Below are 144,179 nucleotides of genomic sequence, written 5' to 3' on the forward strand. Positions count from 1 at the left end.
TTTCTTCATTCTTTCTTCTAATCCTCCCTTCATTTACATTCTTCTTTCTTTCTTTCTTTCTTTCTTTCTTTCTTTCAACCACCCCACCCTTAAGGGAGAGCGGAGTCAACGCTGTGTTTAGCAGAGAAAGTTTGAATAAAATAAACAACACGACAATTAAATTAAGAAGAAAGAAAGAAAGAAAGAAAGAAAAAGATGTCAGGGAGCAGAATAAATATGCCGCACGCTCTGCTGTAACCCAGGCGTGAGGTTGTTGGTGTTAAATGAACGTCTCCACAGTTCCACACTGCAGGTGATAATTTAACACCAGAGATGTTGGAGTGTCAGTGAAAGTGTTGCGAGTTCCATCTGTAGCACTGAATAAAGATCGAAACAAAGGCTCTTTACTTTAAAAGTGTTGTTGTTGTTGTTGTTGTTGTTGTTGTTGTTGTTTAGGTCTGAACGTTGTGAACTTTTTGGTGAAATAGCTCCAATAAAATGGCTTAATGTGGTCCAACAACATCCAATGTAGAGTCTGTTCTACTCACCTGTCAATCATATTGCTTCCAAATTCGCTAAGCTCCGCCTCCTGTACTAACATTCACTTGATTCTGAAAGTCAGAGCGCGCAGCGTAGAAGCTCGTGTCCATCGCCAGAGCTCTCCTTATACACTGCAAAAATGATTCCTTAGCAAGTGAAAATATCTCCAATGTAGTAAAATATATCTAATATTTCCTTCTGTAAGATTACATTAAAAGTATATGATAAATAATATATGATAATTAAACCTGTTTTAGACATTTTTAACTCATCTCAAGCTAATTGTTCAATTAGCAGATCATTAGAACAAGAAAATGTAAAGCTTGAAAGGAGTGAAATCGGCTAAATCCAAGCTGAATGATCTTATAATGTTATATTTATAATAATCCCACAATAAGAAATATTAGATGAATTTGCCCATCAAGATATTTTCTCTTTTTTAGAAATTGAGAAACCTTGCCAAAGAAGCGAGAATGTGTCTACAGCAGCGTCTACAGCAGCGGGTTTAGTCCACTAACATTTTTAATTACTGAATTTTAATATTACAACTTTATGATAAATTGAGTTGTGTGTGATTTGGGGCGGTGGCTTTGTCCTGGTGTGATACAGTACCTGTATTTTTAAAATGTAAACTGAAATCGAAATTCATTCAAAGTTTTTTCTTTCTCAGAAATTTACGTACAAAGAAGATATAAAAAATGTGTGTACAGTTTAACACACAAACACACACACAATTTAGTTGAGTAATTTGTAAATCAAACATTTTCATGTAATTCTCTGCACATGAACCAGTTTCTCTGCTCCGCCCATCATTAAAACTAATTTGCATATTGATTTTTTTCCGCCGATAAAACGGCAACAAAGGAGAGAAAATTCAGTGAGTCTGAAATGGAAGTGCAGTCACTGACAGAAATTCACCTGTAGCTAGAAACCGCAAGGTAGAGAGCACTTGCACAGGTATGGGTAAATTAATATTAGAATAAAATAAATATTTAAATTAAGCAGCCTTTATTTAAATTATTTATAGATGTCGTGTGACCTGTTGTTATGGCAGCGGAAGCATAACAGCTGCTACATGAACAAAAAGTCGCTATTTATTACCGACAAAATTATTTACGTCAGGTTCGTTACTTTACGTACATTTTCATGTCAAATTTTCATTTCATAGATTGTTACTTGGATGTGGATTTTTACATACGAGTGTTTTAAGATCAAATTAGTGTGTAGTTATGTTTAACACACCAGGCCCCTGGTCTTCCTGCTTTCTTCGTTTTTATATGATGACGATGATGATGATGATGATGATGATGATTACTGCCCCCTGCTGCTGTGGAGAGTTATTGTCTTCCACGATTGTCTTTCCGGTGCGTTCGCAAGCCGAAGATGTTTCCGCGACGCCGCATCGGTGCGTCTCGGCCCTTCGTACGTGATCGTTCAGTAGATGTGTTTGTTTACGAATTCATGATTTGGAGAAGCGAGGAGTTTAGCAGTGCAGCAAAACGGCAACGTCTCACTCGTTTCAGATCGATTGTGCTGATTTAATATGAGGAACAATCTCTCTCTCTCTCATTCACTCTCTCGTTCTTTCTTTTTCTCCTCGAAGGTGATCCTTCGCTCAGCTAGTTCGCTGCAGAGGTGGAATTATCCACGGGGGAATTCATCACCGCTCCACGGCTTCCCTTAATAACCTGCTAATGAGAAAGAAAGAAGGACAGAGAGAGAGAGAGAGAGAGAGAGAGAGAAAGAGAGAGAAGGAGAGAGAGAAAGCTGACCAGTCAGGAAGGAGTTAAACCCATAAAGATGTAGCTCGGCCCTGACCCTTCACACTCCAACGGATCCCCCGTGTCGAATTCTTATTCCCCACCAAACTGACAAAGTGTTTTTAATCTTTTCTCGCGCTCTCTCCTGGAGATTGGGGAAAGAAAAATCAATACTCGCTGGCAGCACATCCAGCAGGCGGCTGAATTACAGCGGGCAGCGTCTCGCGCCGCACAAACACCGAGCCAGACCCCCGACACGCCGAGCCGGAGAGGGTCACAGAGCCATATTTACTACTGCAGCTCTCCATCACCCAGAAATAACCTCAAGAGAGAGAGAGAGAGAGAGAGAGAGAGAGAGAGAGAGAGAGGTTTGAAGGTTGATGGAAAAGAGGGTGTATAAGAGAAAAGGATTGAGCTAGCTAATTAAAGAGAACACGGGGAATGGGTGGTAAAGAGAAAGAGGAAAAAAATAAGAAGAGAAAGAGAATAAGTGATAAAGAAAAACATGAAAGAAAGGATGATGGTAAAAGATAAAGAATAGGGAAAGAAGAGAGAGAGAAAGATGGTATAGATAGAAAATTAGGGAAATGGAGAAGGAAAGTGAGAGGTGTCACTGAAAAGAGAAAGGAAAATAGTACAGAGAGAGAGAGAGAGAGAGAAAGAGAGAGAGAGGTGGAAAAAAGAGAGAGGGTTTGAAGGTCAATGGAAAAGAGGGTTTAGGAGAGAAAGATTGAGAATTGAAGAAGAGAAAAGAATTGGCCAAATAAAAGAGGAAGAAAAGTGGTAGAAAGAGGATGGAGGGACTGATAGAAAAAAAAGATGAAGGAAAGATGGTAATGAGAAAATGAAACAAAAGATAAGGGAGAGAGGGAGAGAGAGAAAAGAGATGGAAACAGAGAGGATAAATAAAAAAGAAAGATGTTAAAATTGAAAATCATGTAAATAGAGAAGGAAAGAAAGAGAAAGTGTCATTGAAAAGAGAAAGGAAAATAGTACAAAGAGAAAGAGAGAGAGAGAGAGAGAGAGAGAGAGAGATGGAGAGAGAGAGAGAGAGAGAGAGAGAGAGGGGTTGACAACTGGCCAATTAAAAAGAAGTAGGGAATTGGTGTAAAGAGAATAGAGTCACTTAAAGAGAAGGGTAAAGAGAGGTCAAATAAAAAAGAGAAAGAAAGAAAGAAAGAAAGAAGCCAAATATAAGGGAGGGAGAAGAAGAGAACAAAGAAGACAGAACAAGAGAGTGAGAGATTAACAAGAAAATTTAGGAAATAATAGCAGAGGAAAGAAAGAGACTGTTATTAAAACAAAGGAAAATAGTACAGAGAGAGAGAGGAGGAGAAGAAAGAGGGAGATGAAAAACCTATCAATGGTACAGATTGAAATAAAGAATTGGGAGGGAGAAAAAGAGAGAAAGAGAGAACGAAACAAAGAGGTGGAGGTAGAGAAAATAAGGCAATTAACCGACAGCGAAAGAGAAAAAAACAGAGAGGATGGGTGGATAATTAGGGAGAGAGAGAGAGAGAGAGAGAGAGAAACAGTGATGGTTAAGAAAGGACTTAATTAGAAGAAGAAATGCAGAAAACTGGAGAAAGAGAGAGGTGAAAAAAAGTAAAAAAAAAAAAAAAAAGGAAAGAGAAAGAAGACAGGAGCACAGTTCTGTTATTATCTCTGGTCATTTCATTTCATTAATAAAAGGCGGTGGAAGAGAGGGATCATGGGAACGAAACACACACACACACACACACACACACACACGCTGAGCAGTAGGTCATTATGTGTTAATCACACCTCTCACACTCCTGCTGCTCTCACAGTGATCCTCGACCTCTACGCCATCTTCTTTTTATAGAGCAAAGAGACAAAAGGACATCGCTGCTTCCTGTAAAGTCGGCCATTAACGCTAACGCTAACGCTAACACTAACACTAACGTTAACGCTAATACAGACGCTAACGTCGTCTTGAAGGAACCTTCCGGCGTAAAGACGTTACACATTAAACCGAGCTCTGGATTGTGATTGGTCAGAAGAGGAGGCGTTGATTAATTTTCTGTAACAGCAGCTCTGACAGTAGCGTCGCTGCAAACCGCAGGTTTCTATTAATATTAATGCGCTCGTTATATTAATACATTATCGTTTCCATAGCAACAGCTCGTTCACAGAGACTCGTGCTTCAGACGCTTCACATGTAATTCACGGAAGGAGTCTCCAGTGTCAGAGGTAAAGCTCCTGAGAGAGAGAGAGAGAAATAAAGAGATGCTGGCGAGGGAACGGCTGTTTACAGCTGCTATAACGTAAGCGAGAACAAGAACTAACTTGTTTCTCGGAACTTTAAATGTAACTATAAATGGATAAAAACTACAACGTGTAATTTTTTTTTAAAGTAAATTAAAAATGGTAGTCTTTGGTAAGTTGCCATGGTGTCCGAGGAATAAAACACTTTGATTTACTACATTAAAAAAAAACAAACAACAATGAATATCCCTTCATTAACGCTTATGAATATTCAAATATTATAATGAGGCAGCGGACACGCCCCTAATGCGTTATTAAATCTTTGAATGATTTATTAGGATTATGATTGGGAATAGTGTAAAATATTAATATTAATATATGATTATTATTTTAATGTTTACGACACTTAACGCACGAACTGCACTTACGTCTATGTTTTTATTTATTTGTTTATTTGTTTATTTATTTTTCTCTGCCGTACAGAGCGAGCAGCTCATTTAGGGCGGCGAGCGTCCGCCTCTGACAGGGAGATTGTTTCAGGAAGCTGTCGCAAAAATGTCAGATTACTCAATTATGCGAGGCTCGACATCTGGCAGACAAACAATTAGGACTGCGAGCGCGATAATGATGATGATGATGATGAACCGAACGTGTAATGGCTTTATTTTTAAAACGAAGTGAAGGAATTTCCTCGAGGACTTTTTTTTAAAACTGATGGAGTCTTGTGTATGTATTTTTTTTAAATCGTAAAAACTGTGCCTCCAGAGTGTGTACTGTCTCTTTAAATCTAACATTTCAGCCAGAACACAATTATCATTTTAACAATAATAATATTTTTTATTTATACGATGCCTCTCAAAGCATCAGACAAGCCCCGTCTGTTTCCTCCGTGTTGTCTGATATTCATAACGACGATCGTAAACAAGCGTTTCTGCGAGATGTATCGGTGTTGCTGTGCTAGCCGCTGGAGCGTGAGGCTAATTAGCGCAGAAAGCAAACTATCGTCAGGTGCAGGACGCTTATCGATCAGCCACAGAGCGCTGAGAGAAACGCTAAGATCTCACTCGGCTTTAAATCACCTTTATGATGATTATAGCACGGGTGTTACTGCTCGTAAACACAACAACAACAACAACAACAACAACAACGCAACATTTCTACCATCGACAGAAGTAATGCTGTTGTGTTTGACTACAGCACGCAACCTCGGTTTCTTCAGGCGTGAGTGACGTCATCGTGGATCACAATCAGATTACAAAAACACACTTCTTGCAATCTAAGCACATGAATATTTACCGACATCATTCATTTTATCCATTTATTGTTACATTTAAGGTTCAGGAAAACAACGTTTTACGTTATAGCAGCTGTAAACAGTCGTTCCCTCATCACACCAGCTCTCTTTTCTCTCTCTCTCTCTCTCTCTTAAAGAAAACGCAAAATAGCGTAAAACTTATAGCTACAGCTTTACCTCTGACACTGGAGACTCCTTCCTTAAATCGTAATGGAATAAACGTGTCGTTACAGAAGACTTCACCACATCAACGATTTTTTTAATCTGTTTATTATCAGTGGAGCTTCCGCTATACCGTACACGTCCCTGCGAATGAGCCGTTACCATGGAAACGATAACGTATTAGAACTTGCGCATTAATATAAACTGTTGTGTTTTACTTTAGATAGTGTTGCTAAACCGTTACAAATGATACTGAGTTAATTTGAGCATTTTTCCAAGCTTTTTTGAGATCAGTTCATCTTTAATTGCGTAAAACGTCTCGCGTTTTTTTTTTCTTGACGTAACATGTTTCAGTCAGAATAAATGATCTTATACTGTGTTATATCGTTGTTTAGTGATCTCGGTTTCCACGGCTACAGATTTATTTCTGTTTAATATTTCGGTCTGAAATATCAACACCATACACAGAGCAGGAGTTTCCATGCAGAGGTTTTACAGTCGTAGCCAACCCGAGGTGTTAGCACCCACGCTATTATTAACGGCTAATAAATCCTAAATCCCAAATCCCCTGTTGTGTGACTAATGAGCAACAGATGCAGAACATACATTACACTCTCCGGGAAGCGCACCACATACGTATATAGATATATTTTTACTGCATGTTCTGCTTTTACACATTTGTCCCTTGATATTTTTTTTACTTTTGCACATCCATCTTTTCATACTGTCCGTGATTTTAAAGAATGTTTTTAACCGGTGGTGATCCTGAGACTCCAGCACCAAAAAAAATACAACATGGATATCTTTACAGCACAGAAAGAGGGATTTTCTCCAGCAGGATCTTTTATAATCATATCCAACCGAAGTTTATTAGCATCCACACTATCGTTAACGGCTAATAAAGGCCCAGCGTGTGAATGTGAACACCCCGCTCATAAACCCTCGTCCTCTGGCGTCACGACGCTGAGCTTTCCCGTGCGCCGAGGCGGCTTCAGCACCCAGCGGCGGATTTTACTGCGCGCTAATGGTTTTTTATGGGTTTTAATCACCGGCGCGTTGTTAGCCACATGCTCGTCTTTGGCTCGGAGGTTAGCGAAACGCCCGGGCTCGACACATCGCGGCTCTTTACGAGACCAAGGCCTCTAAACAGCCGATAATGACAGCCATTCAGAGCAATCCAATTATGCAAAAGGGAGGTCTAAACAATTCCATCATCCCCCAAATTAAATTTCTCCTAACGAGATAAAGGCACCAATTAATCCTGAGTTAATTTCTATAGCTCATTTTCCCAGAAAACACTCGAACATGCTAATGAAGACTCGACCTGGAGTTCAGCGCTGTGACATCATCACCTCGGATACGTGTACAGGCATGCGACGCGTATCACGCTAATCTGCGTTCATGTTACTATTATTTCTTTACATTTTGGAGTGTAGTGTGTGCACTTTATTTAACGCTTAACGAGACGATTTTCACTCCATCGACAAACGAAATATTCTCAAAATTTATTGAGATCATCGATAAAGACACGTGATACGTTTTCATTCTTCAGCAACGTCGTTACATTTACATTAAGACTATGTTTAGGTTAAGTAACGTAAATAAATGAGTTAACATTAACCAGTCATAAGCTTCCTAGTGCCTGCGTTAATGATGTTTATTAATTAACTGATGCGCTGAATTGAAAATCATTCGCCTGAAAACAAAACTGAAATTCCCTCTGGACAAAAAAAACACCACAAGAACTTTTTTTTTCCCAACAAATGCTGTTTTTTTTTTTGTTTGTTTTTTAAATATTATTGTTATTAACTTTGTATACTGTGGCATAAATTATACTATTTATATTTTATTATATTATATTATTGTGAGTTTTGTGTTTTTATTGTTAAAGTGTGTACATATTTTTTTCCACTCACAAATCTTGACTCATGTCTTAAAATATATATATTTTTTATTTAATTCAATTCAATAATAATACAACTATAGTAAATGAATAATTAATAAATTTAATAAAATAAAAATGATAAATATTTATAAACTATACAATACATTACTAATAAATAATACATAAAATGAATAAAATAGTGAAAAGAAAAGAAAAATAATCAGTAATAATAATAATAACAATAAAAAAAATTTAGTAGATCTTAATAAATAATAAATAAAACAAACAAATAAAAAATAAATGAATTGAAATGAAAGAATAATAAAGTTATAGGTAATGAATAATAAATTCACACAGAGATGTTTAGTAAAATAATAATAAAAATGTAATATAGTATACGTTTTTTACTTTAACAAAATAATAAAAATAAAAGAAAATAATAATAATAAATAAGTTATAAATAAGTAAGTAATAAGTAAGTAATAATAATAAATAAGTAATAATAAATATATGATAAATGAATAATAATCCCTGTGTTGCTCTGTACTAATCCCCGGTTGTGTTTAAATCCTGCAGACGTCGGTGTTTTTGTGCGCGAGTGTGTGCGAGTGTCGGCGGCGGCGGCGGCGCTCGGTGCTACATCATGTCGCGACGACAGCACCGTTAGCATCGAGGCCACGCTAGCGCTGATCTCCGGCGTGCAGAAGGTCACTGCGGTATCGTTTAATTCACTGTTAACACCCACAATCCTCTTCTGCCTAAACTACGACGTAACTATGGAAACAAGATCCAGACAGCGTCTGCACAAAGAGAAGAAGAGGAAGAGAATACATTTTCATTGAGCGGTGATGAGTTCGTGTCAGCGGGCAAACACAACTATAAAATGACACATCGATTCCTACAGCAGCAGGCGCTCCACATTTCAAGGGCTCATAAGATTTTTTTTTCCCTATTATTTATTTATTTCTTATTTCCCAGCAGCTCAGTAAGTATTGGCGATTAAAGCGGCTGGTGGAGTGTGAACCCATGTGTGCGCTTGTCTCCGAGCGAGACCTCGAGAGCGGCATTATCACTGATGTGCGATATGAAAACATTATTATTCAAGCGTGGATCCTAATGCTGTTATGCTGCGGGCCGTCGCCAGCCGTAAACAGCCGGCGGAGAAATGAAACCCGAAACACAGAGCCGCATATCACACACGCCTGTAGTCCACCATTAGAGGAGCAATATACAGGAGAGAGACAGAGAGAGAGAGAGAGAGAGAGAGAGAGAGAGAGAGAGAGAGAGAATCTTTAAAGGACTGAAATATCACTGCAGGTCCATTTTACACTGAAAATACACCACAGAGAGCAATGCATTAGAGCTCTCTCTCTCCACTGAGAGAGAGGGAGAGAGAGAGAGAGAGAGAAGGAAGAAAAAGAGAGGGAGGGAAAGAGAGAGAGACAAAAAAGAGAGAAATAGTGAGAGAGGCGGGAGAATGAGAGAGAAGGACGGAGAAAAAGAGAGGACATGAAAGAGAGATAGTGAGAGCAAGAAACAGAGACAGAGACAGAGAGAGAGAGAGAGAGAGAGAGAGAGAGAGAAGGAAGGAAGGAGAAGGAAAGAGAAAAGAATGAGAGGGGGAGATAAAGAGAGAAAAGGAAGGAGAAAAAGAGAAGACATGAAATCTTGAAGACATGAGAGAGAGAGAGAGTGAGAGAGAGAGAGAGAGAGAGAGAGAGAGAATAGAAGTACATCCTTTTTAAGAAACTAGGAGTCCTCTTCTCTAAGAGTCGTATTCAGAAGCGGTGAATTAAGTCTGAAAGTTACGTCAGTGTTTACAGGAGGAAAGTTGCTGGTATTCAGAGTCGAGTTACGCAGCTGCTTAAGTGGATTTTTTGAGCTTCGGATTCAGATTATTAAAATCATCTTCTTTTTTTTAACTAGACGAGTCTGAGACAGACATTTTTCAATAACGTCTAGATCATCGGCTTTAAACCTGAAAAATGTCGAGGGCTAGAAAATGCGGACTGAAGAAAGAATTAAGACTTTTTTTCTTTGCTGTCAAATGTAATACGATGTAACATAAAAGCAATGTAAATATGCAAAAAAAAAAATAATAATTAAAGACTAATACAGTGATATATGAATGAGAAGATGGCGAGTGTTGAAATTAATCTAATGAAGTTTGGTGTAATTTAACAAAAATGGCTTCCACACTCATTATTCAGCAGCACATAGAATAGCACTTGATCCAGTACAGACTGTTACATTCGTGTGCGCAGGATGTAGCTGATTCTGTCGTGGTTTTAATTCGCTATTTTTTTTTTGTTGAATTAATAAAATAACACCCCAGAAAAATGCACTTAGGTTCGAGGTCAGAATCGAGCGTAACTGAGACACGCCTCTGTTTTGGACAAACTCCGCCCCCGCGTGTGTAACGCTCACGTAGCTTCTGAATAGCGCTTAAGTCTGTAGTTTACGTGAGTTCTGAATTCTGACGTGCGGAATTTTGTTAATTTCTTGTTTTACTGTTTAACATGTGACCATTTTCATGGCATTTTATTGGTTGAATTTTGAAGCTGTTTTTTAAGGTGCTTTTCTGTGCATCACTTGTAAATTAAACTTCACACACACATACACACACACACACACACATTATTTCTGAAGATGTAAAAGCAGACGGACAGAAGTGCTGAGTGTGTGACTCATATTTCACTCCGAGTAAATATTAATACAGAGGGAGGGGGATTTAATGGGATTGAATTTTTAAAAAAAAAAGTAAAGGAGAGAGAGAGAGAGAGAGAGAGAGAGGTTTGGGGAGAAAAGAAGAGAAGGAAAAACAGGGGAAAGGAGAGAAATGTTTAGGGAGGAAAAGGAGAGAAGGAAAAAGAAGGGAATAAAGAAAAAAGTCTGAGAAACATGAAAAATGAGAAAGACGATTGAGAAGAAATGCGAAAAAGAAAGAAAGAGAGAGAGAGGGAGAGGAAAAGAGAAAGAAGAGAGGGAGAGGTGAGGAAAAAGTAAGAGAATAAGAGAGAAAAAAGAAAGGAAAGAAGGTAAAAGAAGTTAAAAAAACAGAGGGATAATATGAGAGGATTGAGAAAAAGAAAGGAGGCAGAAAAGATGGAAAAGAAGGAAAGTTAAAAATTTAAAGACAAGGACGTGAAGGGAGAACAAAAAAAGAGAGGAAAGAAAAGACAAAGAAGGAAAGGGAAACAGTGTGTGTATGTGTGTGTGCGTGTGTGTGTGTGTGTGTGAGATAGAGAGAGAGACAGAAGAGGAAGAGAAGCAGTGTGAGGGAGAGATGGAGAGAGAACAGGAGTGTGTGAGACGTTCGCACTCATCACCTTGACACACGAGTCGTCCTCTAATGTAAACATAAATATGAGAGTGTGTTCTCCGTTAGCTGTTGCTAGGCTACGTAGCATTAGCGAGGTGCGTATGTGTGCGCGCATGTGTGTGTGTGTGTGTGTGTGTGTATGTGTGTGTGTGTGTGAGAGAGAGAGAGAGAGAGAGAGTGTCATTGTTTTTTTTTCTCTGAGGGGTTCAGACATATGATAAAGAGCTGCTCTTGATAACGATTTACACACACACACACACACACACACACACACACACACAAACCTCTAAACACGATTTGTACCTAAACAGCTTTATAAAACAGCAGAATAATTATTTTAAAAATTCAATATTCACATTAAATAACAAACGTATTATCATCATCCTATAACATTTACATGTTAGGCCACGCCCCTTTTCTTCACCTCTGCCTTCAGTGCGATGAGCTAATGTCCATCTGGAGGAATGAATTTTTTCATTTAAATGAAGTATTTAAGTATAGAACACAAAGGCACTGTTATAGAGGTGTTATTAATCATTTATAAACATGTTATAAACATCTATACGTTTAAACATCGTTACGTAACGCCATTTCTGACCCGGAGTTACTGATTATTTTCCCATAGCAGCAGGTTCTGAAGTGATTTATTCCGCTTATACGACAGCAATTTGACAACGATTGCTTTTTTTATTTATTAAAGAATGACACGTTATAGTTTTTATCCATTTGTTGTTACATGTTGTGGAACGACTGCGAAAAACGCAGCTGGTTGTGTTACCGAGAAACCACAAAAACTCGTCTGTTGGAAAACTTAAAGTTACAGCTTTACCTCTGACTGTTACAAAGCGCTGACACTGGAGACTCCTTCCATAAATGTTACATAGACGTCTATAAACACCTGCATCACATCAGTGACTTTTAAAAATCCGTTTACGTGGAGTGTCCGCTGTACGAGTCCCTGTGAACGAGCCGTTGCTATAGAAACGATGACGTATCAGAACAAGTGCATTAATATTAATATAAACCTGCACTACTACTGTCAGAGGTGCAGCTATAGGAAATTAATCAACACCTTCCGACCAATCAGAATGCAGAGATCAGCAGTAACTGAATGTACACACAGTTCTTGTGGTTTGTTTGTTCCACAGTTGGTGTATAAAGAGGTTTTTGAGCAAACGATTGTGAAACAAACAGTGACAAAAAAAGCCAGCTGCAGCTGCTACACCAGCACCGTGTGTGTGTGTGTGTGTGTGTGTGTGTGTGTGCGCGTGTGTGTGTGTGTGCGTGTGTGTTTTTCTGTCGCTTTGCCATCATATCAGTGTTTGTCTACGGTACAGGTGTCCTGTGTGTGTTTGTTAGCTCACAGCTGATTACAGGCTTTTAGTGTCGTTAGCTTCATCCTGTCAGCAGTCAGCTGTTAAACAGAGGGAATAATACACAGCTTCATCTATCTATCTATCTATCTATCTGTCTGTCTGTCTGTCTGTTTGGTTTAGTTCTTCATTTTTTTTAATTCAATCCTTGGAAATTTCTAATGAAAAGCAAAATGGGGAGAGAGAATGAAAAGAGTTTAAGAGGAAATATTTATAATTAGAAGTTGTTACAGGATAAAAGAATGACATGAAGAAAGAGAGGGATTTATAGAGGAAAAAAAGATGAAATAAGGAAGAGAAGAAAGAAAAGCAGAAGAGAAAATTAATGATATGATTTAAAAATAAAAGACGAAGAAGAAGAAGAAGAAGAAATCAGATTTTGGGGTTTTGAAAAAAATGATGTGCAAAAAGCCAGGGGATCAGTTATTGTCTTGGGGGAAGGAAGGAAGTAAGGAAAGAAAGAAAGAAAGAAAGAAAGAAAGAAAGAAAGAAAGAAAGAGAGTTTATGTTCAGACGAGCCTGCTGATTGGTCAGATGCTATAACTCCCATTATGATGTCATCACCTGGCAGTTGGAATTCAAATCCAAACATCATCAGTGTGTTTTAATGTTTTAAAAGTTAAAAAAAAAAAAATCACACTTTGTACTGAAATAATCTTTGTTGAGTTCTGGACTGTGATTGGTCAGAAGAGAAGGTGTTGATTAATTCTCTAGAACTCGTTATATTACTACATCGTTGTTTCTATAGTAACAGATCACTCACATGGACGTGTACAGCAGACGTCCACATAAAAAGATTTTAAAAATTTTCTGTAAAGAGACGTTTATTTAATTAACATTTATGGAAGGAGTCTCCAGTGTCAGAGGTAGAAATGTAACTTTCATTTCTTTGACTTCCGATAAAAATGTACAAAGTTCTTTAATGAATAAAATAAAAGTTGTCATGGTGGACAAGTTGCTGTGCTGTAAGAGAGGAATAAAGCAGTCAGGGGTGTGCTGTTATGGGAAAATAATCAACTTCAGGGTGGCGACGTTAAAATGTGACGGTTTTATTGAAAAGAAAGAGAAATAAAGAGCTGAGCGAATGGGTCGTGTGTGCAGTAAACACTCCAGATGAAGAAGAAGAGCTGGGAGAAATAACAAGTCCACTAATTTGAGCTTGCAGTAGCGTAAATGACGCAGGCGGAGCCGGAGTGTGTGAGTGTGTGTGAGTGTGTGTGAGTGTGTGTGAGTGTGTGTGAAGTGTTCCAACTCGCTGGTGTGCAATAACTAAAGCCTTTAATCAGACTGAAAGTGCTGGGAGAGCGACTTTCTGACATGATGGACCCGAACGGCTCCTTCGTGCCGAGCCGAGTTCAGAGATCAATAACACTCTGAGCAATGGCGAGGAATAAATGTAGGAGCCTAATGTGGCTGAATTTCTCATTTAAGACGCGGTGTGCTAACCTCCTTAGCTCATTCCCTCGAGGAAATGGGGGATATGATTAGGAATTCGTTAGCGGGATTCTATTTTTATGCTGATGACACACTTTTCGCCTCGCCTCGCCTCGCCTTTCTTCTTCTCTGCTCTCTCTGCTCCTTCTCCTCTCCTCTCTCTCCTCTCCTCTCTCTGCTCCCTCTCTCTCCACTGTCTCTTTTCTCTCTCCTCTGACTTTCCTCTCTCTATCCTCTCTATCCTCTCTCTCCTCTCTCTTCTCTCTCTCTCTCCTTATTCCTCCCCCTCTCTCTTCTCTCTCTCTCTCTCTCTCTCTCTCCTCCTTCATGTCTCTCCTCTCTCTATCCTCTCTCTCCTCTCCTCTCTCTCTCTCTCCTTATTCCTTCCCCTCTCTCTTCTCTCTCTCTCTCTCTCTCTCCTCCTTCATGTCTCTCCTCTCTCTATCCTCTCGCTGCTCTCTCTCTCTCCTCTTTCTCCTCTCTCTTCTCTCTCTCTCTCCTCCTTCATGTCTCTCCTCTCTCTATCCTCTCTCTGCTCTCTCTCTCTCCTCTTTCTCCTCTCTCTTCTCTCTCTCTCTCCTCCTTCATGTCTCTCCTCTCTCTATCCTCTCTCTGCTCTCTCTCTCTCCTCTTTCTCCTCTCTCTCTTCTCTCTCTCTCCTCCTTCATGTCTCTCCTCTTTCTATCCTCTCTCTGCTCTCTCTCTCTCCTCTTTCTCCTCTCTCTTCTCTCTCTCTCCTCCTTCATGTCTCTCCTCTCTCTATCCTCTCTCTGCTCTCTCTCTCCTCTTTCTCCTCTCTCTTCTCTCTCTCTCTCTCTCCTCCTTTATGTCTCTCCTCTTTCTATCCTCTCTCTGCTCTCCTCTCTCTGCTCCCCCTCTCTCTCCTCTCTCTTCTCTCTCTCTCCTCATTCCTCCCCCTCTCTCTTCTCTCTCTCTCTCTCTCTCTCTCTCTCCCCTCCTTCATGTCTCTCCTCTCTCTATCCTCTCTCTGCTCTCTCTCTCTCTCCTCTTTCTCCTCTCTCTTCTCTCTCTCTCCTCCTTCATGTCTCTCCTCTCTCTATCCTCTCTCTACTCTCTCTCTCTCCTCTTTCTCCTCTCTCTTCTCTCTCTCTCCTCCTTCATGTCTCTCCTCTCTCTATCCTCTCTCTGCTCTCTCTCCTCTCTCTTCTCTCTTCTCTCTCTGCTCCCTCTCCTCTCTCTATCCTCTCTCTATCCTCTCTCTGCTCTCTCTCTTTCCTCTCTTTCTCCTCTCTCCTCATTCCTCCCCTCTCTCTTCTCTATCTCCTTTCTCCTCATCCCTCTCTCCTCTCTCTTCTTCCCTTTCCCTCTCTCTCTCTCCTCATTCCTCTCTCTCCACTCTCTTGTCTCTCTCCTCTTTCCTCTCTCTCTCCTCTCCCTATCCTGTCTCTCCCCTGTCTCTCTCCTCTCTCTCGTCTCTCCCCTCTCTCTCCTCTTTCCTCTCTCCTCTCTCTCTCTCTCCACTCTCTTGTCTCTCTCCTCTTTCCTCTCTCTCTCTCCTCTCCCTATCCTGTCTCTCCCCTGTCTCTCTCCTCTCTCTCTCGGCCGCAGATTCGAGACGTCGTGTCGTTTGCCGAGTTTGATTTTCCCTCCGCTCGCTATTGTACGGGACACGTTTTGATTAGATTAGAGCCAGGACTGTCACATGGATGAGCGTATCTGTGAGAAATACTTTATTAAGTTAAAAGAAATCGTCTCCTCTGTGTTTGATGAACTCTCTGGAACTGACAGTGATATTAGGGAGAGAAACATAATGCAGCATTTCTGGACGTGTGAGGATCACACAGCCGGAGGGAAGGAGGATAAACGCAATGAGATTACGCCACATTCATTATAATATCTGTGAATTTCTGTCTGTACGTTCTCATATACAGCATCATGTATAAGGGAGAACATTTGGAAGATATTACATTGTTCAGCTGCTTTCACACTTTTACATGTAATTCTACAGGAACGTGTTCACGTAACAAGCTAGTTCCTGTTCTCTTACGTTACAGCAGCTATAAACAGTCGTTCCCTCACCAGCCTCTTTTTTTTCTCTCTCTTTTCAAGTTAATAAGCCAAAAAAAAATGAAGCTTGATGCATTTCATTTACGCTTTACCTCTGACTGTTATAAAGCCCTGACACTGGAGACTCCTTCCATAAATATCAATTAAATAAACATTTCCTTACAAAAAACTTCACCATATCAACGATTTTTAAAAATCGTAGTCTACCATACACGTCCCCGTGAATGAGCTGTTGCTATAGAAACGATAATATATTAGAATGAGCGTATTAATATTAATATAAACCTGCGATTTGCAGCAGCACTACTGTCGGCTCAACAAGTACCGTGTATGCTTAGGTAGCTAGCTAACTAACTTAGCTGATACTAGGAATGAACCCCATAAAATTGTGGTTACCATGGTGAAAATCCCAGTCGCATCCTCCAAGCTAGCTCGCTAGCACTTGACCAGCCGTTTAGCTAATTTTAGGCTAGCTGGCATGGTAGGAAGACATTTCTAATTTGCATATTCATGTATATTTTAATGAGGATAAAGCCTCAGTTCCTCATTATTAGGCATTAAAACTGATTATACATAATGCATAGTCATGTTTATCTGCTAATCTTATGAAAATATCGAACTTACTAAATATATAATTGAATATTTGCTAATAGCGATGCACGGCAGGTAAATATGGCCACCTTGTTCCAGCTCTCTATATTTATTTTCTCATATGGAAGAGTGAGAATAATAGCGAATCCCTCTATCAGCTTGGCTCGGCTGCACTATCGGGTATTGTGTCTGTCCAAACAGGGCTCGGATTCTCTGGACAGAGGCGGCGTGGCTTTGCGTTTGTTTTCCAGTGAAAGCGAGGGATGAGGGGGGAGATTACACATCCTGACGGCCGTGATTAATCACCGCTCACCAGACATCTGAATAGAACTCGGGAAAGGTTTAACTTTTTAATTCATCCCACACGCAATCTATTCGAACCAGCTGCTGCCTCGCCTCGCGCCGCCTTTTCCCAGTGACCACTGCTCCTGTTCTCTCTCTCTCTCTCTCTCTCTCTCTCTCTCTCTCTCTCTGTTTCCTTGGCTTTCATAATTATCTGGGGAACAGGGGACGGCGAGAGCAGTTGTTCTTTTCTGAGAACGTTTTGGCCACATCGCACCGGCTCTCGTTATGCTCCGATTGTCGCCCGGCTTTTATTGTGGAAATTATTAATTTGAGGGAACAATAAGGAAATTGGTTATTTTTCTACAAAAAAAAAAAAAAAGAAAGAAAGAAAGAAAGAAAAAAGCCCCCTTTGCGAACAAGGCGATCGTTTTCCTGTGGAGGAAAAAAATAAAACAGAGCACATGTCACAGAGAGGATGAAAACACTTTTTTTTTAAATGGCCCTGTCTCTAACCGCCTTTATTTTCCCAACTCGCTTTCAAGCTGCTCCGATATCTATCTCTCCGGAGGAGGAAAAGACGGAGACGCACTCATCAAAACCAACTGGGGAGCACAAATATCCGTCTCTCTCGCTCTCTCCCTCTCTCTCTCTCTCTCTCTCTCTCTCACACACACACACACATATATATATATATATATATATATATATATATATAGATATATATATATATAGATAGATAGATAGACAGATAGACAGACAGACAGATAGATAATGACTGTATGAAGTGAAAAACACACACAAAGACACACACCAAAAACCTTCAAATTATCAAATTATTCATATAGAATAAAAGATGAAAAAAAACACTGCACGGGGTCAAATTTGGAAAATTAGGAAATCTGAAATATTTACATCAAATTTATGCTTTTACAATATACTGTATATGACGTCACTAAAAACACCGCAAACATTATTAAGTTTATTTTCCTACAACAGCACGTCCCGAAGTGTTTTATTCCTCTTACACCACAGCAGCTCACCAACCATTACTGTGTTTTATTTAATAAGAACGAAATGTTGTAGTTTTTTCCATTTATAGTTACATTTAAAGTCTGTGAAAAGAGTTAATTCCTGTTGTCGCTTATGTTATAGCAGCTGTAATCAGTCGTTCCCTCACCAGCCTCTCTTTATTCTCTCTCTTAAAGTTAATAAGAAATAAAAACTGCAGCTTGTTACGTTACAGAGAAACCGCACAGAAGCGTAAACTCCTCTGTCCTGAAGATGTCGGAAAACTTAAAGTTACAGCTTTACCTCTGACTGTTACAAAGCGCTGACACTGGAGACTCCTTCCATAAATGTTAAATAATCAACCATATCAATGATTATATTAATCTGTTTATTATTAGTGAAGCGTAATGAGCTGTTGCTATAGAAACGGTAACATATTAGAACGAGTGTGTTAATATAAACCTGTGATTTGCAGCTGCACTGCTGTCAGAGCTGCTGTTATAGAGAATTAATCAACACCTTCTCTTCTGACCAATCAGAATCCAGAATATATTCAACATGCAATTATCGCAGACGTGTGCAGGTATTTTACGATATTTAACATACGCATTATTATTATTATTATTATTATTATTATTATTATTATTATTATTGTGAGCTATTTTGTGTGATTTATTCTCACTATTGTTCCTTTTATTTAATCTGAGAAGCTAATAATTGGTTAGATAATTAGCTAGCTATGTTTCCTGCAAGTCCACACTTTCCGAAAGAAAAGAGATAATTGAACAAAAATCCTAGTGGTGTTTTTGTTTTTCAGCGCATTAACCAGCGAGCGTCTGTGAATAAAGAAATGTTTCATGATGATGTACGACGAAGTCGAACGAGACGCAGCCTGGGTTCATTATGCAGCCCAAAAAATAAATGGTTCGGTGTACGTGCATTAATTTTTTATCATGATAATATTGCAAACGGTGATATTAAAATTTAATATCCACACACGCTTAGAGTCATGTCGCCCTGCTTGTGTTGTGTTGTGTGTGTGTGTGTGTGTGTGTGTGTGTTCATTTAAAGTCAGCACACAGAGGAAGCACACTGAGACCATCTGCAGTCATAGCATGTGTGTGTGTGTGTGTGTGTGTGTGTACAGAAAGATGAACAGGTCTTCCGAGGCCAGTCTCCCTCATGAGACAAACAGCGTGTGGAATTATTTACCTGCGGATCCCCTCGTCCTCGCCGCTGACATTATTCAGGCCTGATCCTTTAAACAGCTGCTCGGTTTTGCTTAGATTGGACCTGATCCAGTCACAAAGACAGAAATGTAAGGAACGGAGGGGAAGTGTGACCAGGTTCTGTCCTCCCAGTGCGCAGTATGGATCATCTTCTCAGAACAAGGCCGTCTGAAGGTTAACCCTTATTCACGCTTCCATATATATATATATATATATATATATATATATATATATATATATATATATATACATATATATTAAACAGGGTTACTTTTTTTAATAAAATGTACAAAATATTCAGAGGCATAACACACGTACAGCACAGCTCATTCCACACGTGTCACAAAACGTCGCTTTGTGCTATAGCGATGTTCACGTGAGATCAAAGTCATCGTTACAGTTCCTCCATATTTAACCACGTCAAAACGTCAAACCAACACGTTCAATAATCACATCGTACTGGCTACCTGCTGAGAAACAGGACTAACCAATCACAATCCTGGATTAGTTCATTATTTATTTTACATTTAAGGAAGGAGTCTCCAGTGTCAGTGCTCTATGACGGTCAGAAGTAAAGCTGTAATTTTCAGAAAAAAAAATCTAAATATCAATAAGGTTATACTTTATGTGTGAAAATTATTTGTAACTTTTTGCTAAATTGCAGGTTTATATTAATGCATTCGTTCTAATACGTTATCGTTTCTATAGTAACAGGTCATTCGGAGGAAGTCGTACGGCAGACGCTCCACTGATAATAAACGGATTAAAGAATTTGTTGATATGATGAACTATTTCTTTTCTAATATCTTCAGGACAGAGGAGTTTACACTTCTTCGCGGTTTCTCGGTAACATGACAAGATTGACTTGAAAAGAGAGAATAAAGAGAGGCTGGTGAGGAAGCGACTGTTTATAGCTGCTGTAACGTAAGCGAGAACAGGAACTAACTCGTTTCGCCGACGTTCCACAACATTAAATGTTACTATAAATGGATAAAAAGTAAAAAATTGTAATTGTTGATTTTCACGCTATGTTTTACAGCATATCTACATCACAATCTCAGACTCTAATGGATCTATAAACCTCCTTTTTCTGTCTGACTCGTGTGTGTGTGTGTGTGTGTGTGTGTGTGTGTGTTTTTCCCTCCCACCTGCTCGGCTGTCACGCGAGTCAGAGCGGTGAGAAATCCCAGAGCACTCGACACACACTGGAGTGGAAACGGCGCCGATTAGAGCTCGAGCAGAGAGAAAGGCGACGCCCGCAAACTGGATAAAGACGTCAGATACACTCAGCACGGGCAGAAAGCTCTGTGTGTGTGTGTGCGTGTGTGTGTGTGTGTGTGAGTGAGAAAGAGAGAGGCATTTGGTGTGTCAGGAGTGACGGTGATGAATTGTACAGTTTGTTGTCAGGTGTGTGATGACGCAGTGTTGTGATAAGATAATACGCACTTTTCACAGGTGTGTGTGTTCACACAGGATCAGGATTAATCACCAGATCACTCTCATTTTTTTCCCTTTCCTCTCCTTACTTTAATAACAATAACTTTAATAATATCAATAATACCAATGAATAAATAAATACTAATTAATAAATGAACACATTTGGATTCCTTGGCCTACTTTTAATCACCTAGAATACAACTGATTCAACTGAATCACTTACTAGCTATATGACTCTTCTGATTCTTGACTATTAAGCCCTGAATTAATATGTTAATATGTTAATTATTTATTTCAGTGCTTAATTTCTGTATTTTTTTAGTACTGCTGACATTTTTCAATATAAAAACACACTTAAACAGTGCCTTCACACTAACAATGTGAACGAGTCATCTTGTTTTGAACGAGTCACTAAGGTGAACGAATCAGAGTCACTCTTTTTGTTCATTTCATGCTGCTGATGGGATTCGGGATTACAAACCACGATCAAGCATCAGCGAATCAGCGAATCAGTGAATCAGCGAATCAGCAAATAACCTCGATATATCAATTTGACATATATTTACATGATTTGTATATTTATATTTGTTTGTCGTTGTTTTATAAACATTTGTCAATTGTGTATGTTGTATATCTAATTAGGTTTGTGTATGTGAACCTACTTTCTCATCCTCTGAGTCAATGAATCATTTGGCCGTGACTGAGATTCGCTCAGCTCTCATTTAGTGAATCAGTTAATCAGTGAGTTCAATGAATCAATTTCATGAATCAATCTGATTCAGTCGGCGTTTCTGTTCATGCAGAGTGAAAAATAATTCTTCTACACACAGATTTACGAGCTTACACAAAATAACACAAAACAGCACCAAAGCATTTAGGCTTAAACGACTCGAGTCATTAACAAGTTCAACTATAAGTGAAAGACGAGAGTCTACTGAGGAACAAGCAACGTTAGAATTAAGATTTGCTCAATTTTATGCAAATTAGGTATGACAGGGTAATGTGAGCGATCCAAACGATAGATTCGGAACATTTTCAGACGGACAAACACTTTGTTACATGGTTCTACATGGAAGCTTTAAGGGTTCTCCCAGAGGAACAGCCGAAGAACCTTAACGGCCCAGTTTTAATTCTTTATATCAACATAGATGTGGACTTCAGGAGCAGAACTGACCCAGAATTCACCGCAGTCTGGACTAATTTCTTTCCAGTTCCAAAAAAACTATATATTTATATAATAACAATAATAATAAGAAGAAGACGTTAATTATATGTAGGTCAATTGTACTGTACTATATTGTATATAACTGTCACTTTATCTCTATAATTTTATTACATTATAATTTTCTAGGTCACTAATATTTTATATTATGTTTAATAATAATAATAATAATAATAATAAAATGAGCTCAAGGATAGGCACAAAAATTTGAATTGCTTAAATTTAAAAAAATATTTTGCACACATCTAAGAGTCTCGGGGTTTGAAATATATGTAGGATAAAAACTACATGCTGCTTCACCGTGTTTAGTTTGAAACAAACGTTTTTACTGTCGGAGCACGTGAGTAAAAGAGTTTCTAATTTCTAATGAATTGATGTAAAAAAAAATATGAAGTGATACTGAACTCAAAGTTGAGGACTGTACAGTATAGAAGTGTTTCTGTGGTGAGAGAAAGAGAGACACAGAGAGAGAGAGAGAGAGAGAGAGAGAAAGAGAGAGAGAGAGGATGATTTAGATGATTCAGGAATGTAGAGGAGGAGTGAAGGTGAGGTCAGGGTGACGGATAGGAGATGGGTCAAAGGTCAGCGTCTGTGAAACCTCCATCACCTCCATACACGGCACTTTCCTCCTCCATTACTGACCCTGTTTATAACCCATCAGCACAGAGAGAGAGAGAGAGAGAGAGAGAGAGAGAGAGAGAGGACACGTAAGAGACTCTTTCATTTACTCTCCTTTACAATCTCATATTAAAAAGGCAAACATCGTCGCTGATAAAAATGGAGATACGGCGGTCATGACGTCTACACGAGCCCCAAAACCACGACGGTCTTATCGAGTCGAAGGACGAGACTTGAACAATCGCTCATGGAGGAAAGTGTGCCTTTTAAAGGAAGTTCATTTCAAATACACAAAACCCCCTCGCTTTAATCAGCTCCTTTCAGCCTTTTCATTTAAAAAAAAAAAAAATCAATTACGTCGAACACCTGAACTAACACTACATCCGAGCCAATTTGCCGTGATAGCAAACCGCCTAGCAGAGAATTAGCAATGGTAATGGCTGCATTGATTTGATATTTTTGGCCAGGCAGGAGCACAAAGGCGGCGTCTCGTCCCTCTTTTTTTTTCCCGCAGCTCCTTTTGTTGAGTGGCGAATGAAGGCGCGTCAGCTCGATCACAGAAGGAAAATGTCATTTCCCCTTTCATTAAGGCCGCCATTATGCTTTCCATTTGTAGCCTAGCCAAGCGTGCCATTGTCTCGCTAATCAGAACGAGGATGAGTTCGTCCTAGCGTTCGTACGAACAAAGACACACAGCTTCACAGAGGGGGGAAAAAAAACACCACTAAAAACATTCTCATCACAATTCAATCTGTACCCCAGAGTTTGCCTTGAAATTACTGAACCTCCAACAATTAGTGAGGCAGAGAACAGCGCGGCAGCGACAATGAGGCCTCGCGAGCTTTTTTTTTTGTTCAAGGAAATGCAATTACCGCAGCCGCTGATTGGGCCGAGGTCCAAGTGTCCTCGCGGTAAAAAAGCAGCAGCATAAGCAGTTATCTTAAAGAGTGGAGTTATGAATCCCCTGACCCAGTCCAGTCCCGGAGTGGAGTATATTCATCATATCGGCGCTCGCCGGAGCCGGTCTGCTGGGAAAACGCAGTCCATAAATCTCACAGCGCTCACTTAATGAAGCTCGCTGTTCCCTCGCGAAAAAGCACACAGAGACTCACGACTGCTACATGCTCAGGTGAAAAAGGAGGACCTGACACACACACACACACACACATACACCTGACACCTGGCACTTGGTATACGTAACATAACCTAACATCCCATAGTAATCAAGCAGGACAGATTTCATCACTTCATATAATAATAATAACAATAATAATAATAATAATAATAATAATGTTTAAGCAGAGATACTGTACTATTCCCACCCTGATTTGAGTTGATTGTTTTCCCATAACAGCATGTCCTCGAGTGTTTTATTTCTCTTAATTCACAACAATGTTCCAACAAGTAAAATTTTTTTATCCGTCATCTTTTATTCATACTTTTTATCCTTTTATAGTTACATTTAATGCCGTGGAGGATCCCTGAAACCTTCCAGATTCCAGAATAATAATAATAATAATAATCCAGCTAGGAAAAGCCGATGTGTGTAGCGCAGCAGGCTGTGGGATTAGGGCTCTGTTATTCTATACCGATACTGATCTGATATCCTGAACTCGATACCGATACCAAAACAATATTTTTTTTAGATACTTCTGTTCTAAATGTGACAACTAAGCTAACTTTCTCAGTCGCTAGCTGCTAACTGACCTGCAGATACATTCTCTCCTGAAAACATTAGTGTTTGGTCGTGGTGTTTTGCCTGGATTCTGTAATCTAAAGCGCTGAAAGAGGAGTGCTGCTGTTCACGCAGTCGAAAATTTTCCTTCTCGATGGAGTTTAATCTCGTGTTTAATCAAATTTTTAGCATGTTTAGCATATTAGCTGACTTAACAACTACTTAAGATGTTTTTATGCACCTGTTTTTTACTCTTACGATATAACTTTTGTCCTAAGTATCAAAAAAAATATTTTTCAACACTCGTTAGTACCGAAATGTTTCATTTGGTGCATTTTGGGTACCGATTTTCGGTACCCAGACCTCAGTGGGATTCAGAGTCACTAGCATGCTAGCACAACTAATGCTGCAATCGACTTGAGGTCGTAATGTGTAATTCCCGACCTCCAACCAAAAAAAACCTTCCCACAACTCGGAATTCCTACTCAGGAACTCCTCAACCCCGAGTTCAGCAAGTGACGTCAAATCAAAATGGCCGCTCGCAGCATCAGCAGTAAACACAGCAGCACTTCTTAGCTTTAAATGAGTTACACTGTATATACACACATTAGCTTTCGATCAATCAGCACACAGACGCATTCACCTGTTAAATCTGTAACACTGACTCTGCACTTCACTGTGTGAGGAGGAAATATACATCACTCATCACAGTTAGCTCACTAGCTTGTTGCTAACAAAAGACCAACATGGTGCCGTCCATGTTTTTTCATACAGCAGCTCAAATGCACTGAGGTAAAAACTGACATAATTCCGAGTAAGATGAATGTACACAAGTTTAAACGTACACAGCAAATGAAAACTTCTGTCTAGTCAATGAAAATATTCAGTCGGATCCAAAAATCTGAACAAAAATGAACCGTCAAGAACCTGAGACTAAAATAAACATTCTGACAGAGATGCAGCAGGGTCCATGGGAAAGAACCGCATCCTGGGTTCTCCATGAGGATGACTGGTGATGAGAGGGAATAAAGTGTGGAGAGAAGCAGCAGATCCGCGCTTGTCATCGTCCACAGCTCAGGAGAGAGGGTTTGATGGATGATCTTCTCCTCCCAGAGAGAAGCGAAGGATCTCCTGCCTGTACGAGTCTGTTTATGAGTCCTGATAGACTCGTCGTCCTCTTAATAAACGCCACTGACGTGTCAGCAGCGGGCCGAGTCGAACCGTCATGAAGAAAAACGAAAACTCAGTCTGTCTTTAGCAGCACACACAAACACACACACACACACACAAACACACACATAGCTTAGACAGGAGACTCTGGAAATCTCAGAATCTTCAAAGAAATTTTACTGATAAAAAAATTTTAATGAAAACTGAGCTAACTGTTAGTGGATTAGCAGGTTAGCAAGCTAGTGAGTTAGTATCATTATCTGTGTACTGTTGTGTTACTGTACCATTTTGATGTTTTGAGATTTTTTTCAAAATCATTTTCATTCTTCCTGCCAGTAGAGTTCTGATTTATTTTTAACTGTTTTTTTAATATATAAACTGTTGTTGCTGTTGTTGTTGTTGCTGTTGTTGTTGTTGCTGCTGCTGCTGCTGCTGTCAGTGGTGCTGTTGCTGTTGTTGCTGTTGTTGTTGGTGTTGCTGCTGTTGGTGGTGTTGCTGTTGTTGTTGCTGCTGTTGTTGTTGGTGTTGCTGCTGTTGGTGGTGTTGCTGTTGTTGTTGCTGCTGTTGTTGTTGGTGTTGCTGCTGTTGTTGGTGTTGCTGTTGTTGTTGCTGCTGCTGTTGTTGGTGCTGCTGTTGTTGTTGCTGCTGCTGTTGTTGGTGTTGCTGTTGTTGCTGCTGTTGTTGGTGTTGCTGTTGTTGCTGCTGCTGCTGTTGTTGTTGCTGTGGTTGTTGTTGCTGTTGTTGGTGGTGCTGTCGTTGTTGTTGCTGTTGTTGTTGTTGCTGTTGTTGTTGCTGTGGTTGTTGTTGCTGTTGTTGGTGGTGCTGTCATTGTTGTTGTTGTTGCTGTTGTTGTTGTTTTTCCATGCAGTAGTGTAATAGCTTTCTAACGTTGAAAGAATAGAAAACAGTGTTGCATTAGTCTGTTAAAAACTAGTTCATGCTTTTGTTACCTCTAGGTTGGATTATTGTAATGCCTTACTGTCTGGATGTTCCAGTAGGAGCATCAACAAGCTCCAGTTAGTCCAGAATGCAGCAGCGAGAGTCCTTACTAGAACCAGAAGATATGACCACATCACCCCTATCTTATCCACACTGCATCGGCTCCCAATTTTGTATTGATTATAAAATACTACTATTGACCTATAAAGCACTAAATGGTCTCGCGCCACAGTACCTGAGTGAACTTTTGGTCTTTTATGATCCGCCACGCCTACTCAGATCAAAAGGTGCAGGCTATTTGTTGGTACCTTGATTAGTGAAGCCTACAGCTGGGGGTAGAGCTTTCTCTTACAAAGCCCCACAGTTATGGAACAGCCTTCCACTTAGTGTTCGGGGCTCAGACACAGTCTCAGTGTTTAAGTCTAGGCTGAAAACATATTTGTTTAGTCAAGCCTTTAGTGAATAGTTTTTTCTTAGGTAAAGGAGCAGATCTGGAGGGTTCACAGGCACAGAGTGTTGTGGTGAACTGGGATGTTTGGATGCTGTCGCCCCCCCACTCTCTCACACGTTCACTCAGGTTTGTAGACGGTGGAGTGGCTGGCTGCTTTATGTCCCAGGGTGCCCCCAGGGTGATCCATCCTGATGCCCTACTTCTGTTCGGAGTTCTCATCACTTGGAAATCACTCGCTGCTGCTGACGATGGCCTCCAACATGGGCAGCCTGAAGATCATTGAGATTACTGAGGATGGAACCACTTAGAAACCATGAAGATAGCTTTGGACTGCAATTCATATGAACAGTATTGAACAGCTGATAACTTCAATAATCCAGACTTCATGTTAAAACTGTAATGAATTTGGAAATAACTCTGATGCGCCTATTCATAAGTTGCTCATAAGCTCATAAGTTACACATACAATCTTGCAAACTAGACAGCATCAATGTTTTATGAGCGTTCTTTTTTGCATTTTAAACATTTTTTACTTCAATTGGGATGTTGGAATAATAAAATTCTGACTTTTGTTTTGCAAAATAAGGTTATGTTATAAAGAGTATTTACATGAGGATGCCTTAAGGATTTTTACACCACCCTAAAGTTGATTATTTTCCAGTAACAGCATGTTCCCAAGTGTTTTATTCCTTGTATATCACAGACACTCTTAACAATTTTTAATTATTAAAGAATAACGTGTACATTTTATCCATTTATAGTTACATTTAACGTTGTGGTATATCTGTAAAACAAGTTAGTTCCTTTTCTCACTTATGTTATAGCAGCTTTAAACAGTCGTTCCCTCACCAGCCTTTCTTTTTTTCTCTCTCCTGAAGCTAATAAAACAAACAAACAAAAAAAACACAGAAACTGAGAAACTGCAAAGAAGTGTAAACTCCTCTGTCCTGAAAATGTCAGAAAACTTAAAGTTACAGCTTTAGTTCTGACTGTTACAAAGAGCTGACGCTGGAGACTCCTTCCATAAATGTTAAACAAACGCCTCCTTACTTAAAGAAAACTGAAATGACGAGGTTTCTATAAATTATTGCTTGTAGTATAAAGAATATATAGTTGAAAATCATCTGGTTGAACTTACTGAGAGTCAAAACTTTATCACAGAATTGTCACAGAATAGAACGTTATTGGAATTCATAATTTCATAATTTCATTTGATATACAATTAAAAAAAAAAATTCTAAGCACAAAAATGCTTATTTACAAACTTAGTATCTAAATCTCAGTGGCAAAAATATCATTCCACAGCAATTGACGCGTTTATGTCATGCCGATGCTGTTGACGTTACTGACGTCATGTTTGTTTTAGAAAAACACAAAAAAAAAACGGATAGTTAGTTTGAAATTTTTTGCAATTATTACAAATTATTACAATATTTACCTAGAATTTTCTACTTAGAGATAGTGGAGAAAGAAAAATGAGAAAAATTCAGAAATTCAACCCTGATGATAACTGAATAATTGGATAATAAAAGAAATGAAACACCGTCCATAGCATAAAAATTCTCCGAACGCCCGCAGAGTGTTACGGCACGTCTCGAGGGTGAAATATATGCAATATTCCCAAAAGTGTTTTCCGTGTCAAAAGCGATTGGCGCCGTCCCCCCCGGGCGGAGAGTGACAGCTCGAACGGCGCTCGCTCTCTTTACATAACTGTCCAATCAGATTAATCCAGCGGGGAGGCAGCCTAAATTATGCAGAGACTCTGGAAAACCCTGAATACGTTAGCATATCATTTTCTATTTGCCGGTGGGTTTAACTCTAATGGAGAGAGAGAGAGAGAGAGTGAGAGAGAGAGAGAGAGAGAGAGAGAGTGTGTGTGTGTGTGTGTGTGTGTGTGTGAGAGAGAGAGAGAGAGAGAGTAATATCATGGGGGGTTGGGTGATCAAACAAAGATTAAAATGAATAAATTCAGTAGTTAAATATGCACAAAATATTGAGAGCGTGGCGTGTTAAGTGGGGATTTTTTTTCTGTTCCAATACACACACGTCCTTTGTTTAAAACATGCATCAGCATTTTAAAATAATAAATAAACTGTATTTCTGTTTCATTTGTGTTTCACGTTTTGCATTTTTACAACGAATTTAAAGCAAAATGTCAATTTATAGAACTCAAAAGCAGTTTACGGAAAAGTCACGAGACGAGCAGAGAGATATTGTTCTGACAGCCGCAGAGAATCTGAATGAGTGCGCAAACACACACACACACACACACACACACACACACACACACACACTGTTTCAAACACACACACACACACACACTGTTTCATACACAAACACGCACACAGTATTTCAGTATTACACACACACTATTACACACACACACAGTGACACACACACACACACACACACTGTTTCACACACACACACACTATTTCACTATTACACTATTACACACACCCACACACTACTATAAACACACACACACACTATTTTACTCACACACATACACACGCTCTATTTCAGACACACACACACACACACACACACACTCTATTTCAATATCACACACACACACACAAGCACACACTATTTCAAACACACACACACCATTACACACACTCTATTTCACTATTACACACACACCCGCACACTATTTCAAACACACACACACACAAGCACCCACTATTACACCCACACCCACACACTATTTCAAACACACACACACACACACACACACTATTTCAAACACACACACACACACAAACACACACATACACACACACCCACACACTATTTCAAACACACACCCCCACACACACACACAAAAAAGAAGAAAAGAGGAAAAAAGGAAAGAAATAATCTTCTTCACTGCTGCTGGTTTATAGAGTCGACTGCCACGGACAATATCCGGTTATTTTTCACCGGCGTCTCTGTCACGATTCAATCTCCCGAGCCGCTGTATAATGCCTGGTTAAAGGCAGCAGGGTGTGAAATGGTGTTTTCGAATAAATGAAAGTGACTCGGAAACAGAGGGCCGCAGAGATATTAGCGTGTCAGAGCTGACAGACACGAACGCCGACGAGAGCCGAAGTCATCCGCCTCAACATCCAAGATCCTCACACCAAACCCCCCGGATTAAAAAAGAGAGAGAGAGAGAGAGAGAGAGAGAGAGAAAAAGAAAGAAAAAAAAGCAGCAGCGCCGCCGGATTGCTGATGTGTCTCCGGCACACACTCTGTGACGCTAACGTAACCACGAGAGGAGGTTATTTTCACCCGCACTATCAGGGGACTCGATGAGGGTGTCCTTCTTCCTTTAGCTCCCCGAATTGCTTTTACTAAATCTATCACTTCCTCTTTTTTATTTATTTATTTATTTATTTATTTATTTACTTACTTATTTATTTATTTTTTGTGGAGTTCAATCAAAAGTCTGGGTCTCTTTTTTTAGATCACGGTGAACTGTTTTATCTCAAAATTTCTCACAAAAAACCCTCAGATTATCCTAAACATTATACATGCACAATCTTATAATAATATATTCCACGTGTAGCTGTGGTGTAGGAGGAATAAAACGCCCGTGGCATGCTAGCGTAGGAAAATAATCAACGATTAACCCTACTTACTGTTACCACACCGAAGCGGATGATTTTCCTATAAAGCCACGTCCACGAGTGTTTTATTCCTCCTACACCGCAGCAATTCATTACTAAAAAAACAACACGTCATACTTTTTATCCATTTATAATTGTATTTAACATCCGTGAAACAAGTTCGTTCCTGTTCTCACTTACGTTATAGCAGCTATAAACAGTCGTTCCTTCACCACCAGACAGAAAAACAAAGATCGAGAAACTGCAAAGAAGCGTAAACTCGTCTGTCTTGAAGACATCAGAAAACATAAAGTTACAGCTCTACCTCTGACACTGGAGACTCCTTCCATAAATGTCACATAAACATCTCCTCACTGAAAACTTCACCATATCAACATACCATATTATTTTACCCGTTTCTTATCAGTGGAGCGTCCACCGTGTGAGTCCCTGTGAATGAGCCGTTACTATAGAAACGGCATCAGAACCAGCGCATTAATATAAACCTGTCACAGCTGCTGTTATTATTAGAAAGTTAATCAACACCTTCCGACCAATCAGAATCCAGAATTGGACAGCGCTGTGGTAGGTAAATATGTGTTAATTGTCGTCTGCTCTCGTCCCTGCTGTTTTCAGTCATTATGACACAGTGCACTGGACTGATATTAGTGAAGAATGATGGAGTTTTGAAATAACATTCGACAAAATTGCGTTAGCGTTTGAGAAATGATTAAATGAACAGCGGTGTTGGTAGCAGACTCAGACTTTTGGACTCCGATGTATGACTGAATCTCATTATTACATTCAGTGATGTATAGATATCTTCAGAATAAACCGTACGTAAACACAGGAAGAGATGCAAGCGTTCAAATTACAAATCTGTATCGTTTTATAGTGTTCCTAATTTACAGCTTACAGCTTCGTATAATGCTAATTTTACACGTAAAAAAATCTCAATTCACTACATTTATGAGTCACTCGTGCAATGTTTAATGAATTTGTTCCCTATTTACTGCACAGCACACTATATTATTACCCATAATGCACCATAAATCCTTTATGCAACCTGTACACAGTATTTCCGCACTAAAGTAACACAACGCTCAACGATATTTTTAATGTGAAATTTACTTCGTTAAGCCCTCAGCATGCTTAACGTTTCTGCAAAGACAAAACCACTTTTGCAAATTGTACTTGTGAAGCTTGTGTACTCTTTGCGGTTTCGCAAATTTAAAATTATTTCTGTATCTATTTAAAATTAAAATATGAATTACTAAGTAATAAAATTTAATATAATGTTAAGATATTAATAAAAATATAAACATATAACAATTTTTTAAAAATTAGCAGATCCGCCAAAGTACAAAAAAACTAATATAAAAAATATATAATTCTAAAAATGTACTGTATATATGTATATGTTATTATATTATAAAGAAAATTATAATCTTCAGAAGTATAAAAATATAAAAATCTAATAAAAAATATATTTAAATCTATCACTCACTTTATGTATTGATTGCTTTTATTGTTTATGTTTATATCAAATAAAAATATACATACTAAACATGTGAATAAAATATAATTTAAAAATAGAAATAAAAAGATAAATATATTAAAAATTAGCAGAAGATAATGAAAATTTATTTTATTTTATTTACTGTTTGCTTTTAATGTTTCAATTATATCAAATAAAAATATATAGTAAATATATGAATAAAATATAATTTAAAAATAGAAATAAAAATATAAATATATTAAAAAGTTATAGAATTTTTTTTGCAGATCTGCAGGTGTATAGAAATATCTAAGAATATATAAAATATCGAATAAAAATATATATTTATATATAAAATGTTATGGAAAGTAGCAGATGATAAAGATGATAATGATCATTTCTGCAGAAGAACAAAAAAATACATCTTATAGTGCAGAAAATATTGAACATAGAATAATTTTTATGTCATATTATGAAAATAAGACAAATCTTGATCTTAAACTTGGTCTGTTGTGGTGATGATTGATACAGGAATAGCTCAGTACAGTGTATTATGAAGTGAAGAAGATATTCTGGATCTCCTTCCTTCCTCCTTATCTGTAATTGTATATACAAACCTTATTCGTATGGTCTCTTTTATACATTTACGCCATGACAAAGCCTCACGTCGAGAGCAATTAGGACATAATGAAATAAAGAGATGTAAAATGAAGGATGTGAGCTCGCTTCTTAAGTCAGTGCAGATGCACCGCATGCTCAGAGTCATTAAGTGGATATTAATAGCGTGACTTTGCCCAGAGCAACACAAGAGAACACACCACGCTGACAGACGTTCACCTTCACCGTCGCTGCAGAGGAAAAAAAAAAAAATCCCATTTCCTATTCCCCCGGAATGATATCGGCAAATTTACGGCGCTGCCCGGTGTCTTGGGCCTGATAGTGGCTGAAAAAAACGGGAATGTGTACAGTTTCCATCGCACTCGCTGTCAATCTGCTGTATTAAAGAAGATCAGTTTTCCTTCAGGGAGCTTCTTCAGCTCTTCACAATATAATAGCGAGTTCATATTAAAGCTCAAATGCTCCGATAAATGCACAGTATGATAACCGTCACCTAATATGACCATTTTTTACGCCGTATCTGCTTACAAACAGGACGACGTTATGTAGTTTCACGTAGGAATGCAGTTTTCTACCATTTCTCACCTGAGGTTTTTATCTAGAATGGTAAAATGTGCAGTATTACTAAAAATATTTTAGTTTCTCTTATCACGGTACGCCTTCGTACCGATATATCGTCACTGTATACGACACAAATGTATTTAAAGCTATGTACTGTACGTATACATGTATACACCTACATGCTTTAAAGCTGTTCGTTGAACAGAAAATCTTCTATAACAGCAGCTCTGACAGTAGCGCAGGTTTATAATAACGCGCTCGTATTAATACGTTATCGTTTCTATAGTAACAGCCGATTCACAGCGAATTGTGCGGTGGACGCTGCACTGATAATAAACAGATTCAAATAATAATATTTATGGAAGGAGTCTCCACTGTCAGAGCTTTTTAAAAGTCAGAGCTAAAGCTGTAAATTTTAGTTTTCCGACATCTTCAGGACAGGAGTTTACACTTTGTAGTTTCTCGTTTCTGTTTTTTTGTCTTATTAATTTCACGAGAAAGAAAAAAAAGAAGAGGCTGGTGAGGGAACGACTGTTTAAAGCTGCTGTAACGTAAGCGAGAAACAGGAACCAACTCATTTCACCAAAGTTCCACACCATTAAACGTAACTATAAATGGATAAAAAGTATGATGTGTTGTTCTATAATGAATAAAGATTGTAACCGTTGGTAAGTTGCTGTGGTGTAAGAGGAATAAAACACTTGAGGACGTGCTGTTAGAGGAAAATAATCAGTATTTTACAGTAACAGCGCAACACTGATGTACTAATAGAGAATAACTGAATACTTTCTAAAGTTCAAAATCGTAATCCAGAAAAAGATTTAAAATAAAATTATTATGATACTTTATCTCATTCAGCAGAACATTATATTTATTTACTCAAAGCCATTCTCTAGCTTAGCTTGGCTAGTTTCTGATGTTTGTAGCAAAGAGAAGGCTAATAACACAGTAAGCTAAGGCTAGCTAGTACATAACACACTCTGTCTGACAGATCACGTTACATTTGCTAGCTAAATCGAACAAAAATCTTGTCATGTGAACAAAATTATTATGATGGGGTACTGTATATCATTTGATTTTCAACTAGAAAATATGATTTTTGATTTCTAGACAATTTCTAGAAAGGCAACTACACGACAAACTCATAATTCACGTGAGAACACAGTTGCTAGGTAAGCATAAGCTAGCTAAAAACAGATGCTAATCATTTACAGAGATAGGATTTAGCTATTAAGTCTTTAATACAGACAAAGCGACAGCACAAGTGACACAAAGAACATCAAGAACATCAACGTTTTCCTCAGACGTGTCGTTAAATTGTTAGGAAAAGACTTTGTGCGACTCACTATGAGCACACTTAGCGCTGCTCGCTAATCAGACTTTGATGAAAAGTGTAAACTTCTGTTGCTGTAACAGACACATCTTGTTTGAACTCAGCTTTTATTTTATTTATGTATCTTGTAGGAATGAAATATGAGGATGTCTTGTTATTCAGCTTTGTTATGCTCGTGCATATTTTCACGCTACTCTAATTTTAGCGGCGTATACCTGTTCCCAGATTGTTTATCATGACTGCGTGTTTATTCCGGGGTGAATGGCTGTGTGTGTGACGGCGGCGTCGCCTACATGTTGTTCTGCTAATACACACAATCGGAGGCTCAGATACGGCATCTGCTCGCGCTGTCACTCAAACCGGCTCTCCCTCGCCTCGTTCCACCTGGTGACACGCTCTTTTTTTTCCCTCGTAATGTCATGTTTCAAATCACGCAATATAAATATTTATAGAGCGGTGACAGTGAATTGAATAAGTCACAGACTCGTGCAGACTTCAGCTGCTGTTATTCTCACACGTCAAACTCTGCGCCGAAAAAGTGGTTTTACAGCCAGACGGCTTCCTTACGTCGATATGTGAATGTATACGTCTATAGAATGCGTGGTTATGAATGATGTAGAGCAGACTGTATAGTTACACGTGTACGTAATCACATTCGTCAGTTTTAATATCAGATGCATTTAGACAGACATGAGGCTACTCACTGTGTGGATCCTGAAATTTGAGACAAACGTTCTATCTAGCTGATCTTAATACATAGTCAGAAATCGAAAGATAAGTAACACAAACAAATAGAAACATTTAAATCGTTACAAAAGCAAACATTAAAGCTGCAATTAGTAATGTTTAGCGCCCTCTGCTGCCTGCCAGGTGAACAGTGGTTCAGTGTGGCGTAATAAAAACATTAAGACGTCTTATCCTTGCCCCTTAAGCGACTCATGAAACTTTGCCTGCTTTATGATTTGCTGTTTAGGAAAACAGGGATGTTTTAAATGGGGGGCGGAGCCTATTTCTGGGCTGGAAAAATGTAAACAGATGTTTGAAATGAACAAAACTCTCAAAAATCCACTGCATGGCAAAATTGCAAATCAGTTTTTCTAAGGTTTCCTTAAAAATTGTACAAATAATAACGGTCTAGGAACACTTTTAAAAATTACAATCTGCACCTTTAATAAGTAAATAATTAAAGATTAAGAATCTGAAATGTCCCACTCTGTGCTGAAGTGGAGTTACTGTCACCATCCTGAGGTTGATTAGTTTCCTATAACAGCATGCCCCCAAGTGTTTTATTCCTCTTACACCACAGCAACTTACCAATGATTACCACTGGAGACTTCTTCCATAAATGTTTATTAAATAAACATCTCCTTACAAAAAAAACTACGATTATTTTCTTAAAAATCTGTTTATGTCAAGTAGGAAAAAATGGATGCAGTAGTTTAACCATGAGGAATTAATTATAACAAAACGTGATGCAACATTAACTTCATTTAATTTCATTTAAATGCAGAGCAGTTCAGTATTCTTATTGTGCTTATGATGCAAAAAAAAAAAAAAAAAAAAAACACATTAGCAAAGGCGTTGTCGGTTTCTATGTGACTTATTTGACAGAAGTTCTTGGAGGGGAAAAAAGTAGTAAAAATAAATTAATCGAAACAGCTCCCACAGTCTCTCGAGTCGATTCTGTGTGTGTGTGTGTGTGTGTGTGTGTGTGTGTTAGATATTTCCCGGGTCATGTCGAGCATTGCTCAGGTTTTATATGGATATTATTGACCTTCCTGTGTAGTGTAGAGGTGATGTATGGAGGCAGGAAATGAAGGATGGCTTCATAAATAATCGGGTAGCAATGGAGGACTTCTTCCTCTGACAGACGGCCATGTCACTTTTCTACATGAAACACAACGGAGTATTTATGCGTTGTCAGATGCGTTTATGACGTCCTGCATATGTACAGTGAGAGACGTACGTTATGGTTATCTCCATACGCACGCTATAAGCTGTGTGTGTGTAATGATATACGGGTACGATGCTGGAAATCATCGCAAGATTATTAGATAATAAAACAAGAATTGGGCTAAAGTCTATATGACTATAAATCCTCATATATATATATATATATATATATATACACACACACTAAAAGGAATATGTATGGAAAACATTTTAACATACAGTACTGTGCAAAAGTCTTGGCACCCTATTTTTTTAGTACAAACTTTGTTATAGATGTTTATTTTCTGACTTCTACATTATTGATTCAGTACAAAAACATTTTAGATTCCAGACATTAGTTTTCCAGCACAAAATGAAACGTTACAGAAAAATGTTTGTATGTCAGTAAAGAAAGCAGCAGATTCCATAAGAGACACTTTTCAGATAAAAACATAATGAAGGCTGCTGGGTTTCGCTGCAGAAATAAGAAGCGAGTCGACAGTCAAAGTCTCCAGAAGAACTGTGGCTGCTTCTGCAAGATGCTCAGTAACACTTCCAGCTCATTTCCTTATAAAACTGCACACACTGCACCTCAGATACTGCTTTATTTTTTAAAAGCGAAGAATCGTCACATTAAATACTGACTGTGTTTCATTTATTACTGTTTACTGCTCTTTATAGGATTTTTTTAAATGTAGATACATTTAATTTCATTATTTTTGAAGGCATCTTTGCTCTACGGCGTTTCTTTGCATGTGCCTAAGACTTTTGCACAGAACTGTATATATATATAGTCAAATATAGCTATAGTGACGCTGGACTGGAGCTGGCAGTCGGTCATTAGCATGCCTGCTGTGTTCATCACCAAATTCTCAGGTGAAGATTTCTTTCTTCATTAATAAACATAAGAGAAGGGAGCGCGCTAACCTTTTCATAAGGGATTATGGAACGGGGAAAGTAAAAAAAATAAAAACAAAACAAAACATCTGCCCATGTGTCAAAAAAATCATTTCATATTCCGAAGATGTTTGGCAATAAAGGCCTCCGTCTCATCACGGGAATAATAAACAGTCGGTTATGAGTTTGTCACCGAGCAGATTTTTGTTGTTTGTTGTTGTTGTTGATTACTTTAATGAAACTACGTTCCTTCTTAGCTGTTTTCTAAACCAAAAACAACCATCACACAGGAAATAAGTATGAAAATAGCAGCATGGGCATAAAGTAAATTGAATAAATATAAAAATATTTGTTGATATGTTGATCATATTGTTAGCATGGCATCGTCACTAGCTCAGTAGCTAGCGCATGCTGTTAATCCTGTTTAACGTTTACTGCATGAGGATTTTAGAAACGTTTGGGGGAAAGAATATGGAGGATACGTTTTTTTTTTTATTCGTTTTTTCCCGTTCTTTCATTCTTTAATTTTTTATTTTTTCAAATCCGACTGCTATTCTCCCACCTCAGAGAACATTAAGTTACATTTTATAGACAATTAAAGCCACTCCTATGAGAAAGAGAGAGAGAGAAAGAAAAGGAAAAGAGAATAAAATGAAAAAACAAATGCAATGTTTTAAATAACAAGAATACAGAACGCACCCTCCTTCTCCGGAGGACAATATTCGGTCTTTATTAGCAATATATATATAAAATTACATTTTTATAGACTGTTAAAGCCACTACTAAGAGAAGGAGAGAAAAGAATGATATGGAAAGAAAAGGAAGTGGAAAAAAAAGAAGAAAAGTAGAATAAAAAAAAAAAAAAAAACTAAAAAAATGCTGATTAAAATGCTGTCCATTGGGAACAGGTCCTGATATATGGTCTTTTATTTATTTAATTATTTATTTATTTATTTATTTATTTAACAAAAATTAGAAAACCATGAAAAGGAAATGCTGGTTAAACTGCATTCTGCTGAGAACAGATATGTTTTTACATGGTTCATGTCTGTAATATGTTAATTTGGACACTGAACACAAGCTAGCTACTCAGTGACGCTAACAATTTAGCTAGCTAAGTGTTTTACACAGACATTAGGCCTATAAAAGCACACTGAAAAACAGCAGAAAACAACACAGAATTATCGGGAACTTCAACATTTACCTCAGACATGTTGATTTTAAAACGTTTCAATACAGCTAGAATTACACTTACACTACAGTTACACTTAGCATCAGTCGCTAACCCAATGTTCATGGATCCTGTTACATTAAGAAACGTCAACACTGTGTCAGCACTCGTGAACTTTTTGTTTGAAAACTGTTTGAAAATTTCTAGCTACCAACTCACGAATATCAGAGCAGTGGCTTCATGGGGAACCGTGTACAAAGCTAATCGTCGCCTGGCTTACGTAGTTAGCTCGAAGGAGTTCTTTTCTTTAAAAAAAGAGCCTTTTTCTAGGTTTAAAGTCATTTAAGCAGCTTGGGTGAACAATGTTTTTAATATTATATTGTACAAAATGATTATAGTATTGATGTCAGTATAGACAACGTACGCTAATCGCTAAGTGAAACTGCCACATCGCTCCAGCTAGCTTCCAGCAGAAAAGACTACTGCTAACATGTGTTCAGATCATTTTAGACATTTTGTAAGATGTTCCGTACAGACATCGGATTATTCTTGTAAACACGCTTGTTGTAAGTTTGCCGAGTTACACGTGCGCTTTTCCTGGGTATAGAGTACGCTCAGTTATTAGTTTATTACTACTTTTTTACACTAATTTAATTTGGACCCTAACATTTACACCCACTCTTGCTGCCTGAGTATGCGCATATATCTCCTTTCAGTGGATTTTCTAAACAAGGTGTTTACATGCAACAAATTTCCGATTAAATCAAGCGTATTCCAGGGCTGGGAATCGGAATTTGGGGAATCAGAATATTGTCTTAACTTGAATCGGGCAATCGGATTGTGGCGTTTACACGCGTGACTCAGTACTAATTAGATTACAATTAGATTATCGCCAAATTCTGATTAATATCAGAATATTGATGTGCATGTAAACGCAGTCAGTGAGTCGTGGTTTGTGCAGTCGGGTTCTCTCTGTGGTAAACAGCACCACCTGCTGTCTGTCATATTAAAGCACAGAGATATAAATACAGATTATTGCTTTAATCTATTATTATCATTATTATTATTATTATTATTATTAAATACTAAATCATCAAAACTGCAAAAGGAAATTGAATTATAATAAAACAAACTAGGGCATTTAAATCAAAATCTAAAGCTTAAACCAAATCTCAGAATCTCTACCTCTGAAATTAATAATAATAATAATAATAATACTGATAATAATAATAACAATAACAGTAATAATAATAATGAAGAATTCTACAACTTTCAATTAGTTTCTAACACAAAAAACTCGCACTAATATTGAAAATAAAATAAAAATATTTTTAAAAAGTACTTTATATAATATAAAAGAATAAAATATATATTTATTAAATAAAAAGAAAATAAAGTCCATTAAACGACTCTAAAAATATTAAACGACTCTAAAAATATTAAGCTAATATAAAGTAGCAGAACTACATTAAAACTGAATTTCATATGAAAACTGAAAATATTGAAAATAAAAAATGAAATAGTTAAGAATCCAAAGCCCAGTTTCATTATTTTTCCCAATATGTTTTCATATATGTTCATATTAACACGTGTGTATTGGGGTTTTATAGTAATATAGAATGTAGCCTCGAATTAAACTTACAGCAGTGCTTCAGAGATTCAGTGATTCAATAATTCCGTGCTTCATTGATGCAGTGATTCAGTGATTCAGTAATTCAGTGATGCACTGATTCAGAGATTCAGTGATGCAGTGATTCAATAATGCTCTTATTCAGAGATTCAGTGATTCAGTGATTCAGTAATTCAGAGATTTAGTGATGCAGTGATTCAGAGATTCAGTGATTCAGTGATTCAGTAATTGAGAGATTTAGTGATGCAGTGATTCAGAGATTCAGTGATTCAGTGACGCAGTGATTCAATAATGCACTTATTCAGAGATTCAGTGATTCAGTGATTCAGTAATTCAGAGATTTAGTGATTCATTTATTCAGTGATTCAATGATTCAGTGATTCAATGTTTCAGTGATTCAGTGATTCAGTGATTGAGTAATGGGAAACTATTGGAATATTGTTCAAAATGGACTTGACAGCATGAAAAAAAAAAAAAAAAAAAAAAAAAAACCTATTTTTATGCAGTCAGGGTGTCTTGGAGGTAAACAGCGCCACCTGCAGCCTGTCGTGTTGAAGCACAAGCCGAAATTCATTGAAATGCGTATAATAATAGACCACAGATATTGTTTGTGCTTCAGAATCTATCATGTGCATCTTTCTGATAAAAATATGAATAATGAGTTAATCTTCAGTGTTATAAATAGCAAGATTTTGGAATGCAAATATACAGGGAAAACATGCATTATGTATTAAATTAATTATATTCTTCTGTAGTATACTAATTGATTTATTAATTAGGAAATTAATATTAAATTATTCGTTTGCTCATATTTTGTAGGAATTGTTTTTATTATTTTGACTACTGCTTTGCCACGTAAGAATACGTAAGCATTATGCTGCGTTCGAGGCGAAGTCGCACCTTGTAATTCTCCACCTACAACTGATAAAAACCACCGAGAACGCCCTTTAACTTTAACTCATTAACTTGGAGTAATCTTCTCAGCTAGCAGTTCCTTCCCCCGTTTTATGGAGTGACGTCAAATCAACATGGCCGCTCCCGCTGTGTACAGTGTAAAGTCACACTTCTCTACGTTTAAAAGAGTTTAGAGCAGTCCTGGATTTAGATCAGTTCATAAACACACACACTACTCGGTTAAATCTGTAACACTGACCGTAATAATCACTGTTTTGAGAAGCTAATCATCAACATTAGGGTTGTCACTAATGTTAGCTGGCTAGCTAGTTGCTAAGCTACTTGCTATTGTGGGCTGTTGTTGCTTTGCTGTAATTTCAGTCCAAAATGTTGCATGAATGTTTGAAGGTCACTAAAGGTTTGAAGGTTTGAACAGAACAGAACCAGGAGCCACTCAGGACTGTAACCATAAAAGTGCACTTAAAGTAGCTTAAAGTAGCTTTTCAGCAGTTTAGTTTTCCTTTTTTTCCCCACTTTTTCGTACGTGGAACGTCCCATAGTGCGAAATGACGTTATTGCAACTTGCAAATTAATGATTACAAGGTACCAGGCAGGAACGCAGCGTTATTTCAGAGTCGACTCACTTCACCAGATCTCCATCATCCTCCTCAAATGCCGCACCGCCACACTGAGTCCACCAGAGGGCGCCATCTTCACACAGCTCATTTCACCACACACCTGGCCGAGCTGAGAAAACATCACATCTCAGATCAGCTCCCTAAATTTATTGAACTCATGGAAAGAAATGTGAAAATCATTTAAATTGTGATGTAACAGAAACTGTCAGTCATCCAGTTAAACAAAAGTGTCAAATGTTTGTTTGGATGGTAAAAAGAGAATCCTAAACATTAGGAATTTATCCATAAAATCAAATGAGTTCATATTTACTGGCTCTATTCTTTTATTTTAATACATATTTTCATCATGTGTAGTGATTTCCATAGATAAATTTAGTTGATTTTATCCATTTACTGCTACGCTCCATGTTAACGCTTTCTGTAATCTTCATTTTTTCTATGCAAAGGTATGTAAACATTTTGGCCATGAACAAAATTCTACATAAATAATCACTAGCTTTCTTTTTCTTTTATTCAGAACAACGTTTATAGCATAAACGCTAGTTTCAAATATGTAGTAAAATAAATAAATAAAATAGTAGATAAACAAGGTAAATAAACACTACTGTACTAGTATTAGCCAGCTAGCTAATTAGCTTTACTAACCTACTGTACATCAAGGGAGAAGCTAACTACCAAGTTAGCCAACTTTAGGCTAATTGGCTAATTTAGCCAACATTAGTTTTATTGTGGAATTACAATCAGTAGCTAAGTACAATAGTAAGCTAGCTAACTTCACTATCCTAGTTCACTAGCCAGCTAATGTTACGTAAAGTTAAAGGAGAAGTACTTTTCCATAAGACTAAATTCTTTGTAAAGCACATAAGAAAAAGAAATTATATAAATTTAAAAAAAAAATTATTAAAACAATAGCCTTGTGAAACTTGATCATGTTACAACACTACCTTTCTTCAATTCAACTAAACAAAGTGCTTAGCATAAACGCAGGTAAACAAAACAGTTCTGTATTACTATTCACCAGCTAACAGATTATCTTAGCTAACCTGAACACCAGCTCCGGAGCAATAGCTAAAAAATAGCTAGCATTAGGCTTTTATTGTGTGTATTCGAAACCAGCAAGTCAAATTTTATAGTCAAGTAGCTAACTTCAGTGGTAAGCTAGCTAACTTTCTGCTAGCTAACCATATGATAGGATTATGCTAATTGGTAAGCGGATTTGATTTAAAAATAAAAACCCTGATTTGTACTCATCATTAAAAAAAAATGTGTGTGTGTGTGTGTGTGTGTGTGTGTGATGTGAACAAAATGGTGGCCTGTGTTCAGACTAACTAAGTCATAGTTTTGAGTAAGAGTCATCAGTAGCTATGTTGGTGCTGCCTGTTATCTATGACAAGCCCCGCCCCCTTTCTGTTCGCCAAATACACTCGATCGTGCAATTCTTTTTTACCATATTAAAAGTAAAATCCACCCTGAACAACTTGCGAATCGATATTTACAAATATTTTCTGACATTAAATAGCTTTCAAGATTTATTTGATAATAAGCATTAGTTTATTAGTTAGTTTAATAAAGTTATTACGTGACTCTTCGTGCAATTAAATTCCTTCCACTGAAATCTGCGAAACCTTTTAATGTAATTAGTGTTTTTCAGTGATGTGCAATTAAAGACACGAGAAGAGCTAATCATTTATCATGATTACATCCCTAAGCTAATTATGCTAATTATAATAACAATGAGTGCATTGTTTAAAAATTGATCCGGGTTGCCAGATTGGTCTCAACAAGCCAAGACACTGTGTAGAAACAACAAATTTGTTCAAAATTTTTTAGATAAATTGTGTATATAACATGTCTACTCTTAAATTTTAGTAGAAAAAAGCAACTTTATTTAAAAAAAAAGGCTTTTAGCTCCGCCCATTTCCCAATCACATCATGTCTTATATCCCTAAAAGCTTTATTTCCTGATATATATTCAGTTTATGTGTCATTATGATATAAATGTCAATTTCCTTTATAAATTTTATAAATCACACTAACTAGAGCGCAAACATTGTGTATTTTTTTTAAAACGTTTTCCTCAGAATCAATTTTTGCTATATTCAGAACTATGAATCTCATTTTCTAGATAACCCAGATTCATTAAATTGTACATGTTTATACATTTCCTTAACTGGAAGATTATTAGAAAGTAATTTCTCAAAATGTTGGATTTTTGTTGGATTTAGGTTAGATTTTAAGCTGAAAATTGGCATAAAATATGTTTGTTTGTGCATTTGGTTTTGTTATCATACTTGGCAACCCTGTTTTAAAATCCATCAGTTCGAAACATAAACAAACAAACATATGAATCAAATAATAATTATTCAGGGAAAATTACATATCTGGCAACCCAGGATTCTGAGTAACAGTAATGTACAACCACAAGGTGGCGTTTTTTGACTCTCCCTCATTAATATACTCATTTATTCAGTCACCGAGTTCTTTTATTTCGACGTATTTATCATTTTTTCGTTTATTCGAACCAAAATTTCTCACAAATTTTTATTTATTTTGTCGTTTGTTTGTTTTTTTCGACGTCGTCGTCCTGAGGAAAAAAAAAAAAAAAAGCACGCGCTCGTGACAACATTGGGCTAAAGGCTGTCTCGCGCTGGTCGTGGGCGGAGACTTCCAGCGCTGAGCGCCAATCACGTCGCGGCTCGAGCCTTTTCTCCCGCTCGGCTCTGACCAATCAGAAGCGGCGCAGTCCTCGCGCCTGTATATAAACCAGAGGGAGCACAGCGTGGGGCTCAGAGGATGAGCGCAGCAGCAGCCGCGGTCTGATCTCTCAGTCTCTCTCTTTTTTTTTTTTTCCTCCTCTTTCCCTGTCTTTCTCTGTCTCAGAGCTGGAGCTGATATTGTGCTTGTTTTAACTCTCACTGCTGCACAGGTATGAACTTTATTTCACCCTGAAAATCTTATTTTTTTAAATGCATTTTTAAGAGCATGTTTATTGTGTGCACCTTTAATTTTATTCATTTTTGTTCCTACTCTGCATCTATGTGTTACATGTACTATGTCTTTTTTCAAACCAGAATTTAAATAATACTATTATTGATGTTTTTAATTTAAACCTGGTGATGTTTTTAGAAGCCATGCAGGATGCATGTGATGTTTCTTCAGTCTTATTAGAAATAAGGACCCACAGAAATAGGAACCTTAAGACACCTTTTGTTTTTTTAAGGGTCCTTGTTCCTACCTTCCTGATTTCAGACCTACCTGCTTCCTGAAGTGTCCATCCTAACCCTAGTGTATCTGGATGTAGAGCTGATTAGTCTCCATTTTTGTTTAAAAAAAAAATGTAGCACAGTTTACAGTTGCCTCCTTCAAAACATTTTAATTAACTCCTTAGTAATTAATTAATTACTAAGGTGTAAATCTGAGTCCTTCAGGTTCAGTTTTCCTTTGTGCATTTAATCCTCGTGTTATTGGGATGATTTTACAGTTAAAACCGTGAATCTGTAGCATATTGGATGCCTTTACTGACTAAATGCGTCATCTATCAATAGCTTGTTCTTCTATTATCTACTGCGGTGATTTTTCTATCACACAATCTACATTATAGTTTTGTTATGCTTCTCGAAAGCACTATCCAAGAATATATGACACTTTTCCAAAAATGAAGCTCATTGATGAAGATCTTTGTTTTCTTAAGGTTCTTCAGGAGCAAAAATATTGGCACTGAGTATGGAGATGTGTCCCTGATTAATGATGCGTCTAATGTCGAGCTGTAATGTTTCTTGTCCTCCTACGATTATTTCCTTTATTCCCATCATCACGTCTTCACTCGTGCACGTTGTGATGTAACACTTCACCGGCGCCGTCACCATGACGACAAGCCGCTGGAGGTGTTTGCACAACGTTGCGAAAGTGTTTTGCAGGGAAAAATCTCCTCCACATGCATCGAGGCTGCAACAGCAGCCTGGATCTGATTAGCTGTGACTGTGACGGTTGCGTACATTTCCTCGTCCCCGTGTAGTGGGCGTCGTGGGGGTTTCTATGTCGCACAGAGCTCTCACGGTGCTTCTATCCTCCTGTCCTGTGCGCTCTGTTTGTCCAGGTGCTTTACAGTAATAAACATGGCGACGTCGGCCAGCTCGCAGCTCAGCAAGGTGGTGAAGCGACAGTACATGGAGCTTCCGCAAGGGGACAAAGTGCAGGTCATGTACGTCTGGATCGACGGCACGGGGGAGGGACTGCGCTGCAAGACCAGGACGCTCGACTGCGAGCCGAAGAGCATCGAGGGTAAAGCAACACATGGTTATAAATCTATATTACACAGTATTAAACAATTGTAGTTACACAGTACTAACAAGCCGACTATTAGACTCTTCAATCTCGACCTTTAACCTTCACCTACTTCAACTCTGATTGGATTATAACTCACTTTTCTGAATAAATTGGTTCGTATCAGTCCAGTGTCTCAACCCGGTCCTCGAACCTCCTTCCTGTGTATGTTTTGATAAAAGAAAAGGGTACTAAATTCCAATTCCTTGTTGCCTACCCTTAATCATACACCTGTTGTACCTTTATTAGAGTCTTTTATCTAGAAACGTGAATGTGGTGTATCTTCAATTAGCTTTTAAACGTAAATTGGTTCTTGGTAATTATGCATCTTAAATTGTCATCTTAAAGGTACTCTGTGTCCATATTTTCAGGCAAAAGATGCATACTAAAGACCTAAAAATGTATGCTTAATGGTTTGAGATGTTTATAAAGTTTGGTGTGTTTATTTCTGAGAGTGTAATACACCTACCTGTTTGGTTAAAAAGTCCCAAGTTGTATTAATAGTTGGGAAAATGGAGAAAACTGAAGTGGATAAGGATTCTGGAGGATTTTATTCCCAAGCTGTGTCCATGTTACTGTTTCATTTTAGTGTAAAACATACACTCGATGTAAAAACGGTAATCTGTGTGTGTATAGTGTAGGGTAGATCTAAGGTACATAATTGGAAAGTAAAAGGGTTCAACCGCACTGACGAAGAATGTACCGTTTATCCTGAGCGTGTACCAACACACCTGAGCCAATGGCGTCTTGGCTGCTGAATGGATCCTGTGTTAAGAGCGAGCAGAAAACCAAGAATGTCGGCAAACAGGATTGGGGAAAACATGCTGCCTGTGTATTAAAGCGCAATCGACTAAATCGTTTTAAAAATCATTTGTCAACCAGATCTTCCTGAGTGGAACTTTGATGGTTCCAGCACCTACCAGTCGGAGGGTTCCAACAGCGACATGTATCTCATCCCCTCGGCCATGTTCAGAGATCCGTTCCGCAAAGACCCCAACAAGCTGGTCCTGTGTGAAGTTCTGAAATACAACCGCAAACCTGCCGGTAAATAAGAGCTTTTTTTTTTTTTTAATGACAATGCTTACGAGTCACGCTAGAGTAAAGGTAAAGGTTCTAGTCATGTTCTTGTCATGTTCTCCACCCAGAAACCAACCATCGCATGACGTGTAAGAAGGTCATGCAGATGGTGGAGGAGCAGACCCCGTGGTTTGGCATGGAGCAGGAGTACACCATCCTGGGAACAGACGGTCACCCGTTCGGCTGGCCTTCCAACGGCTTCCCCGGTCCTCAGGGTACGAATTCACCATCTACGTTTACGCGTTTGTCTTCACGCCAACATTGTTGTTGGAGATAGTGGAGGTGGTGGTGACGGTGTTTTATCGGTTCCTTTTTTTCAGGACCTTACTACTGTGGAGTCGGAGCAGACAAAGCGTACGGCAGGGATATCGTCGAAGCCCACTACAGAGCGTGTCTGTACGCCGGCGTGAATATCTGCGGCACGAACGCCGAAGTCATGCCAGCTCAGGTACGCCAGGGTTAATTCAGATTGCGACTCGGGTTCTGTAGCTCTGCCGAGTCGCACGGGAACCTGGATAGTACGATCATTCTCAAATATTGGGTTCTGATGTATTTTAAGTTAGGTATGACTTAAGCCTTGCATTGTTATGAAGGTATTTATTTAAGGCGAGGAGCCAAAAATGATCACAGTACTTGTGGATTGGATGTTAAAATACTTTACCACAAGTTACTGTGCGTAATCACTGTTGGAAAAATTCTGACGCCTGTAATACTACTATTCAAAATTATATTGGAATTATGACGGAATTCCCACTTCCTGCTCAGCCGTATTTCTTAGCGGAATTACAGTATGCAGTGTCGTCAGGAGTCTTGCTGCAGATTTTCCATAAAGCTGCTTTGACTTTGTTTTTTTTTTTAATTAAGTTTCTCGCTCTGCTCTACAGTGGGAGTTCCAGGTGGGGCCGTGCGAGGGCATCAACATGGGAGATCACCTGTGGGTGGCTCGTTTCATCCTGCACAGAGTGTGTGAAGACTTCGGCGTCGTCGCCTCGTTCGACCCCAAACCCATCCCGGGGAACTGGAACGGTGCGGGCTGTCACACCAACTTCAGCACTAAGGAGATGCGGGAAGAAGGCGGCCTCAAGTAAGTGCAAATCTCTAAAGCTTACTACTTAAATTTGTAAAACGTCCGGATACGCGACAGAGCGAGACGGAATGATGACTGAAGTATGTCTTAATGTTTAATCGTTAGCGATTGTCTTGTTTAGTCGTAAAACAATCGGGATGTGTTTTGGTTCATAGTTGTGCTTCGTGTAACCACTTTTAACTAGTGGCACACCCCCTGAACAGATGAGATGTCTGTTTTGAGCTTGGAGAGTAAACACGCTTCTCTGTCCATTTCGCCTTTAAATTATTTTCACTGTCAACTATTTAACGTGAAAACTCTCTCCTTTCTAAGGTAACGTCTCACCTGTAGCTAGTGTCTGGTCTCATGAGCTGCCTTTAGCTAAATATTTTGCATAAAAGCATCTGATACCAAGGACAGCTTTATTTTGTATGTTTTATTTTGTATGTTTATTGGCTCTGCTACAGATCATTCCTAATCTGAGTATTTTTGCCAAATTTTATAGTTGGAGGACCTTAAGATAAAGTTTGCTTGGTAGGTTAAATAGCGACGGTTGAATTGATAAACAAGATGGCTAAGTAGAATTTATCGCTCTTTTCTTTCTTTTTTTTTTTTTTTTTAATCAGATGCATTGAGGAATGTATTGAGAAACTGGCGAAGAGACACAACTACCACATCCGTGCCTACGACCCTAAAGGAGGTCTGGACAACGCTCGCCGCCTGACAGGCCGCCACGAGACCTCCAACATCCACGAGTTCTCCGCCGGCGTCGCCAATCGCGGCGCCAGCATCCGCATCCCTCGCGCCGTGGGCCAGGAGAAGAAGGGATACTTCGAAGACCGTCGCCCGAGCGCTAACTGCGACCCGTACGCCGTCACCGAAGCCCTCATACGCACGTGTCTGCTCAGCGAAGACGGAGACGAACCCGTGGACTATTAGATGTTTTTAAATCTCACTTCTCTCCCTGTCGTCTCCAGGACTGAACTCCATTCCTCTCATCCCTTAAAGCGGCCACCACGAGGCCAAATTTAGTACTGTATTCTTTTGTTTTTCTTTTATTTCCGTCTCGTTAGAATGTGTCTAACCATGCATCATAGCGGTTTTTAAAAGAAGTTGGCTGGTCAACTTAACATTTTAGGATTAAACTTGACGTTAACCGGGGACGTGATCTTGCGGCGCATATCTGACCCTTCTGTGTCTTTTGGTTTCCTTCTTTTTTTTTTTTTTTTTTTTTTTTTTTTGATTGGCACGTCTCTACTCTTCTCTTCTTTCCATGATACTTGCCATTAAACCCACCCTGCCTTCCCCCTACTCCTCAATCTCCAATCCAAGACGTTCCTCTTCACGATGATGATTAAAAAGGACTAAAAATGAGTTGAGACCGACGGACTACAGCTGCTCAGGCTGCGCAATACATTTCATTTCAACAGTAGCTAGCTCGTGTACGTGAGCCGACGTAACGTTTCAACTGTGTAATGTTTTATTGTTACTAACTAAATTGGTGTTGGATGACAACATTATCTGTTTTTGTACTGGTTCAGGTTGTACGGTACACTCTCGACTCTCCTGATCTGTCATGCCACTTGTTTAAAAAAAAAAAAAAAAAAAAAAAAAAAAAAAAAACAGCGAGAGAGAATTTGTGACCGAAGAAAGCTTTTGATGGTTTGTGTGGGTTTTGGGTAAAATCCTGACGTTTGCTGAACCTGATTGTGTTTGGTTTTTTTTTTTTTTTTAAGACTCTTTAAAAAAATATATTATTTTTACCACGAACCTCTTGACTTGTGTGTTTTCTCCCTCATGACCCTGTGTGCTTGGATGAAAAAGCTAGTCACAGCAGTAGCTGTGATTATAAGCTGATCTTAAAAGCATAATAATCCAAATTTATTGTCGCAGTAAAGTCTAGCTTTAGATTTTGATTAAATTGGACTTATGTTTAACAATTTTTCCCTCCTTTTTTTGTGAATGAATACAACTTTACCACAAGTGTGTGTGTGTGTGTGTGTGTGTGTGTGTGTGTGTGTTAAATAGTGTACTTTTTAAAATGTCTTACGTTACCATCACCGTGTTTTTACATTAAGGAGCTAGTGAGCTGGCCATTAAATTAGCTACCTGATTTTGAAACAAGCTAGCTGTCACTAGTGAATGTTAGCTAAACCTACATATCTAACTAACTACTAAAATGACTACATAAAAAAAAAGACATTAAATAAAAAAAGCTGGCTAGAATTAGAGCACTGGAGCATATTTGATCCACTTAAATAGCTAGCATCTTAAAATATCCAAGCTAGCTAGTTTTACGCTGAGGAGTTACCATTGGATTAGCTGAACATGAACAGCTAGTAGCATTGTGGTTGGCTATTATAAAATGAGTATAAGATATTAAACTAGTATTACGTTAACAGGTGACCTAATACGTAGCATACGTAGCTACGAAGATATGTAGCATAACGTCATCCTCAAGGTCTGTTCAAATATTACGAAGCTAAGAAACATCAGAGGAAAAGATGATGCTGTCAGCCATCTTGGCTTTGTAAATTAAACCTGATCAAGGTTCATTGTTTAAAAACACAATAGTGTTAAATCCATTTGATTTTGAGACGATTTTATCTTTGAGTAGATAAAAAGAAAAAGCGCTAATGGATGGTAATTCCAGAAAAAGTTCCAGTATCAGCCATTTAGCAAATGTACATATATATATATATATATGTGCGCTCTGGGGTCATTGACGGTGGAGTGAAGTAATCTTTTAGACATGCAATAATCCTGAACTACAAACAGTCTACTGCTCGACCTACAACGGCTAATCACACGTCTGAGCTTAGCATGCACCGAGCGCATGATGACAGCATGCGTGGGATTGGCTTAGCTCACGATAAACTCACGCAACCTCAATCTTAAAAACCCCGTCATAAACCACAGATCAAAGTGCATCTGATGAGCAACGACGGCCGCAAACAGCTTTCGTGACAGAAAAAAGCCATAAAAGCTTGACCAGAGTGATTCTGCTAGACGATATTGATTAGCGCGGTGATTGATCAGCTTCGGGGGATTAAGATAAGAGGACAAAGATCAACGCTGTGAAAGATTCAGCAAGTTTAAACCTTTAACCAAAATGATGGCGTCACTGGAACTTTACTACACTGTAGGTGTTTAAAAGCAGGGCAGGAAAATATTTCGCTAATTGTGCTACTTTGTTAATCTACTCACGCATTATTTTAGGAGATTATTCAATAAACTCTTACTCTTAATTTCCAAAATAGACTTTTTTTTTTACACCTTACGTTTTCATTTTGACCTTCGAAGTAAACGTTTTGAGAAATCTCACAAGATATTTCTTTTTTTTTCTTAGTAAGATGTCTTCTGCTGGAGTTACAGATTCCTACAGGATGAAGCATCTCTTTAGCCTTCCCTGTAAAAAGCGAAGTATCGGCTTTTAAAACTTGCTATCGGAGATAAAGAAGTGTGTTAAGTTAAATTAAGGTTTGGTAAATTAGCATTTTAAGTTTTGTGATTTAGCTAGCTAAATTAGCTAGATGTAGCTCTATATCAGTTTGTTAAATTAGCTAGCTAGTTAAGTTTTGTACGTCAGTTTGATAAACTAGCAAGCTAGTTTTGTAAAGTTTTGTAAATTAGCTTGTCAAATTAGCTAGCTAGTTAAGCTTTAGGGTTTTTGTTGTTGTTGTCGTTGTTGTTGTTAATGTGCCTTAGCATTCATTCTAAAAGAGTTATTAAAGATAAATTTTAGCTTTGTCTAGATTTGAGTTAGCAGAATAATTTCCTTAGTAAACTAGCGAGTCCTGGAGGATGAACAAACTTGCTATTTGTTCTTTACATCAGTTAAAAGGATTTACATTTTACTCTTGAATACTTGAGTATGTTTACACGTAGAAACTTTTTGACTTTTTCACTTAAGTACAAATCCTCCTGGCAAATCAGGAGAGTCGAGAGTCGAGTGTGTATCGTACAACCTGTACCAGTACAAAAGCAGACACCATGTTGTCATTCAACACCTAATTAGCGAGTAACAATAAAACATTAAACAGTCGAAACATTATGTCGACTCACGTATACAAGCTAGCTACTGTTGTTTTTTTTTTGTTTTTTTTTAAATGTATTGTTTTTTTGTTTGGTTTTAATTAAGAATTGTGCAGCTTTTTTTTATTAAGTATTGCGCAGCTTTTTGTTTTGTATTGTTATTTTTTATAAAGAATTGCGCAGCTTTAGCAGCTCTAGATCTTTAGGCAAAGGTCATAGTTATGAGAAATAAATTCAGAAAGCTACACAGTAAATTATAAGTGAGACTAAGAAAACGTAGGTCAAATAAATGGAAAAGGAGAGAAGTTCTGAAGAACTGGAGATATTTTGTGATTGATTGCTCATCTTAATAAAACGTACTTTTGTATTATTTATTTGAGAGACGTTTTTATATACGTACACCAAGGAGTTAAAATGGAGAGGGGCTGAAGGGAGTAGAGCTAAGCTAATAATAGTAATAATAATAATAATAATAATAATAGTAATAATAATAATAATAATACATTTTAAAAAAACAAGAAGAAGACAGTGAAGAAGACAAACTGAAAAGTTCTGCCCATGCAAGAGAGTTAAATTAGACGCCTAGGATTAAAAAACATAAAGTGAACATGCAGAGTTTCTCCACCTGCTAAATCCCAAATAAACCCTGCAAACAACTGAGCAAGAACACAATCGCAGCACATTTCTGAGCAGTTGAGGGTTTAAGGTCATCACCCAAAGGGCCGACAGCTGCTCTCTAGCCGTCATTAGCTGTATCCTCGCTAGCCCAAGCTAGCCCAGTGTGTCTTTAGTCTAGCAGCTGGAAGCTAATCCATCCCAAAACCTTTTCCATAAACACATACTTAAAACTTTACTTCCTTTAAAGAGCATGATTACAATAAACGTTTTGTAAAATGGCGCCGATTTCCGAAGATTTTGAGTGACGTCCATTTCTCTGTGACGTCTCGGAAACAAGAACTAGTTTATTTATTGTTTATTTTTTTGACTAAACTGTTCCTTTAAGGTTTTGCCCCAAAATCATGGATAAGTGTTGAATAATTTTAAGCTGATCTGCTGATTTTAATCAACCGGAGCTACAAGCAGAACGTATATCTGATGTTTTTAACGCTACGTTACGTTTATCAGCAGCCTAAAAAAGGCATTTAAAAAATAAAAAATTGAGCTGTGTGTGAGAAACATGTCCAGCTGATTGACCTACAAATGAAGTATCTTTGAAATGAACAGAATTAGGAAAAGGAGGGATGGAGGGATGGAGGGAGGGATTTCAGCTTTTGATTTGGCTAGGAAAAGTTACTGAATAAATATTTGAAAAGAAAAAGAGAAAGAAGAATAGAGAAATAGCCCTGAAGGATGATAAGATGTGTTCAGACAGGGACCTTGAATGTTTTTTTTTCTGATTTAAGCAGAAAGCAAGAAAGATTCCAGTCTACATGGTGAAAAAAAAGTATTGAAGATATATTTATATTATATTTTTTATACAAAACAGGTCAGAATTCTGAACGCAGCTTGACCAGTCAGATCAGAGTTTGTGGGTTTTGTTTTTTGACCAAAATTAACCACAGTGACTTAGAACCATGTTCAGGATGGTGATTGAATCTATTCACAAATCTCCGTAGCCTATATGATATGCAAAAAAACACAAAAAAAACATTTGCATGAAGAAAGCTCGTCACCTGAACAGCTTCTTCAACCTTATCTAATGATAACTAATGATATCTCTGACCACGACACCAGATTAGATTAGATTAGATGATGAAAAAAATCTGATTTGATGATTTAAGAAGTCAGTGCTCAGCTGCGTGAACAAAAAAGTTATACAGCTGACAAAAAGACAAACAATTTTGATTCAGACTTTTGAAGTTTGTCAAATTAAAGCTCCGCATGTCGCAAACTGACTGATAAATAGCCTCCTGTCTTTCCTCATCATGAATGCTCTCTTGTTTAAAAAGTGCACAGAAGAAAAAAACACACTGCAGTCACGTGAGATCGTCCTCAACCACTCGGACCAAGACGAAAACCTGAACACGCAACGCAGCAAGATTTTAAAATACAGCTAAACTTCAGTGTGGTGAGTGTGCACTTTCCTTTGTGTAATCATACACGGCTGTGACATGAACACGATCTGTTCCTCGCTCACACACGGAGGAGGACATAAACAAGAATCGTGCCAAAACCACACCAGTCACACGCCGGCTGCATGGGCACACAGCGCTGCCAAGAACGGCTGGTTTTTTTCCCTCTGCTGCTTCAGTGGAATTGGGCAGAACATCCAAACAGCACAGGACAAAAATATTTCCTTCTTCCTGGCTTTGTGCCACGGGGGCTGGGGCAACGAGTTCAGCACGGGACCTTTTACCTACATTCCCATGGACCGAACACTGAACGCTGCACACCGAGCCTGCCTTCTCACTGGCTCCCGTAAAAACCAGACGAGCCAATCACAAATCAGTTCCCCGTTGCCGTACAGAATGAGGAAGAAAAACAGCTGGAGACAAAAACAAGAAGGAAAGTCACATCATGTGCTGAGTAATTTTTAAAAAAATGAAATCAACACTTTGGTGTTGGCAAAGAGAAAGACACACACACACACACACACACACTCAGAACCATGAAGAAAACACGTACATTTTATTTAAACACTCCTGTGAGGGTTACATAGAGTGTAAACTTTTTTAAAGCATATCAGTTTAAAAATCGTGTTTCAGTCACCTCTACAATGTCATTATGATTAGTTATAATTCTTCAACACTGCATAATAATAATAATAATAATAATAATAATAGTAAATTTTATCTAAATACTACTTTTCATACATTTAAAAAGTGATTTACATTGTGAAGTAAAAAAACAGAAATAAAGAAATAAAATAGTTGGAAAAAAGTAAAATAGGCAAATAATAAAAACGCAATAATTAACAACACTGACAGAAAGAATAAAATATCAACAAAATGAAATATAAAAATTGAAAATAATAAAATGTGTGTTAATAAAAAATAAAAAATAGCCGATGTGTTTTTGTTTTTAGCCAAAAAAATAATGATAATAAACGCATTCCTGTGAGTTCAGTCTGAAACTTTATCACCCACAAAAACAAGACAAAGAAGAAAAGAGGCATTATAATGGAGGACTGAGAAATCCTAAACTTGAGCCTGAATTATGCATCAACCTTCTTCAGGAAGTGACTGCGTATCACACTTGCTGTGTCATATTTCATTATAGATGAATTATATATAAAAAAAATGAAAAAGAATCCAGCTCAGTGAAACAGAGGAGTAAAAAGACAGCAGACAAAAACAGTGTATGCAGTTGTTTTTTGTTTGTTTGTTTGTTTTTTGTTTGTTTGTTTGTCTTTCTTTTCGAGAGTTGTCATAGAGTTGAGGACAATATTTAGATGGAGGTTTAAAACACAGGCAAAGATCAGAACCAATAAACAGCGAGATGATATCTAGGAAATAGAAAAATAAGGAAGTAAGCCTTAGATAAAAACGAGGAACTGGGAAAACCAGGGACAGAACTTTGTTAAGGTCATCGACAGTAAAAGGAGTAAATATAAACACACCCAGGTACGAGACACAATGAGACACAGAGAGACTGATGACAAGGGACGAGGTGTAAAGAACGATAAGGGGGCGTGTCTTGGGCGGGGCTGGAGCGGGAGCAGTTACCTGGAGAACTGAAAACATAAATGTATATAAAAATAAACTGATTTTCTGTATTTAATACATCACACACAAGTAGCAGTTGGATTCAGTGTCAGTTGTTAATATAAATTCGTACTTATATTTATTTATCATGAGGTTAATCACTGTGGTATTTATCATGATGAGTAAATCCTGAGCTGAAAAAATTCACTGAATTGTGGTTCATTAGTGCGGAAATGTGTATTGGTTGACCACTGGATTCGTGGTGCATTGTGGGTAATCGTATAGAGCTCGATCCAGGGAATGATTATTGGTCTACTGAGGATTTGGACACAGTAAAGGGAAGAGTGAAAAAGCAGGAGGAAGAAAACTGAAAACACGAACGAGGAGCTTCAGCTGTAAACAGGATTCCACGGATTGTGTGCCAGAGAGCTGAAACTATCCACAGAAACCGCAGAATCCAGACGCTGTTGGATGTAATCACACAAAAACATGTTTATTACCATGTTTCTAATCACCGTAATCAGTATTTAGAGCACAGGAAGTAACCGCATCGTCTAACGAAGTACGAACAGACACTTCACAGAAACACGCCGTTAACAGTAAACACCTGCTCTAAACTATTCAGATAAACAAGTTAATCTGACTTCCTACGACTCGTGAACATAACCTCGTGAGGACGGCAGCGTTCTTTGCTTACGCATCATGCTCGTGTTCGGAAGAAAGAGTTTTAGACAAGAATTACACCACATCGCTGCTGAGTTCTGGACTGTGATTGGTCAGAAGAGAAGGTGTTGATTAGTTTTCTATAACAGCGGCTCTGACAGTAGCGCAGGTTTATATTAATTAACGCGCTCGTTCTAATACGTTATCGTTTCTATAGTAACGGCTCATTCACTGGGACTCGTACAGCGGAAGCTTCGCAGAAACGGATTTGTAAAACAAATCGTTGATACGGTGAAGTTTTCTTAAAGTAAGGAGACGTTTATGGAAGGAGTCTCCAGTGTCAGCGCTTTGTAACAGTCAGAAGTAAAGCTGTAACTTGAAGTTTTCCGCCATCTTCAGGACAGACGAGTTTGTTTTCTCTGTAACATGACAAGCTGCGTTTTTTTCATCTTATTAACTTCGAGAGAGAGAAAAAAGAGATGCTGGTGAGGGAACGACTGTTTATAGCTGCTATAACGTAAGTGACAACAGGAACTAACTCGTTTCACGGCCGTTACGATACTATAAACGATATACTGTAAATGTAACGTAACTATAAACATTACCTTTAAACTAAATTGTAAATTGCATTGTAATAAATTAAAAATTGTAATCGTTGAAATGATTTGCCGTGGTATAAGAGGAATAAAACACTAGGGGACGTGCTGTTATAGGAATATAATCAACTTCTGGGTGGTGACAGTGATTCCGCTTCATCACACCACCTCGTTGTTGATTATTTTCCTACAACAGCATGACATGAAGAGTTTTATTCCTTACTTAGTTGAAATTGAGGATCAGAGGAAACAATTCAGACCGGAACAGAGGAAGAGTCCATAACAGTAAGACTTAAAAGCTAACTAAAACTAGCTATTTATCAGGTCCTTCTGCTTTATAGTGGCCTTATAGCCCATCTGTTGCTGTGCACAAAGTATTGCCCCCCACCCCCCTTTTCCCTATCCATCAATGGAAAGGGGTCATCACAGGACCACCACAGAGCAAGAGGTGAAGCGAGGGCCTGGATATTTAGTGAGGGAAGCTACTAGAATATTTTTTAATGCTTAAATGACAGAATATGAGAATTTTTAGTCCCAGTAATATTAATATAAATTGATGTGCTCACATACAGATGAATTTGTGGTTTGTGTAAATTTTGCAATTGTGTAAATTCCTCTTTAAGACTGCTGACCCAGATTTGTTGTATACACATCCTCTCACTACAGCATGAATCACCGCAGAAATATCGCCGCACATCAATGTCCACTGTGCACATGTCATGTGTTCTCAGCATTCACTGTTATGTAATGCTTTACCCCTCGATGTGATGGTAACGTCACCGTCTATGTCAGGAAGATGTCTCAACCCTGTGCGGTCTTTTGTACGTGCTTGAAAACAATCGAGTCTCTGTTTCCACTTAACGTGTTTAGTGGATGTGCATGTGCATTTCAACCTTAAATATCAACCACAACAAGAAGAACACGTGCTTGAAGGACGACAAACCCTCGAACAAAAGCGCTTGGAAAAACAGGAGAAGAGGGGGGATGCTGCTCAGTTGCCATGACAACCACCGGTTTGGGCAAGCTGGTTCTAGTCCGGGGGGTTGGGGAGTGTTAGGAAAAGGAAAAGCATGGTTATGCAAGCGGAGAACACGGAGGGAATCTCAACAAAGAAATGGAGCGGGGAAAATTCCCTCAGCGCAAAGCTCATGGCCGTGGGAGACATTTCATTTCATGCTTTCGTTTTTGGTTTTAACGTGAGCGTGCTTCGTGAGCGTGCTTTGTTTTTAACGTGAGTGGGCAAATTGGAGAACATTAACACAGTATTTAACTCAATTTAATAATAACAACGTGGGGACTGAATGGCAACAACAATGAGCCACGTATCGTATCATACATACAACAATACGCCTTTTATTTACGTTAATTCAACACTGTCATCTTTCTTCATCATCTTTTCTTATCTGTCAGGGTTTTTTATGCGTCAGTCTTGTATGATATTTGTTGTAAGTAAGTAAAATATATTTATATAGCGCTATTTTCAACAGTTGTCACACAATGCTTCACAATATATAAAAAAAACAATAAAGCGATATGAACATAAACAAGACAGAGAATAATAACGCATTACACCATAACACACAGTCACAGAGCAAGATATAAAGACGTAAACCATTTAAAACATAAAAGATGAAGTTTTCTTAAAGTAAGGAGACGTCTATGTAAGGAGTCTCCAGTGTCAGTGCTTTGGAACAGACAGAGGTGAAGCTGTAACTTGAAGTTTTCCGACATCTTCGGGACAGAGGAGTTTACGCTTCTGTGCGGTTTCTCAGTAACATGACAAGCTGAGATAACATTTGTTGTGTTCGTGTTGCGTTTCTTTGTGTAGCGTCCTTGTAACGGTATGACGCAACTATTTAACTAATCATTAGGGGTCCAAGCATGAAGTTTTTTTTTTTTATTCCTGCTATGATTTTCATCTGAAACATTGCTATATGTAGTAATTGCAACATTTTGGAGTTATAGTCAAAATTTTATATAATTAGATAACTGTAAGGAGCAATGATTTTGCCTAATTCTTTCAAATAATTTGTATTTTCCACACACAAAAAAACGTTTAAAATCAGTATTGAGGCAAAAGTGGGGACTCTAAAAGTAAATAATTGTCAAAAAAAAAAGTTATGATGATTTATTCACTATAACATATAAATCGTTGGCTAATTTAGTGTCACTGTGACCAACGATAGCTGACGAAAAAATTATGGCGATTCTGATTAAACTCCCCGAGTGTGAGCGCTGCTCTGACACTCGTCTAAACGCCAACAATAGGAGGATGGTGTAGGATTACACAAAACTCATGGGACAGCAACAAATACTGTAGTGGCAAACAAAACATATGGGATTTAAAAGAATAGCGGTTTGATGAATTGGAGCAGTAGAGAGAACGTCTCTGTAATGTTTTATAGAGTATATAATGACAGGACAAAAAGAGACGTGGCATGAATAGAGGATGGATTACAGTTTCCAGGTGGGTCGCTAGCTAATTAGCCTGCAAATGCTCTGCTCATCGAGTTTATTTACTGTTATGACAACGTGAAACTATTTCATGCTTTCCAGTTGAGCTACAAACCGGCAGAGCGTTGTAATTTTCTTTAGTCGTAGATCTTAATTGTATAATCTCACATGCTGAAAATGTTATCACACACTCTGTCGTAGAATTCTGCCAAGATTTGATTGAGATCATCTCGTACATCGTGACAAGTAATAATCATAAAAGACAGCTGGAATCACACAGTGTCAAAGTGTAAAACTGGCTTAATTGTGACAGATCTGGCTTCTTATACATGTGTTGGTGGCCAGATAATCTGATAATGGATAGCTCTGGGGTGGGAAGTACAGGGATTTTGGCATTTTGTAATAGTCTGTAGATAGATCAGCTGTAATGGTAAATACAAATGGGAATGTTGGCTAAGTAGTGCTTGGGCCCCAAAAATCACTGCTTGCAACTCAATAGTAGGCATCAGCGCTGTTGCTCGTTCAATTCTCGGGGAAAACATTCCGACAGATATCCGAAAGGGGATTTGAGGTCAATAGTAAGAATATTTAATAATTCCAAGCTGGTGGAAGTCGTAGTAGCATTAGTGGTTTTGATAGTATTATAGTAACTATAAGTTTTAATAGTATTATTATAAAAACATCAACCCCAACAAAGACGTTTTGACTCATCATTCATTTCTGCAGGACATTTAGCAAAGAATCCACTATGTAGACACAGCTGGGAGAAAAACAAACCCCCCCCACACACACACACACACACACACACACACACACACACACAACATCAGCACAGATGATTGGAACCGGTAAGGAACGCTAAGCAGAAATCACACCGAGCTTCCTGAGTGGCAGAGAACAGAAGACCAATGTTGTCTGTAATCCTTTTTAATAGGAAAAAAAAGCAGCATGAAATTGGTTCCAGACTAGCACAGAGCTGTGAAGTGTTCCCACTTACGGATTGAGCGTAGAAAAGAGCAGTGTGTTTTGGTGAATTTTAATTTGATTTGAGAACACAGCCTCTCTTCTAACAATAAAACTAGGACAGTATGTTTTAAAAGTGGTCTTATGTGTCACAAGGTGTGTGCATGAGCAGGATTAACACATTCCCTCTCTGTACACTTCAGGCTTTTTCAATGTGGTTTTTTTTTTGTTTTTTTGTTTTTCCAAGCTTTTTCTGCGCTTTCCCACTTCATAAATTACAATCAAGAGAGGAACAAACAACACCGGGTTCCGTTCTGATTGAGTCTGGATGAATTTCAAGCACAAGACTAGGATTGTGGGTGAAGTCCTGTCTCTTGCGTGACTGCACTGCTAACAGGAGTCGTACCTGCGCGCGTGCTTCGTAATTTACTAATTGGATACGGATGAGAAATTTAAAGCTAATGTTCCGGGCAAAACACATCCAGAATGTTCCCCATTACACCAAATATTGTCGATGGTCCATTACTGGTTAGCTACATTAGCTTTAAAATCCAGTGCAGAACTAAAGAAGTTAACTTCAGACACCATCCCTGGATGGCTTTTTCCTACACAAAGTACACAAACTACAAAGGAAGGTTGCGTACATTTCTTTCTTTCTTTCTTTCTTTCTTTGCTGAACTGTCAGACACAATACACAAACATTGAATTATCACAGAGACATCAAAATATCAATATTACTATTACGACTGACTGTAAAGTGCAAAATTCGCAGACGTCCTCATTTTTTCAGCCCTATTTGGATGGGATTAGATTTACATAATTCACTGCATATATACATCTGTTGCATGTGTTCATCTGTGATTTCATTTCTATCCAGACCCAATTATCTGGACCATCTCTGCAAATAATTGTATTTGTGTGTATTTGATCGACACGAATCAACACGAATCAATGTCAGTGATTTACAGGCAGGAAAAAGCTTTTTGACCGCTCGCTGTTACTCTGTATATTTAGTGAGCTAGTGGACATTTCTACTTCCTGAATCAGGAAATGATAAATGTCTTGGAGGAGACTCTCAACAACTTACATGATATAACCAAAAGTACTGCATGTGCACCTTCGATGTGATTAGCTGCTAGTCAGGGAGCTTCAGATGTCCAATCCATGGGATTTATTTATACAATTGTGTAGAAAACTTTCTGGTAACGGTTTGAGGGAAGAAGCACATACGTAAGCACATATAATGGTTAGGGGTGCACATACTTTTGGCCGTATAGTGTATTTGGTGTGGGTCGTGTAACTTCTTGGATACATGGATTCATATCCATACTGCCTACACTGGGAGAACATTAGCAGGAGAAAGAATAAAAAATAAACTTCACACTAAATTTAGTGTGAATCGTGTTTATGTACTTGGCAGAGTTTATCATTAGAGGAACTTTTATCTCGCTTTTCTAATCATTTTTATTTTCTTAAAACTGTTGCTATGATTTTGCAAAACACTGAATTCCTGTTCAAACTGTTGACTTTTTTTTTTTCAAATACATGATACGTTTAAATGTTCATGTTAAGATCACATGACCATGTTAGACCCAATTATCCAGGATTGTAGACAAAACAACCTCTACAAACTCGTCTCTCCAGCGTTTATTTAACCGTCGTCTGGAAGAGAGACTTTTATCTTGTAAAAAAGTTATTACAGATGTCTTGCTGAGAGAGTAATCCCATCCCAAAAGGGCTACAGATATTTATATAATGTCTGGTCTTTTACTGTGTCAATAGAAAAGAGCACATTTTAGATTTTTTGTCCAAAAAAACCCCAACAATTACGTGTGTGTTGTGTTCGTGCTGTTAGAGAAAGTAAGATACGAAGTAATAGAGAACTTTTTAGATTAAAAAAAAAATATAATGGAGGCTGTTTTGGTTTTATGTTAAAGAGAAGCAAGTGACAGCTAAAGTCTTCAGAAGAACTGTGGAAGTTCTCCTAGATAAAAAAAAAGAACCTCTTCTCCTGGAAAAAGCCTCTCTCTCAGAACTAATGCCATTTTAAAAGTTTTAAATGGCATTGTTTGAATTTATTATAGCTTGTTGCTCTTTATAGCCCATTTTTATCCATAGAAAAAGCACTATTATTTACGAGAATCTCTGTTTTACAGAATTTCTTTACGATTTTTTTGCACATTACTGTAACTTGATTCATTCACAGCCAGTTTTTCCTGTATCTCTGTATCTCTGTAGCTTCCCCAGTTCTTCTAAAGATGGTAGCTCTCACATGCTTCTGTTATTGCAGGTAAAACCTTAAAGGAGGCTTTTCTGGTTTTACTTGAAGAAAAAATTTTTAAAAGTGAGAGCCAAAATTCTCTGAGATGCAGGAAAAACTTTTAAACTCTCTCTGAGAGAAGTTTGATAAATTAGGCATTGTTATAGTTTATTAAAGGTTAATGCTCATCCTTGTCATTTTTTTATTGTTGTTGTTGTTGTTGCTTTACAGAATTTCTTTCCGTATATTTATTCATTCACAGCATGGTGAAGCCTAAAGACGCAGAACATAGCTCCGCCCACATCTCAGTGTTTCAGGATCATGGACAATCCCTGTGGGTTTTTTTTCTTTCCTTCTTTTTCTGTCATCTGAAAGGAGTTTCCCTAACCAGCAGGTTCAGCCAGTCTTCGGATAATCATCCTATTCTTTTAAAGGATTGTTCCAATCCCATCAAGACTAAAGGTCTCTTCCTGTTGTTGTTTGTCTGTCTCTTTCTCTGCTCCTGTCTGGTCGTTAGCGTTGTATACGACTAGCCGGAGTGAACTTGTTCACTTTTATGAGTCCACAAGGACATTTTATACGACACACTCAGGCCTCATGGGATTGGAATTGTTTTGAAGAGTGTGAACAAGCAGAGACGACTCTTGGAGGCCTTTTACATATTATCATGCTGTTTGGCATCCAGTGTTTACTTCTTCTGTTCTGCACAGAAGAACATCCAGCTTAACATGGTGCAATAAATCTTCTGTCAAACCATGTAAAGTTTTTATGGAGCTGTCCCAAGAATGAACTTCACCTGAATAATAACGATTGATGAATGAGACAGAGGGGGTGCCAATACTTTTCACAGCACAACAGATGAACTACGATGAGTAACATACACCTGTGTGTTAGGAAGACGTGGTAAACCTGTAGATACAAGGTACATGGACATGGTACAAGGTACATTAAAGTTTGTACATGACATTTTTCCATTAAAAAAAAAAACATTAAATAGAATTGAATTAAATGGAGTTGAACTGAAACTGTTGTTATGACAGCGAGAGAGTGTTGTTTTTGCGCAATGAAGTCCAGCTGATGAGTCTGATGATTTAGCAAATAGGTAAGCAGGACAAAAAAAACCCGGTCTAAGCACATTTTCTCCAAGACGAAACGCTTGAGTTGAGAGAAGTGGTTAAAAATGTGCTGGCTGTGGCTGATTAGGACACACTGAGAGCACGCAACACTGAGACATGCGCAGAGTCCTCGCTGTGACTGAGGAATAAAACTAGTCTGTGACCACGCCCACTTCATGAATATTCAAACAGGGAGGTGTGGTTTGTGTGCCAGGAGTACAGATCGTCCTGTTCTGAGATAGAGGGCTGAATTACAGGCCTGAGTTTGAGCTAAACGTTTATCAAAGAAGAGCTGAAGCTGGTCTGAAGCAGCAGAAAGTAAACAATTAAAAAAAATTTAACACTCTGTTACATTAAAGCTAGTAACGTTAAAAGTATGTCATACTAGCATATGAAGTTAATGATTCTTCAAATAACGCCAAACAACACACGGATTGGATAACATCAACATCAATATGGATTGTTTGCGGAAAATATCTTTAGACAACCAACCAATCATCATTTGCTTGTTACTAGTTACTTTAAAGGAAAATTCATACAAAATCAAACAAAGTCAACTTTTAATTTGATTTTATTTTAATTAAGTACGAAGACACAAATGTTAAATGTTAACCTTTGTAAATTTCTATGCAAAAAAAGTTTTGCAAATTTGTAATAACACCACGCTTTCAGTTACAGTTGTTGACTTTTTGCACACATTTTATTTTTAATCAAATATAATTGTAACTCTGTCCTCGCAATCTTTATGTTAGTTTGACACAGCACGCTGAACTCCATATTATTCTCTACCTCTAACACATTGATTTCGATACAAAAAAATTCAACCTATTTGCGTAAGAAATGTGTCACATAACCAGTTTAATGTAGCAAGCTAATGTTTGCAAAGAAATGTAGTGTAGAAACATAACAAGTTAATGATTCATCAAATAAAACACATGCTAAACACATGCACAGGCTAATTCCTTATTCCTTTGAAAACTGACACTAAAAAATTTCTCTTTTTTTGCAGAAAAATGCGTCAGTTTTCTCTTTCAGCCTGACTGTTTGAGAAAATGTCTACAAACAAACAACCAATCTGTGTCTTTGCGCAAAAATCGCATGCTAAATCAGAAGAACGAGGTCTGCGAGGTTGCGTTTAATCGATTTTATGCTAATTAAGTACAAAAAAGACTCAAATGTTAACCTTCAGCCTTCATAACTTTTTATGCAAATTGTTACAGATTTGCGAATGCTGATTTGACGTTAAAATTATTTGCTGTTTTCTTTCAAATACTTTTATATCTATGTTTAAGTGAGGATACTTATTAACTTTTACTGGAGTATAATTGTACCTCTGTACATGTAATTTTTTTTTTTCTTTTTTTTTCCAACACCACAAACCCCATATCATTTTCCTGGACTTTTCCATCACTGATAGTGTACAGGAGAGCAAAAGAACATCATGTTCTTCTTTTCGTCTGTGAAAAAAACAAAACCTCACCATGTACATAATACACGCTGTGGTAATTTCTCAAGGAGCAAACACAATTCACCTTTTTAATTTTATCTCAAACTAAATCAGTGTTTGAACACCAGCTCTGATATCGTTAATGAGCTTAGCGAGCATTTACATTCTGCTCCTTCTTACTGCACAAAGCAGGGTTATGTTTTTATCTTTTTTTTTTTTTTTGCAGAAATGTTGCTTATTAACAGAGTAGGGACAGAATGTGACAAAAAAAAAGTCCTAATCAGAGCACTTTGACTCTGCATGGCTTTATTGCGTTTATATAAAAATATTTACATTATATTCAGTTCATGAATTCACACACTCATTCACCTCTAACCTTCTGATGTGATTGAAATAAAGAGAAATGATAAACATGCATGGAGGATTGCACAATAAATGAATATTAAATATTAAAAAACAGTGAGATTTTGCCTTGTTCTTTTTTAGCTAGATAAAAATACAGTGTGTATATGTACTAAATAATGACCTGAGTACAGCGTTTCCATAAATAAAAACCTATAAATCATCCCATATTTGCTTTTGAATGACAGTAAACATTAACGCTGTCTTGTTTTAACTAAATAAAGTTTTTTAATTAAAGGAGCAGTGAGTAATCTTTACTTTAATGCTTAGTGAAAAATAAAAAGTAATGTTTGGAGCCCCCTGCTGTCTACGAGCTTAATTACAACTGCAGTGAAAACACCAAGCCTCTCCCTTTCCCCGCTTTGACTCCTCCCCTTTTTGTGAAAACTATGTTCAATTAAATCTCTTAACTCAAAATTTCCGACCTCCAACCAGGAACACAAAAAGAAAACGCCCCCTCAGCATGGAATTCCTACTCCAACACACGTGACATCATATCAACATGGCTGCTCACACTGTCAACAAAAAGTGAAGCATAAAAGAGATAGATTATCGCCGTATTTGCTTTAGATTAATCAACACACGCAAATGAAATAGTTTGACCAATCAGTCTGGTGTTTTAAAACTGTAAATACGTCATGAACATTAACGTTATCACTCCTAATTTTATCACTAACATTAGCTAGCTAGCATGTTGCTAGTTCATGAGCTTTCGTGACAAGCTTTTGTGCAGAGGTCAAAAAATTCTGATGTCATTAATATACATTATATAATCTACAACATCGCTAATATGCATAAATATGCATTGTGGGTTGCCTTTTAAGGAATAGGGGGCGGGGCTAAATGTAAAACGAAGGTTGAAATGAAGACACTCGCCACAGCAACATGGCAACATGATGACCAAATGTGTAGTAACAGTTCTAAACATTTATAAATTTTTAGTATTTTTGAATTGGTGGTGAAAGCTGCGTTTATAACTTCAAGAGAGAGAAAAAAGAGAAGTTGGTTTATGTTTATAGCTGCTATAACTGTTTATAGCTGCTATAACGTAAGTGACAACAGGAACTAACTTGTTTCGTGAACATTAAAAGTAACTGGAAATGGATAAAAAGTATGATATGTTGTTCTGTAATGAATAAACAATTGTAATTGCTGTGGAATTAATCACTCGGGGACGTGTTGTTATAGGGGCGGGAACCAGGGGCGGGAACCAGGGGCGGCACCGCTACTCCGAAAGTGGCAAAAGTTGATGCTTTTAATGATATTTAATCATATTTGAACTATCTGTCATTTTTCTATAAAACCATAAAGACTAACTATGTATATATATATACAGGTTCTGATTATAATACAGTAACGGGGCACAACACACCTTTTAATGAGCGTCAGAGTAGTTTGTTTCAACTCCACACACTTTTACATTTTACACCTCAGGCAGCGAATATCAGTAAAAAATTAGTTCACAAAGTTACAGAGCACTAATTTTGCAATACGATTTAAAAATCGAAGGCGTGTTCACGGTCCGCAGTCGGCTGTGTGTCTCTGCACTAACGGTCTGTTTCACTAAAGGGTTTTCCTGCACACTTTACTTACTTTATTTGAAGAACGTGATGTGATTTGAGGAATGTTCCTGTAATTGATTCAGAATACAGAATATGTGCGTATGTCATTTAAAATATTGAAACGTTAACGATACTGATTCAACACGCGATTACGAAGCGCCAGTGAGCGCCAGAGCGCGGTTAACCCTTTATCGCTCACAGGAGATCCACTTTAGGAGAAATGTCCCGCCACAGCTTTGTGCTATCGTGACGCCGTAGAGTTCTGAAGTCCGTCTGACGTCAGACAATGTACACATTGTTAAAACTGAGACTCTATCTGAGGCTTTAAAAGTTGACACTGAGTCTCACTGCAGGTTCTGTATTGTGTGTGTGGATCTATTCTCCTGTGTGATGCTCCTGTGGCTCACATCACGTATGTATCTGTGTGCAGTAAAGATGCCGAGGCGGTCGCCTGGTTACGCACCGCACGACTCCGTATGGAAGAAATGTCATGTCTTTACCCTTGAGGAATGAGAGCATCAGCACGGTTGCCGTGATACGTCGAGATATCTCGCCGAAATGATACAGGAACAGTTACATAAGGTGTTCCTGATAACGGCAGGAGGTCAGCAGAGAGCCAGCTGATTACTGACTCACGTATAGCTGGACAGAGTTAAAGGACGTCGTTCTGACATACAAATCCAGCCGTGGTGTTAAAAATGTTTAACCATTTTCCGTTAATTTCCTATAATGAGAAAGGTGCTGTAGATATTTGGTGTAGTTATGATCCAGATCATGTGTCACTAAATTTTCATATTTCACATTTGAAATATACGCTTGAGTTCTCATGCAGTCTCGGCATCGAACTAAATCATCATAATAATATTTCACTTCTACGTCCAGCGTGAGCGCTAATTCAAGCGCAAGCAGCATAAAACGTTTCTGTATTTTCATATACGGATGTTTAAAAAAAGTGCATCGTGGCTTAGAGGTTAGCACGTTTGCCCTGCACCTCCAGGGTTGGGGGTTCAATTCCTGCCTCTACCCTGTGTGTGTGTGTGTGTGTGTGTGTGTGTGTGTGTGTGTGTGGGTGGAGCTTGCATGTTCTCCCTGTGCTTTGGGGGTTTCCTCTGGGTACTCTGGTTTCCTCCCCCAGTCCAAAGACATGAGTTGTAGGCTGACTGGCATCTCTAAATTGTCCAGAGTGTGTGTGAGATGGGGTTTGCAGCTTGTCCTGTGTAGGATGAGTGGTGCAGAAAATGGATGGATATAAAAAAAAAACTAACTATAGTTTTTTCCCTGTGTTCTGAATTCCCTTCCATACACCTCTCTGAAAATAAAGTTCCTTCAGACAAACACCCTCAGACGTAGAGAAACTCCTTCTTCACTTTGTTTTATTATTACACCCTCGTGTGGAGGAGACAGAAGACTGCTCTGGTGTGGATGGAGATAGTTTTCTAACTACATTTTCAAAACTATCTGTAATTAACTTAGTGAGTGAGTGAGAGAGAGATAAACTATCAGATCAGTTAAAATTATCCAAAATGTCTAGATCTTACCAATGAGACCAAATACTGATCCCTCATTTTGTGCCTAATAATGTTAGACTTACTGACTTACATTTCTTCCTTATGTTAAGATTTTATGCTCAATCAATCAATAAGATGCAAGCAGCGATTCCAGGGGCCAAGCACCGAGCCCGAGTCATGTACATACCTAAGTGGTAGAGAAAGAAGATGAACTTATAACACGCGTAATAATTAGTCCAGTGAAAACAAAAGATAATAATGGAAAGTTTGAAAACATGGCAGGTTGAAAAAAAGGGGGGGGGGGGGGGGTTTACACCAACTATGCAAAACATTTTCACAATAATAAATTATTATACAGCCATTTTGGTTAGCTAATGTCTATACTATACATATAAACCAACACAACAAAGTTGAAGGAAAGTGCTGTTGTAATTCCTAATAAGCCCTAAAAATCCAGCAAATACTTTGGTAAGCATACATTTTGATAAATACTCGACATACAAAATTCATGAAATTGTACATTTCACTTCTCTCCACTGGCTACTTTCAATATAACAGCACAAATTCTGTTCTGTTCTGTGTCTGTCTTTGAGCAGATCTGAAGACATACAGTCTTTAATCAACTGCATGGTCAGCCATTTCAACGAAAATAAGCATAGTCCTATAAAATGTTATTACATATTACACAGTAAATATCAAATTTTCTTTGGCAAATTTGAACAAAGAGGATAAAATGTCCAAAAAGCAGAAAAATGAAAACAACCATGAAACCTACTGAGGTGCTGCAAGCCATCGGTGCTTGGCCCCCTGATCAGCAGGAAAAGATAATACAGTGTCAAAACTGAATTCTGCCAACACCAGAGTGCTTGTGTAGTTGTGTAGTAATTTAATGATCTATCAAAATCTGGACACTTACCAAAAGGAAGTAAAATCAGACTGTAATAAATTTCAGCTAGACTTTCAGACTGCATGGGTGTGGAGCTGCATCCAGGAGCCTGACTCATTTTTTTCTTCTTTAGTAACTTAAAAACAAACTCCAATGCTCTTGATAACTTGCTAGCTAGCTAATTATAATGTGGAGTTTAAAAAATATCTAACATGAGCAAGACGGTAAGAATAATTTCCACTCTGAGGGAAAATCAGAGCTTCTTGTCATCCTTGCCTGTTCCTCAATCAACCCCAACCTCAGCGTACAGCTAGGCTCAACCACACTCAAGCCACCAGGACAGACAGAAACCTTGGGGTGACTTTCAATGACCACTTGAACTTTACAGACCACATTTCAACAACTGCTCGGTCCTGAAGGTTCATTCTGTATAACATCAGACCCTATCTCACTGATCATGCCACACAGCTACTAGTCCAGGCTCTTGTTATCTCAAAACTGGACTACTGCAACGCACTACTCCCGGCCTCCCAGCCAGCTCCATCAAACCCCTTCAGATGATTCAGAACACAGCAGCATGCCTTGTTTTCAACAAAAGGACCCACATCACACTCCTCTTCGTCTCCCTCCACTGGCTTCCTGTAGCCGCCCGCACCAAATTCAAGGCCTTGATGCTCACGTACAAGACCTTGTCTGGAACAGCACCCCCTACATCAATGCTCTCCTTGATTAACGAGCGACGCCTGGTACTGTAGCACCTACTCAGCTAGGCACGAGGTCCCTTTCCAGAACCTTCAAACCGACTGTCCCTCAGTGGTGGAATGAACTCAATCCTTCAGCAGAATCCGTCACTATCTTCACAAACGGCTAAAGACACATGTCCTCTGTGAACATGTAACTAACCCCTAACTGGTCCCAATTCAAAAATAAATAAATCTGCACTTATACCTCTACTCTGCACTTTACTCCTCTGGCACTCAATTAATAATCTTATATGGTAGCATTACTTATATTGTTCTCTGCTTGATGTATCGCGTTGCTTCTATTTCCTCATTTGTAAGTCGCTTTGGATAAAAGCGTACTCTGCTAAATGAATAAATGTAAATGTGAATGTGAGGGGCGTGGCTATGTTGTTAGCGTACTGTATTTTCCATCGAGTCACATCAAATTTATCAGCTGTTATTTATTTTCCATTGTGTTTCCATTGTTTCCTTTAACTGGCACTTCAGTGCAAACTACTGCTGTAGTATAGTTTTTTTGTCCTGTTAGGGTTGTGTATCATTTTCCTTACACTTCTGGTCTTAGTCCATAGACCGTTATTTGATAACTGACACTCTCCTAGGATAAATATTCAAATAGTTAGGTAGGACTACTTTAACTTCCTGTATGCAGATTGACAGAAAGGTCTCCGTAGATCAGGTCACTTCACGCTGACATTCTCACTCTGCTGAAATCTCGGTGATGACGTGAAGCTTCCCGGCAGCTGACAGCGAGCCGGTGTTACGTTTATGACAGACAGTAAAGCAGATAGGCGTTACTGAAACTGCAGTCGTAAAAAGCGTCCAGTTGAGTCTTACATGCTCAAAAATGAAAGGATGAGTTCTTGGGGGGAAAAAAAAAGAAAATGTACATGAAGTTCCCAAACATAGCTGTTCAGCTGATATGCTTGCTTCTTTAGCTATGCGCTATGAGCTACGAGGCTAATGTAGCGGCTATGTTTCATCGTGCGTAGCTAGTGTAGCTAGCATTCACGCAATAAGTGATACTTTGAGCTCAGCAACTCAGGGATTGTTTACTTTTTAAAGAAGAAATCACTGGTTGAAAAAAATAATAGCACCAAGTCTCTTCCTGTAATCTCAAACAAAATTCAACATGCAGAACATTTTTAACTGCTTCATATTCTTTGTGTGTGTGTGTGTGTGTGTGTGTGTCTGTGCATGTAAACATTCCTCTGCATTTCAGACCACAGGATTTCTGTATGTTTCAAATCCAGAGACTAAGATGTTCATGGAAAACCATGGATCTTGTGTCTCTTTAATCATTTCTCTGTTGATTTGGAAGTATGTTTGGAACGTCGTCTTGTTGAAAGCCATTTCTACGGTCAAGCCGTAACCTCATGGCAGAGGTAAACAGGTTCAGGACTGAAATATCCTGATACATAGCAGAATTCATCACTTTTGCTCTTTTTTCATGCAAGGATTTTTATCATCTGATATTTTTTCTTTAAAAAAAATCTTTTTAAATGAAGCACTGAAATCAAAAAGCATTCCCACAAAAATCACTTACACTGCAAATGTAATAATGTATAAAGTTTAAATATAATAAAAATTCAATCATCTTTATGTAAACATTTACAGTTCCGAAAAATCTTTTCCAAACCTAATTCGAATCTTTTCTATTTGATATAAGATCGGATTGAATGTATCTGATCCACCATATTTTGCAGGAATCGTGCCGATACTGATCCCGGGTATCGGATCAGTGCTGTCTCTAAAAATAACCCTCATGTGTACATTCCTGGGCAAAAAAAAAAAAATGGTCCAAGCCCAAAATGGCAAAATATGAAGCTTTTAATGGTCTTAATAACAAATCATTGGTGAGGAAATGAGCAGGAATGAAGCAGATGCGCTCCTGAGAGCTCCTGAGCCTCCACTCGCTGGTTTCCTTCTGCTGTTGGGGGAAAAGCTAGAAACAGGGAAATTCACTTCTCTAGTCTTCTTGTACACAAAAGTAAAAATCATGATAATGATGAAAATGTTTGATGTAAAATTCTAACTCACGCATGTCTGGGTGTACAAAATTTTCCAAAAAATATCTTTTTCTTTTTAAAAAAGATTAGTGATTATTAAGTTATCTGCCGCACCTGATGCAGCTCATCAAGGGTCTGATAACAAGCTCAGGGATGAACCAGGATTTACAGAGAGCGAGAGATCTACAGTATTTGTTTAATTCTTGCCCAAAGATTTGTTGTTAAGACCATTAAAAGCTTAATATTGTGCTATTTTGAGCTTGGCCCATTTGTTTGCCCAGGAGTGTACAAAGGATAAGCTGTAGGTTTGAGAATTTTTTGCATTTAACCCAAAGACCTGCAATTTGTTTTTGTTCCTGAAATAAAAGGATTGGGCATCAAATAAAGGACAAAAGAATTCTCTCACAGTGAAGTTCATCTGCTGCCCTGATCAAATCCCGACAAATCCCGTATTTTCCTTCAGACAGACTGGATGGATTTAGATCCTGATCTTAATGAGACGCAAACACCCGGGTGAAAGTGGAGACAGTGGAAGATTGCAGCATCAGTGGGTTTAATCCTGAGCATCTGATTAAAGTGTAGTGATGCACACAGATTCCCAGAGTCTTCACCTCTACCCAGGCCATCTTTTCTAACTTTACAGACTACGTCATTAACATTTAATGAAAATCTCTGGTTTATCATCTTTTTTTAAAATGATGAACACTGTAAACAACTCTGATGGAAAATCAAAGTATCTTCCTGGGAGTTTTTTTTTTAATCAACATCTTTATCACTTTTATTTCACCTTGTTACTCTCAGCTCAAAATGACTGGAACATCTTCTCTGGAATATAAAATATTACATCTAATTTATTATAACTTTAAATCATTTTCTATAGTTTTAGATATTTTCTTTGTTTTAAAAAAGTAATATTATTTTTCATGTTCATCAGAGAAATTGTGCTAGATGAATAAAGTCTCTCATTAAATCATTTTTAAGACCTGAAATCAAACCTTTTTTAAAAAAATCTTATTGAGTATTCATCACTTAAATGAAAAAAATGACTGAATAAACATTAAATTATGGTTGTCATGGTAACGTCAGAGATTTTTGGCTGCTGTTAAGTTAGTGATATGATTAAAATGATGAGATTAACGTGAGGGTTTTACGTCTATAATCACTGGTACAGTTTAAACGATGTCCTAACCAGCACTTCATATTTTTCTGCGTTAGCTGTAAAGGCGTGAGTGGTTGAGGCCCAGAAAAAAATCTGCACAGTCATCCTGCCATCTGTTTCTCTATATGATCCTGGTGTGTAATTGTTAACAGACTTTCTAAGAAATTTCTAGGACACGTTTTCCAAGTACACTGCAGAGCGGATCAATGCTGCAAATTTGCAGATGGAGGTGAACAGATTTAGCTTTTTTGAATCAGAAATGAATCGTTAGATTAATCTGACTTGAATCAAGAATGAATCATGTGATAAATCTGAAGCGAATCAGGGAGTGAATCATGGGATTAATCTGATGTGAATCAGGGAATGAATCAGGAATGAATCATAGGATTAATCTGTAGTGAATCAGGAAGGAATCGAGGGATAATCTGAAATGAATCAGGGAATGAATGAGAAATGAATCATGGGATTAATCTGTAGTGAATCAGTGAGTGAATTGTGGGATTAATCTGCAGTGAATCATAGAATGAATCATGGGATTAATCTGAAGTGAATCAGGGAATGAATCGTGGGATTAATCTGAAGTGAATCAGGGAATGAATCGTGGGATTAATCTGAAGTGAATCAGGGAATGAATCGTGGGATTAATCTGATGTGAATCAGGGAGTGAATCAGGAAGGAATCATGGGATTAATCTGTAGTGAATCAGGAATGAATCGTGGGATTAATCTGAAGTGAATCAGGGAGCGAATGAGGAATGAATCATGGGATTAATCTGATGTGAATCAGGGAATGAATCAGGAATGAATCATAGGATTAATCTGTAGTGAATCAGGAAGGAATCGTGGGATAATCTGAAGTGAATCAGGGAGTGAATGAGAAATGAATCATGAGACTAATCAGAAGTGAATCAGGGAATGAATCAGGAATGAATCATGGGATTAATCTGTAGTGAATCAGTGAGTGAATTGTGGGATTAATCTGAAGTGAATCAGAGAATGAATCGTGGGATTAATCTGAAGTGAATCAGGGAATGAATCGTGGGATTAATCTGAAGTGAATCGGGGAATGAATCGTGGGATTAATCTGAAGTGAATTAGGGAGTGAATCATGGGATTAATCTGAAGTGAATCAGGGAATGAATCAGGAATGAATCATGGGATTAATCTGTAGTGAATCAGTGAGTGAATTGTGGGATTAATCTGAAGTGAATCAGGAATGAATCATAGGATTAATCTGAAGTGAATCAGGGAATGATTCAGGAATGAATCATAGGATTAATCTGAAGTGAATCAGGGCGTGAATCAGGGCGTGAATCAGGAATGAATCATGTGTTTAATCAGAAGTGAATCAGGGAGTGAATCGGGAGTCATTTTTGTTTTTTCTTACATTCCTGATTCTTCTAAGATTTTTTGCTAAGTGAAACAACGCCTAAAAAAAATGAAAATATAAATCATAACCCATTTCCTTTATTAATGTAACGATTATTTTAGCCTCACGTGAACGTGCATGGAGTATGTAGCAGTGTAGTTTCATTTACGTCATCATCATCACAGTGCGTTTTTTTAAACAATCGTTCAGACGTCATTTTAATCCAGAAAAGACATCAAAGCTGACGTCAGGACTGAGGAGAGGTTAAAGATTATTTAATAACTCAAAGAGGACCGACTCTAATCTCTCTCCCAGCTGTTTGCCTGAAGGCGGCTGAGGAGAAAGCTGAGATAACCCACACCGAAAGCTGCTTGTGAAAGACATACAGAGATTAGACCACATTAGTGTTGCATGAAATAACAATCAGCAGTGCTGAGTGCAGCAAATTACACAAGATAGCACAAGGTAGGTGATTACACCTTTCAAATACGCTCTTAAAAAAAAAAAAAAAAAAGGTCAGTCGTCACCTGGATGTGGACTCAGCAAGGTGCTTCAGCGGACTGAACCGAGTTTCTGAAAAAATACTGTAGCCGAGCCGATAAATGTATAAAAAAAACCCTGCATGTGGTTCAGTGACTGTTTTAGTTGAATATCTCTGCCTTAAACTTGCAAATTAGAATCAGCTCCCAAACTAGAACTGTTTTAGGAACCGAAGAAGTCTTAAGAACACAACAGTTCCCACTGAAGAACTTCTTTAATGAGAGTGTAGAGTTATATAAACTGCTTTTAAAATTTTGTAATGTTGTAATCTTGACGCATGTCTAACAATATCTTGGTCATTGTTCGTTACACTCAGGATTGAAGATGAAGTCAGCACCCCTGCTGCATGATGCAACACACACCAGCGCTTTATCAGCTGATCTTTCAGGAATGCTCTCGTTCTCCATAAACCTTTGCTCTGCTGCTGCACATCATCTTTTGTTGACTTGCAATTTTGGCTGAAGGATGATGGTGCAAAATGATTGCAACTGTATAGCAGGAACTTTAAAGCACAAAAACTGTGTATGTGTGCGTGTGTGTGTGCGTGTGTGTGTGCGTGTGTGTGTTTGGAATTCACAGAACTGAAAGCAACTAAAACCTGATTATTGTAGCATGCGTCAGTCTGTGACCAGCAACAAATGAGGAACACTCACAGTTTCCTTTCCATCAGCACAGGAAAAGTGGAAATGCAGAATTCAGCCATTTGTCTGGTCTTTTTGTTCCAGCTGAGGAAGGAAACACAGTCCTGCAGATCAGCTAAACGGCTAACGCTGCATAAACATGAAGGACAGCTTATTACCCAAGCATAGAAACACTCACCTTTGCTCTTTCAAACACAGGATGGCCTGTGGGTCACGGAGCTTAAAATAGTACTTCACCCTAAACATGCTAACATGGGGTAACGCTAAGTAAAAATAGCATTACCCCAGTGGGTTTGTGGTTAGTGTTATAGTAGTGTTTTCTGATAGTCATAGTGTGATAGTGGTTATTGTGGTTATTATTAGCAGTTTCGGCCAGAATTCACTGAAAGAAAAACAGCAATCAAGCCAAAGCGTTTAGGACGAGGTGGTCAGACTAAAGCTAACATTGAAAAAAAAAATACATTTTTAGCAATAACAATAAGGTCAAAGGAGTCAAGCCAAATCTGGCCAAAGTGATAAGGCAATGAAGTCATGCCAAAGCAGAGAGACCAAAGTGGTTAATAAAAAGCAGTCTGGAAAAAAAACAAAAAAATGAACTTGGATATTAAAGTAATTTTCTTCAGGTAGCAGTAGGTCATTTTGCTTCGTCTGAGCTCATCATGCCAACTTTGGAAGAGTGAACTAATAGAAAAAACAAGATGGCTGGGTTCTATGAAAAGAAAACAGCAAACAACGCAAAAGTCTCAGGAAGTTTAGCTACGTCTACATTAAACCGGATAAATTTGAAAAACATCTTTTTCTCTATGTTTTGGCCTTCGGTTGTCACCGAGACGGCGTTTTTGTTCAGTGAAAACAGAGCTTTTCGAAAACGCTCACCCAAGTGGATAAATTTGAAAATGCCGTTTTTGCGTTGTAGTGTGGACGGAGAAAACGTAGATATTCAAAAACTGTGACATATTTTTAGTCATGTGATGCAGTCAACTGAAAACAAACAACTTTATAGTCTTGGGTTACCCGCAGCAACGACTCCACCTTTTCAATTCAATTCAATTCAGTTTTATTTGTATAGCGCTTTTAACAATGGACATTGTCACAAAGCAGCTTTACAGAAATAAATGGATTCACAAAAATATATTGTAAATATTTGAATTTATCACTGTGAATTTATCCCTAATGAGCGAGCCAGTGGCGACGGTGGCGAGGAAAAACTCCCCGAGATGATATGAGGAAGAAACCTTGAGAGGAACCAGGCTCAAAAGGGAATCCTCATCTGGGTGCAACGGATAGTGCAATTCTAAATAAATCCCTTCTATTATTGTGCACTATAAGGACAAATAGTGCAATTGTGCAACCAATAAATTCATCACAGTTTTTGCAAGAAGTCCGGCTGGTTAAAATCTATCCACTGTCCACTGATGGAGTCCTGAGTACGAAGCTGCTCGTGGTAACCGGTGCTTTTCCTCGACATTGCCACATCAATTCAAAGAGACGGAAAGTAAATAAACGCCTGATGGAAATGTCACAGGCCAAAGCGTCTTACGTTTTTACGCATGCGCAGTATAGGGATGTAAGTGTTTCCAGACGTTTCAGTGTGGACGGGTAATTTTGGGTTTGAAAACGCCAGTGTAGACGGAGAGTGTTTTAAAACGAAAGTGCAGTTTTCAGATCTATCCAGATTAATGTGTACGTAGCTTTTGAGAGTTTCACGCCCCTCTATTGGATGCAGTCAGGATTTTATGAGCCATAAATGAAGCTGAATTGTCTCCCGTGTGATTATAATAAGGTCGGATTTTACAGTCTGGTTCCACAAGAAACGAGGCCGTCATAAAGCATTAAATATATTATGTGTGAGAGAACAGTGTCATTTAGTCAGAGAGTCTCATTGCTGTGGATGCAGGAGCTCTCGCTGTTTTCCGGTGAAATAATTGGTTATATAATCACTCGTACATTACGGAGGTGTGAACATGCAGGTCCCTGGTGGTTCACAGGGTGGTTCAGATTGTACTCCTCTTTTCAGTGGAAAATATCTGGGGACAAATTGAGGCTGCCACATACACACACACACACACACACACACACACACACAAGTATATACACGCACAGAGTGCCCTCCAGTGGTTAAAAGTGATAGCAGTTTAGTAAGAAAGGATTGGATTTGGCTATAGATCACTTTGCACTTTAAATTTTCTTGCAAAGTCTTTATTTTTCAGATTTATATTCATTAGCAGCAAAAAACAGATTTCTCAGTAACCCCTTATTTTTTAAATAAAATGTTTAATTTTTTTAAAAAAAAAAAAAAAGAAAGAGTGCTCTATTTTTCATTTCAGAGATTTCTGTAGAAATGATGGGTGTAACAATACATCATGACATGATGCATCACGATGCATAATTTCACAATGTGTATCGTGCAAATATGCAATACACATCATGGAAATCAGCATTCTATTAATTACGCATCTAATGTAATTGCACTGTTTGAACACCAAAGGTCCCAATCTGCTCAAATCATAAATTATATAGAAAGCACCCTGGGCCTGATGGCTCCAGATGGCAACAACTGTCACGCATTACATGTCATTATATAGTTACACATTATAACAGTTAAAAATAGCTTTAGTAGCTTTCAAACAACAATAGCCCTGCACTACTGTGATCTACAGTGGCCAAGAACAAGGCAGCAGAAGGTGGCCATTTTAACCGACTTTGGAGCTCTATTTTCAGTTAAATTGATGCCTCAGGCTCTATGTTTCAGTTGATCATTTTCTCAGGGTCAGTGGCTTTGTTTATTCAATACATTATTTGGGAGAATTTATTTATTTGTTTTAAGATAAGGTGAATCTGTAGTACATTTTGTTTACAATATTATACAACCTCTATCCATAGCTATTTTTGATTTATTTAGTTTTATACAGACAAAAATGCACATTGTTTTGCATTGTTTATGATTCAGAAAAAATCATAAAAAAAGTAGTCTTTTCAGTCCAAATTTTTCTTCATTCAAATTGTGTTCAAAATAATCTGAGAATCGAATTGAATTTGTGGAACCCATATTGTAAAACGAAACGAATCATAACCGGAATGTTTCATTACACCTGTAGTAAAAATATAAAATAAAATAGAGCAAATATGAAGCAAATGCGAAGGAAGCCTAAGATGATCAGTGATGTGATCGGATGTGTAGGACACAAACAGGGAAAAAATGGCAAACAAACGTTTTGAATGTATGTGAGAGAGAGAGTTGAAGAGAAAAAAACAAAGCTCTTTATAAGAACTGAAGAAGATCTTGCTCACCTTTTCTCGTTCTCCTTCCTCACGCCTCGCGAGAGCGAGCATTGTACAATAGGAACAGGAGTGTCATTTTCTTCCCAAACAATGCTGAATGCTTCACCTGGGTTCTCTCCCCGTTAGCGTGACACGACTCATCCCCGCTAACTGTACTTGTTCTCACGAAGTGTGCCAACTTCATCCACTCTTTTGGCTCCCTCCAAACTGACGAACAATGAAGATGGAGATTCTCCACTCTACATTAACACAATGCTCTGTCCTGCTGTCCCACGCCGTCTCTTTAGATTTTAGAGCAAAACAACTGTAGAATTTATTATAAAATCCTGAATTATTTCTACACAATTGGTTACTGGTTGTACGTAAGTCCCCTATTTATAGATGGTGCAGTCCAAACACAAGCTGGAGGGTTCAGCCACCATTCTGTTGGGTCTGGGGTTTGGTGTCAGTGTCTTGGCTAGGTATGGTGTTACGGAAACTCCCTAGCTAGCCTTTTCTCTTGTTTGGTAAAGCTAATTTAGCTTGTGATATAATACTTAGCCTGGGGGGTTTACGTGTTTTCTTTCTTTCTTTCTGTTTTTGGCCTGGGTTTACCCGATATTTGTGCTTCATTTGCTATGAAGCTGAAGTTCAAAGATAGGTGTAGGAGACAGTCAACAGGAACCTGGGATAGTTTGCTGGAGCTTCGGGTCACTTCACTGCAAATATTTACAATGATAAATATTTTTACCCTAGTATCAATTCCTGAGTTAAAAATATGCCACTAGGAAGAGTAGGAGAGTACCATTTCCTTGAACAGTAAACAAATGTTGCAACTGCCCTTGGGACCAGAAATATTGTGCTTTCGTTGTTTCTTTATTGATATTATTATACACAGGAACAGAGCAAAGGTAAGTTCTGCTATTGATTTATTTATTAACAGCATAAAAACAGAGATACAGAATTCAGAGAGCTGGACTTCCACAATATTCAGTTTAAAGTCCAGAGACAGATATAAAAAAAAACACCTTGCCCTTTTTTCTGAGTGTCAACATCAAATTAATATTTAAGCTGCTGGAAGGGATTTGGTTAACAGATGTATTATTTCAAAATATATCTGTGTTTTTACTGGTCAGACTACAATTCATACATGATTACATACAGGGTGAAAAATCATTTTAATTGTATAATTAGCATTGCCCCAATTTCTGATGTAATAAAGGAAATTTGGTCATTTATGATGTATAAACAAGTCGCAACCTATTCATTGTCTGCATTAAACTGCATTTAAAACTATACAGAAAAGTGCTTGGACCCCTAAATAAAAGTTACATGTAGCTATACACAAAGTGCTGGGGCCCTAATTAAAAGTTACATGCAGCTACACTGGACATGAAGTGCTTGGACCCCTAAATAAGAGTTACATACAGCTGTACACAAAGTGCTTGGACCCCTAATTAAACGGTGAATACAGCTAAAGTGCTTGGACCCCTAATTAAGAGTTACATACAGCTGTAAACAAAGTGATTGGACCCCTAATTAAACATTGAATACAGCTTCAAGTGCTTGGACCCCTAATTAAACTTTACATACAGCTATACATAAAGTGCTTGGACCCTTAATTAAAAGTTACATACAGCTAAAGTGTTCGGACGTTAAGGAAGTTAAGCAACATTGATTACTTTTCTATGACAGCACATCCCAAAGTGTTTTATTCTTCTTACTCAACTTGCCAACGATTACATTTTTGTTATTTATTAAAAAAGAACACATTGTACTTTTTAATCTTTTTATATTTACATTTTCTGTTGTGAACACTTTCTGACCAATCAGAATCAAGAATTCAACAGCATTGTGGTATAATGTTGATTCTCCTAAAGGGGAAAATGGAGAGAAGAAGTCAACCAGGGCACATTAAAGATAGTACTGTAGAGAAAACTAAAGTGCCAGCGTCAGAAGGGTGACTAATGAATGGCAAAAGTCATCACTGGTGAGATTCGCAAACTGAATGTGACACCATGAAATGCAGCTCGGAAGCTCATTGAGTGCTGTATGGTCTGTATGTTAATTAATTCACGTAGTTCTATGCTGTTATGTAAGATGGCATTTTGCTAATTGGCACAGGGTTCAGTTCACTCGAGGCCCCAATGAATTTCTAAAGCCGCATTATGGAACAAGCTGAAAGCACTTCAGAAGCTGCAAACATCAGACTTTGTGCTGATTCAGAGGCTGTGGAAAAGGAAAACGAAGCCTGGTGTGAATACGGTGCTTTCAGGGAACGGCCATGTTGGCGTGTGTGTAGATTTCATGAACGCTCTAAAGTCACACTGAAAATCTGCAAGTTCCGTCTTCCGATTGAAATGGGACCGGAAGATTGGAAATGAAAGAAAAGTCTGTAAATTTTGGTGGAGTTAGCATTTCATCTACGACTAAATTTGTAAATGCTGTACATCAGTTGTGCGTTTCTAAATAAACTCCTGCATTCGCTAAGTTTGAACATTTCATCACTGTCCAAGTTGGTCGTGAGCAAACTAGCTAACTAGGAAACACCGGCTCTTTTAAAAAAAGGTCAACTTAGTAAAGGCGTTATGTTACTGATTAAAGATGCAAATTCCCATCAAAGTTCATCAATGTTTAGCTCAATGCAAAGTTTTGTTCAGGAAAATTGATCTGTGGTTTGATCTGTCCCGTTGTCTCAGCTGGTGTTTTATAAGAGGCTTAGTCAATGAAAACCTTTTTTTCTTTTTTATTTTGCATTGTTTATTGCAAATAGGTGTCACAAAAGTGTACCATTTTTCTATATAATCTTGTTCCGAGTGTTCCAGCGCTTAACAAGCATCCAGTTTCCTCTAGAAAAAAAACTCAAGTCACTTGGAAGGTTTTCATTTGCCTCAGCCTCATACATTTCATACCAACACAAGTACAAACAAGCAACAAACTAATTCTTTGAAGATATTCTCCAACTCCTCTGATTTAATCGTAGTGTTTCCAAAAATGCTCGCTGTATTTTCCAAACCTGAAAATAACACGCGAACTTTTACACTCATGTCAAGCTCTCTGACTCGTCGCAGATGTGCAGTGGTCTTATCGCTCCGATCAAAAGCGCCAACGAGGGACAGTTTGTCTCAGAGAGAGCCTTTGTTAGAAATAGATATTCTGACATCAGCCTTACGCACTTCAGATCACAAGGCAGGAAGAAATGCCTGGCACATGAACAATGACAGAAACACCACACACAACACTTCTATCACTAATCTATATGCTCTTTTATCAGTGCGGCGCCGAGACGTGCCGTCCATCCGCCCACCCCGCTACAAGGATCGCTCATATTCTTTTACGGTCAGTCAAACTGTGTTCAGGAGAGAGAATTAAAGTTAACCGCAGTCGTTTTTAATTAAAAACGCCGCCACAGAAAGCAGCCGCTAGAAACAAAGCGAGTAGCTAGTTAGCACTTATGCTTATTACACAGATTCATTTGAGATAAATTCCAGGTTACAGCTTCAAATCCTAATTTACTGCTTTACAAAGTTCATGTTGTCCATTTTTATTGCAATCATATTGCGATCTTAGGGGGCGGGGCCAGGTGCGATTGTATTTGCATTGTTATTTAGATGTTCAGTTTGTTCTTCATGACACATTATGGATTTACAGACACTCAGGCAACATTTTGTTTTAGCCCCGCCTTTGCTGTGCTCTGAAGTTGATTTTGGCCACACCCCCTTTAGAAATTTACGATGTTTCAGTCCAGATATTTTGAGTTGCAACCACATGCTTTGGAAAACGATGATTTGAAAATGTAGCATGAAAGATTTAAGAGTGTAAACTGTGATTAGGATGGAAATTAGGATTCGTAGCTTTAATAAGAGGATTACACACAGGCACAGAATCTGATTATTCTCTTCGTGACATGATAACTCTGTTCTAAATTTGCAACTTTGGACATTGCATTCATTCTAATCCTGATTAAACTTCCACTCCTTTGCCCACGGTTACACACACAGCTGTTTATTAGCTAAATAAAAGCCGTACACTGCTTGCGACACGGTCGTACACGGCTCAGATTTACACTCCAGCACTGTTTCCTCCGGCTTGGAGCGCAGCAGGAAGTGGTGTTAAGCAGATCCTTGGGAGGATTATGGAGCTGATTTTTGGGCATGTTATATGAGAGGGTTATTTCTTTAGGGATTTAATAGGACTCAACCTGTGGAATGTTCCAGTTTGAGCCAGTTAGAGACAGGCCTGGAAATGTTAGAAATCTCAGAGGAAAGGTGAACAAGCCCAGCGTATTATGTGCACAGTCACAGTTAAGCCGCTGTGTATTGTGTGGTAGTTTTTATTGTGCAGTAACTGGGTGAAATGAGACCTCAGTCCTACATGATTTGCAGTTTATTCACACCTTCATTCTTCATTCACACATTAATCAAAATTTTTTTTTAGTACAAACTTTGTTATAGATGTTTATTTTCTGACTTCTACATTATTGATTCAGTACAAAAACATTTTAGATTCCAAACATTAGTTTTCCGGCACAAAATGAAATGTTACAGAAAAATGTTTGTATGTCAGTAAAGAAAGCAGCAGATTCCATAAGAGACACTTTTCAGATAAAAACATAATGAAGGCTGCTGGGTTTCGCTGCAGAAATAAGAAGCGAGTCGACAGTCAAAGTCTCCAGAAGAACTGTGGCTGCTTCTGCAAGATGCTCAGTAACACTTCCAGCTCATTTCCTTATAAAACTGCACACACTGCACCTCAGAGACTGCTTTATTTATTTAAAGTGAAGGATCGTCACATTAAATACTGACTTTGTTTCATTTATTACTGTTTACTGCTCTTTATAGGATTTTTTTAATGTCAAAACATTTAGTTTCATTATTTTTGAAGGCGTCTTTACTCTACAGCATTTCTTTGCATGTGCCTAAGACTTTTGCAGAGAACTGTAAAAACATGTACTCATTGATATGGTGAAGTTTTCTTTCTGCAAATCACAGGTTTATATAAATATTAATGCATTCGTACTAATACGATATCGTTTCTATAGTAAAAAAAAATCATTTATATGGTGAAGTTTTCTGTAATTAGATGTTTATTTAACATTTATGGAAGGAGTCTCCAGTGTCAGCGCTTTGTAACAGTCAGATGTAAAGCTGTAACATCTTCAGGACAGAGGAGTAGACAAGCTGCGTTTTTTTGTCTTATTAACTTCAAGAGAAAGAATAAAGAGAGACTGGTGAGGGAACGACCGTTTATAGCTGCTATAACGTAAGTGACAGTAGGAACTAACTTGTTTCAAGGATGTTCCACGACATAACTATAAATGGATGAAAAGTATGACGTTGCTGTTTAATAAATAAAAAAATGAATTATTGGGAAATTGCTGTGGTGTAAGAGGAATAAATAAAACACTTGGAGATGTGCTGTTACAGGAAATTAATCAACTTCAGGCTGATACATCAGCAGTGGTTCAGGCAGTGACATGAACTACAGTTCCCAGCAGCCCCAGCAAATCACATGACCTTGTCACATGCCTCCTTATCACTCATACACCTGTTTTGTGTTTCCCCGAATTACTTCCCTTATATAAGCTCTACGTTTCACTCCTTAGTTGATTAGCGTCTGTTGTTTGTTAGATTGTTGTTGCTTTGTGTTCACGCCGCGGTCTGGTTTTGCCCCAAGCTCGTGTTTTGCTAGTTCTACGATTCGTATCTTGACTTTGTTTTATTTTTATTAATAATAAAAGCTCACACTTACATGCACCTCCTGATATCTTACACAGGATGGTAACAGTAACTCCACTTCCTCAAACCATCCCGTATTTTACTGTAACATCAGGACACACGGTGTTTATTACTTAGCTAGCGGTGACTAGCTTGCTAACAATGTTAAATCATTCTAGAGTAGTTAATGTTGCTAATTTATTATTATATAGTGCCATTAAAACTGGCATTTTACGTCAAGTGCTGCATCAAGACGAAGCACCAAAAAGAAATTACGGTTGTGATGTCATGTCATGATCAAATTTTACGATTGGTCGATCGGATTTAACTTAAGCTCCGCCCCCATTACTCAGGGACAATAAGAACACATCATTGGGTTTATAGAGTATTATTAAAGAAATATAATTTGTAAAAACATTATTGACTGATGAATTTAAAAGCTCTTCCCGGCAGAAGCAGGAATGTCGAACTTGAATTTAACTCTCCGCTGTGTTTCCTGCTAAATCCATTCAAGCCAAAGGTCACCTGACCTCTGACCTGTACCTCATAAACATACCTTCACTCATACACTTCAGCCTGGGGTAACGCACGTACGCAGTTGCTAAGCAACAGGGCAGGATTTTTACTTTTAATTGTTTAAATGCTGTCTTATTTTGAAATCTCGCACATTTCAACTACACAATAGAGACTTTTTTTATTTTCTTTCATTTAGTGCCTACAGATTGCTCATAAACACGTGGTGTGAGCGTGTTTTATTAACGTCATGAGAGGTGAAACAGGAACTATCCGAAGTGTGAACATGTTTCTCTGATCTTCCACAACATTATATGTAACTATAAACGGATAAGAAGTATGACATGTCGTTGTATAATAAATTAAAAGTTGTAATCGTGGCAAACTGCTGTGGTGTAAGAGGAATAAATCACTTTGAGACGTGCTTTTACAGGAAAATAATCATTTTTGGGTGGTAGCAGTATCTCCGCTTCATCGCATCACTGCATCGTTGATTGTTTTCCTCAAACAGCACGTCTCAAAAGAACAAGACGATCTCAATTATTTTTAGATTTTTTATTCAGGATGTTGCTACTTAATCTTCAGATTTTTATTAGATGACTTCTTCAACTTTTTACGTTCTTTTTTACGTTTTCCAGTGATGTTATTTCGTCCCATTCCACAGAAGCAGTGTGCGTGAGGAATGCATCGTGGCTTTTTTTTTTTTTTTTTGAAAGCCGATATCCCTCCACTTCCACAAAGTGATGGCAGGCATAAATCACAGCGTTTAAAAGCAGTGCCATTTGTTCTGTCTTTATGGAGGCCGGAACGGTCAGGGTCGCCCTGTGAGGTCACAGTCGTGCTAAACACGTTAAAAAAAAAAAGAAAAAAAGTAGGGGGTTTGTTGTTTTCCTCAGCGAATCCATTCACTTCATTTACTCAGCCAGGCTGGAGATACCCGTGGAGGCTCGACATGTCCGCTGGCATGGTGAAGGAGGAAAAAAGTTCAGGCATAAAGGCTTGATTATTCAGGGATTTGGCAGAGGAGCGCTCGCTCGGACACTGCCTCAGTATTCCATGGAACGAGTTAGAGGAGGTTCTTCTCCTGACCACAGAGCGCTGTGGGAAAGTCATTAAAGTGTAAAGCGTCTCTCTTTTCCTTCTTTTCACAGGGAACCCATGAGAGAGGGAAGACGATGAGGTCCTGCTGTTAATGAGTGCCCTCTCTCTCTCTCTCTCTCTCTCTCTCCCTCTCTCTCTCACACACACACTCTTTCTCTCCCTCTCTCGCTCTCTCGCTGCTATGGTAAAGAAGCTCATCTCTAAACGAAGCTCCAATCCGTTGAGAGCTGTTCCCATTCCACGGACACACTATACTCATTTTGTTATAACCCCTCAGGCTCCTCTGCTCCACACAAGGGATGGTGTTTGATTACTTCCTCCCAGTCGAGCTCACCGAGCCGTTATTCAGCGCCAGAGCTCCCCCGTGTACCTGCTCCGTACTCCACCTGTCAAGCAAACGAAGGCTCTAAATAAAAGTTGGCAGGAGAGAAGCGGATGAGACTTGAGCTCTGTGCTTTTCATGTTTCAGCCTTTTAAAGACATTAAAAAGAGACACAAAGTCTCGACTGTCCTCATTACCGGACGGTACAAAATGTGCTTTAAAGAATGGCAAGGACGGAGATCTTTCTTCCTGATCTTTTTCTGGTCTTTAAAGTGGACCTGAAGTGGGTCCATTAGTACTGCGGACACCGAGACGATGCTACATCTACAAATAAATAAATAAATAAATAAATAAAATACAATACTTTGGGAGATATTCTTGTTTTAATGTTATACTTTGTCACTTCTGGTGAAATGATCAAATGATTCATATTTAGGCAAAACTTTCACGACCTCAGTTTAGTATCTCGTGGTATTAAGTTGTGTAAAAGTCACAATTTAACGCGAGTAAATGTCAGAGCACGATGTAAACAATTCAAATGCAAAATAATCGCTTGTGCTGGATCAAGTGCTATTCTGTGCGCTGCTGAATAATGAGTGTGGAAACCATTTTGTTCAGTTAAACCAGATTTTAGATTTTTTAGATTTTTCCAGCAGGAGTCTCATGATCTGTTCTTGTCCTAGTGTAAAATATAAAACTGAAACATAGCTTTTTGTAATGGAATTAGAGAAGCTGACAGCTAGGTTACGCAGATAAGGTTTAACCTCTCTAGGTAAAACTCGTCTATTTTATTATTATTTTTTTATTTCTAAATTTATTTTTCAGAGGAGCTTATTAGAAAACTCACAACATCCCAGTCTGTAGATTAGCATCTTTACTGCCGAGCCCCAAAGCAGACAACTGATAGCTGTTAATTTGGAGTTACTTTATTCATGTGCATTATGTTATTTCCAGTTAAAACATGTTGAGCAACTGAAGCAGTTCTCATGTCAGACCCTTCTCTCCCTCTCCCTCTCTCCCTCTCTCTCTCTCTCTCTCTTTCTCTCTCTTTCTCTCTATAGGTCTGTCTTTGGTCTGAATGAGGCCACAGTTACGTAACTGCTGTCCACTTAAATACATCTCCAGCAGCTCATTCACCACTAATCCCTTCTGCTTCATTACTCTCTCTCTCTCTTTCTCTCTTTCTCTTTCTTTCTCTCTCTCTCTCTCTCTCATGATTCATTCAGACTGAGGCACAATTGCGTGTTTACTCACTAAAGTTCTTGCCACAATCCGGTTCAGGACAAATCAGAGGCATATAGACTCATCACCAACCCTTAAACATCGTCCTTTTTGAAAATTTAAGACTGTAAACCAGTAATGTGATGAATATTAAAAACAGTTACTCCACATCACCTCTGAACTCTGGATTATGATTGGGTCTGAAGAGAAGGTGTTGATTAATTTTCTATAACAGCAGCTCTGACAGTAGTGCAGCTGCAAATCACAGGTTTATATTAATGCACTTGTTCGTTTGTTAATATGTTATCGTTTCTATAGTAACGGCTCATTCGCAGGGACTCGTACAGCGGACGCTGATAATTAAAAAATCATTTTCTGTAAGGAGAGATGTGTTTATGTAATATTTATGGAAGGAGTCTCCAGTGTCAGCGCTTTGTAACAGTCAGAGGTAAAGCTGTAACTTTAAGTTTTTCGACATCTTCAGGACAGAGGAGTTTACGCTTCTTTGCAGTTTCTCAGTAACAAAAAAAAACTGCTATAGCTGCTATAATGTAAGTGACAACAGGAATGAACTTGTTTCACGGACGTTCCACAACATTAAATGTGGTTATAAATGGATTTTGAAAGAGTATTATTACAACTTTAACACCCTGATGTGTTTTAAAAAGCAGCCAATGTTACTGTAACAGCATAGAATATTTATTAATACTAATTACATCATTGCTGTATTTATATTACACCCTTTTTCCCCAAATTAAAGCTAATTTATTACTTTACTCTCCAAGATCCTCTCCTCAGATGCTTATTTGCATCATTCTGGGAGTTTTAACCAAATAAAAGTAGCTTTATGTCACATGAACTACTCACAAACTGCACAAAAATTATTATTTGGTATTTATGAGAGAACAGCATTAAATAAGAGACATTGAGAAGTATTCACATTACTGCATAATTACAGAAATAATGCTAATTATCAAACACTGCACACTAAGGAATAACCTGCAGTATAAAATATTCACTGTGCACCTGGCGCCCTCTGGTGGACATCCATCACTGTGTAAAATAATGTAATATCAATTTTGTACATTATTTGATAATGTGGTGTTGTGCAAATAGAGCACACGGTGTTTATTGGCAGTTTCTTTAATTTGATACAAAATGTTTTGTACTAAATTCAGAAATTTATACAGCTTTACGAGAGAGTAAAGTGGTCAGTAATTGTAATTCCAGCACTGTCCAGTAGGAGGCAGTGTACGCTAATTATTAGTCCTTCACTCCCCACATGAGCACTCCGGTTCTTTTCACTGAACCGACTCTCTCGGCTCCCAGACGATTCATTGCCATTTTTTCCTCTAACCTGAAAGCAGTGACCTGTGATTATTCTTCCCATGACTGACATTGTTTTATGAAATCTTTTAACAAACAAATTAACATTACTTTGCATTACATTATATAAAATATGCAGATGAATCCTCCGTGGTTCAAGAGTCAAATACACGACTCACTGAACAGCTCGGACGTTGAAAACAGGTTTCCACTGAAGCAGTTTTTATTTTATTTTTTGCTTTTTGCAGAAGTAGCGACATTGTCTACATCTACAACAAGACAAGGGGAAAAAACGAAAAAAAAAATCCGTGTATGCTGATTACTTAAATGAACCGAGTCAAAGAGCCGACTCGTTCGTGAACGATTCATTCACACAACTGATTCAACACCTCAGCTCAATTCCACAGCCTTCATTAAGTGTTTTAGAGTGTGTTATAAGTGTTTATTAGTATTTATAGTGCTTCTTTAGTCTCATTGCTCACTACATTTCAGACTTTCCCTGATTTAAACCAAAAAAAACCCCAAAAACATTTCTTTATAAAGAGAAGTATTGTTCATTTCTTTTTAGAGTATGGCAGAAATTCTTGAAGTCTTGAAGTTTGTGTCTAGAATTTATTTATTTATTTATTTATTTACATTTTGATGAAAAATGATCTACGTTTAATGCATTAATGCAGCCAAAAGTTTGCTTTCATGCCAAATCTACTCCATCAGATGTTCAGTGTCTGATGCTTTTCTGTAATTTTGCGCTAGCGCTACGAGGCTAATGTAGCTAACAAGTAATAGAAGTCTATAGCTACCAATTTAGCGTCTTGGCTGATCGATGTTTGGTTTAAAACCGTTTTTTTTTCCGAGCTATTGCATTAATAGATGCCATTGAAGTCTTTTTTTTTCTTTCTCGTTATTTTCCACTCGTCAAGCTTGAACCTGATTCAGATCTCACAACCAGATCCTCAAATATAAACAGAAAGTCTGTGCAGAATTGTCTTTTTTTCTGGCTGATCAAACAGGGATCTCGTTCTGTCGATGGATGACATGAAGAAGTGCGCAAAGAAACAGATTTAAAAAAAAAAAATTAGACACTGATCCTGACCGTTCTTCCTACATTAATTATGTAATCATGTAGTAATTATGCAGTAATTATGACCTCAAACATTTCCTCCATATTTCATTTTTTTTCCCAGAGAAGCTCTTCTCTCTCTCTCTCTCTCTCTCTCTCTCTCAACTCTAGATTAGATTAGATTAGATTCAGATCTCTGTCTTTCTCTCTCTGTCTCTCTCTCTCTCTCTCTCTCTCTCTCTTTTCCCGGTTCTTTCCATCTTATGAAATAACAACCACGCTTTTAATGTTTCGTTTATCATGCTGAAGTGTTTAATTCAGTCACAGCTCTGATTTTATTACCACATTTTTACAAACGGAATTCCACAACATCTCTTTTGCACACATTTCAGTGAAAACACTTAAAAAGAGTGAAATGGTTTGATGTAAACGTTCACACTCGCTCACTGCCCGAGGAATGAAATCACTCAATATCACTCGTTCCAACTAGCCATGTGACGATATCGACCATATAATAACGGCTGAATTTGATCACGCTTTAGACGTGACAAAATAGAATCATTAGAATGACTTTCATGTAACTAAAGCTATAAAACGAGTTATTATAATACATTTTTTTTTACTTACGTAGTTAACTAGCTATAAGTAATTAAAGTTAAATGTAGGTAAAAATATTTAACACTAGCCCACAAGTTAAATAGTAATATTTAGCTAGCTAACGTTCATTTGAAACAGCTATGTAGCTATAGTTGCTTTATTACGGATGTATGTATTTGTCTTAAAAATTTTTCCAAAGTAACTAAAATAACATAGCTAGCTTTACGTTATCTAGCTATATAGCTAGAGTTACATTTAGCTTGCTAACACAACACTAGCATCGCACATTGTGCTAGCTAGCTAGGTAAAGATAACATCCTCAGGCACTCTGTGAACTCGAATAATCAATAAAACGTTAGCTATCCGATTCGTACGCGCGTTCCGTCCATCATGTTTATCAATCTTTTCAAATTTTTCTCGATTTAAAGTGACAAGCATCCATGATAACAGCATGAATAATCGACTAATTCCAACGCAATCCACACAAAAGACAATGTGACAGAAATGACCAGAATGATGATGAATGATATTTTTCTTTATAATTTTCTTAAGCCACAACAGTTCACGTCATTACAGGTTTAACAAACAAACACATGCAGACCAACATTAACCACAGAGTCACAGTTTTACGTTACAGAATCGCGTATGGCGTACGTTTGATTAGCCCTCATCGGATCCATCCTGAGATCACAGTCATTAAGGCAGCTTTCTGTTTCCGTGGTAACAGTTACTGTAGTGTCCAATATTGGCTTAATATAGTTATCATTTTAGCACATTATTAGATTAGATTAGATTAGATTAGATTAGGGGTGTGACAGTATATTAGTATGATGGTTAAACTTAGAGAAGTGAATGTGAAATTTTAGCCAATAGCACCTTTAACGTTATGCTATAGCGATGTGGATAATTATTCTTGAGGAAATTGTTCATATTGTTCCACTTCCATGTTGAATATTAGCGTATTATGACACTGCTTGGTCATGTTGGTGCAATAAATTTGTTAAAATAAACATAACAAAAAAAAAAAGTTAGCTGTTACCCTACATTCACACTAGCAGTGCACTCATCTCAGTTGTAGTTTGTCTCTTGTGGGCGTGGCCTTTTTTTTTTTTTTTTGTCACAATGAGAAACATTATTAATGATAGCTAACTAGTTAGAAATCGGTTGTTTGAGTTACACATCACGAGCTCGGCTTTGTACTAGCTTTTTTCTCAGATTAGCTTTATTTTTCTTCCTATTGTCGCTATACACATTTAATGAGAAGTCGTGTATGACATTTTTGCGTCAAACAGTAAACGCGAACTAATTGCAGGCGGGAACTAAACTCGTTAGTGACTTAAACATCGAACCGAGGAATCATTTGAGACAATCTTTTGGATTCGTCGCTTAATTTTACTGCTTAGTGCCTGCACAGAAACTCTCGATTCAAATGTTACTTGTCACATGTCGCTAGTGTGAACATAGCGTTATTGCAATATACTTTTACTTTTGCAGTAGTGATGTCACAAATATTTTCAGTATGCAAATGAGCATGCAATTTAACTTAACATGGGACAATTTTTCAAACGAGGTCCTTGTTGCTGTTGGAGATTATTTCCTCATATGGTGCAGGAAAAGTTATTTTACCCCTTAAATTACAGGCGCCTAGGAATCTTATCTGTATTTAATTTCAATAATTGGGTCAAAAATGTAAAAATCAGTGTGTTGTGGAGTTTAGCAGATGTTTACACAGAAGTACGACGCTTCTGAAAAAAACATGAAATGCATAAAATATCATAAAGTCGCAATGGTAACCGAATGCATCCGTTAAATATCAGGACGCAGATTACTGAAGTTTAAACGCTGTATGTTTTGTAGATCAGCCCTTTTTTGTTTTTTGTTTGTTGTAACTGTAGACACACACACACACACACACACACACTTGTCATGTCATAATGCTATTTGCCATTAGCCACTTTATCTATCCTGAATAATTAGATTAATGAGCGGATGCCCTTTTCTGATGACTATTGTGGAAAAATCGTGTGTGGTAAACGAGCGCAGGACAGAAGATCACTTTCAAAATGCATCGTAGCAATTTGGTAGAAAGAATAAAAACTAAAAATGGCATGCTGAACAAAACAGCGGGGAAACATTTTAGAAAACAAATTCACGTAACAGTTTCGCAAAAAAAAAAATCAATAAAACAAAATAGGTGCCTAAACTTTCAGAACAGAAAGATGTAAATTAAAAAAACACTCCCAACATTGCACGCCCTGCCCGCTTTCCTAATCGTGTTGCATGGCTCTTATTTGCATACTGCAACCTGATTGGTTGTTGTATTTTATGATGCAATAACACTTACATATGTTTAATTCGAACAGTTTTTCCAATAAAAATGTCCAGCTCGCTGTTTCTTAAAAGACGTGATGAGAACACTGACGTGACAATTTCCACACTTCCGAATTACAGTCGGGTCCAGAAGTATTGGCACCCTCGGTAAAGATGGGTTTCATCTCACACTGACAGATACGTCATTTAAATAAATTTATTTTATTTTTAAGAAAACTACACTTTGTAACAAAATCACATATGTTTCAATTTTTTTTTATTTTTTAGTAGTTCTTTATGAACAACATTACTTGAACAACTGAAGCATGTTCTTAGTGTTTATATTTTTACTTTTTTTTTCACCTGAGTTGTTCTCGAGTCATCGATGACACAGAGAAATGATTCCTTTAATCATTAAACATGCAGAAGATTAGATAAGATTAGAATAGATAATAAATTGACTTTAATTAATGGATAGATTTTGATCATATTTTCAATGTCAGATTAAGTCTACTTTCTTTTTTTTTTTTTTGCCAAGGATGCCAATATTTCTGACAGTAAATTCCTCTGAAAGGATTTAATCGTAAAAAAAGAAGTGGTTTACAGCCCTTATCGATCAGGGAATAAATGTGACAGGTGTATTTGGCAGTATCTGTGTCTCAGAACAAGAAGGGAATGACAATTCAGAAAGCTCCGCCTCCTTCATTAGCATGTTGGTGTTTTATGTGTTCTGGGGGCGTGGCATTAAAGGGAACACGGCGTTCACACTCGAGTCTGAGCGAGGTGGCCTAGCGCGATGACAAAGTGATCTGACTTTATTTTATTTTACTTTATTTTATTTGAATTTATCTTTTTTTCTTCCCAGTATTTCTGACCAATGAATGACAGACTTTTATGAGTTTTAAGTACAAACCAAAAGCATCCAAATTGTTGATTTGACCTTTAACAGCGTCTCTGAGCTACAACTGCCCCACTGTACCACTCACAGCAACCTGTCAGTGTAACCTACCTTCATTTACTGATGTACTAAAATTACTACAACTTAATGAGGGTTGTCTTAATTGCACATTTTTTTTAAATGGCATTTGCAATACTCATAATTCTTAATAGTTTTGGCCCCCCTCCTTTAGAAAATGGCAGTGCATCCGGCACAGTGTGATACTATACAACATTTTTTTATAGAAATGGAAAAAGACATTTGTGGCTGGAAAGTGAGAAGGTTCATATTTTGCTTTTAGTCGGTGTAACATCACATCGCCGTATTTCTCTGCTTCGTCTGCAAAGACATTTTGGCACGACAGCAGATTCTGTCTCTTTGTTAGCGCCATAACTGTGAATAATCTGAGTAACAGTGGCAGAGTGCGAAAGTGTGAAACACAAGACACAGTGATTCACACACCGAGGCTCCATCCATTTGGAGTTTGGGGTTTCAAAAGCCCTTAATACGTTTCTGTCGACCATCAACTTTCCGAAAGCAGGACTTTTTCAAAAAGTGCTAACACGTCTCCGCTAATGCACTACGCTTATTCACCTCCGAGGTGGCATCAGAAGGTGAAGTGAATCTGACCATGTCTCTGCTTCCTGTGGATAAAATGCCCAAAAGTAGTCATCAATGCCAAGCTACACCAATTAGCAAGAGTGTGAAGTCTGGAAAAGGCATGTTTAAGCTAGCATTCACTTTGGCATTAGCTTTCAAGGAGGTCCTAATACACTCATGATGAAGACACCCAACAAGGTATTTACATCTCAGTGGAAATTCATGGACTCTCCTCAGTGGAATTAGATGATAGACGCAGAAAAAGCTGCTAACACCAAGTTTGTCGGATTAGCATCTATAGTGAAGGATTAGCATACCTAGATCTGAGGCTTCTTCCATTTCAAGGAGTTTAAAAGTCTCTCTTCTATAAAGATCTTCATATAATCGCCACATAGATTTCCAATCAGGATCTTCCAGCGCTTCTTAGTTAGCATGAACCACAAATTAGCACCAAACAAAGTGCCACGTCCCTCTCAGAACATTTTATTTACATCTCGGCAAAGATTTGCAGATTCTTCTAGTTGGCCTTGGATGATAAAGTGAACGTGACGACTCTCTCACTTCCTGTGGAGGCTATAAAAGCCGCCAGTGTCAAGTTTTCTTACTCCATGAGCTCCTCCAGCTCTTGCGCTAATATGTCTACGTTAACACACCACACAGAACCACGAAATGGCACCCAAGTGCCACCTTCAACATTTTTATTTACATTTCAGAATAGATGTACAGTCCGTCCTAGGTGGCATTGGACGGCAACATGAGCCTGACCGCTTCACCACTTCCTGTCGTGGTGGAAAAAGCCGCCGACACCGAGTTCGGCCCGTTAGCATCCATAGTGAAGAGCGAATAGTCCGGAGCGGGTGCATTAGCATTAGCATTAACATTAGCGTTTGCGTTCACATTAGCATCTCGATCTGATTCCGAGCTGCGCGACAAGCTGGGCGAGTTTGTGGGACTGAGCTGGACGGCGGTCGTGTCCTGAATGGTGTGCTCGCTCGTTTCAATCTCGAACGCCGCCCCATGGTGCCTCATGAAGCCCACGTTGCCTGATTTGGTTCGACGCGAGCTATGCGGAGGAGGCATGCGGCTGCACACGCAGCAGGCGGCGAAGAAAGTGAAGGCAACGAGCAGAAGGACGGGTCCGATGATGATAGGCGGGTTACCGGAGGGCAGGAGCGTGGTAAAGGCGAATGCGCCCACTAGGGTGATGTTGATACCCGCTAGCATGATGCACAGGCCACACGCGCAGCATAGCGCCGGTGACGGGAGGCCCTGAGGGCGGGATTTGCGTTTATGACGGACCTGAGGCTCCTTTTTGGGCACAGCGGTGCCCGAGTTTTGCTCGGTACACACCATTTCTATATCGTGGCTACCGTTATGTAATCTTGGATGTAGTCTTGTTAGTGTTGCATCTTTAATCGTTGGAGACTACTTTCAGGCAACCTGTAATGAAATGATAGAAAAATAGATTTTTAAGAAGAATCACAAAGGTACAGAAGATACATCCATCTCGTTGCTGGTCTTAACACCTTTGTGAACTGTCATGGTGTGACAAATCATAAAAATAAAAGCTCTTGAAAGATCCCAGGCAGCATTCTTCAAGCAAGGTCACAGCTTAGTCATGACAACTGCTGCAATGTCATCAGAAACTCGAGAAGCACATGCATAACCAAACGATCATTTTAATCTCACTTCCCCACTATACTAGTTTCCTTAAAAAATAATGTTTAAATCCTACAATGCTGTTTTCACCCAAGTGTGGGGCAGCAAGTCAAATGGATACATGATTCCTAACTCAAAAACTCAGAATGTATTCGAATACATGAATTTGATTTGGACTTTATTTAGAATAAAGATGCATCTTTAACTCACTTGTAAGAAGGATGAAATCTTGGAGTCTTAATCCAGTCCAGAGAAATCAGACAGGTCATATCCTGGAATTACAATCTTTATTTTTTATTACATCTCCATCCCGAGTCTCCAAAAGCAGTGTAAATCCTACACTCACTGAATTCTTAATGATACTGAATGATCATCTGATGTTTTACCACTTCAGCTCTCTGAGGATATTTTATTTTCCAAAAAGAGAAAAGCCATAAAAATGTCAGAAATGTGTAGTAAATCCATCATCCTGTGCTCTGAAAGCTCTGTAATCACCAGGAGCGCCGTCGGTTATAACCAGAGGGAAAGCTGTAGAGCTGTAGAGATGTGTCTCAGCTCTCGGGCACGTTCCTCTGCTCTGCGTTTGCTTTTCTCTGTGAGAAGATCACACAGAGGCAGCCAGGGTTGCCAGATTGGACTGATCATGGTTGCCAGATTGGACATGAGCCAGGTTGGAAGGTGTAAATCACTCCCCAATTGAGATCAGAAACATCAGAATGATTAGGATAATCAGGATTGTGGAATAACCTCCTCAATTTTCATGATGAATGTCGATATAATTTTCCAGCCAATTATGACCAAGTTGGGGCGTGTTAAATTTAAAAAAAGGGGTTGATGTTGATGTTTCTTGATGTTTCTCATCTTAATGCTCTTTTTTCCAACATTGCAGGCACTGAAAACACACACACACTCACACACACACACACAGAGGCGAAACATGACACAGATATATATTTTTTTAAACTTTTAATACCGAACTTTTAAGTGTGTTGCCTATAATATTTTATTTCCTGACAGCATAGAATCATCCAGAAACATTTTAAATTACAAATGACTTCAAATGATTTGTAGTCATCCAAATTTTACTCATGCTCCAGAATTTAGCATTTTTAGCATTTAAACACACATTTAAAAGCTATTAAAGTCCTCAATCATTCTGTTCCGCCTGAGTCAAAATGATTTGTTTTAAATCTTCCATCAGGATTGCGTATATATTGATCATCACTGAAATGGAAATGAGACATATTGGAGATTTTTAAATAAATGTCGCATTTGCATTTGATCTGGAGTCTAAAGAGACGGCCTGGGGCGATGATACACAACAGGAGGGAAGACACATCTCATGGTCCTAATGTTCATACTAGTAAAATACGTAACTCATTCATGTTTCTTCCACTCGCAAACACAGATATTAATTGTAGGCCTGAGTCTAACTTATATTATAATACTCTCTGTTCTTTCACACAGTCGATGGTTTGAGCTTTAGATGTTTATGGAAGGTCCACCTCTGAGAGTTTGGGTTTACGCCTGCCCAAAATATCTGGAACATCTGTAGAGGGTCTGGAGAAAAAGAAGCAAAAATACATAATGAGTAGTATTCAGGTTTGATAAAAAATACATATATAATAATACATTTTAATATCTAACCAAAATCCAGAGCTCTAAAGACTGGCACTAACCAGGAGTCCTTAAAGACTGGCACTAACCAAGAGTCCGAGGCTTAAAGATTGGACTTACCAAGAGCCAGAGACTTACAGACTGGGACTATCCAAGAGTCAGAGTCTTAAAGATTGGACTTACCAAGAGTCTGAACCCTAAAGACTGGGACTAACCAAGAGTCTGAACCCTAAAGACTGGGACTAATCAATAAGGCATGTTGAGGCTTCTGTTAGTCCTGCTGAAGGAGGCGAAGCCTTTGCACTACTCACTTTAAAGAAAGGAGGCGTGGCTTCTGTGTCAATGAACTAAACGAATTAAATTGAACTAAATTCAGAATGGTCACAAACACATGTCAGTTGTACATTTCTGCAACAAACGAGGGTCGTTTCTATCACAAGGACCAATAAACAAAAGGTTTGCTCTGGTTTACTCTTGACACCGGTGTAGAAATACGCAATAAACACTAACTGTGTCCTCTGTGCGATAAACTGCACTCCTTTCAGCAGTGAAGATGCTGAGGATGTGGTTGTCATGGTGACGTACACCACTGCTCTCCTTGATAGTGTCATTTATGCTGCATGAAGAGCAAGATGGGAGGTTATTCAAACACACACACACACACACACACACACACATTTGTATGCACTCAAACATACATGCTATCCCCCCCCCCTCTCTCTCTCTCTCTCTCTCTCTCTCTTTTGTGTAACGGTTGTGAGGTGTACAGTTTAGTGCAGTGTCCCAGATTCACTCGCTCATCTAATGCTCAGGTTAATTCATTCAGTCAGCTTTGCACCATGTGTGGTTTTTGTTTTGGGTTTTCTAAACTATAAACTAATCACTTTTACATTACAGTAAATTATATACAGTATAATTCTCTGAATTATAAGATTTTTAGTTCAGTAACAATCCTTGGATAGTTTGAGAAGGTGTGAGATTATAACAGTGAACTTTAGATTGTACTATACTATATTATATACTTTATATTATATACTATATTATATAACTCATGATGTAATGCAAACTGCATGAAGCTGAACACACACACATCCATTTCCAAAGGAAACCCATCAAAATCCTAAAAAATAGACACAGATCATGTCTCGCTCACTGTGATTGATGGATATACAGGCCACGCCCCCTTCAAAGAAATTTACAGGCACTTAAAAGTGTATTACTGTATATATATGTATATATAGATAGATAGATAGATAGATAGATATAGATATAGTATGTACATATTGAGAAGTAAATGGTGATGTGTAGAGAAAATTTTTTTCTTGGACCGTTTGTGAACTCTTTTGATTCTTCATGAACATGTTACAACAATTGAGGCAATAAGCACTGATGCACATTCGCAGGGTAGAGAACAACAAAAAAAAATGAGTTTAATACAAAACGGCCATGAAAGCCTGCGAGTTACGATCATGCTATTCTCCAGCGAGTCACACACTCACGTCTGCATGCTGCTGGAAATCCAAATCAAATTACACGCAGGCTCCGGAGACACGGCCATATCGAGACAGGGAAATCACCGGGATGAAAATGTAATGAGCGTGTGTGTGTGTGTGTGTGTGAGACCATTCCTGAGCACGCAAACAACCTGACAATATTTCACAATTAAAACCACTGCAGCTAATTTACTAAAGCATCATTGCTTTAATCACTAGCTCGCAGGATTAAAATGACACCTGTGCTCTCGCTTACAGCAGCCATGTTTCAATCATCTATAAACAATCTTCTTACCGAACGTGTATAGTAGCACGCATACCATCTGATTTCACGCTGGAACGTGGCTCCCATCGAACCAATCAGATTTCGGCACGCGTTTGACGGTGTAGAGTTACTGTTCCCACGCTGAAGTTGATTAGTTTGCTATTAACTATCCCAAAGTTTTCTCTTATATCACAGAAATTTGCCAATGATTACAATATTTAATTCATTAAAGAATGACATGGCACGCTTTGTAGCCATTTATAGCTACGTTTAACATTGTGGAACGTCGGTGAAACAAGTTAGTTCCTGTTGTCACTTACGTTACAGCAGCTATAAACAGTGGTTCCCTCACCAGCCTCTCTTTTTTCTCTCTCTTCATGTTAATAAGACAAGAAACACAGCTTGTTATATTTTGTTACAGAGAAACCACAAACCTAAAGTAACAGCTTTACCCCTGACTCCAGCACTGACACTGGAGACTCCTTCCATAAACTTAAAAATAAGGGTCTCCTTACAGAAAACTTCACCATATCAATGATTTTTTAAATCTGTTTATTATCAGTGGAGCGTGCATGTGAAGTTACTATAGAAACGATAACGTATTAGAATAAGCGCATTAATATAAACCTGTGATTTGCAGCTGCACTACGGTCAGAGGTGCTGTTATAGAAAATTCATCAACACCTTCTCTTCAACTCAACAGCGCTGTTGAGAAGAGGTTTGGAATAAACAACCTGTTATGGTGTAGTGGTTTGACATTTTGTGCTCGTCCACTCCAGCGCACACACTCAGGTCCTTCAGTAGGGGTCAAGGCTGCTTGACCTCAGTCCTAATTCACAGATTTCTCACCCGTCTTCCTGCGAGCCCTCAGCGGCAGCAGCTCCCGCCTCCACGAACGTCCCCATGCGGCTCTTCGAGCGCTCCAGCTGACCCAGAGTCCCTAAGATAAACGACAAACAGAGAAACATTTAGCACTGCTCATCACACCCCCAGCTTTCTTCCCTTTGGCCCATTTCCGTGATTTAGTGTGTGGCAGCGCGGCCGCTTCACGCTGCGCAGGAATAAATATGCGTGTGTGCATGCGGTCTGAGAGAAGATTACATTCATTCTCGTTTCTTTCGAACGCGATTCACACACTCGCATTATTCAGTTGCATAATAATCATAATAAATATGTTGTGATGGATAAATCAACATTTCCAGAGACACGAGAATGAGATTTTTTAAAAATCCACTCCAGAGTGATTGTTTTACTTTTACTGTCATGTTTTTATTATTTTTTGTGTAATTTTTTTTGTATATGTTTTCTGATTTAATTTCTGTACTTCATGCACTGTGCAGTTTGCTGGAACAAGGTCCTTTATTTACAGTATCGATAATGGATCTATTCATCTATTCATCCTTCCATCCATCCATCCATCCATCCATCTACCTATTCATCCATCCATTCATCCATCCATCCATCTACCTATTCATCCTTCTATCCATCCATCCGTCCATCCATCCTTCTACCTATTCATCCATCCATCCTTCTATCTATCCATCCATCCATCCTTCTACCTATTCATCCATCCATCCTTCTATCTATCCATCCATCCACCCTACTACCTATTCATCCTTCCATCCATCTACCTATTCATCCTTCTATCCATCCATCCATTCTTCCATCTATTCATCTTTCCATCTATCCACTGATCTATTCATCCTTCCATCCATCCATCCATCTATCTATTCATCCATGTATCCAGCAATCTATTTATTTATTCATCCATCCATCCACCCATTAAGTACTCTGTCTAACTATTCATCTATCCATCCATCCATCCATCCATCCATTTATTTATCCATCCATCAGGCCATCTGTCCTTCCATCTATCTATCCCTCCAACCATTCATTAAGTGTTCTGTTATTATTATTACTATTATTATTATTAATTATTCTTCCATCTACCCAACCATATATCTGGCTAGTCATCTAACTATCTATCCATCCACCCATTCAGCAATCTTACAGTTCATCTATCCATTAATACCTTGCCTCTGGTCAGACTCAGATCAGTACAATCGTTATTAAAGTGAATATATCGTGTAATGTGGAAATGAACCAGCGTGAGGCATTATAAAAGCAGCCGTTATCAGGCAGAGAGCAGACACAATAGAGGATGAGAGAGAGAGAGAGAGAGAGAGCATGCTGTGTGAGATGCATTTCATATCCATTTCCATAACACTGGAGTGATATCTCCTCTCTGATTAAATGATACACTCCTTCATTAGCCGCTGATTTGACACTTCACAGGGTTTCAGAGACATCACTTTCACTGAGCCCTTAATCATCTTCCTTTACTGCACACCTCCGTTTAAAGAGCACTTCCAGAACTATGGGGTGGAGATGAATAAAGACAGGAAAGCAGCTCAATTACAATTAAAATACAACTGATAGCTCTTTAAAAATGACCTGACTTCCAGGAATGAAAATATTTCCCATATCTAAAATAAATGAATTTTTTCTTTTAAAAGAAAAGGACTAATGGAAAAAACAAGCTTTGCAGTGTATTTTCGGTTCTTCTGAAGCTGATTTTACACATGTATTAATATTAACATCAGACGCTTAAAGTGTGTGTATGTTACGTTAGACCCCAGCATTGCTGAATTCTCCAATCTGATTGGTCAGAAAGTGTAGATTAACTTCCTAGAACAGCAGCTTGGAGAAATAATTCTGGCTAAAATTAAAATCAGAGGTTTACATTAATTTGTATTAATTATTGTTTCTATAGTAACAGCCCATTCACAAGGACTTATACGGCAGATAAACGGATAAAAAAAATGTCTATAATCTTTGATATGGTGAAGTTTTCTTTAAGGAGATGTTTATGTAACATTTATGGAAGGAGTCTCCAGTGTCAACGCTTTGTAACAGTCAGAGGTAAAGCTGTAATTTAAAGTTTTCTGGACAGATGAGATTACGCTTTGTGGTTTCCTGATAACCTGACAAGTTGTCATTGTCGTTTTGTATTCGTTACGCAAGTATCTAACTGGTGATGTCAGGAAGTGGGAACATGAAGGCTGTAATATGACTCTCTCCGGGTCATACAGACATTTAAACAGGATTGTTGCTATGAAAAGTCTTTGGAAATGACTCACTTTGCAGCTCGTTTTTCCAGAAAAAAAAACAGCACACTATGAGCTCTCCGTCTAATTTACAAACTGAGATTCGGTATTGTGATGATGTAACCAGAATCAATATGTTTAAAAAAAAAAAAACCTGCATTTCCTGTTTGCATTTGTTAAAAAAACACGGTAGTTGGTCTGTTCCACTTGGAAAATGTCCAATTTCCCCCACTAAAGACTAGCGAAGAGCAGTGTGACGCAGCTGGATAGTTGTTTTATTGTGTTTCTTTCCAAGACTTTAATGCAGTCATTATCCATATTACAGTCAGGGATCCATTATGGTGCAGAAGCCAGGAAGAAACAGGACAAATTCAAACTACACAAATAGAAAAGAAGTAGAAATGAGAGAAGGGGCAACATCATAAGGCTCAGCATGTAATATATACAGAAACTACCAAATAAAATAATCAAAGCCTCCACAGGGGGTTGTGAAGGGAAGATGCTGACATAACAATCCAGAAATAATGTTCCTGCAACGTTATAAAAACGTCTGCTGTAATGGTTTGCTTCCAAAAATGTAATTAGAACGTTACACACACAATGTTCAAGGACAGACACGAACTAGCATTATGGAAATGTATGGAGACTAACAATGGCGCAGAGATGTTGCAGGAACATTGTTAAAACGTTCTTTGAATGTTTCTTGAAATATACGTTTCCTAGAACTATCAGAAAACATTGTGTGAACCTGGGAAACATTGTGTATTATTCACCTTCTTTGTTCATAAATTAGCCTCCAACATGAGCACAAAGACGTCTGAAAGACGTTAAAAAAGACATCTTTGCTGATATTTTGTTGGGCATCAAGAAATATCGACTTCTGACTCATGAATGAATCATTTCTTTGATTTTGATTCTTTTTAATCAATCAGCTGAATCAGTTCTATCTGAATTGAACTTATCTATGCAATATTAGGGTTACTGGTTTAAGAATTATAGTATAATTATGAAATATAATAATAATAATTATAATGATAATAATTATAATAATAATAATAAAAACCTCAGCTCAGTGTGAGCCCTGACGTGTGAAATCAAAGTCGATAAACCTTCGTAAATAAACGTAAATGACACATTTGACTCACTTTGTGAACTGAACCGAAAACTAAGAACGTACTGAATCCAAGATCCATTGCATCCGCCAAAAAACGCAAACTTTAAAGTCGATTCTTAAGTTGAGTTCTTAACTTAAGAGCTGAGGTGAAGCCAGGCTAGTCCGAAACAAACTCTCATAAACTACTGAAGGTTTCTCCGGCTTCAGATAAAGTTTAAAAATAATTTAAGGTACAAAAATAAGTCTTGTATCTAAAGAAAGTTGTGACATTTTGAATTTGTGAACTATCTAGGTTTCTTGCTAACCTGTCCACGTTGGTTGCTAGAAAACTAGCTAAAGACTAGCTAATGAGGAGCTAAATGCACTTACCTTCTCTTCTGAGAGAGTCAGAGGGCTGTTCAGGGGCCGGCGTTGGAGCCATAGGTTGGACTCTGAAGTTTCCTGGCAGAAAAATTTTATTTAATTGGGAGCCAAAAATTCGTTTGGGTGTTTAGCAATGCAAGAATACAAAAAAAACATATTATACTCAAAAGAGCAAAACATAGAAGTACCAGTACTGAGTACCAGTGAGTACCAGTCTACGTCAAGCCCTGATCTACAGTGATGTTGCTCAAGTTAGCTAACGCTAGGTTTGGTTTCACAGATGCTAGCGCAGTTTGTAGGACAAAATAATGTTAGCGTGTAATAATAAGTAAAATAATAATAACTGAACAGTGAAGTGCAGGCAGTTTGGTCTGTTTAAGACTGGAAAGTATAGGGGCGTGGCCAGGCTAGGGAAAGAACGATTCTGAGAAAATAAAAGAACGAATCTCACCGATGTTGGGTAAAATGTGATGGATGTTGAACCAGGCTTTGATAAACGGATAAATGGAGATCAGGAGACCTGTAGAACAAAAAACGAGAGAAAAAAACATTTTAAAATCTCACACATGCAGTGACATTACCACTGATTTTACAATTACTGTGATGTTGGACTTGTGGAACAATGTGTCTGTCTGTCTGTCTGTCTTTCTGTCTCTCTCTCTCTGTCTGTCTGTCTGTCTGTCTGTCTGTTTGCTGAGCTCCATGTTTGTCTGTCTGTCTGTCTGTCACGCTATGTGTCTGTCTGTACATGTCTGTCTACCTGTGTCTTATATGCTACAGGTATGTCTCTGTCTATCTGTCTCTCTGTGTATAACTGTCTACTTTTCTGTCTGGAACAGTCTGTCTGTCTGTACCTGTCTGTCTGTCTGTACCTGTCTGTCTCCCTGTTTCCTTATCTAAATCTCTTTCAACCTACATGTGTATCTAGCTACCTGTCTGTCTCTATCTATCTCTGTTTGTCTCTCTGTCTATCATCATATTTATTCCATCATAAAAGAGTAATAAAAGTCGAATCATCATGTGACAATCATCCGACTCATTTGGGAATTATTCTCTTTTTTTAATCAGGTGCATTTTAATTGAATTTTATATTTGTTTTATTTAAAATTGTTTCTTATTTATTCATTTGATTAATATTAATTCCTTCAAGTTAATATTATTATCATCATATCATTTACTGGAATTTTTTTTAGGGAAAGATGGAGTGTTTATAACACACTACAATATTTAAAAAAAAAAAAAAAAAAAGCTGTGTAGACGCTGTACGTCCTTAAAGAAGGCAGGATTTGATCGATTTCTAGGTCAGTGGCTGAAAGGCTTCAGGATCAAGAGGGCATCAGTTAGAAATTACCCATAATGCACTAACAGCTCTCGAGTGCAGGACCACGAATAATGATTTATGTTGTGTATTTAGCTTCTCATCTGGTGTTATTAACTCTTCTGTTTACTTTCTGGTTTCTGTAATTCCAATAATTGTCGTTTGCACCTGTCTCTTATCGCTCCTCTCATTATCTTTCATCTATTCCTCTAATTATTTCCTCGTTTACTTCCTCATATCGGCTTCCTCGTTTCTGGCTCTGTTGTGTTCTCGGCATATCTTCACTTTTATCTATAAATATTCCCAAAACACATGTAGGCCGTGGAGAAATGTCACTGTAATGAACGTAATTGTCATGAAAACATTTTCAGGCTCTTTTTAAATGCTTTTTTTTTTTTAAGAAATCAATATAATAATGTTGTTTTTTTTTTGTCATCATACGACCGAAACCGAGTTTGCACAAATTTACAGGATGCACTTAAGTTATTTGTCTTTACAGTGACTCCGCCCACTTATACGCCACAACTTGCATATTCCTGGAGGTAAGCTTGCAATACAGGCAAGACGTATTGTTATCATTTTGCACGTGTTTTCAAACACACACACAAACTTTTAGGAAATCAGCGACGCAAGACTTTTCACCCCGAGTGTTTGCGCTCCGGTGCGCCTCTTTCCTAGGGAGCTGCCACGTGACCGTATGAGACGTCTCGAGTTCACAGTAGGTGTTGCACAAAAGGTCAAAGTGCATCAGCATCATGTTGGAGGCTGTGTGTGAATTAGTTTCTCCTCTCAGTGTTGGAGTGGTTTGGGTTACAGCTGCTGGATCAGATGATCACTGACTGAGAGGGAAAGTGGGTCAGATTCTCCTCAAGGCCGTCGACTCCTTCTCTTCTCTTCTCCTCTCCTCTCTTCTCTTCTCTTCTCCTCTCTTCTCTTCTCTTCTCTTCTCTTCTCCTCTCCTCTCTTCTCTTCTCTTCTCTTCTCCTCTCTTCTCTTCTCCTCTCTTCTCTTCTCTTCTCCTCTCTTCTCTTCTCTTCTCTTCTCCTCTCCTCTCCTCTGATCTGATCTGAGCTGGTCAAAATGACCTGTTTTACATTTCCACATAATAAAGTGGACTGATGGTATAAATGCATTTTCCAGTGTTCCTGTGTGTATGGGCTTAGTTTAGTTTAGTTTCTCTAACAAACACACACAATTTATTTAAAAAAAAAATATTTTAGTTATATTACAGAGATGATGTTCAGGTCATGTTGAGCTGAGGGGAATGAGGAGAGATTTAAAAAAAAAAAGTGATCATTAAAAATGAAGTGTGTGTGTGTGCGCGCGTGTGTGTGTGTGTGTGAGAGAGAGAGAGAGATTAAAGTGCTTCCTCACCAAGTCCTCCTGCTCCGAGGAAAATTCCCCCCACGGCATCTGCGTCACAGTCTTTAGACACGCCGATGATGATGCAGCCGGATACGATACTGAGGAGGGCCGAGCCCACCCGCAGCCCATGGTACTCCCCAATACTGACCGTGTTCATTCACACACACACACACACGGATAAAACACACACACGCATGCATGCACCCACACATCCAAACAAGCAAACTCACACACACATACACACCTGAGGCTCACTTTCACCCGGAAATAGATCTGTGAAACAAAAACAGGAATGATACAATACATTAATACACACCCGAAACACACACATTCAGCTGATACACACCTGAAACACACACAAAGAGAGGATAGGAACACAGCTGATGCACCGAGAACACACCATGTGAGAAACATACACCCATACACCTGAAACACACCGTAAATACACCACAAAGACATCCTAAACACACCTGAAACACAAGCAGACCTGAAACACACCCACACACACGCGCGCGAAACAACATGAAACACACTCAGACCAGAAACACACCTGAAGCACATCCAAACACAACTGAAACGCACGTGAAACTCTCAGACCAGATACACACCTGAAACACCCACACACGAAACACACCTGAATTACACTCAGACAAGAAACACACCTGAAACACACCCACACACACCCAAAACAACCTGAAACTCTCAGACCACAAACACACCTGAGGCACATCCAAACACAATCGAAACACACCTGAATTACACTCAGACCAGAAACACACCTGAAACACACCCACACACACCCGAAACAACCTGAAACTCTCAGACCACAAACACACCTGAAGCACATCCAAACACAATTGAAACACACCTGAAATACACTCAGACCAGAAACACACCTGGAACACACCCATACACACCCGAAACAACCTGAAACACACCTGAAACACATCCACACACACCCGAAACAACCTGAAACACACTCAGATCAGAAACACACATGAAACACATCCAAAACACACCTGAAACCCCCCCCACACACACACACACACACACACCAGAAACACACCCAAACATCAGAAACACACCTCAAAGACACCCAAAAAACACATACTCACCTGTAACAGTCCCACACACCTGTACACTCACACACACACATAAGCACAAGTGAAATACACGTAAAAACACACACACACACACAATAGTAACACTCCCACACACGTGTAATCCTGTGCACACATGCACATAAATTGAAAACTGACATACCCATAAACACACACACACACACACACACACCTGTAACCTGGCAGCAGACAGAGTGTGTGATCAGGACGGAGTTTTAAAGCCAATAGATTGACTGTAACTCTCCCTAAAGTCCATTGTGTGTGTGTTCCACTTTCTCCCACAGCCTCATCCATGTTTAACGATCCTGCTCCGGTTTCCTGCGTCACATTCCGGCCCCAACTCCAAACGAATTAGGACCTGATTGATGGAGACTAATCAGTTTAACAAGGCCGGCTAGGCAGCGCTAATAGACGTGTTTCTCAGTGCAGCTCCTTTCATTTCCCAGCTACTGAATGTTACAGCATTTTAATCACACATGCACCGTTATACACACTCCTTTTATACACACTCCTTTAATACACACTCCTTTAATACACAGCATCAGTGTTCGCTAACGTCATCTCAATAACACTTACAGAGAGAATTAAAAGCGTGATTAAAATCCCAAACACACGTATTACGACTTCATGATCTCGATTTAGCGTCTCGTGGCTTCGTTAAGTTGCGCACGAGTAACTTTATATTTAAAAAAAAGTAAAATAACAGTCTGTGCTGGATCAAGTGCTATTCTACACGCTGCTGAATAATGAGTGCGGAAGCCATTTTGTTTTGCAGTGTGATAATTTAACGTGATAATTATAACTAGGATTATTCATGCAGTAATATATTGGCGATACACGAGACTCCTATTAGATTTATTTCAATGCAGAATCTTCTCATTCATACTGTATATCATCGTATTAGAGATTTTATTTAATTTTTTAAAATTGTCTCTTGCTTTACATTACATTTCATCATATCACATTTGGCAACAAAGGAAAAAAATCCTATTTCCTTCTTCAGTCCGTATTTTCTATTCCCTCCTGATTTTTTTTCAGGTTTAAAGGTGAGTGTTTGTGTTTACACGCATCTACTCAAGAAATATCTGGCAACCTCAGAGGTGTGAACTGTGAATGTGTCAGAAAATCCACTTAAGTTAACCCAACTCTGTCTAAAAGGACATTTCCTCCAGGTTAATATTGATGAACTGTCACCAACGCTGAATTCGGCCCTTAGCACACGACGCTAAACTGGTAGCTATAATAATCCTCCCTTAATTGTTAGCTAAGCTCATAGCTCAGAGTGTAAAAATAAATAAAGAAGCTAACATGTCTTGCAAAGGAAACCTTGCGCACCTTTCATTTCTCGTGCTTTAACACGCTAAATAGGTTAAGCATGTTTTGGACAGCATTGTTTAGCCGTGTATAACACCAGCTGACTCCGAGGTGTGTGTTTTTGTGAATAAATGAGCGAGTGTGTGTGGGCGCTTTACTACATTAATTGCTGAATCTTATTCACGGTGGATTGTTATGACTCAGTTAACACGAATATATCCGAGAGTACTGTATGAGAAACGACACACACTCCATTCATCTTTTAAATTATTCAAATTACATGCTGTTCCACAGGCTCCTGACACACACACACACACACACACACACACACACACACACACACACACACACACACGCATTCCTGCTCGTGTTGAACTCTATCTGGTTACGCTGTAAAACTCATCTCAGTAATGACTTGATGTTCCTGATCTCCTGGTGAGGATGTTTTTTAACTACAGAGCAGTAAAAACAGATTATATAACAGTGGTTCAGTGAAGGACAATTCATTTAATCACCGAGACTAAAAATCCACAGCGCTGCTGAACTCCGCATTGTGATTGATCAGAAGGTGTTGATTAATTCTCTAGAACAGCAGCTCTGACAGTAGTGCAGGTTTATATTAATGAGCTTGTTCCAATACGTTATCGTTTCTATAGTAACGGCTCATTCACAGGGAATCGTACAGCAAACGCTCCACATAAACAAAAATTTTTTAAAAAATCATTGATGTGGTGAAGTTTTCTGTAAGGAGATGTTTATTTAAGGAAGGAGTCTCCAGTGTCAGAGGTGAAGCTGTAACTTTAAGTTTTCCGACATCTTCAGGACAGAGGAGTTTACGCTTCTTTGTGGTTTCTCGGCAGAAAAAAGAGAGGCTGGTGAAGGAACGACTGTTTATAGCTGCTGTAACGTAAGTGAGAAGAGGAACTAACTTGCCTCACGTTACGCTAACTGTAACTATAAATGGATAGAAAGTACAATGTGTCTTTTTTTTTACAGTAATAAATGACAAACTGTAATAGTTGCATAACTGCTGTGGTGTAAGAGGAATAGAACACCTGAGGACATGCTGTTATAGGAAAATAATCAGCTTCAGGGTAATAACAGTAACTCTGCTTCATCACACCACACCGTCAGGAGTTTACTGTAACAGCAGTGTTTTATTCTTTAAGAAAAAGTTTTGTTAAATTTGCTCTTAAACGACAATTTCTTACTGACTTTTACTTTCTTCTTCTTATTATTTTTGCAATGTTATTGTTTTTTCCGCTCCTGAAACGTAAATAACACCGTATTAACAAATAATTAAATTAACTTTCTAATCTCTGATTGACTTTGGATGAAGTTCTTTAATCTAATCTCCTCTAATCAGCCGGATTTCCCATGATTCTTCAGGAAGGCAAAGCGAGGCGAGTTGTACATCATCAGGGCCCGAGACGGTCCGCAAAGGGCGCTGAGTTACCATAGGGATGACGTCTCCATGGCAACGGAGGGGAGGCGGGTGCATGAGTGGGATTAACGGAGGAGAATCGGGTAACGGAGGAGCGTTCACGCGTGCAGGAAGGAGCGGTGACACATTTCCCGCTCAGACGCCTCACCCACCCACATCCTGCCGCATGTTTATGAATGAAACACACATCTATTAATAGGGGCACTGTGTGTAACACACATGTGTGTGTCTGTATGTGTGTGTGTGTGTGTGTGTGTGTGCTGAAAGGGTTGCTAATCTACATAATCTACACACTAAGTGATTTTTTTTTTTATGGCAAAAGTGCAGCAAGGACACAGTCATAAGAAGGACAAAAAATAAAAATCCACTACAAACGTTTTATTGCATCATTTCTCAAAAACTAATATGTTGCTGGGGTTTAATTCGATGGCTCTGAGAGACACTAAACAACACGAGGACACAAATCCACATCGAGCACAAATCCACAGAAACAAACACAGAATGTTTTTAGCCCTGCTTTTTTTTCTCCACATGATGCTTCATTTATTACGTGTCATGTTACTCAAATAAGAGTGAGTGAGATTCTCCAATCAAATTCTCCTCAATGGATCAGGCGATGCGACCGGTTTATAAAAACAACTCCTCACTTTTCCGGTTATATTCCAGAGTTTTTGTTTAATAATGAATAAAAGGACCGACCGGGTCGTAGCTCTTATCAGATATTAGTCTATTCCTGTTTCTAAATGTGTGAAAATGGAACACGCGTGGCCTGTAGATTGAGTTGTGTAATGGTGGGATAAGTGGCTCTAACGGCACACTTCATGCACAAAATCTCACCACGCTTCACTAATAACAGCGGAAACAGTTTTTTAATTCGCCTCTCAGATGCTTAGCGGTAAAACTCACGACTAGCACGAAGCATGAAGTGTCTTTGTTTCATGCTGTTATTGAATTTCAGATTGACCCTGAAACGTGCGGCAGTTTACGGAGATAAATCACACTCTGCTTGTACTGATAGTACGTTAAAAAAAAGCTGGAGGCTGATGTGGCTGATGTTTCTAACAGAAAATAGAAGCTTATGGCCTCCAGTTTAGCATGACCATCATTTTGTCATCATTGTGTAGAAAAATAATCAACGACAGGGTGGAGTGATGAAGTAAAGCTAATGTTATCACCTTGAAAAGGATTATTTTCCTGTAACAACAGTGTTTTATTCCTCTTATACCTCAGCAATTACTTTTTTTTTACTTTTTGTCTGTTTATAGTTACATTTAACTGTTACTTGTACATACAGTTCATATGATTCGGATCTTTATCTAGTTACCAGTGATTTAAAAACACACACACACACACACACACACATAAAAGCGACATGATTTAAAGATTGATGAGTGGCTCGGTTTAACCAAAAGCATTATTTTGATTATTTAAAGCCCCGGGAAAGTTCAGGAACTGCTTTCTAGTTAGGGTTAATAATAGCAGTGTAGCGATGATACAACATGCATCTTCAGGTTATGAATAACTGATTAAGCATTTCAGCATGTACATTTCCAGTTCTTCTACCTTCCTAAATAAAGTAGGCGGGACCAATTTGGCCAAAAGTAAACTCAAGCAGTGGATAAGTAGTGAACTTGGCAGATATACAAATGGACAGTCTGAATTTTCTGCAACCCCGAGGCAGATTTATAATATAGGACTACTGTAACTCACATGTTAGTAACACACACATATGTGTAATGTAAGTGACTGAAAACCGAAGGAATATTCCTTGCGCTGACTTCACAGTCTTGTATAGGAAAATAATCAATGAGATGCAGAGGGGCCTGGTTTATACTCCACGTTTACACACACTCACTGCATATCGTATGTACAATGGAAAATTCGAAAGCGAGGTTCAGTAGACGGCATCTGAGAGACAAAACATCCCTGTCAGTCAGCTTTCCAAGTCGAACTGTAAAGTGTTTAGCGATTTCGTGCACAGCGATCCTAATTTCATCCAAATTTTCTGTTATTCAAGTTGACAAAGCCACATAAAGAACGAAGCATAAAACTAAGAGACACATACGTGATGGAATGGAACGTCAGAATACTCCCACAAATGCACCAGTTCAGGGATAGTTGATTAAAAAAAACTATAGAAAATGTTAAAAAATATAATTTCTACTCACTTACTGTAGTAAAGGATTACTTATTCGTTGCTACACGTCTTGATTTCCTGTGCAGCTGTTCAGTGGAGGATTTTTTATGTAATCAAGAAGTGTTTTCAATCCCTCATTAAATATGCTACGATCTATGAATATGCATAACGATGTGCATAATTGTTACACCCCTAATAAATAACACTGGGTATGATTGATTGAACATACCTTCCACTCCTACAGCTTCGAAAAGTCTGTACAAATACAGATGTCAGAATTATAACAGGCTCAACACTAGAATTATTCATGTGTCTTTGCTACAACCAACAATAGAGCTGGAAAGTCGCACATCTAATTTAACGTTTCCATGAAACCAGTTAGTTCCTGTTGTCACTTACGTTATAGCAGCTGTAAACTGTCGTTCCCTCACCAGCCTCTCTTTCTTTCTCCCTCAAAGTTAACAAGACAAAGAAAAAAAATGCAGCATGTCGTATTTTTGTTATTGAGAAACCACGAAGAATCGTAAACTCATCTGTCCTTAAGATGTCGGAAAAGTTACAGCTTTACCTCTGACACTGGAGACTCCTTCCATAAATGTTCAGCACAAGTCGTCGTACGAGTCCCTGTGACTGAGCTGTTACTATAGAAACGATAACGTATTAGAACGAGCGCATTAATTAATATAAACCTGTGATTTGCTGCTGCGCTACTGTCAGAGCTGCTGTTATAGAAAACTAATCAACACCTTCTCTTCTGACCAATCAGAGTCCAGAATTCAGCAGCAAGGCGGAGTAATGATTTCCAGAATCAGTATGCAGGCACGGCTAAAAATTTATTTTGATGGTTACATGGTGTTCATGAGGCTTTCAGTGTGAGTGTGTGATGATTTAGACATGCAGTTTGCACCATGTGCTAAACCAGAGGCTATAAGCTTCATTAGCCTCGCGGCTCTGGCGTAAATCTGAAGAAGTAAACGTTAGAGTGGAAATTGTGCACGTTTCACTGTTCAGTAACTGTTATAAAGACTATAAAGACTCTATAGGCTCTTATGTAATGTTCATTTGACTGAGTGCAAACAATTACAGTGAAAGAATATTAACGCAAAGCAAAAAGCAAATGGAAAGCCTCGTAGCGATGGTGTGGGAGTGGATAATGATGAGCGTTAAGTGGATGTTGTTGAAACGTTGTGGGCGTTATTGCAATGAGAGGAAATCAGCAGAGATTACGAAGTCCTGACAGTAGCTAATTAGCCTCGTTTGGACCTTAGGCAGATCATTTAGACATCCATTTCATTCTACAAATGGCTGTGAGTCGCCCCGGCCTGGCCTTTTATCCCTCACCGACGACTAGTCCACACACGCCGAGCCATCGGCTGTGAACTCAATTACCTCTTAGAGGAAGAAAAAAACACAGCCATGGATCCATTTTGCAGCTCTGACGGTCTTCATGTGGAGGGGAAAAGTGGAGGACGGTGAGAGATTACTGAGAGAATACGATCTGGCCCTGAGCTTATCCACCTGATATAGCAGAAAAAAATAAATTACAATTTAAAAAAAAAACAAGGACAGAATGAAGAAAATAAAGTGTTGTTTTAAATAAATAAAAAAAATATATAAAACATATAAAAAATTACATTTTATAATTATATAAAATAAAAAAACAAATAAAAGAGTGAACAATAAATTTAAAAAAAATTTGTATATTTGTAATTATATGAATTAATATTTACTACATGTATATGATGTGTACCTAATTCATTTTTTTTTCATTCGAAAAATAGCTTTTTTTTAATGGGTAAATATAATTTATTTGAAATATATAATAAATAAATAAATGTATTTCTAAATAAATTTCCAAAAATGCAAAGTAATTTGTACTAAGCATACATTATAATTATACTGAGACGTCTACCTGATGGAAAAAAAATATATATTTAAAAATATTTTTACATAGTAGATCAAACCATAGTACATAGTATAACAAAAAAGTCTAAGAAAGTCAACAGCAATAATAATAATAATAATAATAATAATAATAAAGACACATGGTTGTATAAAAAATATTTATCACTAGCTCATTTGGTGATAATTTGAATTAATTAGTTAAATATTGTCACAAAGAAGCTTTACAGAAATGTATAAACTCATGATGTGATATAAAGTTTAAATTTATGAGTTTATGAATTTACAATAATAATTACTTAATCAATTAATAATTACTATTTAATTCAATTAATCAATTAGTAATTATCATTTTAATTAATTGGTTAATAATTGATTAATTAATAATTGATTAATTGATTGGTTAATATGAAGAAAAAAAATCAAAGATCAAACATAATACCCAAAGAGTAAAAACATGCAACAAAAATAAGCAAAAAATAAGCAAGAAAAACAATGATATAGTAATTACAAAATCAAAGTGTGAAAGGAGCAGTGCTTCAGGAGTTAGAAGTTGCGTTAATAATCATGAAACTCAGTAATACGAGGCTCAGTAATAACCTCAGTGCAGCTTTTATGATTCAGTGACATTTACACAAATGGCCTCTAAGCTCTAGTTAAGCTTGTCTTCATGCACTAATTATAATGTTTTGCTCGTTGTCTTTGCTCTGTGGATCGCAGCGTGTGTCAGGACCTGCGGCGTGAAAAACAGCCTTCCACCATCCTGATGCTACAGTCTGAAAGTCACTCATTTTATTTTCTTATTCATAAAAATCTCATTTCTTTCTCATCTCTGGATCACTGAAACTGAAATCTCATGTATGCATGTAACCTTTATTTAACCAGGATCCAAAACTCATTGAGATAAAATCTCTTTTACAAGAGCGACCTGGCCAAGAAGGCAGCAAAATACACAACAATTAAAGACACAACAACAGTTAACACATTATTAGTGAAAATAAATCATTAAATCATACAGAAGTAGAAATTTACACAATAATTTACAATGAAATATCGCAAAAACAATCTAAACAACTTATTTTTTATTCAACCTTTAAACAACTTATTTATTTATGCTAACAGCCAGCGAGCACTAGGGTTATTAGGGATAAATTAGGAATAAATCATTAGGAATAAAGTCATAAATTTAGAATTTATATCACATCCTGACTTTATATATTTCTGTAAAGCTGCTTTGTGACAATATCCAGTGTTAGAAGCACTATACAAATAAAACTGAATTAAATTGAATTGCTAATTATCATTGTCTAATGACTAACACCTGACACTAACTCGATTAACACACTGTGCTTTATTATCTCTACCGCTTTGTGTCAGTATGAACACAATAATAACTCCACATCCTCAGTGTTATGATGGTTTACAGCTACATCTGCTGGTCAGAAAGGAAACCAGAGGCAACAACTTCCTGTACGCTGCACAGCTATGAATGTTTATTTTTTTTAAATCTCAAATTTCATCCAGCAACACCATCTTCCACACATCTCTCCTCTAATGTATTATAAATTATTGCCACCCTTCATGAAAATTTTAATATACAGCACACTGCAAAAAAATATGCATCTTAGCAAGTGAAAATATCTTGAATATAGTCAAATTTATCTAATATTTCCTCTTACAAGATTACAACAAACCAAATATAAGATTACTAAAACCTAGTTCTGGATATTTTTTTACTCATTTCAAGCTTGAAATTCTTAACGTCTTGTTCTATTGGTAGATTTTTAAGCAATTATTTCTAGAAAGAAACAAAATGATCTGCAAATAGAAAAATGAAATGAGTAAAAACAAATCTCGAAAAAAAAGCTTGAAATAGGTTTAATAAACTTATATATTTGGATAATTATGAAATAATTAATTATCTAATATTAATTATCTAATATTTCCTCTTCCAAGATTACACCAAACCAAATATAAGCTTACTAAAATCTAGTTCTAGATATTTTTTTACTCATTTCAAACTTGAAATTTTAAATGTCTTGTTCTATTGGCAGATAATTTTGCTAATTTTAAGCAATTATTTCTAGAAAGAAGCAAAATTATCTGCCAATAGAAAAATGAAATGAGTAAAAACAAATCTAGAAATAGGTTTAAATAAACTTATATTTGGTTCATTGTGATCTTATAATAGGAAATATGAGATAAATCTGACTATATTTAAGATATTTCCACTTGCTATGATGTCAGATTTTGCAGTGCAGAGTCCAAAAGTAGGATCTTCTAAATATTTACATCAGAATTTCCTTTCACGTTAACGACGGTGTGTGGTCGTCAAATGACAAACCTGACAACCCGTGTTAGATCAAATTCATCAGTGTCGTCTGAGCACGTGCGTCATTGGAAGAGATAAGACTCGAGGAAAATCTGATCTTTTGGACGAACGAGTGAACAACATGGTCAATATCACACATTTGTTTCAGTTTCAGTTGTGGCCTAGAAATAGTGCTGAATCTTGGATTTTTTTATTTATATATAACTTTCAATTTTTCAGTTCTGTTTATTTAAACTTTTAAATGAAATTTTTTGTAAACATAAAACAGTATTTTTTTTAAAAAAATGATCATTACTCCTACACTTAGTATTTGCTGAAGCCTCTCTTAGAAAGAAGAGCACCGAGACTTGGATCTCTGACCCTCGTCCACACGCAACATTTCAAGCTTTATGATATTGGGATACACGTTTAAGGTCGTTATTTTTGTTTAAAAACTCAATCTACAGCCAAGTATTAACCTCCTGGCAGAGGTAAACAGATATGGGGTTTTTTAAATCTCCTGGTATTTAGGGTCACACATAGCAGTTCTACGTACGATCAAGACATGGAGCCATGATTTACATGATAGCTGCAAGATACAAAGCGAAAATTAAAAGAAAGATTTTCTCAATTCTGTGCAAATTAGGTACGACGCTGTAAAGCGATCATCTCAGATGATTCCTCAGACCAATCGTATCGTCCGACGGCTCTTCTGTTCCCCGCTCACAACTTTAGTTCCTACAAGCAATTAGTTCCCATAATCGTGGTTTCATCTTATCCTAGCATGATGTACGACTTCTCATTAAATGTTTATAGAGATGTTGCGTAGAGATGTTGCGAAGAAAAATAAAGCTTGGAAGGAAGTAGCCAAGATCGTCGCTGCTTCTAGCTAGCTAGTACAGTTAGCTTGTTTTGCTAATCTGATCTGAGAATGAAGCTAGTAGAGCATAACATGTAAATCAGACAAGCGATCTTCACACTGATTAGCGCGTTATTTAATTTGTTTTTAACTCATTAGCTTTAGAAGCAATATATAGCTACTATGATAGCACTGACTTTTTGTTTGCTAGTCTGAACTGCCCTGAGCATGAACTGCGATTGTAAATCCGACTTTTCCGGACTTCTGAAATATTTTATTATGTTGCTCCTTGGGCTTAACAATGCTTGCGGATCCGTTACACGACGTAAAGAGACGTCTGTCTTCTTTATAGTGAATGTTCTTTGGTTTTCCTCGTTAAAAAAAAAATGGTTGGCAGGTTTTTAAATATTCCTAGACAATTATTATCATTTTAAAAAAAATCAATTATATTATCATTTAAAAAAAAAGAAAAGAAAAAGGGAGAGAGAGCGATGTCCTAAAGGAAATGAAGTAGATGGTGGAGGGGTGCCAATACTTTTAGAGACGACTGTAGATATATATGGTTAGAGATGGTTAGAGATATAAAGTCAAAAGAAAGCTCATGACTCCCTCGTGTTGCTATGAGAAAGGTGTGAGAAGGTGTGAGAGGTGTTGCTAGGCAACTAGAAAACATAAACGCTAAGCACAAATGATCTATGATTGGGATGATTTAGCTAGCAAGCTAGCATGTGAAATTAATTTTTTTTTGTATATACAAACATTACAAAAGCAGAATGACAATGAAAACCAGACAGAAATATCAGGAACATCAACATTTACCTCAGATATGATTTTATATGACTAAGAAAAGGCTCCAGACAAATAAAATTATTATACTGCTACTTAGCAAAAAAATGCTAATGAAACTTCCATGAGTGCTGCCATATTAAAAAAAAAACATCAACTCTGGGTCTTGTGAAATAAGAAACTTGTGAAATAAGAGAACTGTATTAAAGGCAGATGCTAAAGGAATCAATAATCTGAAAGTTTAAGGGCTAAGACTTGCTAGCAAACATGAATACTGGTTTACACAACATCATAGTTAGCCCTAATGTTAGCCATAATGTTAGCGTGTTAGCTTGTTTACACAATATAATTCTTAGAGTAATGTTAACTAACTCGCTATTGTTTTACTTAAATTCCATGATACAACATCCTAACATTAGCTAGCTTGTTTGTGAATTTGGCTAGCTACTTAAATTCAAACAGCTGCAGATGTAACGTTAGCTAACTAATTAGCTGACTAACACTGGTGCAGTACTTTGTTTAGATAGCTCAGCTAATAGCTGTACTGTGTGGCTAATGCTAATTTCACCCTGGTGCTAGCTAGTATTAGGCTATCTATTTATTGTGTAAAGCAGTAACCATGTTTGCTAACAAGCTAGCCAAATTAAGCAAACTGATATAAAAATTAAAATCGGTATCTAATGTCACAAGCTTGCTAACATTTATTTATTGTTTTGTGTAAACTAAGTAGCAAGCTAACTAACATTATGCTAACTATTATACTGTGTGAACCAGTATCTAGGTTTGCTAGAATGCTAGCAATAGTTAATAGCTAATATTATACTATCATTATTACTATTGTTTTGTAAACACAGTAGATAGCTAGCAAATTACCATGCTGCCATGCTAGCTAATATTAGGCCAGCTATTATGTTGCGCAAAAACCACAGCCAAGTTTGATAGCAAGCTAGCTAACATGAGACTGTGTAAACAAAGTAGCTTGCTTTGCTAGCATACTGGCTAATATTAGACTATTATATAATGTAAACCAGTAGCTAGATTTTCCAGCAAGCTAGCTAACATGAGACTATATACTGTGAGCTTTATGTACAAAAGACATGCTTTTTTTTTTTCCCCACACTTCGCACATCGAACGTCCAAAGGTGGGAAATGACATCATTACAACTTACAAGGTATCACAAACGCAGCATATTATATTGTGCAAACAAAGTAGCTTGATTTAATAGCATGCTAGCTAACATCAGGCTAAATATTATATTGTGTAAACCAGTATCTAGTTTCATTAACAAACTAGCTAACATTAGGCTAAATAATGTATTATGTAAGCTAGTAACTAGGCTAATTATTTTAATGGATAATTAAAGCTATTAGCCTTTTTTTTTTGCTGGAAATTAGCAAAGACTAAATTGCTTAGCCTTTGCTTATCATATACAGAGTGTAACATTGATGTAACTATCTTATTTCAATTTAACGCAGACGTTAGGAAGAGGCATGTGATTTAATTTAGGACAATAAACAGCGACGTCTTGTTTCTCTCCATTACAGCACTGAAGAAATGCTAAACCCCGGCTTCATTCCGCGTGACCAGGAAACTCGATTTGTCCAATTTTCCGGGTTAATGGAATGGGAGAGATGGTGGGAGTGAAAGAGACGTTTCTAGAGACTTTCTTTGTGTTGAATATCAGCTGAATGAATCTCGGTGATTAGTTTATGTGTTAATAACATCAGCACGGAATTCATTCTAACGCTCGCATCAGCACATAACCGACAGAAGCGTGTACAACACGACAACACACTGACGATGGCACTGGACCCAGACAACGATGTGTGTTTGACGTGTAGAGCCTCCAGTTTAGCATGGAACACTCCTGGAAAATTAACAATCGTTCCAGATTTCTTTTTTTTTTTACTTTTTATCATCGCTGTGTTCCTGACTCATGTGGATCAACACTTGTCTGTCCTCGTTGTGTTGAAAGTTTTTCGGTTTAACTCACGTTTTCACATTTGTCTTTTTTGTTAAAAAAAACAAACATTCGTATTTATCTTTTTTCAAGTTTTTGAGAGATAATTCTAAAAGAGAGAGAGAGAGAGAGAGAGATTCTTATCCTAATCGTTTTTGTTAGCATAAAGATAAGTACTTTGAAGGGTGCCAATAATTTTAGAGCCGGCTGTAGAACGACAGACATAAATTCAACCAGAACAACAAGTTCAATACAAGCTAACCATCATTATGCTAACTCTTCTTTTGTGTAAACCGGCTAGGTTTGATATTAAGCTAGCTAGTTTGTCGTCAGATTCAGGTAGGGGGGCGTGGCCTAAAGTCTAGTAAAATAGATACTAAACTACTAAAATAGATGTATTAGTTTGATCTTTCGTTTAAGATTAGCTTGTTTTTTTTTTTAATTCTTCCAAATATTAGGATTCGTTTAATTTTCGTTAATTTTTTTCCCCTCTGAGTACAAGTTGTTAATCTTGACCTTGAGTTTTAAACTTTAAGCTAAAGCTGATTAGCGAATAAAGTTATTGAATGAAAATAAATTAATAAAGAATAAAAAGGTGTTTGTAATCTGCATGTTAAAGGAGAAGTTCCATAAACGTAGTCTATCAGCTGAGATGTGTTTGCGTGTTTGGAGCTACGAGGCTAATGTAGCTAACAGGTAATGGAAGCTTATAGCTACCAGTTTAGCAATGAATTATGACACCCTCGCTTCAAAATCTTGCTTGTCTCAGCAACTCTGTTTGTTTTAGAAAACAAAAGTCAGCATTTAAGCTAAAGTTGGTTTAACTGAATTATCATCCCTCCATATCATACTTTATTTATTTTCAAACTTTAGGCCACGCCCCCTTTCTGGGTGTGATGCTGGTGCGCAGACACCAAACTGTGTGAGCTAAAAATGGGTTTTGTGAGATTTTAAGAAGTTAGAACAATGATCTAAGCATCAGCCTCTGTGTGTGTGTGTGTGTGTGTGTGTGTGTGTGTGTGTGTGTGTGTGTGTGCATGTACATGTTTTTATGTCTTGGTGGGGACCAAATGTCTCTACAAGGTTAGGAATATGTGACAGTTTAGACAGTTTAGGAAAACTGCTTTTATTTTATTTTATTTTTTTTTTAAATGTAGCTTTTATTTTAAAAACTAAAAGATCCTAAATGTTTCCTTTTGGCTACTGAAGTTAAGATTAGAGTTAGATTTAATTAATTTTAATTTAATTAGAGATAATTAGAATTAATTAGCCACATTAATAATTATATCAATGAAAAGTCCTTACAAGGACAGTAAGAGTAAACATACACGTGTGTGTGTGTGTGTGTGTGTGTGTGTGTGTGTGTGCGTGTGTGAAATTGCTGTCCTCCCACCATATCCGGATTCTTCTAATTCCTCTCGGATTGTTTCCCTCCTCCTGTCCTCCTGGAACAGAGCCGAAAGGCCTTCGCGATGTCACGCCCAGAACCGGAGGAACGAGTCGAACCTGCGGCTCCGCAGTCCAGCGAAACTCACCCGCTGAGGGCTCAGTTAGGACACAGAGCCAAGAACACTGATCCAGAGTCACTTATCATGGGCTGATATTCATCATTCTCATGTGTTTTATTCATATAAAACAATGTGAAGATATTAAGCAATGAGAAAACACACACACACACACACACACAGAGTAACTGAAGAGTCATACATCAAGTGTTGTAACATTTTTGCATATAAATAGAGGTGCACAACAAAGACCTTTGAGTTAAGGCTGATTGAAGGTGTTTGCTGGTTTGTACGGGCTACAAAAAAAAAGAAAGTGATCCCACTCCGAGATGTGTCTTAAATGTCATTCCGAAGTCACATATACATCAGAATCATCAGTGATCTCCTTCAGATCAGATCTGCATTCGGTTTCAGTCTCAGTATTCTCACTGAACGTCTGTCTCGCCTCGAACATCGCAACGCTGATAACGGCTCCGTCCAGAGCCGAAGCTGGAAGGTCCATCAGGGCCTCGCGTGGCGGCTGAAGCGAAAAAGACAATAAAAAGACAGCTTTATGATATTAAAAACATTTATTTTGAAAAGAAGAAACTAAAAACACAAATTACTAGTCAAACATTTAGGACATTACAAACCCAAATTGCAACTATAAAGACAATGAAGTTTAGGATCTTAAAATCTCAAGTATCTAATGAAAAGATATTTTGTAAAAAAACAAAACTTTCTATTGAATTGACAAGTTTGAGACATTAAAAATCCCAACGTTCAACTGAAAATATGGTATAAAAGCATGACTGGGACATTAAAAACCAGAATATCGATTGTAAAGACAAATTTAAACACTTACACACTTTTAAACATTAAAAAAAATCATAAAATAATAACTAAGACAAACTCAAGACCTCAAGAATAAAAACCCAACTTTCTATTAAAAACACGTTTAAAAAATTATTCTATTGGAAAGACAATAAAAAGGCAGATTTAAGACATTTACGTCCCAATTATTGTTTGAAAATACGGTAAAGAGACAGGCTTTTGGATATTAAAAACCCAAATTACTGCAGAAATGACAACAAAAAGTGAAATTTAAGATACTCTAAATCAACTATCTATTTTAAAACCAGTTTTTATTAAAACTTTTAAATTTTAAAAATGACAGATCTTTATAAACAAAGACACATTTAAGATATTACAGTCCTAAATTTCTATTGTCAGGATAAAAAAAAAACGATTAAAAATAAAATGTCTCAAAATAAAAATATTAATATTGTGCATTAAAATCCCACATTTTTATTGGAAATATAATAAAATAGTTTATATAATGAACACGTTTAAGACACAAAAACCCATATTTTGTATTACAAACTTTAAAATGATGAGTTTTTTTAAAAAAAAAAGAAAAGAAAAGAAAAATAATTTGTATGTACGTAGATAAAGATGTTCAGTATATAGTGTGTGTTTAAACGAATATGATTGTAGAAGCTGTGTAATGCATATTCATCACAATATTGAGCTGTTTTTTATTTAATTTCATTCAAATGTTAATCTTTCGTGTCAGTGATTGTAGTGAGCATCTTCATCCAAACAGTTTTGAATAATGAAATCTTTTTCATTGTTGTTGTTGTTGATCATGTTTCGGGTCTAAAACTGACTGTTACAGCAAACTAAAAAGCTGTGTGTGTGTGTGTGTGTGTTGTGGCTTGAACAATACAGCTTTTCATTATCAACCGCACACACACACACACATACACACACAGATCATCCCTTGATTTCTCACCCACTTCTTCAGCATAGCAAGACCAGAGCAGTGCTGAAGATCAGGCATTCTTTCAGCAGCCAGTAGGAAGCCTGGATTTGGTCGCAGTGGGCGTGGCCAGGGCAGGGTGTGGTCGAAAGGAGAAGGTGGGTGGAGTTTCATTGCCTGGTGACTTTTACTCTCAGTTAAATTCAGAGCTGAGGTTCTCATTCACTTCTGCTCTGTCACTACCAACAAACACACCTTCTTTTTTTCTGTTTTTTTCCCTCATGCTGCTGGAAATGGTGTTTAAATGAAGACCTTCAGGGCTGAAGCTCAGAAACAGCCACATTTCCTCTGACTTTAGTTTGGAGTAGGCTCAGATTTGGAGGGCTGAGTGTTTGGCACATTGGGCCTGAGGTGTGAAGTAACAGGTGAGAAAAAAGTCACTTACACAGTTAAATGATAAATGATGAACATTTTATCTTTTAAATTTCATGTTCATGTCTTCACCATGTGCTCCTTATAAATTCATTTCTAACTTTCCTAGAGAGAGAGAGAGAGAGAGAGAGAGAGAGAAATACCAGAAACTAGACATTGTCTCTTCTCATATTTACACTTTATCTGATTTGAAATTCATCTTTCTCGTCATATCTGAGCCACAATCTGTCTTTTCATCACTCGGTCCTGTCCTTGTGTACCTGCACGTCTCGCTCGGCTCCTCGTCACCTCACCTGTCTGACTGGCTTTACTCACTTAGTCATACAGGTTCATCATGCTGAGGGGAAAAAACTCAGCTTCATTATTCCTGGCTTGTAGCTTTAAATGGAAATTTTCTAATAAATGACAAATGATTTTTTTCCTTTGACCTGGTTTCTATGAACAGGGGCTTGTTTCTGTCAGGGCAGGAAATGAAGTGACACGACTGTTTTCTAAACTGTGAAATTAAACAGCAATGAAAATGTTTTGGATTTTATTTAAGGTCTGAGCTGAACTGAACTTGAGCTAAATCTCAGGAAATACTGAACTGTCTTTTGATCAGGATCTTCATTTGTAGATGTTTTTTTTTCCTCATTTTTTTTCCCTACACATTTTAGTTTAGGATTAAAAAAAAAACTGACAGATGACTGATCATTTAATTCAGAACTATTTATAAGAAATAGGAAAGAAGGTGGGGGCTTAGCTTGTTTCTGTCAGGACAGAAAAATGCGTCGCACTGGTATATAATCTGGAGAGGTTTTTTTTTTTTTTTTTTTTTTAAATCAATAACAGTAACTTTTTTTGCTGTTTGGATGAAAATGAAATGAGCTTTTACAGTGAGCTGAAGACCTGCTCTCATTTAATATTTTTTTTAAATAGAAAGTTTTATTCAGAAACAAACGTATCAGACTTGGCATGTATACTTAAGTATGAAAGCTTTCACTTGTTTCCATCAGGACAGTAAAGGGCGTGACACTGCTGTAGTAAAGATAATACTCATTACCTCAGTATTTTACTTTTGTATAATCAAAATACCGATCATATGAATCCTCACGCAATGTCGAAAGACGTTTTAGACTTAGTTATGATAAAGAATAAAGCTTTTTGCTTGTTTCTGTTTGGACCAGAAAGGCAGTAACACCATTGATGACCTTTTTGTTTTTTAAAATTGCATTTTAATTATTATTTTTGAGTCAAATTTACTGGAATAGGACTGACATTCTGAGATGATAGAATGCAGGTTTACAGTGAGGCAAAAATACTGTAATTGTTCCTGTTTTGTAGCTTTAAATAGAAATTTTACTCTGAAACAAACTTTTAGTGCTGGAGTTTGATATGGAATAGGTTTTATTTATTTATTTATTTAGCTTGTTTCTGTCAGGGCAGGAAAAAGAGTGACACACCCTTACTGTAGGCAGTAAAATTTAACAGCATTGACAGTTTAGAGCATTTTAGATTAATCTGAGGAAATACAGATGGATTTTTGAAAAGTCTCTTGATTTTTGAGTAGAGACATTTTTACTGCCTTTTTTCTTCTTTTTTGCTTACTACAATTTGGACAAAGGTTTATATTCTTATCATTCTTTGTTTCTGTCAGGATGGGAAAGAAAGTGACACTGCTAACATTTACCAATAATGATATTTTAGCACTTTTTTTGTTTGTTTGTTTGTTTGTTTTTTTACTAAAACATCTGAATTTTAAATTTTAAATGAAGTCTGAGGGAACACTAACTTAATCCTAGCACTGTACATTAGCCATTCTGCATCTTTCTAGAAATTTCCTCAGTATTTTACTGAGTGATACAATATGACGATACGATATCCATATCTTTAGTAAATATCATATCTTATAATATCAGGGATTTTATCTGTATCATCTGTAACACCGACCAACCCAGGTACTCACAATTTAATATTTAAAGATGCTTAATAAAAATATCAGTGAAGCCACAGTTATGGTATTTTTATAGATTTTAACAGGGAAATAATTTAGCACTGTTATTTTTCTGCTGCTTTGTTATTAAACCTGAATATCATCATGTGCATCGCATATTGTATTTGGGGGGAAAATGCCTCTAATCGTATTTTCCACTTTGCTCCACTTTGTCATTCTGGTGGAGCCCTTAATGGTTGTACATAGAACCTTACAACAAAAAGCCTTTTCCTATCAGATGCTAAGCTTTTTGTGAGCTAAGGACCCTTAACTATCCATAGAACCCTTGAAGAACCCTCGAAGAACCCTTTTTCCTAAGCATGTGTGTGTTAACTGAGTAAGTGTGCGACACAAACTCCAAATTAGTACTCATTGTTTTCTAAGAAGAAGAAAATAGGGTTCTTCAAGGGTTCTTCAAGGGTTCTTCAAGGGTTCTTCAAGGGTTCTTCGAGGGTTCTTCGAGGGTTCAGTGAGTAGGTAAGGGTTTTCTGAAACACTCTGTTGTAGGGTTCTACATAGAACCCTTAAAGGACAACCAAAGAACCCTTCAGAATGTAGTATGGCACTTGGTTTCCCTCCATATATATTTTTTGGATGAAGGTTTATTGTGAAGTCCTACAGAGGAAACGCAGTGTGAGACATCTCCTGATCTTCATCCTGATTTGTTCTTGTTTGTTCTTTGCTCGTTCCTGACCTTGTTGAGAAGAACCGGTGCGTGTGACGTTCTGTCTCATCAGTGCTGGCTGTTCTCTGCAGGTCTGCGTCATCCTGTTGAACACGTGTAGTCTGACTAGTCGAGCAGGTCGCGGTGCTGAAGGCTGACGGCACGCCGTCTTACTCACGAGCACAGGAATGGGGTTTAATGTGCCGTGATCTGTTTTATGAGCTCGCTGTGTCGGGTCTCGTCCGGCCCGTTTGCATCGTGGTCATTTGCCTTTGCAAATTAACGGCTTCTCCTTTCTTTTTATCACAGCTCTGTCACTCGTCTGTCAGATCAGCTCCAGAGCTCAGGGTCTGGTGTTTATTCTGCGCACCTGGACAGGTGTTTCCTGTTTGCTTTAGCTCGCTCATTGCTCGTTGTTGACTCATGAATAGTGTATTAATGGTGTATTTATAAAGCTGCCTCATGTCCCAATTTTTCACTCATTTCCTTCTTTTTTTTTTTTTTTTTTTTAGTTTACAATTCAGCTGAAGTGACACAAGAAGGATGATTCAGGAAGTGTTTTCAAATATCATGAGGTTCTACGACTACCTCCTCAAAAGGACAGGTAAGTTCGCTGTGAGTGAAAAACACTCACTTTGTGATGTCACAAATTAGGTTTGAGCCAATCGTGACCCAGTATTCAAATTACGATGGTATTGCATGCACAAATATCTAGCTAGCTAGCTGATTTACCGGGTGTTAGCTATGTGCTAGCGTTCGAGTAACAGTGTAGCGAAAGATATCAGTAAACATGTGAGCTTGTCAATGTTAGGCATTAAATAGTCAACAATTTAGTAATCTAGGTAGATTATTATTATTATTGTTGTTGTTGTTGTTATTATTATTATCTCGCTGTATCATTTCCATCAGTTAACTAGTTAAGCTGATGTGTATTTGCTAGCTTTATTTACAGCTGGATTTGCATGACATGAGTGTATAATATCTAAGGATGCTGATATCTACGGGCAGCGATAAGAATGTTTTCTTAATAAACATATAAAAGCAGGTTGCTTTTGTATACTATGATAGGTTATCTAGCAATATATCTTCATACTTTCATCCTTCTCTTCCTACAAATCACTGATGACATCATCGTGCTTTTAACCAATCATACACGTACCAGGTGTAACCCCGCCTCTAAGCTCCAGCCTGAGTTCCAAGTTAAACGATAGTTGCTTCAATTACTGTATATTCCAGACTATGGGTCGCCCAAGAATATAACACACACCCACAAATCTGTCTATAAATTGCTTTACTGTGAAATTTCACATTAGTATTCCAGCTTTTTTTTTTTTTTAAGAATATTTGTTTTCTGTTGTTTAGTTCAGTGTTTGTCCCATTAGTATCACCGTAGTATTGTATTTCCTAATCCCTCTGTCCTGACTTGGCCTGACTTGTCCAATCCCAAGCCCCGTCTTATTTTCTCGCCCCTTTAATTTCTGCATAGCAACCGTTGCTATCTGCCTTTATGTCATTTAACGCTCCAGATTTATTCATCAACTTGGATTATAACAGTAACTAAATGTGTGCAGGGCTTCGTATCGACCAGTTGCCTTTAAACTGGCTCGTCACGTTCGCACCAGAGTAGCTTCTGATAACCTTCCCGTAAATTTTGGAGTAGCACGCCTACCGTAAAGACACTAACAAATGGGCAAGTTGTATTTATATTTAGGATAATTCAAAAATGTTGAACTGCTGGAAGGCAAAAAAAAAGTCTTATAGTCCAGAAAATATGATAATAATCTGTCCAGCTGTCTGTTCTGATGATTTGTTGAAACATTTCCATATTTTTGCTCGGATATAAAGTAAATGATCTTTTATCTGTCTTCAGATGCACGAGTACGGGATTACCCGCTGATGCAGAGCCCGATCCAGATGACGCTCATCTTACTGAGCTACGTGTTTCTGGTGCTGTACGTCGGGCCGCGCTACATGGCCAACCGCAAACCTTACAACCTCAAAACCCCCATGGTCATTTACAACTTCTGCATGGTGTTCTTCAACGCCTACATCGTTTACGAGGTGGGAAACGGAGCTTCTCTTCACAGCACTTAGGTCTTAAATTCTATCCTTTCTTTGTCATTCCTGAGTTCATTCCCATGAAAGGAAATCAACTTGCAAATTTTATTCACATTTGCTCTGGCCTGTCCTTAAAGATGGAAATAATGTTCCTTTCCAAGCCACCAGACTTTGCATAAAACCTATTAAACTGTCAGTTAAACTCTCCGAGTGAGGATAAAAGACACGAGCAAATCTGTCAAATACGTCAAACCCAATCTGATACTGATCCAGGGGTTCAGGGTGATATCACTCCAAACCCAGTGCTCACCATGGGATTGGTTCATTTATTAATTTTTATTGTCGCGTCTGAGGAAGAGAACCTAACGAGACGACAGCAGAACCTGATGGACTTCTCCTTCCCTGATAATTGTTTAATGTTAAATACTCTGACTTTGTTTGCTAGTATCTAGTGACAAATACTACATTCTTAGAAAATTTACAATTTTGATTGTCCTTTTGAGGGAACGCTTGAAGATTCTATGTAGAACTCTACAACAGAGTGATTCCCTACCAGAAGGTAACTCCTTCTGGAGGCTAAGAACCATTAAGTAACCCATCAACCCTTAAAGAACCCTTGAGGAACCTGTTCTCTAAGTGTATACCAACCACCAATATAGTTTAGCTAAGTGGTAAACTCTTGACAGGTTCTAGGTTTTTATAAAGAAAATAATGACAAATAATAATGAGTTCCACACACTTTACCCAGATAATATATATACTTAGGAAAAAAAAGGTTCCTCAACGGTTCTTTAAGGGTTCATTAGATAAACAAGGGTTCTACTCTGAACTGTGATAGGTTCTAGACATTAAGAAGAATTCATGAGCAGCAATTTGGCATTCCACACATTTAGCCAGATAATATATATGCTTTTAGAGAGATCAGGCTCTTTTAAGGGTTTGTGGGATAATTAAGGGTTCTACCTGGAACCCTGATAGGTTTTAAATATTAAGAAGAAAATATTGAGCAATAATTTGGAGTTTGTACCACAGACGTACCCAGGTAATACCTGCAGTCTTTAAAGGAAAGGGTTCTTAATGGGTTCTCTAGGACTTCTCAGTGTAAATAAGTGTTGTGAGCTTCCAGAAAAGGATTCTACTTAGAACCTTTAAGGGTTCCCCAGCAGAGGCTCAAATGAAGAACTCAGAGAGGGTCAACTTAAGTACTCAGAATTTTTTTTTTTTAAAGACACACCCACACATTTTCCTCACCACTAGCTATTTTTTTTAAAATTCTGAAACATCTTTCAAAGAGGTGACGTCAGGAGGTTTTGATGCGTCATTGCATCAGTGTTCAAAAGTGCGTTTTCTCAGAAACCAGTACACGGATGTTTGGATACACGGAAGTGCGAACAGCCAATCAGATTCCAACCTTCATTATCCTGAAGTTTTGTCTTTAAGGCAAACGATTTGTTTGTTACTGAGCAAAATATAATAGATGTAATAAGTGAGGAAAGTGTAGTAATCTACTGCACGGTGATAAAGTGTAAGAGTATAAGAGTATAATAGTATTGATATAGTATGAACATCTTTATACCTTAAAATAAATAAGAAATTCATCACACCGCCCATGAAGGAATGTAAAAGCAAACTAAGGCCTGTACTTGAAATAACCGGTCCAAACGACATTGTGAATTCCACAGATGTCAGTCATTCTGCAATTACTCGACGACATCATCGCTCTTTAATCCAGGCTAAATGCTATCTTGCATCTGAGAGCTCATGATCAAGACACGAAACGTGTGTAACCTGAAAGAAGGAAATTCGATTCATTTTCATTTCTCGCTGTTTATTTCAGTTCATGATGTCCGGCTGGGCGACGACTTTCACGTGGAGATGTGACCTCATCGACGTCTCGACCAGCCCGCAGACTCTCAGGGTAAACATCAGCATCTGCTCATTACATACCAGCTGATTTATCGTTTATAGCTGCTATAGCGTAAGTGAAAACAGGAACTAACTTATTTCTCGAATGTTCCACAACAACAAATGTGACTATAAATGGATGAAAAGTATGACTTGTCCTTCTTTTAATAAATAAAAACTGCAATTGTTGGTAAGTTGCTGTGGTGTAAGAGGAATAAAACACTCAGGGACGTGCTGTTGTAGGAAAATAATCAGCTTGTGATTAGGGTGGTAACAGTAACTTTACTGGATCAGTGGTTTATTCCTGTCTTGTGGTATGAAAAGTGTGAAATTACAGTTGCTGTTTTTTTTTTTTATTTCTACAGATGATCCGAGTGGCCTGGTTGTTCTACTTTTCAAAATATATTGAACTTCTAGACACTGTAAGGACTTTTCTTCTCTGTCAGTGTGTGTTATATCCTTATGTGTCCATTGTATTCTGCTTTTGTAGTGTTCACTACTTAGCAATCACCTCTTTTTGGACGTCTTTTTGGGTTTTATGTTGTATAATAGAACTGTATCACCTCTTGCATCTTATTAATATAATCTGTAATGCTTTTCATGAATATTTATTACAATGCTCGCTTTATTCTTCATTCTTTTGTGTGTGTGTGGATTTTTTCTGCAGGTTTTCTTTGTGTTGAGGAAGAAACACAGTCAGGTGACTTTCCTGCACATCTTTCACCACTCGTTCATGCCCTGGAGCTGGTGGTGGGGCATCACTCTCACTCCGGGTGAGTCGCTAATCTCGTCTCTCAATACTTTGGGTTTTTAATGCAGGGCAAACAAATGGGCATTTCCTTTTTTAAAAAGTAAAAAAGTCTGCACTCAAGGGTTGAGTAGCCGTAATAAAAATTAATGTTCTTCCCTACATCTCTTTTTACTTTTTTCAATGATTTCCCCCTCTCCTTCTCTGCATTGTTTGAAAGACATAGATCATTGATATAAGGAGTTTATTTGGAATGGTTAAAAAAAAAAAAAAAAAAAAGGCTAGGACTCGATTCTCCACTCTTTAACATCCCAAGTTATTAGGAGGACGATCCTTTCCACATTTTAAGCTTTATTATTTATCTTTTCACTTCTCGGCCTTGAGAACTTGGTTTAATTCGACTTCTAAAATTCCCTGGCTAGAGGATTTACCTGTTGCTAGAGTCGAGAAAGAAGCAGCTATGCTACGTTTGGCTTGTTATCAGTAACATGCTGGGAGTATGGGCTCAGGCGAACAAGAGTCTCGGTACCACACCTAAATTTCAGACATTCCACAATATGGAATAACCTTTTTTTTATTAACGGATAGCAAACTCTCGGTTTTTCCTCTGTGGTCCAAGACAAACATTCTTACTGTTGAGCACATCTTTGATGACAAGGTCATCACACAAATTCACCACACAAATTCACCCTTTATCCCATCTTCTGCACTTTTCCGGGGTTTGCTATCCATTCTTTAGAATATGTTTATCCCTAACGCTCCTCACCCGCCGGGGATAGCGGACGTACGGTCTCGGGATTCGTATTAAACTGACAGGGAATTGGATTGGGATCTTCTTCTGGAAGAATGGATTTGCTGCGTCTAAATATTTTTCTCACCAGTTGATTTATTATAAATTTGCACTGAGATTTTAAACAACTCCACACTGCGCAGTCCAAATGAAACTCACTGCTGATGATTGATTGGTGTTCCAAATGTTCCTCAGATGTTATTGGTGCCTTTTGTCCCTGTGTCGTGGCAGCGTCCCGGAGTCGAGCGGATATGGAAAATCACAGCAGACCTGTTGTCCTTTCTCTTTTAGACAGAGATGTTCATGTATATCCCCGGCATTGTTCTCGCTCGGAGACGATTTATCATTCACTCTAAACCTTCTCCACAAGAAACTAGTACTACTGGCTTACTCAGCTGCTGTTCAATAGACAGTTCACAGATTTCATTTTGAGCTTGTCTCTTTGCTCCCTTCGCTGAAGTCTTTTTAACATTTTTCATTTTTTTTTTCTTTTGCTGGAAAAGGCCACTGCCAGGCAACATCACACAAGGCCTTCCATTGTGGAATTTTTGTCTAAAGGTTATTGATTTTGTTGCGTCTGTCTCTCAGGGGCTTTTTCTGTTCAGTTTGTTGGTATTTGTGATGTTAAAAATTCTGAATAAAAATATACTCACAAAAAACAGTTTGCACACCCTCAAGACAAAAATGAAGAAGGCAAAGAAAAGTAATTTAAATAAGTTAGAGGTTTAATAAGTGGTTTAGTGTGTCCTGTTTCACAGATGTTCCTTTATAATGACTAAAAACAAAAGATATTAATAGTGGAAAAAATTCAAAAGTTTGTATTTTCCTTGGGCTTAATCCTCCAACTCCATCCTCTTTCATATTTTCTTAAAAGATTTATGATTAAAAAAAAATTCTTAAAAGAAAATCTGTTGACTTTTGTGTTATGCTACAGATATTTTTACCCATATTTTATTTTTAACTTCTTGGAATTCCACTGTTTTGTATCTAAATTATAAAATAGAGATGCATTTCCTCTTTGTCCATTAAAAACAAGCAGAACTCGATGCCAACGATGTTGACCCTGTTGGTTACGGTGACAATTCCATATAAACCCTGCAAACATCAACCACTCGTTCTTGAGATAAGGTGCTAAGGAAAATTTTGGATGCACAGACAAACCGAAAACATAATGCTTCGGGTATTAGAGGCTTTAAAAACACCATAGGGGTACAAACTTTCAGGCATTCAACCTCATAATGAATGAACTCACCTTGCGTATGGAAATGAATCCCAATGTGTTTTGGACAGTTTACTGAAATCACTTCATACTGTTATGCATTTCTTGCTTTGTTCACGCTTTATAACTCCGCCCCTCTGTTTCCGAATCCCAGCCGGGGGAATGGGTTCCTTCCACGCCATGGTGAACGCGATGGTCCACGTCATCATGTACACGTACTACGGCCTCTCCGCAGCCGGCCCGCGCTTTCAGAAGTACCTGTGGTGGAAGAAATACATGACCGCTATCCAGCTGGTTAGTGTGCTTTACATTACATTACATTTATATTTACTTTTCCCCAAGATCAATAAAGTTTATCTTATTAAACTTATTCATCTTTATGATCAGAAGACATGCATCTGCCATACGTGGTCCCTAATGTAGAAGGTCAGTCTGTTTTGAGGGAAAAAAACACAATGAGGCGTGCTGTTATAGGAAAATAATCAACGATGGTGTGGTGTGATGCGGCCTGAAGTGAAGCAGATTTACTGTTCCTGTTAGCATGAACTGTTTTATTCCTCTTATACCACAGCAATTTGCCAAGGATTGCTATTTTTTATATATTAAACAAAAACTTTTTATCCGTTTATAGTTACCTTTAATGTTGTGGAACATCTAAGGGGCAAGTTACTTCCTGTTATCACTTGTGTTTTAACAGCTATAAAGAGTCATTCCCTCACAACAAAGCGTAAACTCCTCTGTCCTGAAGATGCTGGAAAACTTAAAGTTACAGCTTTACCTCTGACTGTTACAAAGCGCTGACACTGGAGACTCCTTCCCTACGTTACATGAATGTGTCCTTACAGAAAACTTCACCATATCAATAATTAATTGTTAAATAATTAATAAAGAAGCTTCAGCACAAGCTAAAGAAGATCATTGTGATTAAAGCAGATTAATGTTGAAGATCTGGTTTTTATTCTGGTTGGATCAGTGACAAATTGGTGGCAGATTTATTTAATTTATTTCCTGTTTTGTTTCCACAGACTCAGTTTATCGTGGTGTCTGTCCACATCTCTCAGTATTACTTCATGGACTGTGAATACCAGGTGCCCATCTTTATCCACCTCATCTGGATCTACGGCATGTTCTTCTTCGTCCTCTTCTCCAACTTCTGGATCCAGGCTTACGTCAAGGGCAAGCGGCTCCCCGTCAAAAGCGAAGGCAAACCCAAGCAAAACGGCCACGCTAATGGCACTGAGGCGGCCACGTTGGCCAACGGCACACACCTGGACAACGGCACTGTGCACTACACAAACGGGTTTGTTGTGAACGGGAAAGTAAAGGAGGTATAAAGAAAAAGGAGAAAAAATATACATGAAGACAGCTAGCACTAGCAGAGCTAGCAGGAAGGACTTAGTGAGAATGATCCTGGGTTTGTGGATGTTTTTGTGAGATCACAGGGGAGATGACGAGGCACGGGTCTGTTCACCTGCTTTGTTTTTTGTATTTATTTGTCCACGGTGCATGAGAAAGATGTCCAGCTTCACAGATGTCACGTTGACTTTTTTTCTGTTTTCAGCACGTATGATTCTCCCGGTTTCTCCAGACATGCATCTGAATCGAGTACTACTGTAAATAAATATTTGTGCAAAGTTAGGTGGTATGGATGGAATGACTTTTTTTATGTGTATAACTTAAAAAATAAACCACTTTTATATTAAATGTTGCATAAATATTCATGTGAAGCCAGCAGACTGGGCATTTTTGCACTTCTGGTTGTACAGTGATGTTATTCTGGGACAAAACTATGATCAAATGGATTAAAAGTGCAGTTAGTGATTTTATCTAATTTTTAGTTAGCTAAAGCCGTGCTCCCAAAACATACTTGGGCAAGAACGTATAAATGTTACAGCTGGAGGCGGAGCTTTCAGAACTGACATGTGAGATGATTGACAGATGAGTGTGGTCTTTGGCCTGATTGGTTGGATGTTGGTCCACATCACAATTTCACTAAACCTCTCCTCAGGTCATGTTTGGAGTCAGATGTTTAGAGATTAGATGTTCTGTGATTAGATTAGATATTGTTCAGTGTTCTCAGGTTGAGTTTGTTCAGTCCAGCTGTTTTATTCTGTACTTAAACACTGCTGCTGTTGTAAGAAAATAATCGACGTTGGACCAGTGTGATGAAGCCACTGTAACTGCACTGGGGTTGATTATTTTTCTATAACAGCACATACTGATGTGTTTTATTCCTCTTATACAAGCGCAATTCAACATTTTTAAACATTTTTTAAAATATTTATTTAAAGAACGTTATATTTTATCCATTTAGAGTTACATTTAATGTTGTGGAACATCCACAAAACAAGTCCGTTCCTATTCTCACTTACCTTATAGCAGCTATAAACAGTCATCCTCCCCCCCCCCCCCCCCCCCCCATATTAATGAAGCAAAGAAAGAAAAAAAAAAACCTCCAGTATGTCCAGCAAATTTTGCTGATAATAAACTGTCAGAAAACCTGTAACTCATACAGTTAAAGCACTGAGACTGGAGACTCCTTCCATAAACATCAAGCATCCACCATCTTTAACGGCACTCAATAACCCAAGAGTGACAACACGATAAAAATAAACATTTTACTGAAGACTCAAAAACTTCCCAAAACCTTCCATTCACTTGTTCTCGCACATTATTCACTTTACTTAAGAGTCAATTCATTCGCAAACTGAAGGCAGATTGATTTTAAAGCATCTCCATAAAATACTGAACATTAAATACTGCAATATACATCATAAAACCAGTTAACACATGCTTGATACAAAAAATACGAAATAAAAACAATCCTCGTGCACACATGATAAATCCGGAAGCGCATTTCAGAAAGCAAATGAAAAACCAAAAAACACAAAACCTTTATTTGAAATTTACAAGAAACTCGTTTGTATATAACTTAGTGGTGCGTAACCATGATTTAAAAACGCTGGTTATCGGATGTGCTGCTGGATGATGCTGCTGCTCGCCGGCTTGGCTTTTTTAGTGGGATCTTTCTCGAAACACTTCCACAGTCGGATGGTTTCGTCTGAGCTGATGGACGCCAGGATGGAGCTGTCGGGACTGAGGGCCATGTTCAGGATGCGGCCTTCGTGGCCTGGAAGACAGAAGAGCAAAATTAAAAAGTTACAGGACATCGTAAACATGGGGGAAAATAAATAAATAAATTCTAGCTTTTTCCAAAGTGATGGAACTGACCTTCAAGCTCGGCCACTTTAGCGAGCGAGGGATACTTCCAGATGAAGATCTTGTCGTGTGCGAAACCGTGACCAGAGACGAGCTCCTTGTAGTTCGGTGCAAACACGAGAGATGAGACCTGAAAAAGACGGAACAGATATTAGCGACCTGTTGAAGGTTTTCATTTGCTTTCTAGCAGCTATAAACAAAAACAATAATAATGTAGTTTGCATTTTACAGAGAAACCGCAAAGAAGCGTAAACTCCTCTGTCCTGAAGATGTCGGAAAATTTATTTACAGCTTTACCTCGGACTGTTACAAAGCACTGACACTGGAGACTCCTTCCATCAGTGTTAAACATCTTATTACAGAAAACCTCACCATATCAAAGATTACACACATTTTTAATCCTTTTATCATCAGCAGAGCGTCTGCTGTACGAGTCCCTGTGAATGAGCCGTTGCTATAGAAACGATAACGTATTAGAACGAGCGCATTAATTAATAGAAACCTGTGATTTGCAGCTGCGCTACTGTCAGAGCTGCTGTTATAGAAAACTAATCAACACCTCCTCTTCTGACCAATCAGAGTCCAGAACTCAAAGTCACTGAATTGTTAGGAATATTTGTTTTCCCCTCACCTGAGACTGCGTGTCCCAGGACGTGACGCACGAGCCGCTGTTGACGTTCCAGATGCGAATGTGGCGGTCGCTGGTTCCTCCTCCGGATGCCAGGATGCTGGATTGCCACGGACACCACGCCAGCGCCTGCACACGAAACATGAACATTACAATTAAAACCAAACCGCCTCCGTGCACGGCGTCAGCGAAGCTCCGGTTAACCGTTTTGATATTATTAGAATAATTAATTGTGTAAAAATCCACATTAAGGCGTGGCTTGTGTGTGCCACACCCACCTTCACGGCTCCTTGGTGTTCGCTGAACGTGTGCATGGCCGTCTGAGCTCCGCCCTGCGCGCTCGGCCAGATGTTCACCAGGTTGTCGTTTCCGCCGCTGGCTAAATAGCGACCGTCGGGAGACCAGGTGAGACCGCACACCTCCTGCGTGTGACCTCGGAGCGTGAACAGGTGATGATCGGCTACACGGACGTCGTGCTGGTGGATCAAACCGGATCTGGAGCCACTGCGATGGAGAGGAGAGAAGGTGAGGATTCTGCAGAAAATTTACACTTTCTGCTAAATCTGAAAGAAACGATTTTAACCATTTACTCCGTCTCCATGAGTGTTCACTAAAGTCTCTGTTCATGCATGTTCATCTAACATAGGCTGATTCACAGCTCTTGAACTTTTGAAGCAATTATATTTCATATTATTCAGGACAGGTTTATGTCCAGGTCGTCTCTGAAGATCCAGCGGTTCTTATTTTCTGTTATTTTTTGTTTTGGTACTGGTACAGTCAGTAACACACACTTCCACCTCCATGTTCAGGTGGCTGTAGGCCTCCATCTCTTTCGTTCTCGCTCTTCCCTACATGAACTCGGCCTGTTTAATCTGTAGAAGTTGTACTTCTGTTAGTGAAAGAGCTGATCTGAAGCTCACAAACCGAGTCTGTAGATCAAACAATGCATCGAGACTCTTCAAGACACGGACGTGACCGCGGATTCGATCCGACTCACCTGGACAGGACGTGATCGTTCCAGTTCAAGCAGCTGACTCTGGCGCGATGACCATCCATACTGCGCAGACGCTTCTGACACTGAACGTCCCACAGCTGCGGGGAGGTGAGCATGAATTAATCAAAGCAGTCATTCCATGAAAAGCGTTCGGTATTAAAACACAGGAAAAGGTTTGTACCAATTTCGTAAAAGCAAAATCATCATCGTATTTGGAGACATTTAATATTTAACGACCTCGGGCTTCATTTATCTTTGATTAAAGTTGCGTGGAAATGTTTTCATAGCCAAACTGAAATAAAAAATATTCCTGAGAGAGTTACAAATAGCTGTGCTGGTTTACTTTGTCCTTCTGTGTGCATGTTGATGAAAGAAAGTCAAGCATGTTCACGGCACATTTACATTTAGCCACGCCCACAAACCGCCATAAAAGGCAAAGCTTACCGAGCGCTAAAAACGACGTCGACGACTAAACGGTATAAGAGCACCTCCTAAACGCAGCATGTGCTAAATCTTCCAGTAATGCAGCTCAGGAATTGCGGCGTGTCGGCTACTACACACGCTCACGTCGTCTTTTTACAGGGCGCCATTACTTTGGTCCGAATTGAACGGCTAGTCTCGTGTCGTAAATTATGGATTCAAGTTGATATGAAGCAGCTGAGTTTCACAAAATGTTCCTTAAATTGGTTTGGAATTGAAATAAATAATAACCTTGAAAGCGTAATCCGTATAGAAAAAGTACAGTAACTCCGTTTTCCACATTTTACGTAATTACGTTTTCCACATTTCTTGCGTAAACGCTCCTGCGAACTATCTACAAATAAATTTGTTTGTATCTGGCGTCTCGAACGAAGCCTGATCTCCAATTTTAAGATCGAGACCCTTGAGATCAAAATATTTCTCTCCCCACAACACCTTTAATACTTTTTAAACAATACTTGGCAGACTTTTTAATTATTTTATTATTTTTTTACCTCCACTTTGCAGTCGCTTGTCCCGATGGCCAGAAAGTTTCCGTCTTTGCTCCAGGAGACGGAGGAGATGTAGCCGTTCTCCTCCTCCATCTTCTTCAGCAGCACGATCTGCCCCAGCGCAGCGTCCCACAGGTACACGTACTCCGAGAGCGCCACGGCCAGAACGTTCAGTCTGCCCCAGTCCATCAGATTCAGATCTGAGTGAACGCAGCAGAGAACAAGTCCGATCAACACCACTGTCCGTTTATCGTCCGAGATGGAAACGTGGTGGACAGAACCAGAACCAGAACCAGAACCAGCGTTAGAGATACTTACAGAAGTCGTTCTTGAGCTCAGGGGCGTCTAGAATCCTCTCTGGAACTGAGGATATGTAGCGGCTCTTTTTCAGCGACATGGGCGTGGGAACTTGGCTGTACAGAACCTTCAAGTTGTTCTGATAACCTATAAACAGAAAGTCATTTTTATTTTTATTTTTTTTTAAAGAGCAGGAATTAAATAAGTAAATAAACATTACATTTTTGTTGGGATTGATACACAGCACTGTGCAAAAGTCTTAGACACCCTATTTTTTTTTTAGTACAAACTTTGTTATAGATGTTTATTTTCTGACTTCTACATTATTGATTCAGTACAAAAACATTTTAGATTCCAAACATTAGTTTTCAGGCACAGAATGAAATGTTACAGAAAAATGTTTGTATGTCAGTAAAGAAAGCAGCAGATTCCATAAGAGACACTTTTCAGATAAAAACATAATGAAGGCTGCTGGGTTTCGCTGCAGAAATATGAAGCGAGTCGACAGTCAAAGTCTCCAGAAGAACTGTGGCTGCTTCTGCAAGATGCTCAGTAACACTTCCAGCTCATTTCCTTATAAAACTGCACACACTGCACCTCAGATACTGCTTTATTTATTTAAAGTGAAGGATCGTCACATTAAATACTGACTTTGTTTCATTTATTACTGTTTACTGCTCTTTATAGGATTTTTTTAATGTAGAAACATTTAATTTCAATATTTTTGAAGGCGTCTTTACTCTACAGCATTTCTTTACACGTGCCTGAGACTTTTGCACAGATCTGTATGACATGATGAAGACGCTCTGACCTTCGGGGGCGTTAAGAGGTTTTCCGGTTAGATGCAGGATTTTGGCCTCCTCGAGGTCGCATCCGTTCAGAGTCACGGACCAGGCCTTCTGGTTAGTTTGCTAATATTTGAACATCAATAAGTCAGTTCAAATCCGTGCACACAGATCAGGAGTATACATTTTCGAACAGGGGGAACACACACACACACACACACACACACACACACACACACACACACACACACACACACACACACGACTTACTGTGGATGACGCTGCTGCTTCCTCGACCGGCTCGTTTTCCTTGGCGATGAGGAAACTCGCCACGTCCATCTGTTTGGCGTTTCTGACGGGGATGAATCGGTCTCCTCCTGCCTTCGAGGGTGTGCTTTGGTTCTTACCGTTCTTCCCTGTTTAGATACAGAGTCAGAGAGGATTATATATGAAAATAAGTATTTAGAAAGCCAGGATAAGACAAGGAAACTTTATTTTTTTTAAAAAATGCCCGTACCTGGTGTTTTGCTCGGCGTTTTGGACATGCTGACAGAGCGGTTGGCGCTTTTGCTCGGAGACAGGGTGCTCGTGTTGGCCGAGGTGGACGTGCTGGCTTTCCTCTGCCACCTGGCCATCGGGGCGTTGGTGATGGGCATGTCCAGCTTCAACAGGCTCTGCACGTCATTCTCGAAACCGAAGTGAGCCATGATGAGTGAAGGAGATGAGCCTGAATCACTGAAGAAGAAGAAGAAGAAGAGAGGGAGAAACACTAATTAGTGCATGAAGATAAACTCATGAAGATATGATGTGTGTAAAAGTTGTGCATCAATTGCATGCTTTAATTAATAAAAAGGATTCTTTTCATTTTCATGCACTGGTTGGTTGGTTTTTACTTTCAGTCTTAAAGAAAAAAAATCTGGAGTAAATTGTGAAGATCGTATTTATTTATTTATTTATTTTATTATTTTTCCCCCACAATGCACTGTAACAATGTTGTCTCCAAAAGATGCACACACTTACACAAAAACACACAAATAACAATAAACACACTTTGCTTTTCTTAATAGGAAATGGATCATGCACTAGATGTAGTGCACACCACACAGGGAACTATTTAAGGCGAGACATACCTGCTAAAAACAAACAAACAAACAAACAAACAAAACCCTAATAGAATTTGTAATGGCTTTAATGGTTATAATGGGAATTGCAATGGTTTTAATGGAAACTCTAATGGTCCTTGAGGGTCTCTACTGGTAATTTGCTGCCTTCTATTGGAGGTATGTTAATGTCCAGTGGATACCATTAAGGACCAGTAATGGTGATGGTTTTAATGGTCAGCTGATGGTTGTAATGGTATTTGTAGTAGAAACCATTAGAATTTATCTGATGGTTTCTACTGTTTTTTTGTTTGTTTTTTTTCCCAGCAGGGATAAAACAAGAGTTTGCTTTGCTGTCAATAAATACATACCAAACAATAAAAAGTTATAGCAAAGTATTTGTTAATAAAGATCACAACTAAAGAAGTTAAGCTTAAAGAAATATTACTTTACTTTCATTTACACAGCACGTGAGTGATCTCGCGACCACGGAAGTAACGGTTAACCTTAACACCATTAAAGAAAACTGGGATAAATACATTTTTTATGTATATATAAAACTTACCTGATGCTCCACAACAGGTTCCCACCAGTCCAGAAATAAAATCAACCACTTGTTCCGGTTTATAATCAGCGCGTTTTGTCTCTTCAGAACTCAGATAGCGACTAAAAAGTCAACAGAGCTCTGAGTGCAGTTTAAATGACTGAACGCGCGCTTCTGATTGGTCCGTTTAAATCATACTGTGCTTGTTACCAAGGCAGCTGAATTCACTCTCTCTAATCTGATTGGCTGAAATCGTTTTGAGGGGCGTGCACAAAAGGAGCTCGAGCGTTCCTGTGTCGACGGTTGAAAACGTCCAATATGTTTACAATAGTGAGTTTTTTTTTACACATCGATAAATATAATACTTTCAATATATGTTAAAGTAATCTGATTATTTATTAAAGTATGTCATATAATCTATGACCTATTTATCCTAACTTTATTCCCAACAAGCAGACATTTTAGGTAAATTTTTGTGGTATGTTTTATTTTTCACGTAGAAAATATAATTTAAATATATTTATATATAAATATATATTGATTTCCTAATATTTATTGATCTATTTAATGTTCCGTCGCTTAATATACTGATGTGAATGGTTAGTGAGACTGGAGAGCGAGGGATTATGGGAAATGTATTTTTTAGACGGTTGTTGTACAGCGTTAAATATTGTTAATTCGTCTTTAAATGTTGTTAAAACCGGGGCTATTCGTATAAATGATTCAATATAACAAATATAATAAAACATAATAAACTGCATAACCATGTTACGAAAGTGTATGGTATAAATTAGTTGAAATCTTTAACGTGAAATAACCGACTGTGAGAACTTCACTTCCGGGATGAGCGTGACGTATCACCTCCTTAGCCAATGACAGTGAGCTATTGTTTTGACCAGAACCAGGAAGTGGTTATGTTTGTGTTGGGCGGAGTGTGACCAGAAATCTGACGAGAAGTAGGAACGAAACTAACCTAATTACTGACATATATTTATCTTTATATTCGTGAAGAATTTAAGTAAGTTCTACGGCTAATTTAATCCAGGAGCAGAAATTAAATCTGCTGAAATTTTTAGCGATTTGTTTTTCTTTTGATTTTGGAGATAACGGGCTTTAGGGACGAACACGTTTCTTGTTGTCATGTGAATCAGTTTACAGCTGAAGCTCTGTGTTTTTCCGATGACACACAAATAAAGTGATATTTTATCGAGTTTACAGATCGATGATAACATTCAGCAGGATAATGGTGCGTTTTAAGCTAGCTGGTTAATTATATCTAATCTTATTTTGGGCTTTATTTGCTTTACCTGCTTAAGCTCATCATCCACCCTACCGGTAAGAAACATTTGCGCATATTATCAACAAAATAATTACTTCATATTCAACACAAATGGAGCTAATTGCCTGGATTGCAATTATTAACTAATTATCACCTTTTTACATAATAAGTTAGACATATTAAAATTTAAAAATATATAATTTTCAGTGATTATATTATTAAAATAATTTATGATTCTATGCGCATATAGTGCGCAGCCTTCACGCCCACATGGCTGCCTTGCAGAAACAGTGTTGTGGAAAGTGAAACTTATAAATGATTGTCTTATAAATGCTTTTGGCGGTCATATGAAATTTTAAAAAATACATATAGT

At 38.0% G+C, this 144,179-nt stretch overlaps 7 protein-coding genes across 16 annotated transcripts in view; 3 read left to right on the plus strand and 4 right to left on the minus strand.

Annotated features, from left to right (window-relative positions):
- Positions 1 to 22,043: 22,043 nt before the first annotated feature.
- Positions 22,044 to 75,975, minus strand: LOC128317139 (myb-like protein I). Of its 3 annotated transcripts, none has more exons than XM_053227581.1 (5): positions 75,867 to 75,975; positions 41,403 to 41,505; positions 26,221 to 26,900; positions 25,526 to 26,124; positions 22,044 to 25,319 (listed from the first exon to the last, which is right to left on the minus strand). In XM_053227581.1, the coding sequence occupies exons 3-4, from the start codon at positions 26,312 to 26,314 to the stop codon at positions 25,562 to 25,564; spliced, it is 657 nt and encodes a 218-aa protein (XP_053083556.1). In that variant the 5' UTR covers positions 26,315 to 26,900; positions 41,403 to 41,505; positions 75,867 to 75,975; the 3' UTR covers positions 22,044 to 25,319; positions 25,526 to 25,561. The 3 variants fall into 3 exon arrangements, 2 of the variants coding, with proteins under 2 accessions (XP_053083556.1, XP_053083555.1); XM_053227580.1 differs by having other exon boundaries at positions 22,044 to 25,323; XR_008300657.1 differs by lacking the exon at positions 26,221 to 26,900 and having other exon boundaries at positions 22,044 to 25,323.
- glula (glutamate-ammonia ligase (glutamine synthase) a) lies at positions 44,170 to 49,632 on the plus strand. The gene is made up of 7 exons (XM_026946175.3): positions 44,170 to 44,322; positions 45,493 to 45,677; positions 46,602 to 46,763; positions 46,865 to 47,011; positions 47,117 to 47,244; positions 47,681 to 47,880; positions 48,489 to 49,632. Exons 2-7 carry the CDS (start codon positions 45,512 to 45,514, stop codon positions 48,799 to 48,801), a joined length of 1,116 nt encoding a protein of 371 aa, XP_026801976.1. The 5' UTR covers positions 44,170 to 44,322; positions 45,493 to 45,511; the 3' UTR covers positions 48,802 to 49,632.
- Positions 75,976 to 90,670: 14,695 nt separating the features above from the next.
- tmem275a (transmembrane protein 275a) lies at positions 90,671 to 97,028 on the minus strand. The gene is made up of 2 exons (XM_026946344.3): positions 96,689 to 97,028; positions 90,671 to 96,259 (listed from the first exon to the last, which is right to left on the minus strand). Exon 2 carries the CDS (start codon positions 96,170 to 96,172, stop codon positions 95,552 to 95,554), a length of 621 nt encoding a protein of 206 aa, XP_026802145.2. The 5' UTR covers positions 96,173 to 96,259; positions 96,689 to 97,028; the 3' UTR covers positions 90,671 to 95,551.
- A 429-nt stretch (positions 97,029 to 97,457) lies between these two features.
- Positions 97,458 to 107,731, minus strand: kncn (kinocilin). The gene is made up of 5 exons (XM_026946370.3): positions 107,130 to 107,731; positions 104,889 to 104,957; positions 104,444 to 104,515; positions 100,703 to 100,793; positions 97,458 to 98,038 (listed from the first exon to the last, which is right to left on the minus strand). The coding sequence occupies exons 1-5, from the start codon at positions 107,275 to 107,277 to the stop codon at positions 97,969 to 97,971; spliced, it is 450 nt and encodes a 149-aa protein (XP_026802171.1). The 5' UTR covers positions 107,278 to 107,731; the 3' UTR covers positions 97,458 to 97,968.
- A 16,657-nt stretch (positions 107,732 to 124,388) lies between these two features.
- On the plus strand, positions 124,389 to 135,693 carry elovl1a (ELOVL fatty acid elongase 1a). 2 transcript variants are annotated; one of them, XM_034314586.2, is made up of 9 exons: positions 124,389 to 124,626; positions 127,579 to 127,647; positions 127,782 to 127,873; positions 129,140 to 129,330; positions 131,165 to 131,245; positions 131,598 to 131,654; positions 131,900 to 132,005; positions 134,144 to 134,283; positions 135,015 to 135,693. In XM_034314586.2, the coding sequence occupies exons 3-9, from the start codon at positions 127,813 to 127,815 to the stop codon at positions 135,321 to 135,323; spliced, it is 945 nt and encodes a 314-aa protein (XP_034170477.1). In that variant the 5' UTR covers positions 124,389 to 124,626; positions 127,579 to 127,647; positions 127,782 to 127,812; the 3' UTR covers positions 135,324 to 135,693. The 2 variants fall into 2 exon arrangements, with proteins under 2 accessions (XP_034170477.1, XP_026802158.1); XM_026946357.3 differs by lacking the exon at positions 127,579 to 127,647.
- Positions 135,694 to 136,593: 900 nt separating this feature from the next.
- cdc20 (cell division cycle 20 homolog) lies at positions 136,594 to 142,704 on the minus strand. The gene is made up of 11 exons (XM_034314585.2): positions 142,549 to 142,704; positions 141,401 to 141,618; positions 141,154 to 141,299; positions 140,910 to 141,009; positions 140,120 to 140,245; positions 139,805 to 140,001; positions 138,834 to 138,928; positions 138,115 to 138,340; positions 137,840 to 137,965; positions 137,221 to 137,338; positions 136,594 to 137,119 (listed from the first exon to the last, which is right to left on the minus strand). Exons 2-11 carry the CDS (start codon positions 141,588 to 141,590, stop codon positions 136,956 to 136,958), a joined length of 1,488 nt encoding a protein of 495 aa, XP_034170476.1. The 5' UTR covers positions 141,591 to 141,618; positions 142,549 to 142,704; the 3' UTR covers positions 136,594 to 136,955.
- A 69-nt stretch (positions 142,705 to 142,773) lies between these two features.
- cc2d1b (coiled-coil and C2 domain containing 1B) overlaps positions 142,774 to 144,179 on the plus strand; it is a 23,111-nt gene continuing 21,705 nt past the window's right edge. For 2 of the 7 annotated variants that reach the window (XM_034314581.2, XM_053227539.1), the window contains exon 1: positions 143,411 to 143,862. The gene's annotated coding sequence lies outside the window, so the exon portion shown is untranslated. Of the gene's footprint in view, positions 142,858 to 143,409; positions 143,863 to 144,179 lie in introns of those variants that run through there. The other 5 variants (XM_053227541.1, XM_053227543.1, XM_034314584.2 and 2 more) reach the window with 5 other exon arrangements.

Source organism: Pangasianodon hypophthalmus, chromosome 21 (assembly GCF_027358585.1).
Source record: "Pangasianodon hypophthalmus isolate fPanHyp1 chromosome 21, fPanHyp1.pri, whole genome shotgun sequence".
Lineage (NCBI taxonomy): Eukaryota > Metazoa > Chordata > Actinopteri > Siluriformes > Pangasiidae > Pangasianodon > Pangasianodon hypophthalmus.

What these genes read in the sequence shown, in the direction of transcription:
- LOC128317139 (XM_053227581.1), bottom strand. Translation starts at nt 26,314, where the DNA reads ATGTGGTCATATCTTCTGGTTCTAGTAAGGACTCTCGCTGCTGCATTC. An exon ending in CCTACTGGAACATCCAGACA is followed by an intron (nt 26,125 to 26,220) that starts GTAAGGCATTAC and finishes TTTCAACGTTAG; the next exon opens with AAAGCTATTACACTACTGCA.
- tmem275a (XM_026946344.3), bottom strand. Translation starts at nt 96,172, where the DNA reads ATGGTGTGTACCGAGCAAAACTCGGGCACCGCTGTGCCCAAAAAGGAG.
- kncn (XM_026946370.3), bottom strand. Translation starts at nt 107,277, where the DNA reads ATGAACACGGTCAGTATTGGGGAGTACCATGGGCTGCGGGTGGGCTCG. An exon ending in TCACATTTTACCCAACATCG is followed by an intron (nt 104,516 to 104,888) that starts GTGAGATTCGTT and finishes TTTTTCTGCCAG; the next exon opens with GAAACTTCAGAGTCCAACCT. An exon ending in TGACTCTCTCAGAAGAGAAG is followed by an intron (nt 100,794 to 104,443) that starts GTAAGTGCATTT and finishes CGTTTATCTTAG; the next exon opens with GGACTCTGGGTCAGCTGGAG.
- cdc20 (XM_034314585.2), bottom strand. Translation starts at nt 141,590, where the DNA reads ATGGCTCACTTCGGTTTCGAGAATGACGTGCAGAGCCTGTTGAAGCTG. An exon ending in AACGATCACGTCCTGTCCAG is followed by an intron (nt 138,341 to 138,833) that starts GTGAGTCGGATC and finishes TCTCCATCGCAG; the next exon opens with TGGCTCCAGATCCGGTTTGA. An exon ending in CCTGGGACACGCAGTCTCAG is followed by an intron (nt 137,339 to 137,839) that starts GTGAGGGGAAAA and finishes CGTCTTTTTCAG; the next exon opens with GTCTCATCTCTCGTGTTTGC.
- elovl1a (XM_034314586.2), top strand. Translation starts at nt 127,813, where the DNA reads ATGATTCAGGAAGTGTTTTCAAATATCATGAGGTTCTACGACTACCTC. An exon ending in CCAGCCCGCAGACTCTCAGG is followed by an intron (nt 131,246 to 131,597) that starts GTAAACATCAGC and finishes TTATTTCTACAG; the next exon opens with ATGATCCGAGTGGCCTGGTT. An exon ending in ACATGACCGCTATCCAGCTG is followed by an intron (nt 134,284 to 135,014) that starts GTTAGTGTGCTT and finishes TTGTTTCCACAG; the next exon opens with ACTCAGTTTATCGTGGTGTC.
- glula (XM_026946175.3), top strand. Translation starts at nt 45,512, where the DNA reads ATGGCGACGTCGGCCAGCTCGCAGCTCAGCAAGGTGGTGAAGCGACAG. An exon ending in CGAGCCGAAGAGCATCGAGG is followed by an intron (nt 45,678 to 46,601) that starts GTAAAGCAACAC and finishes TTTGTCAACCAG; the next exon opens with ATCTTCCTGAGTGGAACTTT. An exon ending in ATACAACCGCAAACCTGCCG is followed by an intron (nt 46,764 to 46,864) that starts GTAAATAAGAGC and finishes TTCTCCACCCAG; the next exon opens with AAACCAACCATCGCATGACG.